We start from the raw sequence: 142,809 nt of genomic DNA on the forward strand, positions 1-142,809 counted from the left end.
TTCTGTGAAATGATGCAAAGTGCAAAGGCTGTAGAGCTGCATAAATGTTCATACACAGACAAGGAAAACCATCTTTGACGAGCAGCTGAGAGATCACAAACTTGGCTGTGAAGCAGTAGTGGCTGTAGGCAATGTTTAGAAGTACACACAGGCAGGATAAACATCAGAGAAGACCCTGCCAGGCAGCCAGTAAAAGCTGTTCGTACTCCTTCATTGAAGGCTAACTGCCCCCCTACCCCACCCCCCCACTACCACCAACACCTAATTATTCCGTCTTCCCTTACACTCTCTTTCACAGAAAATAATTATTTCCTTGACCTGTCTCTGTCTATGTACCTCTCTCTGTGTATTTATGTATAATTTTTTTCATTTTTTTTGCACATTTTTGCTGTTCACACAACACACACATACCAACTGTCCTGCCTCCCACTGTGTGCAGTATGTGTAGCGAAGCCACCCGTGCATCAGGCAGAGAAAGCAACACAAGCAGCCTCCCTACCATCTCACTATCTGCTGATCAAAGAGCCGCTAAACAGCCAGAAACTACAGCGGGTGCAAAAGAGGAGCATGCACAGCAGCACAATTAGCAAGCACTACTTCTTTAGATGCTGAATTTGATCCTGATCCCTGACATTTCTCACACACAAACACAGTCATGCAGATATGTGCATGCAAATGTGTAAACACAAATGTGCATAACTTATATTTGTATTTAAAATTCCAAACATAGAGTCTCCATATTACTCAAAATAAGATGAACTGTGGTGGTATTAGTGAGTGACTGTGCATGATATCATCAATCACTGATCTGTGACTTCATTTAAAGTTAAGTGAGATTTTTTAAGAGTGAAAAGCAGGAAGGAGAAAAGGAAGAAAGATAAAAATCCAAGAGGAAAACAAAAGAGTGAGTGCAATACAGTGAAGAGAAGGGATGTGAGATAGGGAAGAGGTTACAAGGGTAAGACAGTGAAAGACAGATGGAGGGAGAGTTAAATGGTCAGATAATCCAATGATGGAGAAGTCAAAGGAGATTTTTTTTTCACTGCAAAACATGCATGATTAAAAGCAAACAGAGAACATATTATACCAAAGTACAGTATTAAACAACTGATCAGAAGCATCATCTATCCCCTTTGGCTCAGTGAGATCACAGCTGCTGAGTTTTTTGTGAAAGAAGAGGCAGCAATTCTAGATTTTAATAAGTTACAAATACTAGTGGCTCAAAATTACATTTTTCTATTTTTGAGCACAGTATCTGCTGTGCATAGCTGTAGCAATGAGGTGGAAAAACATCATGAAAGCAGAAATAAATGCAATATAGAAGGATTAGAAGTTGTAGAAACACACACAGTAAAATTAAAATTGAATGTAGTAAGAGAACAAAATCAACAAAAAACTCCAAACAGATCTGTAAAGTGGCAATGGAAAAGCTATCAGATGAAGGCATTAATGAGACATTTGTTAGGAAACAGTCATCTGCAACCTAATAATTCAAATGAAGAGCATTTTTTCATAATGTTCTCAACACTAAATGCAATGCCAGGACATTGCTGGGAGCAGAGCCAGGTGGGAGTGAGCCACAAATCTGGGGAATGTGTCTGGAAAAAAGTGATGTGGATCCTCTACTGTAAAAGGATCAGAGTGTACATGAAATGGCTCTGGCTCACTTCAGTGCCACTGCTTATTCAAGTGTGCCCTCCAATGGAGGAAAACAGGTCATGTTGACAAAGCAGACTTCTCTGTTGGATGTTTTAAGTGACTTGGTTCTTTCCCCTCTTGTATTTGGGCTGTACAAAGATTTTCACTGTGGCATTTCTATACAGTCAGTGAGCAGAGAACCTTTTCTAAAGTCACTCTTGAGTTATCACAGGTAAATCCAAACATTCAGGCCAATTCTCTCTTGGTCAGGTCAGTCATGGAAAGGAGATTTTTAATCTAAATGAGGATTTTGCCAGGTTAAGTACAGTGTATAATAAATAAGGGAAATAATAAATGTATTTTAAGTAAAGTTCTGTAAACAGTGGAAACATTCTTCTAAAATTTTTCTGATAAAATCTCTGCCAAATAGGGGCATTTTCCCTCTTTGAAGTTTTAAGCATTATTACTTAACAATCCAAAAACAACTGGACTGAGCACAGACTTCATTTGTGGCATATGTTCATTAGTAACGCATTATAATGCAGTTTTTGGAAAGGTCGCTGAATGATTGCGAGGTTTTAATCCAAATGCTAATTTAGTAACTGATTGGAAAAGCTCAGTAATATGATGATAATGATATGCAGATGAGTTCCCATCAGAGCTGTCTGTCCATTAATGAGATGATATTTGAATGTACTGTACGGGCATGTGTATGCGCGTGTCCATGCAGGCAAGGGTGCAGGCATACGTACGGAATGTGTGCATATATTAGAGTGCACATTAACTTTCATCAGAATATTTAGCATATTAATGTTTAATCAATCTACACTGTGCTAATGCAAAGTTTGATTAAGACATGCCATAGTCAGTAATTAACAGACGGAAGCAACTGCACTTGATTATATTGCAGCCAGTTTACATGACCACTTCGTCTTCTATTAGGGAAAGTTTGAAAATCCAAGACATGCACCCTGAAAAACTGCCCACGGGCAAGTGCAAATGTGTATGTTTGAAAATAAATTGTAGAGTGGGTTTTTAGTGGATGTGTACAGAAATTTCTTGGCTGCATTAATAAATATAAATGCAACTGAGTGGTAGCTCTCAGAGCAATGACTCAGGTCCGTTGCTGGATAGATTTTATTTTACATGGATTAAAGATGTGTTTTGGCAGGTTTTCATTTATAAACCCAAAATGTGTGCCCAAAAGTGGCAGAAGACACATAAAGATATCAGCCTTTGAGCAAATGCAATATGTTGAAAGTATTAAACTGTATTTTAGAGTAACAAAACATTCTGAAATGACGGTGTCAAAGCGATAAAACACCATTGTATGCACATGATCTATTAAGCTATCAGATTTAATATTCATTACATGGCGCTAAACAGTAAACAGCCTCATCTCACCCCCACTCCATCAGCACAAGGAGAAATTACACCAAGTCTCGTTCTCAGGAAGACTCCAAGTCATTCACTAAAATAAACATGTACAGTATCCAACAGAACTAATTTTTCACATGATACAAGAAAGCATCGTGAAGATTTCTGAACATGAATAATTATATTTTACAACCGCAAATAAGACACTGACTCATTAGTTCTATTAAAAAGTCAAACTCTCCTCATACTGAATGCAGAGTTGCCTGCTTTCAGCCCAAGACCCAAATGAAAAATGTTGTTTCTTTCATCCTGGGACACAAGCACATTAAGGAGTGATGAAACAGAATGTAACTACTCATTTCTACTCTGCAAAGTTTCAAAATATAGGAGATGGGGCAGAAAAAGCCCAGGCATTTATGTTATATTACAACAATTTGCACCCAAAAATAAGCTAGAGTTCGAGCTGCCCATTTCCAAATGAGCCCTTTGTTTTTATGCAGATCTTTATTCTGCACACAAGACCTATAGAGAGCTCTGTGGGACAACAGCATTCTTCAACAAACACACACATACATTTAAACAGAGCCAAACATAATAGGCTACACAAATGGCACCCTGCCTCTCTGGACAAGTCTCGCCTAATTTGGCAGAAGTAGTGTCTGTGCAAATGTCCTCTCTCATTCAGCAAAGCCAATGCAGATTCACTGGCATCATGCAAACAAGCACTTTCACACCAAGGAATTTCTCTTGGGGAAATCCAAGTTGTATAGAATGGAGTAACTGTGCCACTAGAGGGCGACAAGAACCTAATGTGCTGCATCAAACTTGTTGTACTCAAACTTTCAAAATGCACATTTGACCAGACACACATTAACTTATGGATTTCATCATCATGCCTTTAGAGCAATATAGAATAAAATTGATTAAAAACACAGTATACATTTAAAACAAAAAGAAAATCTTACAAATGTCTCAGAAAATATGAAAATGACAGAACAGCAACTACATGTGTAAAGAACAGTGTTTTACTGACATCTGGTGGACAACATTTGGAACAGCAGTCCATGATTACTGTCACTGGAAATTATTTCCTGCCCGCTTAGTGCTCAACAAGATTAAAACCTGCAATGATCACTTCATAATACTATGTAGCGTTGTTACAGTATATTACAAAACGAAAGAGAAAATAAAGCTTAATGTGCAAACATCATGTAAGTAATTCTGATTAGTTGTTACACCCTCAGGAGAAATAAAGTAAACATTTCAGCATAAATCTTCTTTACGAACTCTACTGAGCTTTCATGAGCTTCTTTCGTTAATACAAACAAAATGTTTACTTTTTCCCTTTACACAAGGCAAATCCTGTAGCAGCTACAAAGCAAATGATCTTTGGAATGAAACTCTATTGCACATTCATTACATGAAAATGTTTAACATAACTGCGTCAAAAAGAAAAAGACTGTGTGAACATTGTTTGTTATTCACTTTATGAACTCTACGAGTTTTCTGTGCAATGTGTTGTGTAACATTTCCCATAATGTGGGTTACGTAACATTCTATCTCTGATCATACACTGAAAATTAACTATACCATATAATACATTTTAATAAACCAGTAATGTAAAATGGCAAACATGAAGTCAGGTTTCCTTTATGTGAAACTGGTACTCTCATGCACTCTATGAAAAAGTTTCCAGCCATAATTTGCAAACCAACCGACAAGTTTCTGGACAGGGCAAATGAGAAGAAGAAGTTGATGTGACCATCATTCAGTCCCTTTTCATTCAGTTATCTCAGGTGGAACTACTTCCATCAGCAGTTGGAGATGCATGGTGATAGGCCCTGCAGTGGAAAAATCACAGCACTATGAAATTATCTGTTCTGTTTTTACTGTGTACGAGAGTCAATCACATCAGTTACATGAGTTCAAGGAATATTAATAATTCATAAGTAAAATTGTAGTTTTATGCCTTCAATAAAGCAGTCGAGTTCCAATTTTCGTCCATGTCTGTCCAGGTTCATTTAAAAATTTGAAAGAATATAAGTATTTAATGTCGTATTACAACAAAATCAAAGACATGACTATGGACACTGTTGACTTGTAAGATTCCAGTCAATCATTTCTAGTAAGGAAATTACTGATTGGACTTTACCAGTCAGTAAAACCTGTGAGCTTGTGGAGGATCGTCAGAGATAGTCCTGGTTGTAAAATGTAAATTAATAATTAAACCTATATGAAACATTTGGTTATTAATTTCCTGTCATGGTCCTGCAGTGGTTAGCACTATAGCATGTAGCATGTTCTCCCTGTGTCTGCATGGGTTCTCTACAGTTACTCCAGCTCCCTTCCACTGTCCAGTGGTATGCACCTTAATAGGTTTATTGGTGAATCTAATTCTCCATAGGAGTGAATGTGACAGTGAATTGTTGTTCATCCGTATATGCCAGCCCTGCGATGAATTGGCAACACAATCAGGGTGTACCCCACCTTTTCCCCTTTGGTTGCTAGGGCAGACTCCAACCGCCCTGCAACCCTCACAAGGAATAAGCTTTTCAGAAAATGGATGGATTTAGCTTTTATAGTCCACCCTCTTCACCTCTCCTGAATGACAAACAGGCCAGGGAGGCTCCTCTTAATAATCAAATGTTTTATTTTGAATCAATGATTGATTCACAAAAATTAGTTTAGAGCATTTTTTTTGTAATTCAGATTATACTATCTCTTCTTTTATATCTATGATTTCATCCTATTATTTATTTGAGTGAAAACCTGTCCAATTTTGAGTTATTAGTCAAAAGTGTGTGAGGTTTTGGTCTGACAGAAAAGCATTTATCCACGATGGCCACAGACGACTGTACAGACGGGTGTCGGTGGTGTGAAGGAATAAAAATTCCATTAAACCAAAAGATATATTTATTTACATTAAACAACAACATGTCTCAGTTTTATTAACCCATAAAGACCCAGTGCTACTTATGTGGTAGTTCCAAAATATTTTTTTTCTCTATATTTATCTTTTCTTGAGTGATTTTTCACCATTTATTACAATATTATCCTCTATATTTTGTGTTTTTACTGTAAAAATCTGGTATTTTTCTCTATTTAATTCATTGATCATGTAGATGTTCATTAAAGCTCAAATTAAAGTTGAGGGTTATTATTTGAGACACAGAAAAAAATGAAGAAAACGTCTTTTTCAGCAAAATATATCACTAACTTAACATAAACCAAGTGTCTCTATCCACTGTCACTGATCAAACTGCATGGGTTTTACTGGTGAATCAATATTGTAGAAAATGACAGTGCCGTCACGGTAACTACAGAGCCTCTGAATGTCCAAATGGGTCAAATCTGATGACCATGAAAAGATGACAAACTGTATTTTACACCAATTAGTGCTTCAATGGATATTGAACAGTTTAGATCAGTAGACAGCTTTGGTCGTCGGCAGCTGTTTGGGTCTTTATGAGTTAAACCACTAAGCTGGTGCAGATATCACTTCAGTATAAGGATAGCTCAGAATCAACATTTCATACTTGATATGTGTTTGTTGCCACGCAGAACAGAAGTGTTATGAGTAAACTTACTCATGAGACGGCGTCCCCAGGTGACCTTACGGTGAACAAAGGGGTAATAGAAGAAGAGTCCACTGAAGATGAAGATAGAACAGTAGAGATACTCGAGCTGTGGCTTATCAATGATGGGAGCCAGGACCAAGTATAAGGACACCAGGACCATTAGTACTGCTATGACAATCGGCACCTTTGAGTGATCACACAATTACAAAGGAACCATTGTTAGTTTGTGTCATTTAATTCTATTTTGTGATCACAAACACAGCTGTAGGTTCAACCTATAAAAATGACTTAATGTTAATACATCAAATTAATATTATGTTATGTTATGTTATGTTCACTATATTTTCTTCCAACAAAAATTCAGCTTTGAATAAGGATTTAAACAGTTTCTGGAACAGCAAATATATTACAATTTCACTTGTACCGCACAGTGACATAAAAGCAAAATATAATCCTTATAAGAAGAGACAAAAGGGGGAAAAGGTGCAGTGTCCAAATGCATTCAATAACAAGTGGTGCCAGGTACCCCCTCGCACATATTGTAGCTTATTTTGGCATCGATCCAGCTGATGTCATCATGTCTATGTGTGTGCTGATGTCAGCATAGACCTAGACAGCATAGACAAATTTTGGCCATTATAAAAAGTTTTAAATTCACAAAAAATTTGAACTTTGACCTACTTTTCCCAAAATGTAATCACATATAATTTGGGTCACAGGCAATCTATAAACCAAATTTGGTATAAATTCAACCAATAGTTTTGCTACTACAGACATTTGAAATTGTGCCCATTATAAGTAAGTGGGGGTAAAAAGAAATTTTAAAAATTTATTTTAAAAAATTTTGAACTTTGACCTACTGTTCCCAAAAATGTAATCAGATCTATTCTGGGTCACTGGCAATCTATAAACTCAATTTGGTAAGAATTCAACCATTAGTCTTCCTGCTAGAATGTTAATAAATAAACAAACAAACCGAGCCAAAACAATAATTAATAACAATAATTAATTAAACAGAAGACAAACACAAACTACTGAGCTTGTGCTGATACTCTAAAACTAAATGTTGACAAGTCTTACCTTCACTGGTCTGTGGAGTTCCTTCCTCGTGAAGCGTAAAACTATGAGAGACAGGGCTGTCATTCCATAAAACAGCCACTGAGCAAAACTGAAGTAGTTAATGAGGGTATTAATGTCAGCTGGGATGATGTAGATAATGGACAAAATGCCCTAGAACACAAAACAAATAAGACAACAATGACTGATGGGTTACTTTATCTCAACTTGTTGGTATAACATGATTGCACTTAAAAATCACAAATAGAAAGATCTCCTCATACTTATATGGTTAAAATTGCACTTGACACACTGAATGATTGTATATACATTTGGATTTACTAATTCAGATGAAATAATAAGATCCAGTTTTATTAGATGATTCTTTGAATACACAGGACTTACATTAAATAATAGAGCAGGTAATGGCGTGAAGCGTTTCAGACTGATGTAGGATAAGATTTTCACCATGTGGCCTTCTCTTCCCGATACATAGGCCAGTCTAGGAGAAAAGAAAATTAGTTTTTTGGTGGTTTTTATTATTGAACTGTTTTTTGGAAGACTTCCTCTGTCTCTGTAAGACTTTAACCGACCTTAACAGACCTTAACCTTCATATTCTTATTTCCACACACATTGACCCTGTAAAGCCTGATCCATTAAATCGTTGACAAAAAAATTCCAGTTCTTTGAAACTGGAGCCTTTATTGGTCCTTCTGAATAACCCCCATTTTTATTTTTTATTTATTTATTTTTTTTATAATATCAATTTCCATGTATGAGTTCCAACTTTGTGTCATATTTTATATAGCGGGTCTCAGTGCTCAAATATCATTATTTTTGACCAAAAAAAACCCATAATTTAACATAAACATGTCTAACAAATTGTTAATTCCTTTTCAAAATTGGCAAAGTTCTGCCTCCTTCCTCATTAATGACAATCTTGTAGTGTCACTGGAAAGGCTTCTGGTGAATGAATTCCTCCTCCTTGGTGGATTATGTATCTAATTGTATACATCAGATTTGTCAAGAAAAAAAAATCACACTGATCATGTAGAGGGCTTCAAAACTCATGCATTAAATATGATACATCTGGCATTATGGGGTTAAGATAAATATTTGTTCTTATTTATTTATTTATTTATTTAATTTTTATTTATTTATTTATTTATTTATTTATTTATTTATTTATTTATTTATTTATTATTGTACCTTCCGGCAGTAAAACAGCTCCCATTGGCCGACCCAAATGTGGAGAAGACAACAAAGACTGGGACGATCCAAGACAGAGGGTAAAGGACTCTGTCTCCAAAAGTCTATACAGACAGAAATAATGTCAAGGAGCAAATTAATACTGAGCTTTACTTACAATTAATTTGGAGCATCAACCTTTAACACCGTATTGGTTGTTTATTATCAGATAATCTAATAGTTCATGCCATGTCGTTCTACTCCTTACCACAGCAACAGCCGGAGACAACAGCAGTTCAGTAGTGGTCATGACAGTGAAGTACGCCATGTTGACCAGGACGTAACAAACAGATACCAAAGGGATGCCAATGATAATAGCCAGTGGCAGGTTCCTGTGGCAAATTGAGAAGAAAATCTACTTAACCCTGGAAGACCTAGAAATATTTTTGTGATGACTTTCTGATGAATTCCCCCCTTCATTTAACCTTTACAAAACAATTTATTGCCATTTATTATAATATTGTCCTCCATAATTTGCGTTTTTCAGGGAAATTAAGTAGTTTCCTATATTTAACATACTGATCATGTAAACCGGAAAAAAAAAAGACTTTCAGCAAAATATAAACAGAAATGTAATCTACCTGGATGGGTTTTTCAGCTCCTCTGTTATGAAATTCAGCTGATTCCTGACAGGGATAAAAGGTATAATAAGAAATGTGAGTATTGTGTTTATCAGTTACATTGTCTCCTGAAGAGTAAACATAGAAATTCCATGTACTTGCTCAGCAAATTGCATAAATCTAGTTTTGCTAGTTTGTACTACATTGTCTTTGTTAGTGAAATTAGCATGTAATTATGTGGTGCTACAATGCATTAGCAATAAAATAATCCTCACTGGAAAAAATAAAAGTGAGGCCAAATACTGTTGCCCTCCATATTACAGCTTGATTATGTTTGGTTAATGCCATACGTCAGAAGTTAAAAAGAGGTTCAAAAGCAAAAAAAATATGTCGAACTTCACCCCTATTTGTACAAGTATAATTCTAGTCCTGATTCATCATGTCACAGACCCCTATGCTGAAACATTTGGTGGGGCTCTAGCTTTGGTGGTCAGGATCTTTCCTTTCCTCTAATAAAAAAAAAAAAAAAAGACAAATGATGTGGTAAACATAGAAGTTCAGATTCATTATGCGAGCTTTGTAGTTCACTGGCTTCAAATTGACTCTGTACGAAGTGCCAGATGAACAGCTCTTGTCATGATCACACTCACATTTTGGATGTTTTCAAGTCACAAAATACCCGAGTTTTGAATGAAAAAAGCATACAGGCAAAGTAAACAATCTTCCCTGTGGAGGGTGAATAGACAGAATAATCATTTTTCATCTTTTTGGAGATACAGATCTGTAGTTTACTAGCTACCATCTTATTCACATAGATATATTCATTAATATATTTCTAGTTTTTAAATACACTGATCAGCCATAAGATTTTGACCACAGAGATAAGCGGAAATTCTATTGATTATTTTATTTCAGTTGGTACCTTTCACTGGGTTGGATTTATTAGGCAGCATGTGAGCATTTCAATGCTGATTTGCTGGAAACAGCAAAATGAGCAACGTAAGGAACTGGCTTTGACCAAGGATAAATAGTGAACACACCCCTTCATTCCAAATAGTGAGCTAACGATGGGTCAGCGAACGCAGAGGCTTAGCGAATGCAATATCGGTTTCCGGGCTCCTTTCATTCACTAAACCATTGTGAGCTCACTATTTGTAACTATATGTGAGCGAACAAATGCGAACATCTCCGCTCCCAATGTTTCAGTTCATCTGTCAGCATTATGATTAGAATGAGGAATTATTATAGGCTATTTACACGCATACAGTATATGTATGTATGTGTCCGACTGGACGTCTAAGGATGACCTGGGTTTTTCTGCACTGGTGACTTTATTAACAGACCTCTAACTGGTTACGTAACCACGCTGAACAACAGGACAAACAGATTGTGTTCAAAAACTGATCTCTGTTCCGTTCCTTCATCCAGTCACTCACTCATACCTTATTATGCCCACACACACACACACGCTCTTCCCTTATACCACTCTCATTTATCTCTCAAAGCCACATCCACTCTGTCCTCTGCCCCACTATGTCCTGAAGTAATCTATAGCTATGCATAAATTGATGCAGAGAATAAAATTCAGTGAGCTGATCAGTCCTCACACGGTAAATTTGTTTTTGTTGGTGCAAAATGTTAGTGTTGTAGTCAAGACTGGCTTGACCGAGACCATGACACTGTGTTCCTGGTCTGCATTTGTTTGTACCAACCAAAAATGGACTAAGGAAGGACATCCCAATCTCAGGACAATTGAGCATCTGTGGAGATGTTGGACAAATACATCTGATCCATGGAGGTCTACCTCACTACTTCCAAGACATTAGGGATCTGCAGCCAAAGTCTTGGCCCAGATATGACAGCACACCTTCAGAGGTCTGGTGGAGTCTACACCTCTGGTCACATTGGTGGCAATAATGTTCTGTTCCCATAGATGCTTGATTGGTTGAGATCTGGTTGTTGTTCTTTGGACCACTTTTGTTAAATACCAACTACTTTACATTGGGGATGACCAATAAGATCTGGAGAGGTTCCGACCCAGTGATTTGACGGTCACAAAGTTGCTTCCTTTTCTTGTCCATTTTGCTGTTTTGAACATATAAACTTCAACCCACCTAATCCAAATTATTATTGCTTCTCCTTTCAGTGGTCAGAGAGTTATAGCTGATCAGTATATAGAGTAAGCCTAACTGCCACCATTAGAAAGCCTGTTAAAAAGTGAATGTGTGTTTTACCATCCATCATAAGCCCAGAGTCCATTATAAAATGCAAGTCCGATGGCTCCAACAGATACTGATGTGCTCTCAAAGGCATTTGAAAAGTTCTCTGTTTTTCCTGGACACAAACAAGAACACGTATTTGTAAATAATTCTTTGAGATTTGGTGTTTATGAAATGCAACAGTGTCTCTATTGAAACATTAGGACCTACCTTGTGCCAAGAGAACAATGCCAGCCACCACTATAATGATAATGATTAAAAGTTTGGCTGCAGTGAAGATGTTCTGCACATAACTTGCCAGTTTGACACTAAAACAGTTGACAATGACAATGGAAACTGAAATGACAAACACAAAAAAACCTAATCAGTACACACAGACACATTTTAGTTGACTCGTTTAAATTGCTGACACCTCTTGAGATGACATTTATTATCTATAACAATTATATTACTTGCAGGTCGTCCAATAACCGAAAGGTTGGCGGTTCAAATCCTGCTCTGCCCTAGTCATGTGCTGTTGTGTCCTTGGGCAAGACATCTCACCCACCTTGCTTTCAGTGTCACTTAAACTGGTGTATGAATGCATATGAATAATTGGTGATGGTCAGAGGGGTCGTTTGGCACATATTGGCAGTCACACTTCAAATTACTAAATTACATGTGTACCTGTGGGTACACATGTAATTTACCACCACCAGGGTGTAAATGTGAGAGTGGATTAATTATGGATCAATAATGTAAAACGCTTTGGGTGTTGTGAAAAGCACTACAGAAATCTAATCCATTATTATTGAAAATCATATTGGCATGTTGTTTCGTATGCCTATGCATTTGTAGAAGAGACTGAAAACACAAAACAGACTTAATCGACTGAACTGTACAAATATAATACATTTATTTGTTTTAGTTTGATTTGTCACACACTTTTAATGTAATCATGATCCTTTTATTCTCATCTGTTAATCTTTAAACTGTTTATGACTTGAAAGAGGAGGTCTGATGTAATTGATAACTGGCCTTAATAAAGCCTTGTACACAGGTTTATTGTGTTTCTTTACAACACGTAACATTGTCAGTGATCATTATACTTTAAACAATTCAGTAACATGAGGACGTGTGTCTACTCACAACCATTAACCTAAAACATTTAAAATGTAACTTACAAATAGCTGCTGCCGACAGACACTTGGTAACGACAACAGGAGGAGCGCATCCTGGGTAAAAGGGAGTGGAGGCATATTCTGCAAAGCTGAGGGTGATGATGGCAAAAGAGGAGGGCTTCAAAACAATGAGTGTGGTCCAGGAGTACAGGTAAGCTACGACTGAGCCAAAAGCCTCCATTAAGTAAACATACTCTGCTCCAGACTTGGTGATCATGGTGCCAAGTTCAGCATAACACAGCGCGCCTAATAACACACATGCAAAGACAATGGTAGAAAGAAATGAGGAAAGCATCAAGTAGACAAATAGAGACACCTTTTACAATTTGCACTTGTTTCTTGGGCGGAGGGGGTTGGGGGAGGGGGAGGGGGAGGGGGGGGGGGGGGGTCAAAGAAACAAACCCACTGCCAAACACACTTAAAGTCAAAGCCATCAAGTTAGTCTTAAACACATGTTAATGACAAACTAAGATACTGAGTTTGTTTCAATACATGGACAATGGACAGGGTACCCAACATATATTTCTGATAAGCTCTAGCAGCTACTCATGTCACTGTGAACACAATTTCATAGAATTATGGCAGGTTACATGTTTTTATTGTGACCTTGGGACGATTATTAAGTATCCAACCAACTGTCCATCCTTACCAGATGCCAATGAGTTAAGTTTAACAATTACCTAAAGTAAGTTAAATAACAAACTATAACCTTTAGTTATTATTCAAGTCCAAAGTAGTTAATTTGTTGCCCTCCAGTATCCAAGACTCAATGGCAAAACCCAATAATTATGGGCCCCAGTGTGCCCACAGTGTCCTGTACATTTCACAACTTTGACAAAACCTATTGAAGTTTTCACTTGGCCTGAGACGGTATAAGTGGACAGAGGAACTGTGGCATCACATATTGGTTTCTGAAATGCTATTTTGATGCAAGTAATTTTCAATTTTGCCACCACTCACACAATCCAGAAAAAGCACAGAAGGGACTAGCTTGATTACATTTAGATTGATTTAGAAAGGACTTGCCAGAAGTGGCAATATTTGGACAAAAGGGGCTGCAAGTATTATTAGGGGTCAGAGCCACCTGCAAGGGGTCACAGCTGAGCCAATGCTAAACAATAACTTAATGACTCTGTAAAAACCTTAAGCTTCATCAGCCAATGTGTGACAGTAATTTTAAAGTGTTGTTAGTGTAATTTACTGACCACAACAGTCCACACATGTATCTGTACGATGTATGATGTATTGATGACTAATATTTGACATTTTATATGTGACATTTTATGATTACTATTGCAAAAACTTAGCAGGATTATGCAAAACCACTGCTCCAATTTGCACCAAATTTGGTGGATGTGTGTAACATGGCAAGGGGAAGAACAATTATTGTGTTGAGTACAATCTGTCCATGGGTAGTGCTGCATCAGTTTTCACAATAATTGATGGAAAGTGTGGTGTGGAAGACTATCTAAACTTTTGGTCATGATCCAAGGCCAGCCCCCTTAATGCTGATTGGTTCACAGTGTTTGCTCAGACAGCTGCTATTCAAGGAAGCTTGATAACTGGAAACCATAGAGCAGGGGCGTCATACTCATTTTAGTTCAGGGGCCACAATCAACCCAATATGATCTGAAGTGGGCTGAACCAGTGAAATAATAACAATGAAAAAGAACAATTACATTTTGAAAATGTTTATGTCTACAAAGTTTCCTTAAAAATGTGAATAACATGAACAACCTGATGTGTCTTAAGAAAAATAATTGCAATTTTAACAATATTATGCCTCAGTTTATCATTTACACATGTGCATTACAACTTACTGATCAGAGTAGATCTGCAAATACACAAAATATTTAATAACAGGCGGAATGTTGGTCAAATAGTACTTACTTCTTTTAAGACATTTCAGGTTGTTCATATTTGTTCAGGTTATTCACATTCTTGTGAAAGGATAGTTTGTCAATCTAAGCATTTTCATGTAATTTTACTTTTTTGCACTAAAACAAAGTGAAAAGTTTAGAGTTGTCATTATTTATAAGTTATGATAGTATTTTACTGGTCTGAGTCCCTTTAGATCACATTGGTCTGTATGTGAAATGATTTTAAAATCATTGATTGTTAAAATCTTAAGTGTAAATTTAGATATCACAGATTCATCCAACAGGCCGGAACAGACCCTTTGGCTTTGGTTTTGGTCCATGGGCTGTATGTTTGACACCTGTGAATGATGAGGATGAGGATCCAGGTATCAGAGTGACTAGGTTCCATGTGCAGTACCATGCACATCCCCAGGAAGAAGCCATGGTGAACAGAACTAGATTCCAACAAAATGTTTTAGCACAAGTGAGACGAGATCCAACTGTACCACTAAAACAGGTTTGTGCAACATGTGGCAGTCACACACACAGATGTACTTTTCTTTACATTTCTCAGATATATAGGAACATAAAACTGTGAGAACATAGACACCCCATTTAAAGTGAGGACACCAGTTGTTTGTCCTCATTCTAAAGTAAAGATTTTAAACAAACAAAACAAACAAATAAACAAAAACAAAAAAAACAATGTCATTGGTTTCATTTCTGAAGTTTTAATCCCAAAATACTGTATTTACATTTAAAATCTGATTCACATTAAATTCTATTTTAGTTCATTTACATATTTGATAAATGATGAGTAATCAAACAGTGCTGGAATTATTGATCAAAAAGTGTTGGACTAAACTCTTTGTGTGCAACCAATGTACACTTTTGAATTAAGTGAATCCATATTGTTCTTTATTCCCAGAGTTAAAGTATTTATTGCATATTTTGAGGTTTCAAATATTTGTTGACGCAGCAAGATTAAAAATATACACTTCATCCAGAGATGTTTAATTTTTTCTGACAGCTGTTCAGTTCATAAAACCATCATTCCCCCTGCTCGACCAAGTAATGGTGTTTATATCTGTTGTGACTTTGTTTTAGCATTTTGTTAATTTATGTACACTGTTTCAAGACAACATGATATGGCAATTTTGTTTTCAAGGACAGAGAACTTAAAAGTCATGCTGAGTCCATACAGAGATATATGTTTTTGTGATATTTTCATTTCACTGCGTATATGGTATTGGCAACAGCCAGGTTATAATTGTATATAACAGCTAATAAAGCCTTCCAAGGGATAGGTAGTAATGTGTCTTCTTGAGTCAGAATTCAGGAGCAATTATTATAGACACCTTTCAGTTTAAAATATGACATAATCCACCAAGATATCACTACAATCTATGATTATATGACTGCATTTATTCATATATGACTGGATCTTTTGCTATTACAAAATCACATTTATAATTCCATGAACCCCTTTCTATAGAGGGGTAGAATTTAAAGGTGTACAGACTAAGATTTATGGGGTACTAAAGAAGATCTAATTGCACAAATTTAATATAATCTTCATCATTATGTTTTCATTAGTGCATAATCACTTGAAGATTAACATCGCTTTATTTTCATCACCTTAAAATGAGCTGTTTTCTCTACAGACAGAGCAGGTTGTGTGTCCACCAAGTTTCAACAACAGCTCAGAATGCACCTCCTCTTATTTCTGTTACAGTGCAGCGGGTGGCATCCATGCATCACCTTATATGTTACAGTGTGAGCCAGAGTTACTTTCCCCTTAACTAAATGTCCCAGAACAGATAAAATAAACACTGTCTGTAAATAAGGGACCTCCTCACTGTGGGTGAACAAGTGGAGGGATTCAGTTGGTTCCAATATGCAGCTGAACTCATATGCATCGCTGAAAACACTAAAACCTTTAAAACAGAGGCAGACACATTTCTCACCAAGAGTGGATAAGACCCCACAGGCAGCCCACACGAGGAGACAGGGTCCTATAGCTCCAGAATACAGCAGCACAGATTTGGGGGAAATGAAGATGCCTGAGCCGATCATAGTCCCCACAATCAGACAGATGCCACTCACAAGACCAACCTAAGCAAATGCAGAAAAAAGAAAATTTCAATTTTCACAACTTCCTTAAATGTGTTTTTCAATTATTAATCACAAACTGACAAACTTCCTGTAAGATCTTGAATGATTATCCTTGCTTTTTCTTGTGCATGTGTCTTCTGTGGGTAGTTTATCATCCAACTACTGCAACCATGGAATTCATTTTTTTGTCCCACCTGACCACATATCTCATCACAAATACTTAGATAGATAATAGAGTGAGTCAAAAATAGGTATACACTTGTCTATATTAAACACTGTATTAGTAATAATGTCATGGTGCACTCATGCTTTGCCACAGACCCCTCCCTCACACTGATTATATTCACCTGCTAGCATCTGAGGCAGATCTCCATTAGGAGCCTTTGTAAGCGCCTCCCCTGCTCAGGTGCGGTGCTGGATCATTGCTATTGCTTTCACTGCTGCTGCTGTTATTACCTCCATAGGCTCACCAAGACTTTCATCTCACCTCTTTGCCATAACCCGGACTCTCACCATCCTGACTCTGGACTATGTTTCAACATCAGGTTTTGTTTTTCATTCTCCCTTCAGTGCCAGTAAATGGTGAATAGTAAATGGACCGAACTTATGTAGAGCATTTTGTACACTTTCATGATACACCCATTCACACACACTCATACACCAGATGGCGGCTGCCGCCATGCAAGGCACTGCCAGACTGGACTGGGTTCAGTGTCTCACTTCACTTCGACATGTGGACAGTCAGGGCCAGGATTCGACCCTTTGGTCATTGGACGACCCGCTCTACCAACTGAGCCACAATTGCCCTGTATGTGCCTATATGTGTGTGAGTCCATTCATTCACCCACCCACGACACTTAACCTGAAATGCAATAACTAAATAACTTATATTTGTATTTATACTCACCTAAGGTCCAAAATAGCGTTGGGAGTGTAACTCCTTATGACAATGCCATGGAGAGATAACAGAAACCAAGCCTTGTTATGCGGCTGAAGACATAACAATGATCCTCTATATTACATTTTCTTTTTATTTTAAATGATGGTTTTGTTGTGTTTAAAGGAAAATATTTTATAGCAATAGAGAAAATTAAACAGTAACACTAGTCCATGTGACTGGATGGACATCAATTTGCAATAAAAGCTTTTTCATATTTATTTGTCTTGTATTTAGTCAACAGCCATAAGATTATTCATGTTTGCAGCAATAGTAGAAATACAAAGTATCTGTGTAACTAATATGCACACTTTCTACCAGATTATTTTTGTATTTATGCCAAGTCATTGTCTTCCTAATATTAACACATGTTAATGGACAGATTCTCTTGACATGCAGGTTTAACATGAATAGAAACATTGACCAAATCCTTTTTAGGCTCGTTAAATTCACTGCATGGTTTAGGGAGCTTAACTAAAGAGGGCAAGGACTGGTCTACAGATGGGTTAATATGTGGAGACAGTCGTCGTGGAACTGCCTGGTACAATACCCCAGTCCCCATTACTTAAAAAAGGTGGAGATGGTGAGATCCTTATGGTGTGAACACCCAATGAGACTCATTCTCAGGACTGACACACATGAACGGACATGCAAACAGACACACACACACACACACACACACACACAGACTCACATCCTTCTGGAGTGCAATGACTTTCTCAGGCTGCCGGTCTTCAGACTGAGAGTCTACATTGTGACCAGTAGAACCATTCTGGGATTCCTTCCTCCTCCTAACTCTGCCTTCATCCATTTCACACTGCTGGTGCATAAGAAAACACAAATGCATGCACAAATATCATATAAGTTCCTTGACAATTTCATCTCAGAGTGAGTTTGAACTGAAAGTGAACTTAAAATCCACAGAAACTAAATTTATTTACATCTTTAATCCCCTGAGCTAAGAGATTACATATTAAACCTAGTAGTTTGTAACAGTGTAGTAATCAGGCTTATTGAGGGAAATAACTCAAGAAAGGATTGACAAGAGTCAAGAGTCAAAGACAGGTTTAGCATTACACTCTGAGTTATATATTGGTGGTTTAGATTGGATTTTCCCTTTAAGAGGACAATTACATTTTGTAAGACACATTCCTTTTAAAAAACTCATAATCATATAATTGAGCACATTTCAGTAGTTACCTAGTGTTCTCATTTTATCACTATAACACATTTTGTCCACTTAAGTGTCTGAATTATCTGCAACAGGAAGATGTAGACAGACAGGCAAGATCCATTAATTTTACCATAAATATTTGACTTCTGTTTGTTTTGTTACTGCTTTACAAACACAAGAACATTCGGTCTTGCCATAGATAGAAATGCTTTTCATTGCTCTGCTTTATGTTCTCAAATACAATAAGGAGTTCCACATTTGCATACATTGTATTTATATTGTTTGATATATGGTATAGAAAACATAAATTTCAACAAATGTCTCACTTACATATTAGCCCAAATAAAACCACCTCAGTAAAACTCCATGAACCTTCAATGTTACTATTTTCAGATCCAGTTGCAGTGATATGAATCCACAAATGACACTGAAGTGAAGTGAAAGAAAGCAGGAATGCAAATGAAAACCTGGGGCTCCTTCAGTGGGAGGTTCCTGGATCTGATTGGACCTCATGGATAGCCTTGGAACGGGGGAGGTGGGTAAAGAGAGGAAAACAGTGTGCCAGATCCTAGTTACTGAATTAAATCATTGATTAGATCTTTTAGTTTAAATATATTACCTTAGTTAGAAAAAGCAGGTAAATGTGTGTAATATTTGAGTTTCATTATATATATGACTTTAACAAAACATGAAGTATACACAGTTTGCCTGCATAAGTACAATAGTGATTGAACGTATGAGTGGTGGATGTATATGACACACTAGCAGGTGTCCAACCGTTTGCATAAAAAAATAATTAAAGATCTGTCAGGTTGTGTTTTTCCAACCAAGACAGTTCCTATTTTTCAACAGAAAACACTACAACATTTCCTCCTCTCTGAGTTTACTTTGCCCAACTCCCCTCACAATGCCCCTTTGATAGGGATACATGACACCTCTGTGTGTGTGTGTGTGTGTGTGTGTGTGTGTGTGTGTGTGTGTGTGTGTGTGTGTGTGTGTGTGCGTGCATGCACTCCCTCCTTCTCTCTTTTTTAAAAAGTTACCTTTTCCCAGGTAAACTCTCCAGATAATTATTTTATTACTTAATTGTCTCGTCCCTGTTCATAAACTCACATTATATTACCATTATAAACTGAAAGTAGGGAAATTGCCCTGCAACACAACATGAACTCTTGAATAGTCCAGTTTCTGCTTTTTTTAACCCAGGAAAAACCACTTGCTTATGCATGTGAGCTCCAGCTTAAGGTGCAGATTATGCCTTCGAAATGGGGGAGTGGTTGGACTAAATATGAGAAGAATTTACCCTTTATTGAGGAAGAAGATTATAAATTTAAACTACAGAAATACTTACATCCTGCATTTTAGTGTATTGTTTTATTACACTTGTTGTCATCTGTGTCATATCTACAGAGCATCCTGTGTGAGACTGCATCTCTGGCATTAAAAATTACACAGAGTAATTATTTGCTGAATATTGAATTATATGTCAAATTATTGCAATGACTGCTGAAGGATGGGCAACATTTAATGTCAGTAATAATGAAAATATGGCTACAAATTAGAGGTAGGATGGTCAATGCACTGATAAGAAACTGCAATCACAATATGTACTTTCTTAAAAGATGTGACACTGGCTTGTGATCATTAGAGTTGTGTTAGAAGCTTGTTTAATGCAAAAATAGACAAATTATGACTTTGGAACTCTCTGAAATACAAAGAACACGTCTTTGTAAAGCCTGTAGGCTAAAGATTTGAACTGTTGCCTTAGACAGACAGCCTTGCCTGCTCAGAGTAATCTGCTAACACCAAGAATACTTTGGTTTATGAACTCAGTAACCCAGATAACAAGAGTTTATGCTCAATAACGGTGCAAGCCCCCGACACATTCATCTGTGCTTAGGACTGAGTACATGCAGTTACAATAACAAATTCAGTCTTGTTAATCTTTCAGTGCTGAGCATCATCCTGCACATTCTGTTTTATGTTCTGTTAATAGAAGAAATGCCATTGAAAAAGTCTCCCAAGGCTCTTTTTATTGTCAGTCATTCTGTGAATGAACACGAAGGAATAAAATGGGGTTTCCCAGGGCAATAAGGTAAGCAATTAGATAAAAACAGTAAAAATTTAACATACGAGTCAAAAAGACCACAGCAAATGAATCAGTTTTATAAATGAATATTTGAAGTAACAGTAGACAGCTGCATGGTAAAATTTAAAGTGCTATTGTGATGTTTGCTCACAGTAGTATGTAAGATTACTTAAGCGTACACTGCAAGGTAGCATAAAACATAAAACACGTAAAGCATAAAAAGTAAAAGTAAAGCATTTGCTGATTCCAAATATGAAATCAGAATGTCTTCACTGTGTCCAAATTTTGAGTCGTACACAAGTCAGTATAGCCCTTAGCAGCATATCATCACCATTTTAGTTCTATAAATTATAAGTCATCAAACTTCGGAACTTCAATAATGATGGATTAGATTTCTAGAGCGCTTTACACTGTTGATTATTGATACCATTATTAATTTTCTCTCACATTCGCACTCTGGTGGTGGTAACCTGTAGCATGATCAACATATGCACAATTGTAAATCATATAGCTTATTCAATTTGTCTTCATTCTTTGATTTTGCACTTCTTCTGCTCTTGTGTGCTTTTCTTGTGTGCTTTTTGTGCTTCGCTGCCGTAACCTGGAATTTATTCTTGTGGGACAAATAAAGGCATGTCTTATCTTTTCCAAACTACATCTGTAGCCCCAGCTGCCCTGTGGCAGGCTGATGGAAGCATGGCTGACAATTCACACCAAACGGCCCCTCCAACCATCACTAAACATTCATACACCAGTGTGTGTGTGACACCGGAGCAAGGTGGGTGAGGTGCCTTGACCAAGGACACAACATGACCGGGACAGAGGAGGATTCAAATCGCCAACCCTTCGGTTATTGGACAACCTGCTCTACCTCCTGAGCCACGGCCACCCCAGTACTTGGTGCCGTCCAAAGTGATGCAAAGCTGAAAACTTCTTTCATCGGACCCCATATTGGAGATCCTGTATTCCTGTATTCAAACCTCAAAATTAACAGGTTAGATTTAATTCATGCAAATGGTATAAAGTATTCTGGGCAAGCACAGAGCCAAATTATGGTCAGTTTCTTCAGCACATTATAAAAGAGTGAGCAGGTTGAAGAATACTGTCAAATTTATTAACTTCCTCTTACCACCTATATTTTTTTTTCCATAAATGGTGCATATGGTGAGCAATTTCATCAAGTAATTCCTGAAATGGAAGCCAGGTACCAAGAGGCCCAGGTCAGATTGCCCCCAAGAGGTTCATACAGCAGTAAAATGTCAGAATCCACAAACACAAGAACACATTTTGGAACAATTTTAAGAGAAGCTGGTAGCTGGGATAGGCTATTACACCCCCACAACCCTTTCATGGACAAAGTGGTTCTGGAAATGAGTCAGCGAATGAATGAGCCAAGGTGATGGGCTTTGAAACTTGTATTATTCTTCACTAGGGTCATATTCATAATTATAAGTCCTATACATTTGACCAATCTATTCAGTTCAGTTCAATTCAATTTTATCTGTAGAGCCCAATATCACAATAAGGTCACCTAACAGGGCTTTACAGAATTTGTTGAATATAAAAATAAGCACCAGTGAAATACTTAGTCAGGTAAACAGTTGATGAAGCAAATGGATAAATGTATCTTGCATCCCCCGTCTTTAGACCCTCCTTCTCGGCAGTACATGCACTGTTGTCCATAACGTTGGACAAAAATATTTTTACCTTTTCTCAAGTATAACTGGGACTCAGTATGTAGTCTTGTACCTGGTCAAAGATGATTACTGATGTATGTAAATAGGAATAAAAAGAGGAATGTGTCTGAAAACAAAAATATCCCAACTTTATGGGCACAAGTGTATTATCCTCAGATTGCGAATATGTGATAAAAAGCAATGGTGTAAGACTAAAAAATGTGTGGGAGTTTTTATTCATATAATTCCTGACACTGAAAGGACAGAATGACCCACTGGAGTCTCTTTATCTTGCACACACGTTCCACAATTACATAGCACATACATGCATTTCCTCACCCCAAACCCCAAATCACATCTGCTGTCTACCATTGACCTCTCACCCTGTCCCCCAAATTCCTTTCAAATTCATGAAAAAATTCCAGCACATGTCCACGTGTACTGTGTGAAAACTGTATGATGTCTTATATTTGTGCTTTGCATTATCTTGTTCTTCACTGCAATTTTCAAAGAAAAGGGTTCTGTGGTGGCGCACCAGTTAGGAGCAGTGGCCCGATGTCCCCTAATCATCGAACTCAGTTTAGTTTGATGTACTTTGTACTGTCCAATGACAATAAAGGCAATTCTGATTCTGATTCTGATTGTCTCTTCTGACATACTGGAGTTATTCTGATTTCACATTTGGAATCAGTAAGCATAAATGATTTATGTGACAGCAGGGATTTTTCTCCTAGAAATAAAATCATTACTGATTGATTATATTTACACATAGAAACATCATACATGTTTCCTATGCATTGGGGTATTTAGTGGTCTTATTATAATAATATTCTGATTACATTATCCTACATTTTGACTAAAACAACAATAATACACATACAGATAGAGTGGGGTAAAAAAAAAAAAAGCTGCTGGATATCCCATGATGTATTGCATCAAGAATCACTCTCATCCTCCAAACCTACATGTTCCCTTCTGCATGTGCACTGTCCTATCAAAGACACTGGATGTTTCAACAAGATAATGAAACACATCCAAGACATGACATGTTGAAACTATCAAGAATTTAATTGTGTTATTTATCTTGTTAACAATGAACAGAAAATAATTTGCATTTGTTTGTATCTGTCTGGTGCACCGGATGTTTCAAAACACAAAAAAAAATTTTTCCACAAATAAACACTTTTTTTTAATCTGCTCAAAAGAAAGAAAGAAAGAAAGAAAGAAAGAAAGAAAGAAAGAAAGAAAGAAAGAAAGAAAGAAAGAAAGACTTAGACTCTGATGCTAATAGTAGCACATTTGTTGCTTTTTTTTCTCAGCATTCTTTATTCTTTATTTACTCAAGATCAGATTGTTTTCTCCAGATGCAGATGTAAAGTGTAGTTACTGCTGCTGTCCGGTGTGTTACGTGTCTGTTAATCATCCAGCCTCTAGGTGGCGACATAGTCCAGGACCGTCATGATTGAACTGAAAACGTCACTTCCGCCAAAACAATAGTTGAGGTACAGGTAACTCTGGTCCAAGGACTTCAGTAGTAGGGGTAGTAGTAGTAGTAGTAGTAGTAGTAGTAGTGGGTTTCATAAAACATTCTCGGGGTTTTTGAGGATGAATTCCACGCTGAAGCACTGGAAGGAGGCGGCCACTCTGATTTTGGCCGCGGGACACCGGCTCTGCGCGGAGGGTTTGGGGACAAGGACAGCGCCGGTAGCCGCCGGTGCTCCACTCCACTTCGACTACGATGTCCTGCTGCTGAAACGAAGCAGTAAAAGCGGATTCATGCCTAATGCGTACGTGTTTCCCGGCGGTCAGGTAGACTCCTCGGACTTTTCGAGTGAATGGCTGGACATTTTCACATCCTTCAGGAGCTCCCCCACTTTTGGTTTGGGTCGAATCAAACAACCACCAGAGACCAGACCTCCAATGTTCGCCACTGACCGACTGAAACTAGGTTCCCCCATCCCCGGAGAGGTTGCCTTCCGGATCTGTGCCTTAAGGGAAACGTTTGAGGAGTCTGGTGTGCTCTTAGTTGTGCCAAAAACAGACGAGAAGAGTTTATTGAAAAGCATAGAGGACATGAGAGTAAGTAATGACATGCCACTAACACAGTCTGGTATGAGCACACTGTGTACCAGTGAACTGACCAAGTGGAGGGCTTTGGTGAACCAAAACCCATCCAATTTCATCAGGATGTGCAGGGAGCTGGAGGTGTTGCCCAACATCTGGGCTTTACATGAGTGGGGCAACTGGTTGACTCCCAAAGGCAGATATGGAAGTTCGAGGTTTGACACAGCTTTCTTCATCTGCTGCTTAAAGGAGATCCCACACACTCTTCAAGACAAAAAGGAAATCCAGGACTTTCAGGTGATTTTTGCAAAACATTCAGATAGTCACCCCAGAACTTCAACAGTGGGAAAAAAAAGTTTTCAGACATTGTTAAAATTTTACACAATCTCAAATATTATCAGGAAATATATGGCACAAAATCTGTTTGTGTTTCAAAGGGTGCTGCTGCATCAGACAGACACAAACAAATGTAAATGATTTTTTGTTTTGTTTATTGATAATCATAAACAAGTGGTGCCAAGCACAACAAACCCCACCCCTCTCACATAGTTCACCCATTATATGTAAATGAAGATTAAAAAAAAAAAATCTTAAAAATTTGAACTTTGTACTTCTTTTCCATTTTGGGTCACTGGCAGTCTATGAAGTCAAATTGGTATGAATTCAGCCTATGGTTTTATTGCTACAGGTATGTGAAATTTCACCCATTATAAGTATATGAGGGAGAAAAAAGATTCTAAAAAATTAATTTAAAAAAAAAATGTCAACTTTGACCTACTTTTCCCAAAATGTAATGAGATCTTTTCTGGGTCACTGGCAATCTATAAACCAAATTTGGTGTGAATTCAACCACTACTACTAATAATAATAGTTTTGCTGCTAGAGTGTTAAGAAACAAACCGAACCAAAAAAACAATACCCCTTGCCTCCCCTTTAGGGGGCAGGGTAATAAAAAATTAATTCTTGACAGTTTCAACATGTCATGCCCTGGTTGTGTTTCAGTATCTTGGTTAAACATCCAGTTTTGTCCTCAGTGGAACAGTGCACGTGCAGAAAGGAGCATGTGAGTTTGGGTTCAATGTTCAATGACTTAAGAGTGATTCTTAATGTAATATATCATAAATGCATGGAGTGTCCATAAACGTTTTTCCATCACTGTGCATTCAGCATATCAGTGTACACACCCCATCTGTAATTACTCCCCTGGTGTGAACTGGATTAAACCTCTCTAAGTTCCACATTGTTTAATTCAAATGTAAGGTTTTACTCATGGGGCTGGCCAAGCAGTAACAGATGGACAGCCTTAGTACATTTTTGTTTGCCCTCTCACAACTATTTATGATATAACAATGAATGACACCTCATTTTGCCACAAATAATGATTGAAAAAAATGTTTTAACCTTATTTTCTGGCTTAAAAATAGAAAAAAAAAAATGCTCAGTAACGAATGGACAGGAAATTACATCTGTTTTTGATCACTTTATAAAAGCTGCCTTAAAGTGCAGTTCCAATTTTCATAAAACTGTAAAATCTTTACTGTTGGTCCTCTAGGGTGTCTATTTGTAAAAAAAAAAAAAAAAAAAAAGGCTTAAACAGTTTTGTTTTTTTGTTTTTTTTTTCAATATACGTATAAGGGCATAAAATACCAAGAGTTTTGTAAAGTGTAATGGATGGGCACAGCCATTATGGTAATGGATGGACAAGGGAGAAGAATTAGAAGTTTCAATTGTTTATTCAGCATATTTATTTGTATATGCATTGCATATATAATGTCTACAAAGTCAGATACCTTAATAAACTAATTTACTACATTTTAATGTATGTTTTCTCAGTTTATTAGATATTTGTAACCACTGTAAAAAAAAGAGTAGCAAAAGGTTTTTAAATTGACCTTACAACTTATCATAAGTATAATAAAGGTCCAATAGAAGAGGATCAAATTTAGGCTATGCTTTAAATTGTACTGACAGACAGAGAATGCAAACATAAATTTATGCTGAATATAAGGCCATCTAAGTATTTTAAAAACATTTTTCTAAAAAAATACAACTTGTGCTGGACACTAGAAGTAATATACTTTCAAAATATATGTCTTCAAAAGGTATTTTTAAATTCATTTTTTGATTTAGACGTTACCCTTCCCTTCGTCAGCCCCTCATCACCTCCAAGTCTCCTCATGTTCTGACTCTGTCATTTGTCACTGAACTTAAAACTCCTTGTTCTGCCCCAAGACCACTCAGATCAACAAACCAAATGCATTTAGAGGTTCCGGACAGAAATCTGAAGGGGACTGTACTTTTTCTGTTACAGCAGCAACACTGTGGAATAACCTTTTAAAAATACACATAACTATTAATTATTCATTATTTTATGACGTTTCTTTTACTCTGTTTCTTCTTTTTGTTTTAGCATTTCTATTTTAGTGCATTTTGGCTTGTTTCGCTTATGATTTGGCATTTTTATACTGCGTGTGTATTTTGTAAAGCACCTTGTAACTGATTATCATCATTATTATCAATATTTCATGTGTGCCTGGACCGTAGCACCATGACAAGTGGATTCACAGGGTCAACGTATCATTTGACCAGTTCACCTTTTTGTTTCAAGCTTTTTGGGTTGTGTTATTTATTATCTGTGCTTGCTTTTCCATTTTTTTCCAAATATCTTAATAGAAGATGTACTCATGTATATCTGACAGTTAAAGAGTGCATTTGTGTTTGCTTGGTCAGTTACAAACATTTACAGATACAAATAATTAAATGGATTGGTGTATCAAAGTGATAAAGACAAAAATTAAATAGTAATTGTTCACGAGTGAGGGAAGGATGGAGCGTGAGATTGACAGACGGATCGGTGCAGCGTCTGCAGTGATGCAGTCGCTGTACCGGTCGGTTGTGGTAAAGAAGGAGCTGAGCCGAGAGGCGAAGCTCTCAATTTACCGGTCAATCTACGTTCCTACCCTCACCTATGGTCATGAGCTTTGGGTCATGACCGAAAGGACCAGATCCCGGATACAAGCGGTCGAAATGAGTTTCCTCCGTCGGGTGGCTGGGCGCACCCTTAGGGATAGGGTGAGGAGCTCAGTCACCAGGGAGGAGCTCGGAGTAGAGCCGCTGCTCCTCCGCGTCGAGAGGGGCCAGCTGAGGTGGCTCGGGCATCTGTTTCGGATGCCTCCTGGACGCCTCCCTGGGGAGGTGTTCCGGGCATGTCCCACCGGGAGGAGACCTCGGGGAAGACCCAGGACACGTTGGAGAGACTATGTCTCTCGGCTGGCCTGGGAACGCCTCGGGATCCCCCCGGAAGAGCTGGAGGAGGAGTCTGGGGAGAGGGAAGTCTGGGCATCCCTGCTTAGACTGTTACCCCCGCGACCCGGCCCCGGATAAGCGGAAGAGAATGGATGGATGGATCTTAATAGAAATTCCAAAATTATGTTAAAGAATTTAATTTTTTATCAAAAATTTTGCCATTTCCTAACAAGAGTACCCACAAACCCTGTCTTAAAACATATCTTAAATTTTTTTTAATTATTAAAAGCACGTACACCCCCAAAGAACTTTTACCTTCAACTCATGTATATCTGACAGTTAAAGAGTGCATTTGTGTTTGCTTGGTCAGTTACAAACATTTACAGATACAAATAATTAAATGGATTGGTGTATCAAAGTGATAAAGACAAAAATTAAATAGTAAAGTTAGTTTCACAAATGAGGCTCAATACATACTTATATACTCAATTTGGACATCTGCAAATCCTTTTTTTTTTTTTTTTTTTTTTTGTAATTTTATTTTAAGACCAACAATGGATTACATTATTGCAATCTAGATGTTCAGGGCTTAAATAGAAAACAAAATGGATGACTGTCTGGTACAAGTCCTTGCATATTCACTACTAAATTAAAGTGGAATGCTGATTGTTGGAAATACTTCACAGAACATCATTTTCCAATACTCAACTGTATGAGAGTGTTCCTGTCTCTTACTCTGGGTTTCAGTGGTCTACACCCTCAGAGGTTCTACAGCGCTTTGGAGAGCGGGAGTTATGGATCGCCCCTCCACAGTTCTATGAGCTGAGCCGCATGTGCCGCTTTCCTCTGCTCAGTGATCTCCACAAATTTTCCAGCCAGCGTGCCACAGAGGGCTGCGAGCAATGGATGCCTGTTGTTTTATTAAAAGATGACCACTACATATCGCTGCTGCCAGGTACTGGTTTTCACTTCAGTGTGTATGAGGAGAAACCTGAACAATTAACATATTGTTTAGAATTTGACGAATCTATTAAATGCCTATTTAAGATAGGATTGCTAAGTGACTGATAATAATTGCTCAACAATTTTTGCTATCTTTTAGTGGTTTTGTTTTCTCTGTTGTGCATTTGTACCTTTTATTTAATAAGAAACAATATGATATGTGTTATATTTCTGTATTTGCTCTCATTGGATCAATCTCTTCAGGTGATAAACTTTACCCATTGGACAGTTCAGGAGAGTCTGTGGTGGATTCAAGCCAGGATCAAGAGGATTCCCCATTGCACCGTATTGTGGTGATGGATCCATACACTGTAAATCTAAAGATCACCATCACACCCAAGTACAACCACCTGCTGCCAATCCTTAGATCTGCTCAGCCAATGGACTCAAAAGCCCAGCTTTAATTTGGACTACAAGTCTCAAAGGTCCTCTGATCACATACATTGAAGGAAAAAGAATACTGTGAAAACATGCAACAATGTTTCCTTGTTGATGGTTGAAATTTATTTTTCTAAGGAATCATCTATTGGCTGTATTAATTACTGTCTTTATCTTGGACTCTTGTGCAGGTAATAACAAGTCTGCTCATCAACCAGTTTTAACATTATATTTTTAATGTAATAAATTTTGCTGACATACTACTCCTATAATGACCGTCTTGTACAAGTAAAACCTCTAACTAATTTTAGTGGTTTGACTTACATACAAAGGCACTCTGAAAGGTTTATCAAATCTGGGGAGCAGTTTATTTTATTGTAAGCTACAGGGGGAAAGGACTTTGCCTCTGAAGTGAAGCCAGTGCTTAAGTACAGGGGTTGGACAAAATAATGGAAACACCTTCACCTCAAGATGATAATGCCCCAATCCATACAGCTAGAATTGTTAAAGAATGGCATGAGGAACATTCTAATGAAGTTGAGCGTCTCGTATGGCCGGCACAGTCCCCAGACCTCAACATTATTGAGCATTTATGGTCAGTTTTAGAGATTCAAGTAAGACGTCGATTTCCACCGCCATCGTCTCTAAAAGAGTTGGAGGGTATTCTAACTGAAAAATGGCTTAAAATTCCTTTGGAAACAATTCACAAGTTGTATGAATCAATACCTCGAAGAATTGAGGCTGTAATTGCCGCAAAAGGCGGACCTACACCATATTAAATTATATTTTGTTGATTTTTTAAGGTGTTTCCATTATTTTGTCCAACCCCTGTATCTTGAAGTGTAATATCACTGACTGCTGCTGGGGTTGGCTACAAAAAGCACTGAACTTTGCTGTAAGAACACGAATTACCAATACTAATTGTAGTCTCAGTTGTTTTATTTTGCACCTCTAATAAGTGATCTGTTGTTTCATCTTTCAATTCACTGCTGGGCCAGATCAAGCAGTGACATAGGGACACATATCATGTTCAATAAGCTCAGTGTTGAAAACTAAATAACTTATCTTCATGTTTAATACATGCATGAATAGGTCTCAGTAAGTACCTTCACATGGCATGTTACAATTTACAGAAACAAAATTTTGAGGAAAAAATTCTGAAATTACTGCCATGTGACACAGGGACTCAAAATGAACATCTTTTTTTTCACTTTACACAAATGTACAAAACATGCTGTTCTCATTAGAAATTGGTACTAAATGAAACAGGGCTTTAGCTATGATGTTAAACTACAATTGTGATCAATATTGGATAAAAATGTTTAAATAAGTTTTTATGAACACATACGTTGTGACATGTGGACAGTAGTCTGTCACTTTGTTCAGTAGTCATAATAAAAGAATTTGCTGGAACTAAAACACTACAAATATGCTAATAAACTTTAATTTAACAAACCTATTACAACTGAAGTGATTTATACAGCTAATAGCAGAGCATATTTTACAAATAATTTGATTGTACATAACCTTTCTATGTTGCACTGTTGAATAATTAGTTCCTACAGATTTGCAGACTTAAAATATCATTTATACAAGCAAGAAAAAAATATTAAAGTTAACAGTGCATTTATATATTTTAGTCTTTTTTTGTTTCATTTTATATTGATTATATCTTTATATCTTTTTTTCTACAAGTGATACTGAAATTTTGTACACAGTTCTATAAAATAGAGTTCTAAAGATTAAAAAAATGAGCTTGTTTGAAAAATGACAGGTGAAACTTTAATTTTTGACACTGATGTTCACTTTCGCTTGATCTGGTCCTACTGTTGTTTTGATCTCAGGGTGAAAAGAAGGTTAGGTGCTGGTCACGTCAGGTTTTCATTGACAGGTCTGTGTGACAGCTTGTTTGACTTCTGAGTCACACTTTTGGTGTTTCTGTTTATTTAATAAACTGAATTTTCCCTGACGGACAGCTCCACTAGTTGTGGTTCCTCTAACAAAACTGTAAAATGACTGTGTTACTCAATGCTTGGTGACGTTTACAGTTTTACAAGGTAATTAAACTAGCGCTTAGCATTAGCTCACCTCTGACCCCTCACAGATGGTTCTGGCGTGTTACCATAGCTCCGCCCCTTTTGTGCACATATAGCTACCTCTGGGTTCAAAAGCCAACATGGTTCATCCCTCCAGTGAATTTCAAAGATGTAGAGTTAATTTCAAAGGTGCAGTAAAGCTGTTCCTGAGATGCCTAATGTTGATTTGTACTTAAATGTGTCATGTATCTGAACACACAACTTTGATGTCAGTGTTATTATGTCAAAGCGTTTGTCAGAGGATGTAGTGTTTTTTAAAGTTATCAAGCCCTCTAAAGTTAAACATGGAAACATAACTTAAGTTTTGTGTGGCTCTTAACAGCTGTGGCCAGATATTTAAGTTGTACTTTCCCTCCCACTATAAAGAAAATAATTACATAATGTTTTATTTTTACCAAATTTATCATGTAACTATAGAAACAAGCTTCATCTAATATATACCTTGGAAAGCAATCCTGCAATCCACAAACTCAGCAACAAAAATTCTTCACAGTTGTTAAACATAATAGTAGGCGTATTTTTCTACCATGATGCGAGTCTGTGTGTGATACTATGTGAGTGTGAGGATGCTCCTTTATGGTGGGAGTGCAGATGTCAGCAGTCGACACGTTGCAGGGCTTCCACCTTTTCTCTTTGGATGTGTTCCTGGCTCACAGCAGTGTCCTTCATGGCAAATTAATAACTCCTCGGAAATAATCACTGTCAAATGAGTTGTACCCTGTGTCTGGCATTTATGAATGAATTTATTATTTAAAGGTTCAGTTAATTTATTATTAATTTGATCTTTATACTGATACCTCATCAAGCTAAACTGCTTGTTTATTAGAGCTTGAAAGTTCACTATCAGTGAATGAGATGAGTAAAATTAGCAGAGTAATGAGTTTAAAGAAGAATATTTTCCCATTTTGTTTTACAATGTGTGATGTCTTAACAGGCAGATTATGACAGATTTATATATAGATGTAACAGACTGGTTTGACTGCTGAGTATAATATGGAAAAGGGAAATAGAAAGTGTCTGAATCTCTATATTAGAGAAGGTTATAATGGTTCTGTTTCTTTTAGCCAGGAAATCCTAAGTTATCTTGAATGAAACATTTTCTTCTGTGGTGGTGAGTCACTCTTCGGTGTGACTTCATCTGATTTTCATTCAGATGACACATTTTATTTAGCAGAGCAGGGAAAGACGCTGAGAATTTGTCCCCGGTCAGCCTTCCCCTTCCCCTACCCTTGTCCTCACACTGCATCTCCTGTCACAGAGTCCTACGTATAGTGGTGGCAGAATGAGTGAGTTGAAATAACACTGCCAATCCTTCAGTGCTTTTTGCTGTAGAGTCCATTGAGGGTTTCTATGGCAACCCACAGCCTTGAAAACCCACCATCTTTGTCCAGATGAGGTGAGGATGCAGTTGTATATCTGCCAAGTGTGTAGCTTGCCTCTCTGTGAACCAGTCTGCTTAGTTTGTTTCCGAGCGACAGAGTGAAGCAAACAAATAGCTCTGTCATGCATAAGTTAAAATAAAACGCCTCCACACAACTGCAGAGAGTCAGTGTACTCACCTGTGAAAGGCTTAGGATCAATTTTTATATCTAATGAAGCATATATTCTAAAACTGCGGCTATTTTGAGGAACAGCTTACATAACAGAGATTGCAACAAAATCATTCCAGCATGCTTGAAACATTTTCAATGCTTCATTAAAGAGGAATTCAGCATTGATATTTCTCCTCAGTTTGAATAAGGAGACAAAATTTCAGAATACCGTGTTTTAGGAGCCTTTATCTTGTCCACTATTCAAATCCTCTCCCTGTCTTCCTCGTGTTTAATTAATCACTTTTATATTTTTGGATCTCTGAAATCTCCGAATGACAATGTAAGTCCATCATGAATTTCAAGAGGTTCCTGACTCATCCTTAGCTGTGCTTAGTGTTTCTGCAAAATGGCAACGAGGATAAACAAGATGCTAGAAAACCTGGTGCGAGAAAAGCATGACACTGATTTCCTCACATCAAAAGCCCTGTAAATACTGTCAACTATGTGGTGTCTGGACATTTAATAGTCATTTTGTCTTGCATCTTTTTGCAGTGTCTCTTTCAAAGTTCTTTTTTTTTTATTATTATTTTTTTTGACAGACTGGGAAGGGAAGAATGGAATAGGAAATACGAAAGCAGCTGAAAAAGCCATGTGATCTACTGAATAAAATAATGTCTCGGTTGTATGTTTTATGATCACTGTCCTGAGATGCAAGGTTAATTTTTGTTAAAACATGTTGCATGCAATATCCCCACAAGGTGTCAGCCCTCTTCTTAACACATAAGTCTAGGTGTAATTAAATCTCATCTTTTGAAATTATTACATACTGCCTGCTGTTAATGCTGATGATCTTTAAATAGCATAAGTCTGTTTACCTTACACAATGAATAAATCAGATTGTTCTCGGGGGGGCGGGGGGGGGGGGGGGTCTTCAGAGTCACTTCAGAGCTCTTTTGACAAAATATCTGTTGAACTTACTACACTACAATTCACACCAGAAACATAGTTCAATAAATGTGTAAAAGGTTGATGATATTTGGGACTTTCTTGTTATCTTTGTGCAGCTGTGCTGCAGATGATACCAGGCACGGGGTAGAGTGGGGACAGAATCCTCATACCGCAGAGCAACATCTCAGCATCAATATTTCAACAGCTTTCTTTAATATTTGTAGTTACTGACAATTTACTGGCTTGTCTGTGTTGTTCACTTGTCATGCAATATTTCCTGAACAGTCAAAGATGTGCTTGTCCCATATTGGTGTACCACAAACTACTGTCAACTGTATTCAATTAAAAATCAATTATCTCATTTCTAAAAAGTTCTATGTCCGATAGATATATTATTTGCAATAAATATACTGTATATGCAGTTTTTACCATGATATAATAACTCTTACTATGATGTTAAGGACTTGACTCCACAATCCCTCAGTCTGTCTGCATGTGCTATTCCAGGAATATCTTTAAAGACTCTTACAACTAAAACCATTATGGCATCTGCGTTAGTCCGATTTTCATTTTAAACACTCCTTTGAGTCTTGGTCGATCAGTCTTACCATAAGGCAATAATCCTATACCTACAGTACACCACAGCATAGATATGATTCTTTTAACCTAATTTTACCACAATATAATTATGTATTTTAGGTTTGACTTTTGGAATGAGAACACCATATCAGACATGGCCAGTATTTGTGCTTATATTGTCTTGGTTCTATCTGGAAGGATTTTTCTTTTTCACACTACAAACACTGGATGTGTGATTTTAAATTTTATTATAATAAATATACTTACTTGTATGTACATTATCTGACACAGCAGTAGACTGTATGTACAAACCTTCTATTCACATGTTAATACAATACATTCAACACTGTTTGCAAGAAAACCCTGAAAAAGAACATGAACAGGCTTACAGTGATTGGGTGCATTATTAAAAGACTGTGAATGTCTCTTAGGTCCCAAGGCGCTCATGAAGCACATAGTGATTTGTTGTGATGAAGATGCAGGCCTATACAATCTGGCTGTAGATACTTCATGATATATTAAACCTGTGCTAATAGAACAGTGCAGATGATCACATCCAACCTGAGGTTTGATGTGATGTGAAGAGCAATCGCTGACTTTAACTCTACTTTTCTCCAAACAGCATCAGCCTTTTCCCCCTCTGACTAGGTTCCCATGGCCATAGCCTACATGTCTGACTTTTCTGGATTGAATTCATACATTTAAAGCATCAATCAGCAGAACATCAGGGGAATACTTAACAGTAGGCTACATTTACGCTTGAGCTTTTCCACTAATCCACTTGGATTACGTGTTTTTTATATCATCCTGATGGCCAAACGGTGTCACGTCATGTTATGCCTTTTTCCTCTTCCAAAAATACTCGACCCCATGGCCCATCAAAAGCCTTAACCTCAAACTGTAGCTGATCCATTTTTTTTAATGACACTATGTTGTTGTTCTACATTTATCTAGTGCAACTCCTCAACTCCACCGCTTACATTCACAAATCCGAGAAAAATAACTTGGTGAGTCCATAATTTTCCAGCACCTGAACTCCAAATAAAAAAGCTCTTTCTCTGTGTTTTGGAGCAGCTTCCTCTTACACTAACGATGACGTTCCCGTGGGAAGCCTTCGCAGGATGTCCCTCAGGGTGGGCTCACAGCTTCAGGACATATTGATCACCAAATAGCCTAGAACCAAAGCCACTATAACGATGACAAAGAACACAAGCACAGCGCAGATCGACGCGAACCCTGCGTCCCGGTTGCCTCCGCCGTCCTCCTCCTTGGGCTCCTCTTCGCAGATGGAGATGACACCCACTGAGGAATTTCCCACGCTCATGTTGGACTTGAGCTCCGCGCCCGCCTCCTGTTTGGCTTCGACGGCCCACGGCGCCACCTGCACCTTCATCTCCATCTCCTCCATCATGTGGCTCACCTGGGTGATCTCGGACTGCAGATCCCGGAGATCCGCCGTGTCGATGTTGCTGTCCGCCTCGTACTTCATGTTCTGCACGCTCATGGCCCGGGCCGCCACGGTGGTGGTGCTGCCGGTCATCCCGGTTTGGATGAGGTGTCTGGTTGGCACCTTGAGGGGGAAATCCTGCCCGATCTCCAGAGACCGCTTCATGTCCACCTCCAGGAGCTCCATGCTGCTGGAGAACAGAACCCATAGGCGCTCGTACTCGGCCCGATCCTCTTTACTGATGGTCTTGTCTTTGAGCAGGGAAGTCAGTTTAGTCCTGTTGGCCACGGCCAGCTCCTGGGCCTTTTTGCGGGTCCTCTTCAGTTCCTCTCGGAGGTTCTGAGAGTCCGAGGTGCTTCCCAATGCGATGACCAAGTGTCTGTAGCAGGCGGTGACTTTATTCAAAGCGTCCAGCATTGTTTTGCACTCCTCTTTCCCCATGATGAATTTTAAAAAAACCACAAAAAAATGAAATCACAAATAAAAGAAGCCAAATAAGAGAAGTGGTGAGCTCTGGTGACTTCAGGCACTGTCCTTAGTTTAGTTTCCACAGGAGCACATCCCCAGCTCAAATCCCCTCAGCGCACTAGTTAGAGCAAATTCCTTTCTATCCATGCTCCTTCCTGTCTGCAAGCAGCCACAGAGAGCAGCTTAGATATTAATGCGTCCGTAAACGGCTTTAGACGAGCACTGCGCTTCCACAGTCGAGATCAAACCACACGGTTGGAGTCTACCTTCCCAGCAGGATGGATGACAACAAATGAGGAAGAGAAAGCACCTTTCTTTGTTTTACAATGACTACCTTTCGGTCCTGATTCCGCTTCGGCTACAGGTGTTACAACGCACGGCTTCCAATATGTCGTAAATGATGAAAAAGAAAAAAAAAAAATAGAATAATCGACTATTAAGACTGAAGCCTTCAGTTAGTGCCAAAACGAGAAAAAGTCTTTAGCGCGTCCAAAACAAGGAGGAGAGCGAGCCATTGTGTTGTGTTTTTGGTTTGTTTATCTGCGTGGGGAGCTGTCCACTTCAGCACCCAATCGATGATGTTTAAATACCAGTAAGCGCCTTCTGTGGTCACATGTGCCCACAAAACAGAGCCATTCATCTACGGATAGGCTGACAGCAAAACACAGCAGCTTCACTCCTATTGGTTTGCGCTCGTAGCTGTCTAGTTTGACTGCAGGCTGTTATTGGCTTCTCTGTCCCTTCTGTGGGCAGGGCTCTTGAATGGGAACGTCACGTATGTGTATGTGAAGAAAGAAAGAAAGAAAGAAAGAAAGAAAGAAAGAAAGAAAGTAAGAAAGAAAGAAAGAAAGAAAGAAAGAAAGAAAGAAAAGAAAAGAAAAGAAAGAAAAGACTATCTGCCGTTTGGATCAGGACCCTTACATCTGCTTATATTTTCAGCCCCAGGTGAAAACATGACAGATGACTCAGAAGATACCGTTTGACTGATGTGATTAGGGCATTCAGGGGTGTCACAGGGATCAACAGCAGGGTTAAAAGTGGAAAAATAATGACAACAGTAACCTTTATTGTAAGCAAATCATTCAAAAGTTTGATTGAATTTTCTTAGGTCACCGTTTGATTAGAATTCATACTCCCCTACACTGTGAAAAGGAGTGAATTCTGTCATCATCCATCTTTTATTGCAGACTAATTTGCTGTATGTATAAAACTCTGACTAATTTGCACTATAATAATAATTATTTATATATATATATATATATATATATATATATATATATATATATATATATATATATATATATATATATATATATAAATAATAGACCGGATCTCTGTACACATCTACCCAGTTATTCCTATTTATCTTAACTATTCTCAACCCATTGCTCTCCTTGTCTCTAGTTGAATGTTTGTTTACATTAGGTCTATGTTTAACCCTTAAATACCCAAACATCTGCCAGTGATCAAAAAAGTCTAATAATCTAAAATGTGTAATACCTGTCCTATCAATACATGTAAATAATTGGTGTAAAATACAGTTTGTCATCTTTTTATGTTCATCAGATATTTGGATGTTCAGAGGCTCCATAGTGAACGTGGAAACAGCGTCATCTTCCACAACAGTGATTCACCAGTAAAACCCATGGAGTTTGATTAATGACAGTGAATTTAGACCCTTGGTGTATGTTCAACTAATGATATACAGGGTGGGGAAGCAAAATTTACAATATTTTGAGGCAGGGATTGAAAGACAGTGTATGACCAATTAGTTTATTGAAAGTCATGAGAATTTATTTGCCACAAGAAAATTTACATAATAGAAAATGTTTTTATTCTATGTGTCCTCCTTCTTTCTCAATAACTGCCTTCACACGCTTCCTGAAACTTGCGCAAGTGTTCCTCAAATATTCGGGTGACAACTTCTCCCATTATTCTTTAATAGTATCTTCCAGACTTTCTCATAATAGTTTTGCTCATAGTCATTCTCTTCTTTACATTATAAACAGTCTTTATGGACACTCCAACTATGTTTGAAATCTTTGGTGTGACGAGTGCATTCAGCAAATCACACACTCTTTGACGTTTGCTTTCCTGATTACTCATATGGGCAAAAGTTTCTGAAAAGGTATGGATAATAGTGTTAGGTATGATTATGACATCAATATATGTTTGGTTTCAAAACAATTGACGCAGTGCCTGCTGAGAAAAAACAACTACATGTTAATTGTAAATTTTGCTTCCCCACCCTGTATTTGCTGAAAAAGTCACTTTTTCTTCAGTTTTTTCTGTTTCTGATACAATAACCCTCAACTTAAATCAATTTTAAGACCATCTACTTGATCAGTAAATTAGATACAGGAAAATACTTGATTTTCACAAAAAACACACAAAATCCAGAGGATAATATCATAATAAATGGTGATAAATGATTAAAGAAAGGTTCAATAGAGAGAAAAATGCATTTGGTAACTACTATAAATGTAGCACTGGGTCTTTATGGGTTAAGTGTGTTTGGGTTTATGCTGAAATTGTACGTCATGAGCAAAGAAAAACCAAAGCCAAATTATTTGGATGTGTTCACATGCTTGGCCAATAAAGCTGATTCTTATTCTGATTATATTTGACGTTGCACAGATGTCAATAAAACATACGTCAATCTGCACACAAAAAGTAACCCTTCATAAGATGTCAGTCACTGCACACGGTATCAGCTGGATAATATGTGTTTACCTTTTTGGCTCCTGCTGTGTTGAGAGGTGAGAGGCAGATAAGGCTCTTGTGTGTTTGCCTGGTTTGCTCTTTTTGCATTATTGAAGCGGATGAGGCCTAATGATCCGGTGACTGCAGCGTAAACCTAATGGATTGAAGCACTGAAGATGCCTGAGCAACTGAGGGAAAGATAATTGTTTGCTTTGCATGACATCTGCGATTTATGTCTTCTATTGCATATCAAAAATGACTTGTTTTGGCCTCAGGTGCACATATAAAGATGAATTTTCCCCCTGAATTATCATGACCACCGCTCATTCATAGTCAGATCGGTGTCATCCTGTGCCTTATGGGCCTCTCCTTATTTGTGTTGTAAATTCAATAGTTCAGCTGCCACTGATGTCTTACTAATAACAAATGTCTTGGCTGAGTCAGATGTTTTGTTAAGATCTTGGCAAATGGATCTTCTTTCCTTTGAATGTTTCCATGGCAACGTCTCACCTCTTGGCAAGATCTCTTCAGTTATTTTTCACCAGGTATTCAATAACTGATGGTTCTGTAAACTGTCAACAGTCATTATCTACTGTGTTGCATTTGCATTACAGTTCATCTCAAGCCCAAAGCAATTGATGTGAACAGTATTTTGACTTGTTGACAAACGTAAATAGCTAATTGTGGTTTGCAATCCTTTTTAACTTGGATTTTGCTCATTCTCAGCGAATATGAACCAAATGTAAAGAATATAATAGGATATAAGTATATTTGACTGCTTAAAATAACAAACATGCAAAGTCAGGAGAGCAAAACAAAACCATGTTCCATTGTACAGATCTAAATTTAGGAATTAAAATCTGTATTTATTACCTGTAGATAGATCTCCTGGCTGCATTAAGGTGGAATTGCAGGATTACTTGTTAAATTGGCAGTTTTTCCTGTTACTCTGTCTGTCTGTGTTCCTTTAATTAGAACGTAGATAAGCCAATCTGTTAGCTTCAAGGGTTAAGATGAGTCACAAATGTAGTAGTCTGATTGCTCTTTAGGGTGAGCACTTCATGGAAAACCTGATGTGTATTTCTTGTGAAGAAGTGTTGCTATCAAATAGTGTAGCAAAAATAAATAATGTGTTTTAATGAATGAATCACATATATTTTTTGAAATGAATGGTATTTATAAAGCAGATAGCTGCGCTCACTTAATATTTCATACTGCTTTTTCTTTTCAGAGTAGGTCTCTTTTATTAAATGTTAACATTTTGTCAGAGCTTCTCATTTGAATATTGAAGGTTTTATTTTACTTTATGTTTTTTCTGTTTTGCATTGACAAATGCTTTATAATAAACATTTGATTACAATACCAGACTAATCTGTTTTGCTTTAACAATCCAAGAATTGTAGGCCATATATTGTAATCAAACAACAGTGAAAAGTTTCTACTTTACTGTTCCTCATGAACATTGCACTGGTCTTCGATAGAAGTGAGTGAATGTAAGCATGTAATTTAATATGACTGCCTTTTGTTTCTGTCTGCATCTAAGAATAAGCTCACTCAGAGACTTTCAATCATCAGTAAGGACTCAAGACATGTGTAGTAGATCTATGTATGACAAATTAAAGGATGAACCTGAGTAAACAATAGAAGAGATTTTTAATGCATGTGTACTGCATTGTACACTTAAGTATTTAATAACCAGTCATACTCAGTGGCATGGGTGATGATGTTGAGCAGGCCAAGTTGATTCTAAATTTGGATCAAAAATGGCAGGAGGACCTGACTTTAACATCCATGTTGCTCATTGCAGGGGCATGGATGGTAATCTCTGCGCAGGCATGATCTCAGTAAATAGGGTCAGAGGTTATAATAGAGATGCTGTATGTACAATATCATATAAGAAGAAATCGATAGGGTTTGGAAAATACAACTTAAAAATGAAAGCAGTAATATTAAAATTTACTTTGACCTGTATTACACTAGTATGAACAACAGTATGGATGACTATACTCCATTTGTAAATACATCAATTTCTCACATTCAGGCTATAATACTTGGCAAGACAGAAGAAATGTAAATGGGAAAGTGAGTATTATTTTATTTTACATGAATTTTAAATTAATATTTTAATCTAATGAAATGCATTTTCAAACAGATGATGTGAACAAGTAATTGTAATCATGATTTATACAAAAAGTAGAATACAGGATAGGTCTGTTCCTGTATGAGGCAAGAGGGGCCTAAAATCACCAGTTTCTCAGCAACTATGTAAGAAAATTATTGAAATGTTCCTGAAGGATAGATAGGAGGAAATTTTTCTATTCCACCCTCTACTACAGTGCAGAACAGAATTGGAAAAATTCAAAAAATCTGAACACTGTGATCTCCAGTTCCTCAGACAGCACAAGATTATATTCACAATTCAAAAGACAATGATCCCAAGAAATGTTGAAAAAGTGAGATCAGTAGATGAGTCACCTCTCACCATATATGTGACAAGTGCATGTATGGATTGTGCACACAGTATTTGACGTCACTAAAATCACTTATCCTGATGGTGATGGTTCCTTCTAAGATGACAGTGACCTGATCCATAGGACATTAGGACTCACTGAATGGTTGGATGAGTATGAGAATGAAGTGAATTATGTGCCCTTCACAGTCACCAGATCTCAAGTGAACTGAACACTTCAGGGACATTTGTTTTGGACAGAACTCCCCAGCACCATCATTAAAACACTAAATAAAAGAATATCTTTTGATAGACTGTTTTCATCCCTTCAATAGAGTTCACAGATCTACAGAAACCTTTGGACCAACATTTTATCAGGATACATTTCTAGGACACAGTACACAGTATCTTCAACTAATTCCAGCAAGTTAACCTATGAAACTATACATTTGGGATTAATATACGTGTGTTCATTAAAGTTAAGTATTGACTTTTCATGGATCTGAAGGGATGTGTGCTTAGTGACCAGTCCGGTTCATTTTCATGCACAGTCATAGCTCATAGAGGAAAGACGGTCATTAACCAACTGTCAAAATGTAACACAAAAAACAAGAACATGCAAATTATTGTTCCAATAGCAACTGATTGCATTGCTAGAAAGGCTGTAAGAGCATAAGGCCTTCCTGCTTGAATAAAAAAGTGAAGATGAGCAGCAGCCTCAGGCTTAACCGTGAAAAGGAAACCAAAGGAGAGGAAAACAACTTGATATGGGGAGTCAATGATATGCTATAAAATGATTTACACACTCTAATCCAGATTATGATGTTTTAAAGTTCCTGGGATTAGCACTATAATGCCATCTAATGTATCTTTTAATGGCAGCTTCCGTCTTACTGCCATGCATTCTCACTATATGGAATCAATGCTTTAAGTAGGAAATGGAGCTTACAGCAAATCACTACACTTTTTGCGAGATAATGGTCAAAAGGGGACAGACACAAAGATGATTTCTCTTAAAACACAATAATGCTTTGAGAAAACACTTCAGAAAGCACTCAGATAACCTCTGTTATGTCTGTTGATAATCCTAATGCAGAAGCATTCTGCATTGGACCTTCCTTTAACATATGCTGGATGCTTTCTAGATATGTTTTTGCTGATGTATTACAATAATGCATTTCTCTTGCAATATTTAATGTCTGCATAGAATTGTGTAGGTATTGTTATGTAGTGAAAGGCGTGTCAAATATGCTCCTGATTTAAGAGGTCATGGGGGATGGGAGACTGGAGTAAAGGAATGCACTGAATGCACATTATACGAGAACAGTCCTGACATTCGCTGTAATGTTACATTAAGTTACACTCATGATTTAATAAAATGTTAATACCCCATACAAAGGTCATTTATAGTTTTTAGAGTATAAAGCATCCATATGAATGTGAGTAATAAGTAGTTCCAATCAAACAGCTTATGCAAAATGATGCCGAAACAACATTTCCATGCTTGATATTCATGAACTGCAAGAACTCAACCAGATACACTTGTGTCACAACAAATCAATCAGAGAACAGCAGTTTATGTGACTGATCAATATATTGTTTCAGCATCATCATTGCAATGTGAGAATGGGCAATAGTCACATGCTGGTACCATGCATGATGACATTTAAGAAGAGCAAACTGACTAAAATGCAATTTGAAAATGAGTTAGAGAAAAGAGAAAAACACAAGAGGAGGAATATGGTTGCGAGAATAAAAAGGTTTAAAGGAGTGATATTTCGCTTTTTTTTTCTTTTAATGGAATTGTGCATTTTAAAACATTTCCCTGTGGTCTACATAAACTGTAAATGCTATGCTTGGGTCTGAATTCTTCATTAATTAAACTCAACAGGTCCGCCGTCAACCCTATTTCTGAGTAATGACACCAGAAAGGACGTTTTGAGCGCTGGCCCTTTAAATGCAAATGAGCCACTTCACACCCCACCCCCTTCAGGTTGTTGTCTGTGCTGCTCTGTCCCGTTCAATCAATAACCAAACATTTTCTGTAATCAACTCGAAGTTTGGACATATTTTCAGTATGGACTACAACCGCTGTTGCTGACAAACAGTTATGGCGTACTCTGAGAAATGTTCGTCAGAAGTCTTGACCTTATATGTACAAATGTCGTGACATAACTACTTATAGACGAAACAAATTAAGCAGGAATTAAAACGGTTTGTAGAAATCTGATCGATTTTTGCCAAAATGAATATAAAGATAGCGTTGTAGCACCTGGAGGGTTCAAATTCAAATTCCTTTTCGGTTTATGCGCCAAAGCTTTGGAATAGTCTCCTACCTCACATCACATCCTGCCCAACCGTTGCCAGTTTTAGATCTAACTTGAAAACCCATTTTTTACCCTTGCTTTTAGCTCAGTCTGATACAGTCATCATGTTTTTTCTTTTTATTCTGTTTTGTCTGAGTCATATTTGCTGTTTTGAACTCTGTTTATTTACATTTTTCTTATTCTGATCTCTATTTATTTACTTATTGTGACTTATGTGTTTATTCATAATTCCTATCCCTGAGTCATAATTTTCTTTTAATTTGAGCTATATTCTCTGCCTTTCTTAGGCTGTAGCCCATGTTCTACCCTGATTTTTAAATGTTATTACTACCTTCGTCTGTAAAGCACTTTGAGGCAACGTCTGTTATTTTTAAATGTGTTATATAAATAAACCGACTTGACTTGACTTGATTTGACTTGACTTGACTTGACTTGACTTGACTTGAAGCACAGAGTAGAGCAATAGACTAATGGAATATCACCCAGGCCCAGAAATAAAGCTGTCAATTGTAACCTCTGTACTCTATAACATCTACCCTGTAAACAGTCTGTGAACAGTCAAAACAAGATGCAGAAGCTGCATTCCCTCTCAGACAATTTGAATAACCATTAGGCTGAAAAAACACCCTGCTCTGATACTGATATAACAACAGGATAGAACTTTAAAATAGATTTATTACTATGCTTTCATGAACTGACAAAACATGCTGGGGTTGGGAAAAGATACAATGGCTTTATTTAATATAGGAAAGAGTCTGAAAAGACGTGATAAAAAAAATGATTTATACTGTGTTGGTGTATTAGATGGAAGACTGACTGAAAGAATGACAGTCTTTTCATGTGGAGAAAATCTGTGACATCCACAGTAAAACCACACAAAGTCAATAAAAACAAGTAAGTCCTTATACAAAGGCAGGCCCCAGTTAGTTTAGAGTGTTTTGAGTTCAGTGCATTGTTGCTGTGAGGCAAAGGTAATCACCAAACCAGACTCTGACATTAAAAACATCACCCTGATTTTAACACGTTCAAGTTTGACATCTTAGTGTTGCCTTCATACAGTATGAGGTAAATGCCTAGAGCAGGATAAGCAGATTTTAGCCCTAATCCTACATGATCATGAAAAGTAGACTTGATGTCTTGTTACTAATTTAGAAAAAAATCCCTTAAAAGCCAGGCATTACTTGGATTGGCCTCAGATTGTGATTTGGAAGTGTGTTGCAACTTGTTTTAAGTGGTTTGGGATGTGTGGCTGAGCAGAGTGGAGAGCGGCTGAGGGTGCCCAGAGATGGTCTGTTTGTGAAAGTATGAGAAAGATTCAGTCAGTTAGAAACAGAGGCAGAGGGGAAGGAAAGAGATAGAGAGGGGGCGAGTGAGAACCAGAGAACGAGGAAGTCTGTCTTTGTTGAATTATTGATGGACCTCATCCACTATGTGGTCTCGCTGCATGTAGCAGCAGGGAAAACCATGAGTCACGCCTCAACTCTACGAAGGTCCAGACTGAGGATGATCTCCACTCAACCTTGATTTAAATTCACACACAAACCCATCACACACAACAACTACTCTGTCTGCTCCCTATAGGAATGAAAGCTAACCTTACCTTAAAAGCCCCCACATGTGCTTTGTATTGATTGCAGCAGATGTAATACAGCACTCAGGAATGGTGGAATATGTGTGTGGTGTGTGAGCATGGGTGGGGCACGTTGAGCTCAGTAAAAGTAAAAGCCATGTATTTACTATGCAAAGATACAGTTATAAGTTAAATCACTCTGTTTTTTTGTTTGTTTGTTTGTTATTTTTGGGGGGGGGATTTGCATTTAGTGTAAATGTTGGGAAGTGATTGTGAAAATCTGTCTGAGAAGTCAGAAGGAACCTCTGAATCTCTGACCAGAAGTTATAATGAACGGAGATATTCATTAGGTCAAGATTGATTGATTTATTCATATAGCACATTTAAAAACAGACACTACTGTCCCAAAGTGCTGTACATACTCATAAAACAGAATCGAAGTAAAAGGCAATAAATAAAATAAAACAGTATTGACACATGGTTCATGCGTTAAAATATTTTAAAAAATAAACATTAAAAACAATAATTAGTGAAGTTAGTAATTAGTGACTTAGTAAAGTGGAGTAAGTCTTTCCAGTGCACCACATTATGTTTTGTGTCAAACTGGGATAAGACAAATGGATCCACAACATCTGCTCAGCTGAGGCTTAGCTCGACTTCTTTCAAATTAAGGTCAGTTCTGAACAAGGGAAGTTTGGTGAGGGTGAGAAATTATATCTATTTACATGGAATGCTTTGTACTCACCTTTATTTATCCCATAAAGATCCAAACATCCACTGGCGACCAAAACCATCTACTGATGTAACCGTTTAATAACTGTTAATCCGCCAATTCTATCAATACATATAAAAAATTGGCGTAAAATACAGTTTGTCATCCTTTCATGGTCATCAGATATGACCCATTTGAATGTTCAGAGTCTCCATAGTTACCATGGAAACACTGTCATCTTTCACAACATTGATTCACCATTAAAACCCAAGGTGTTGGATCAATGACAGTGGATGGAGACACTGGGTTTATGTTCAGTTAATGATAGATTTCCTGAAAAAGTCACTTTTTCTTCAGTTTTCTCTGTTTTTATATAATAACCCTCAACTTTGATCTGAGCTTTTATGAACATCTACATGATTAGTAAATTAAATGTAGGAAAATACCAGATTTTCACTGAAAAAACACAAGATATAACATAATAGTACAATAAATGGTGATAAATCGCTTAAAGAAGGTTAAATAAGGAGAAAAATTCATTTGGGAACTGCTACAAAAGTAACACTGGGTTCTTACGAGTTAATATCTGTTTTCTGTGTTTCCTGTATCTGCATTTCTTACAGTCAAGTTAAGAGTGAGTTGCTCTTGCCATCTTGGCATCATGGGTTATGTGTAAAAAGGGCAGTCGTTTATCCACTGGCTCCACTCAACAGCCCTAATGTAATCCATTGTACCTGTCTCTTCCTGCTTAAAATAGAACAATGCCGTGAAAGGAAGAGCAAGCCAGTAAAGTAAAAAGATGCCCTTCTTCAGGCTCTCAGCAGACATTCAACTCCACCACAACAAAATACAGCAGAGGCTTTCTCCGCTTAATAAGGGAGATACATTAGTGACCTTCAATAATCTTGAGGTTTTATCTGTCACTTCTTTGTAAGGCTCATTATATTTCAGCCAGGCATTTTCTTAAGTGCACACTGCATTCAAACATGTAAGGAAAGCTGATGTTCTAGAGGGCTAACGGGCCTGATCCTTGTCTGTTTTACTTGCAGTTTTAGAAAAGCCAACAGATTGCCCTTCTCAGAAAATCCCCTCTAAAAGGCTTCTAGGTTGGATTTGTGCAGGCGAGGCGAAGGTGGTTGCGGCAGAGATAAGCCTGTGCAAGGTTAGAGGCCATTCCATCACGGCCCAGGTCTGGGGCATTTTTCATACCACTGCCACGACCCCTGAAGTTCTGATATCTCTGCTCTAATTTTTTTCACTCTGCACTACACTGGTGATGCCTGGGCGTCTTTTATGTTGGTAACTTACGGAATAGATGCTCAGTGTAGCATACTGTGTATAACCACAAACTGTGTCTAATAAACATAACACAATTAGTCAGGGTTGGGTTATGTTTGAACACAATGTCATGAGAATATTGTACTCATCCCGTATCTGTCTAGTTTTTCTATTCATTTACAATAGTATTCATTCATTCATTCATTATCTGAACCCGCTTTGTCCTCGCTAGGGTCACAGGGGGTCGCTGGAGCCTATCCCAGCTATTTATGGGCAAAGGCAGGGTACACTTCACAATAGTAATAATATGAAATTAAATAAATTGATGCCATGCAAAGTTACATGAACACAGGGATATTCTCTTGCTCCAGTCTTTAAGAATTTATCACTTCCTCATTTTAACAAGAAGTTTCCCTTAAGTTTTACGTGTCAGCATGCCTCTGCACTCCAATATCTGTTTGCAGCTGTAGTCTTCTTTACACAGATGCATTTGTGCTTATTTAAAAGAACTATGACCTTGTTTTTATTGCATTCTGTGTCATTTTGTGCTTAGTATATTACACATTTGACCAAATATGATGACATATTACTTCCAAAACATATTTTATTGTCTCATAGTGTTCAGTGTAATGAACTGATTTTATCTGGTTGTGTTTATGTTTATATTATGTTTATGTTTGCCATTTATGTTAAAGGCCACACTTGTCTTAGGCTTTTAATATTTTAGTTTTAATATTTGAGTTGACACTAACACTGTTATTAGTTAACATTTTTTATTACATCCTAGTCTGTTATTTTGGTTTATGTGGGGAGTGTGGCTGTCACTTTCTTCGCAGACCAAACGAACATCTGTCTCTACTGACGGACCGACATATGGCAGTGACAGTGGACAGAGGCTATATCCTGTCCTGAACTCTGACTCCTTTTTCTTGTGTGTGCTTTTCTTGCTCAGTCTCTTTCTCAGATAGCCTCTGATGCAAGCCAAGATCTGCATGTTCCTCTCTGCTTTTAGCCCTGCTCCAGCACACACACTCTGACAAGGGGACCAGCTACAGTCACATCACACACTCAAAACCACTCTGCTCTGCACTCCATTTTGCTACACTTCATTTCACTCCAAAAGCCAGCATGTCAACAAAGGGTGGTGAGTGGGGGCTGCGCCAAAATAATAATGCACAAGGGAACCAAAGGCCCCTGGCGGGAGATTTTATTTGTTACATGAGCACTTAGCATTCATTATTTAATCGGATACAAGACTCCTGATTACATCAAGAGTTATAATCAAATATCCCTGCTTATGTCAGTTAGTTCGTAGTCTATTCTGGTACATCCAAGCAGGTTTTGGGGTTGTGTATCCGAACAAATGGGGGCAGCCTTTGGGAGCATAGCAAGGCAGTCCACATGTAGTTATTGTGGCTGTTCATTTGGCAGTCGGATGCTCATCTCACCATAATGGACAGAGAGAAACAGCTCTGGAAATGGAAAGGGCTTCAGTCCCCTGATTCAGCCTTTAAGCTGCTTTAGAGGATTGCTGGGTATTTTTTCTCTCCCTCTCTCTAAAACAGACAGCTGATATTGGCTCTGAACCAGAACAGGAGAGGGCAGAAGCCCAGGGCTTTCACTGCGCAGCTGCAGACACAGGGCAGGAAAGGGGCAAGCTGCTTTGTCTTGGCTTTATAATCCACTCTTGGGAAACACGTGACAGCAAAGACTGCTGCTATGAAGGTCCTGCTGCTCCCTGCTGGGCATGTGCCAGTACAAGTGGGCTGCAGCTCCCAGGTTACCACAGGACATCCAAGATAAGAAGGAAATATAGTAATATATGTTTTAGCTAAGATTAGCTTTTCTGTGGTCAGTGGCTGTAGCAGGACCAAAACAATAGCACTGTTCAACTGTTGTTTTGATTTTTTTTTTTTTTTTTTTTTTTTGGGGGGGGGGCTTCTTAAGTATAATAAACAGATTTACATTTCAAGGATAAAGTTAATTTTAAAAAAAATATTGTCTGTGTGGAATTTACATGTTCTGTACAGTTGCTTGATAAGGGTGACTGATACTGGGAATTTAGGTATTGATCCAATACCTAGTAAATACAGGGCTAGTATCGCCAATACTGATACTTTTTACTTGAAATGTCATGATCATTAATAATTTTGTGATTTTGCCTTAGTTAGTTGATTATGATTATGGTGAAACACAGGAGGTTTTAGGCAAATAAACATGTTTTTTTAAATTAACTAACAATATAAAACAATTTAGTAGTATAAAAATAATAAAATAATTTACGTCTTACTACACACAATTGTTTAAGAACAAGTCACCAGTGCAAAATAACAAAAAAGCAACAATGTAACAAAAACATAAATATGACAATATCACACAATCAACACAACAACACACAACAAAATATACTTTCCAGTGCTCTGACTGCCGGGGGGGGGGGGGGGGGCTATTTGCACAGACAGACTTGGAGAAAAGCTCCACCCACATGAACTCTGTGGGGAAATTTGACTAATTTGCTGGATGTACAGAAGAGAAACTGCAACAAAAGTATCAATCTCATCCCAACAGTATCTATCCAATACCGATACTCACCTTGGTATCATTGCTATTGATATTTATATCGATACGCCTAGCCCTAAAGCTCAGACTTCCTCCTTGCTATCAGCTCTTTTGTGAGCAGGCAACTTGTCCAGGGTGTACCCCACGTTTGCCAAATGTTGGCTGGGATATTAACTGATAAATACTAACATTGTACCCAGTACTGGTACTTTTTTTGTCTGTATTTAATTTACTATGACTTTTATAATGTGTTTTTATCAGTGGTGTAACAGTATAAATGTATTTTTGTCAGTTTGATCACAGGAAAAGCTGAAGGTATAAGGTTTGAGTACTCCTGCTTGGAATAAAAACAATTCCAGCACAAACCGATACAGAAAAGGACACGTAAATTACACCAGAACGCACAAAGTGAAGTATTTAACCCTTTCATGCATAAATCAAGATTTTTTTTTTGTGAGTGTTTTTATTCCTCTTAAGGCATGAAAAAAACACTGCAGTTGAATTTTTTTATGAACCTATTTTTCATGGAATTGCAAAAATATCCACTCAGCTGGACACCATGTGTTTAAATTTTGAAGCAAATAAACATGTATTTACTGATATACTGTGTGAAAACTACCAATGAAATATTTTAAAATGCTGCTAATCGGATTTTTTTGTCATATTTTAACATACTGTAATATAAGTCATTACTCACTTTATGGAGATAATATGCACAAAAAAACTTTTTGTTTACTTTACTAACTACAAACTTTTGTTTTTGTCTATTCGACGACTGCAAGTGATCCAGAATGCTGCTTCTTGAGTCCTCACTAAGACCAAGAGAGTGGACCACATCAGTCCAGTTCTGAGGTCTCTACACTGGCTCCCTGTTTCTCAGAGAATAGACTTTAAAATTCTCTTACTAGCATACAAAGCACTGAATGGTTCAGGCCCAAAATACATCAGAGACCTTCCAGTCCAGTATGAACCATCCAGACCACTCAGGTCGTCTGGTGCAGGTCTGCTCTGTGTTCCCAAAGTCAGAACTAAACATGGAGAATCAGCGTTCAGTTTTTATGCTCCATATATCTGGAACAAACTACCAGACAATATCAGGTCTGCTGAGAGTCTGAGTTCTTTTAAGTCAAGGTTAAAGACTCACCTGTTCACTGTTGCCTTTGACTAAAAGGCTTTTGTCTTTTTAAACTTTATATTCTCTTTGAAACTCTGCACTGCACCTCTTACTTTAATATGTGTGTTTTTATTTTTATTTTATTCTATTTTTTTTTTTTTTTAATTTTATGTGTTGTTTTATTACTCGCTGTTTTTAATCACCTTTTACATGTTTTTTTTTATAATGTTTTAAATGTGTTTCTTTTTGTTTCTTTTATTTCAATGTCCTGTCTGAAGCACCTTGAATTGCCTTGTTGCTGAAATGTGCTATACAAATAAACTTGCCTTGCCTTTCCTTAAAAAAAACTGTTAATTACAGTCTCATAATAATAACGAGGAATTGATTTACTCTCAAACATGTTAGTGCAGATCAAGTTTATCAAGAACAGCAAAGTTACAGTAATGGTATGAATTACAGTGTATGGGATGATGCATTTAAGCATCCACTGTGTTGGCTGTTATGGAACTAAAACAGCAAAATCCATGAATATACAAGAGAACAGCTGTAGAACAACTGTCCACTGGAGTGACCAGTGGGAATGAAAGGGTTAATGAGAAGGACGAGGACCCCCCACCCCCCCTCAGTGTACAACCAAAACATACGCCCATGCTAAGTATTGTTTTGAACCAATAGCTCCGGCCAGTGGATAAACTGGATAATCGCAGTTTTGTAGTTGCAATATCACTTTAAGACACGCGAGGGCGCTGTTTAATCAAGTATGATTCTCCCGAACACTTCCGAACCGAAACGGAGAAAGTCGAACAAACCCCGGAAGCTTCATCGTTAGTGGCCACTGTCATCCCGTTGTTAGAGCGATGTTATACCTCTGATGTGGGTACGGCTGGGTTTAGCCCATTCAGGACGCAAAAATGCAATAAAAAGGCGTTGCATAAACGACAAATAAGGATTTTTAAGGTATGTAATTGAGCTGCTACTCGTATGGCTCTTCTTTTACGATCGACGCTCGCATAGGTTACTAGCCGTTAGCTTCCGTCAGGCTAGTTAGCAGGCGAGATTTACCAGCCAGTTCGGTAGCATGTGATTTGCAAAGCTAGCAAGATATGCCCGGTGTCTCTGTTGTTAGTTGACAGTTTTAGTCACGACCTTTACAGTTACCATCGAACAACGAGGAAGCTCTAGATCAACGCTTTGGGGTTTTTTATCGATGGATGATAGGACAGATTGGACTGTGATTACTACTGGTAAATGGTAACATGTTCATTTACAGATTCAACGATGTGCGGAGGGACTCAGATCTTAGTCACACAGGTCGCAAAATAGTCTTTTGGAAGCACTTAGGTTTGGATTCAAGAGCGCACAGCCGTCTTAAATCTAGATATGCCGATGTACTAGACTAACATAAGTATTAGCTGCAGACAGTGCTGTGTTTTTGCTTCATAAAGGGAGAAAACTATCAAGGTGGTCGATAGCGTTTGTCTGATTTCCTACATTTGGACAAAACCTCAGCTACATTTAGTTGTTCAAAACACGGAACCGATTTTTCATCAAAGGCTGAGGTCGATAGGGAAATCTGTGCACAGACTATCAGGATAAACTGCTTGCGGTGTCACCACGTTGCTATGAATAGATGTATGATGGGTGTGTTTCCTGGGGGTAAAATAGGAACACTTACAAAAATTGTGGACCCCACACCGACTCATGCAGATGGAGAGGAGACATCATTGTTCAAATTGTGAGAAGACAGGGTAACTTTATACAAACAGCTGTCAGTTTATTCCACACATAATAAACCTGCATTAAATATTATCTTTATGGAATTTGTTATGTGGAGGTTGAAGCTTTTGTGCAGAGATGTTAAGATGAATTTGGCACCTGTAGTTTGTGGTTGTGCAGTTGTATAGAAATGTATTTAGAGAGATTTGTTATCCACATCTAGTGATTTTTTTTCTTTTTTTTTTCCCCACTTGCGCAATAATTGAATCTGCATCATTGTGGAATTATTGCAGGACTGCTTTGAAGTGCTAGCAAAATGTAACTAAATTAATAATTGTTTCTATGTGTATAAGAACTTTTAAAATGTTTGTTTTTGTCTATTTTACAGGTGTCATTACATATGCCACTCTACAACGGTACTTTATCATAAATGCAGGTCCCGGAGGTACACATCACAGTATGTTACTGTAAAGACCAAACAAATTAGGTAGGTTTGCTCTATTTTTATTTTTTTTTTAATTTGCATTTTCCATGCTGTTCAGAGCACTGTGTGCAACAAGGGCAAACAGAGTAAAGCTATTACACTTACATTATCTTTTCATCTTCTGTGCTACAACAGTGAGAGCTGGATTCTTCATGTTGCTTCAAAAGAGAGTGTTTGCTTTTAAAGTCGTTTGGTGCCTGGTTGAGAGAAACAGAGAAACCTGTGGCCAAAGTGAATGGATTATTTCAACAGAAACAGGAATGTAGGATGTGTTAAGCTGTCATCAATCACTGAAAAGACACCCATACACTAGTGAGGTAACTTAAGTGTGGTGAGCATAGAATTTTGTCAATAAATAGTTTCAAAAAAAAAAAAAAAAAAGGTAGCTGTGCCAAACACTTTATCAGACACTCAGCTGTTTAACATAGCTTAGATGATTCAAACTTGTGGTGCATGAGTTTTGGTTTTGGATATCATATACAACTGTAGAACACAATAAAAATAGCATCACATCGATTCCATGATGTTTAGTTGTTGCACTCTTGTGTGAGACATCGCATTCCCTACCATGAGCAGTTTTATTTTTGTTTTTCCTCTGCAGAATTTACATTCGGTACAGTGGGGGGAAATAATTATTTGATCCCCTGCTGATTTTGTAAGTTTATCCCCTCACAAAGAAATGAATGGTCTATCATTTTATGGTAAGATTATTTTAACAGAAAGAGACAGAATATCAACAAGAAATCCAGAGCAATCACATTAGATAAAGGTTATATATTAATCTGCATTTGATCAAGGGAATTAAGTATTTGATCTTCAAGCAAAACATGACTTAGTACTTGGTGGAGAAACCCTTGTTGGCAGTCACAGATGTCAGATGTTTCTTGTTGTTGGTCACCAGGTTTGCACACATCTCGGGGGATTTTGGTCCACTCCTCTTTACAGAGCCTCTCCAAATCGTTAAGGTTCCTAAGCTTTGCCCTTGGCAACTTGAAGGTTCAGATATTAAGGTCCGGAGACTGGCTAGGCCACTCCATGACCTTAACATTCTTCTTCTTTAGCCACTCCTTTGTTTCCTTGACCATATGTTTTGGGTCATTGTCATGCTTGAAGACCCATCCACGACCCATCTTCAGTGTTCTTGCTGAGGGAAGGTGGTTCTCCTGCAAGACTCCACAGAACATGGCCCTGTTCATTGGGTCTTCAATGTGCTGAAGTCTTCTCTCTACCCTTAGCTGAGAAACAGCCCTAAATCATGATGTTACTCCCTCCATGTTTGACAGTGGGGATGGTGTTCTTGGGGTCATAGTCAGCCTTTCTCTGCCTTCAAACATGGCAAGATGAATTGATACCAAAGAGCTCAATTCTGGTCTCATCTGACCTCAGCATATTCTCCCAAGCCTTATCTGACTCCTTCAAGTGTTAATTGGAAAACTTCAGAGGGGCCTGTACATGTGCCCTCTTGAGCAGTGGGACCTTGCATGGGTCCAGGATCTCAATCCATTATAGCAAAACCAGTGGTTTTCTTGGTGACTGTGGTCCCAGCTCCCTTGAGATCTTTTACAAGCTCCTCCCATGTAATTCTGGGCTGATATCTCACCTTTCTCATGATCATCCTTACCCCAAGAGATGAAATCTTGCATGTAGCTCAAGAGCGAGGGTGGTTGATGGTTATTTTGTATTTCGTCCATTTTCTAATAATTGCACCAACAGTGGTCTCTTTCTCTCCAGGCTTCTTGCTGATGGTCTTGTAACCCATTCCAGTCTTGTGCAGGTCTACAGTCTTGCCTCTGATATTCTTTGACAACTCTTTGGTCTTGCCCATGGTGGTAGAGAGGTTTGAATGTAAGAGACTGATTCTCTCACATGTGTCTTTTATACTTACAACGAGTTAAGATTCTGACAATTGTCTTAAAGTTACATCACTAATTTGTGTGCCCCATGGACACTTAACTGGTCTGCGGGGGTCAGAATTGTTGCTGGTTGTTAGGGGATCAAATCATTATTTCCAACAATCAAATGCAAATCAATTTATAATCTTTATATAATGTGTTTTTTCAGGATTTTTTGTTGATATTCTGTCTCACTCTGCTAAAATACACCTATGATAAAAAATTATACATTGTTTATTTCTTTGTAAGGGAGGAAACTTACAAAGTCAGCAGGGGATCAAATAATTATTTCACTCACTGTAGGTAATAAACTTGGAAAAGTGTCAGTGAAAGCTTTTAGTAAATTGAAACTTATTCCCTTCAGTAGTATTTTTGGTTACTGTTTTGCAGTTGAAACAAACCCCTATTATGACTACTTTTGTGATGACTGTGCAACCGACTGACCTGCAAAGTGATCTTAGTAGGATGACACTGAGAGATGGCTGGTCGTGTACGTCAGGGAGCTGAGATGGAGAAGATGGATAAAAGCTGAGGGAGTCTTGTGTTGTGCCCTCTGACTGCGAAGGGCAGACAGCTGGACAAGCAGCTGGTGTGGTTTTAACAGACCTCCCTTTTATTGATCACAGACAAATCAATACATGTTAAACTGACCAAGAGCATTTGCTGCCCTTTAAAGGTCATTTTGTTAAATTTAACTCTGCACTGAAGCTTCTTCATCAGGTGACACAAACATAAATTGACCCTTCTGTAGCAGATAATGAAATAGTACAATATCAATGAACAGTCGGATAGACTAAAAGAGGATTTTTTTTTATCTTCAATTTCCTTATCTCTCCCGGCTGCATGTTTAGAAGTAGTCAGACTCCCGCCTTTAATGACTTGTTGGTGAGTGGTGTAAAAATTTCTTACTCCTAATCTTAAAATCACAGATTTTTCAGAGGTTTCTGGGGGACATTTGACTGTGGTGTGTCATTTATTAAAGGGGTTGACGGGTCCTCCCACCAATAAGATGTATTATTATTTGGCTCTGATATCTTTATACCTTATCAGTTTTGTTTTGCTAATAAACAAATAAGCTCACTGATGAAATCGACACTATTTTTATGTTTGGAAGTAATCTTTGATATTATCTTAACTGCACAAAACTGCATTTTCCACATTGTCTTTCTATTATGTGTGATAGCTGTATTTCTTGACTGACAATTTTTTATTCATTCTAGTCCATTTCTGTCCTAAAGATATCTGTAGACACTCTGAACTCAGATTCAGATATCCAGATTATTTTCCTGAGCTGCCGAAAACACAAGCTACACAAACTATGACAGGTTAAACTGGACTGACTATCCACTTTTAGTGCTTAGTGTGACTCTAAACATACCTTAAACACTTTCTATTCTAATGATACATCAACCTGTAATACACTGCTATAGTTGCACTGTATTCCCTCTTTCAAAACAAATGTGATATTCTTAACACAGAATAACAAAGAACATGACATTTTCCCTAAATCTTAATGTCTGGGTCAGATATTGGGATAGTGAGTGGATATTGTCATGCTGCCTGGGCATCTTTGTTACATGTGTATCCATCTTCCAACTGTTTCCTGCCTGGCTCATCAGTCGCTCCATTGTTTGGGGGTTTTAGCCTATGAGAATGAAGTTATTTCAGCAAACAGACCAACACGGTCGGTTTACCTTTAACATTAGCCCAGTAGTAACTGCATGCAATTTTGGCAATAAAAAATGTATTACTGATAAACGCTCAAACACATAAAAGCAAACTTTACTTTTATTCCACTTCAGTTGCTTTTAATCCTTGTTTTTCATCACATTTATTTAATTCATTTTGCAAATTCACTTTTTTATGCAAAGCCAATGATCCTCCTCTTTATAATAGTGTTTGTGCAGTTTAGGCTCCAGGAAGTCATCTGGATTTAAGTGCTGCTCAACCAGATTAAATATACTGCATAACCAGCCTCTTACTTGCTTGTCTGTCAGAGTATATAAGGAATGTCATAGCTGAATTCCTGTGTGTGCAGCAGGAGCTATGTATCTCTATTTTTTTAAGTCTCCAAGGCCTGAACTGGCAGCTTGGTTTTACTGGCTGTCAGGATGATGTCTTCATCAGCTGGAGGGTTCGACTCAACAGTAGGCATTTCAGCTTTGTAAGCAGTTTTAGTGACACCCACCTATTCAGATGTTTCATTTAGAAGTGGAAACAAACAGAGGTGTGGTGTTTGAGAGGATGCCTGGTTGGCTCATCAGCTGAGGACTGACTGCTTCCACCGCCCTCCTCAGTGGAAATGTGTAATATGATTTAAACGCCCTGCAAAAGGAAGTAATCATTGGCTTGAGGCGTTACACAAGAGTCTATCAAATCACTTAATATCAACATAAGTTTCTGTTCCTAATACCTTCCATCAAGTTTGAGTCTCAGTAGGGATTCAGCAGTGAGAATAGAGGTTTATTCAGCAGGATTCTTGAACAAGGGCTAGTTGTTTTGGTTCTGTACCTGAATTTGGTTTCACAAATGTGGAGCTTTGATGAATGAAGAAGATGGGTGTCACAACGCTCAATAATAATCCAGATGTTGACCAACATTTTTAAAGACTGTCCTGTATAAATGTTGTAAGTCAGACAGGAATCTCGCATCACAATTTTTGATTTGGCACTGATTTGTTTTTGTAGGTTTACTTTGTCTCAGTGAGTCACAGTAAAGTCTGCTGTCAGGAGGTAACTGGGTCTACAGATTATTAATAGCCTTTTCCTCATGCACATTTACCTCAGATCAGGATCACTTTCCTAAATGGACCAAAGCAGCCATTGATTTACCTTGAAGCTGAGGACTTACTCGCTCAGATCGGTCCTGTTTTTTCTTGTGACCTTGACATGAATACAAAGAAAGAAATCTCCAGTGACTCATGTCTCCTGTAATAACAGCCTCGTGGTTCAAAGGGCACTAGAACTACATGTGTTTCATTACACCACTAGTGGCAGTAGGTGAGAATGGGGACTGTTAAGTCTGTCCAACACGTGAGCTAAAGTTACTGGACAGATTATTATGGTTCTATGCAGAAAAAAATCATAATTTTATTTCCAATAATTGGATCCAAAAATCACATCTGTAGAAGGAGAATACTGCAGACTGCTGCTAGCTCATAGTCATGTTGAGCAGATGTGCCTTCAGCCATGAGTAAGGCCTTAGAAATTTCCTACTAGTTTGCTTTGTATGTCAGATGTTTGCAACACTGATATCATCCTGAGCAATACTGCTATCTCTTATGTCTTGTATAATAATTAGTGCTGACCAATAAATGCTTTTTTTTATAGTTGATACAAACCATAGACGATGTAAATATGAAACTGTGTGGTAAATACCTCACAGATTTGTTTATTGTAAGTCATATCATTACATTATGCTGATCATATCATACAGGGCCATTGTAATACTCATACTGTATGTGCTGATGTGGGCAGGAGTGATTTTTCATAAATTTGAACTCTTTTCAGTATGCCAAATCCACTTTAAATCATGGATAATTCATTTTCTTCTCCTAATATGTATTTCTTATCTCTTTCTACTATTCTCTCTCTACCTTGTATGAATCTGACCTTTCTGTCCACTCAGCCTGTTAAGGATGCTTTCACACCTACACAGTTTGGTCTCGTCTTTTCAGATAAATCCAAACCAAAATTGCAGGTGTGATTACATAAGGCTATCACTGAAAATAAACAAAAGTAGAAGACAAAAGCAGTTAAAATAGGCTGAATTAACAACATGCTGATTTGACATACACCCCCTTCAGTAAAACAATCAGTTATCAAGCACAGGGAGACAACACACAGAGATGATAACAACAGGATGTAGGTTTAACATGAAAATCAAACCTAACAGGATCCAATGTTTATAACGTAACCAAGAACCTTAGATTGGGCCTTCAGGTATGACATCTTTATGAATGAATGGATGTTTTATTTTGGACATATTAAAACACACAATACAAGCACTAACAAAGCAAACTCTCAAAGCAAAGGATTACATAAGACAATGAAAAGAAAATTATACTATTATTCAGAAATCGTTAATACAATTTTAGTGTTATTTATTTCACATCTGAAAAGGAGTGGGAAGAAGTAAACACTTATTTAATCCCTAAACCATGTATAATAATACTCTAATGTGCAAGTACATATCATAGCCTCACCAAAACAATGATCACCCCCCCGTAGAAAAAGAAAGAAAATAAGCAATAATAATTAAATGAATTAATGTATGTTCAACTCGTCTTTCTCCTCTCCTCAGGGCAGGATGCAGTCTTCAAATCACCGACTGCGAGATATGGAGCAGCACCACCCGCTGCTGTCAGCCAGTGGAGATGTTGAGACGGGGAGTCTGGGAGCCGGAGTGATGGTTGGTGGCCCCCACAGTGGACACACAGTGGGGAACCGTACACTGTGGTTCATCCAGGACAGCTGTGGAATGGTGTGCGCAACTATGACCTGGTTCCTGGTCCTGTACGCTGAATTTGTGGTGAATTTTGTCATGCTGCTGCCTGCCAAAAACTTCTGGTACTCACTTCTGAATGGGGCCACCTTCAACTCCCTGGCTGTGCTTGCATTGGCCTCACATATGCGCACCATGTTGACTGACCCGGTAAGGATTCAAGAGCAGTTTATGTGATGAAGGTGATGATGGTGGAGAGGATGGAGGAAATCAGTGAGGGACGAACAGGGAATCAAAACAAAATGAGACAATCTGTCTGTAAATGGTAGACAGAGCAGCCTCCTGTACTGTTGAGGAGTTACTGTCTTCTCTTTAAGAGTCATACTTGTAATTTACAGACAGTATTAGAGATTTAGTTTTCAACAATAATTTACCAGTAAGAGCCAGAGAACGTATGGTATGTCTGTCTGTTTACATTTCTCTTAAATTCTAACCATTATTTTGGCTTCTACACATATTTTTTCATATATTTTCATTTCAAGTATTTCATTCTCCTTACTTTTTCTCCTCAATATTGAATTAATTTATGCAGTTTCTTCTGTTGTTGGAAGCCTTTTAATCCTCATTACAAACTGTATTTGAAACAGAGATCTGCCAGAAGCTGAAATTTTGGTTTGCCTTCTCCTGCTGAGTGTTCAAAAGTTAGTGCCACAGGGATTATTGTGCAGTTTGTTCCTGATCTTTTGTGACTATTGGTTGTTCAATTTAGCCAATTCATGCAGCAAGGGGTTGTAGGTCAAATACTGTTAGTGCTGCTGCTGCAATGTTGTCTCATGCTTACTCAGAGGGCCTAGATGTCTGATGACAGATCTGCTGGTGCTAGAGTCTAGCCTCAACAATTGCTCCACTTAAAAGCCCAAAATAGTACACTGAAGTTTGTTCAGTAGTGTGTCAAACTGGGATTTCTTCAGCTTCACACTCCTTAAGTGTCACCATTTGACTTTCAGTAGTAGTTACAGCTGATTTTGAGTCATTCAGTTATGTTGTAGGTTGCCAAGCTAGGGAATTGTTTGTGTTAAAATGTGCGATATGACACATTGCATGACACATTTAGTCATTTCTGTTTGCTCCTATCAACAGGGTGCAGTCCCAAAGGGCAATGCGACTAAAGAGTACATGGAGAGCTTGCAGCTGAAGCCCGGTGAAGTCATCTACAAGTGTCCAAAGTGCTGCAGCATCAAGCCTGAGAGAGCACATCACTGCAGGTCAGTCAAGGAACATTAAATTCTCTGTTAATTTGGCCTTTTTTGGGCAATTTATTTAATATTCCTGTAGTTCTACATTGTACTTCATACACATATACATTTGCAGAGTAAAAACATAAAGCATTAACATGTCCTATGTTCTGTTTACAGTATTTGTAAAAGATGCATCCGAAAGATGGATCATCACTGTCCCTGGGTCAATAACTGTGTGGGAGAAAAGAATCAGAGATTCTTTGTACTTTTCACTGTAAGTGGGCATAAATTACCTGTCACTACTGGAAAATGTGTAGAGTTGTATGTGGGTGTGTGATAGATAGCATCATAGTTCACCTATCACACCCCTGCCAACATACATATACTACGCACAAATGTTACTATTAAACCACAGTGTGAAATCAACATCTATTTTTGTTTGTGGGCGGCAGTCTTGTGTTAACTGTGTCATAACACTTTGAGGATAACTGAAGTATTATGGGTTTGTGTGAGCCTAAAATTATTGTCAAGATTCCTGTACTTTGTTCAAAAACCTTCTGTTCATTGGTATTTTATGCAAGAGTGACACATGCTTACATAAAGTGTAGTCTCATTACCATCTGTGACTGTGCTGACATGATCAGCACTTTTTTATGACTTCTTAACCCTGATGGGGGCATTTTAGGAGATAGAAACATAAAGCTGTCATATATATTTGAGCTTTACAAGGTCAGCTGCGTTGAAAGACTGTGCTCTTTGATTTACATAGAGAAGTTGAGAATATTTCAACATAGCTGCAGTTTGTTTTTTTAGGATAGTATGTGCTAATCAAACTGATGAAAGCAGGATGCCCATTCTATCTCCATTACTTCTGATGTATCTTCCTCTTTTTCTGTTCTCACTGCAGATGTACATAGCACTGATTTCTGCACACGCCCTGGCTCTTAGTGGGATACACTTCTTCACCTGTATTAAAGTTCAGTGGAATGGTACAACACCTCATTTTCATATTTTCGTCCATTGTTCGCCTATGGAGCTGTTCCTAAGAGAGAGAGAATATGCTCAGAGAGATGAGGAGAGATAGAGCGAGGGGCAAAATCATATTTATTCTGTTAGCTGCTGTGCACAGGTCATAGGAGCTGAGCAGCAAATACCCCATTGATCTTTTTTTACTCCCTTGTGGTCCTCTCGAAAAGGAATGAACCAGGAAATGAAGATAATATTTCATTCTTTGAAGTGTAACTTATGTTGCCCTCTATAGGATGCTTCTGACTTTCTAAGGAAATTTTTCCAACCTGTTTATTTATTTGTAAATCAGTATCCAAGATTACTGTGTCAAGCAATAAATGGCAGTTTTAACTCAGTGCTCATGTCTGTTTGATAACAAGTGTAAGGTGAATTGTGTTTTGGAGTTGCTGTGCACACAACTAGCCCCATGTGTAAATCCAGTGAAAGACTATGACATGTAAAGTCATTATAATGAGGTTATCCAGCTTATTCATGGAAGTACAGCTTTATCTGTAAGACCTTTTTTAAAGTTTTGTTTTTCATTTGGCATTGTGCTAAAATAAATTTCTAAAGTGAAAAATAAAATAAACTTTCTTTCTGCCTACATCCAGAGTGCAGTGAATTCTCTCCAGGGGTGTCTGTGCTGCTTCTCATCTTTCTTTGTCTTGAAGCCGTCCTCTTCCTCACCTTTACAGCTGTAATGTTTGGTACACAGATACACTCCATCTGCAATGACGAGACGGTCAGTACACATTCAGCAAGCTTTGTTTATGTCCATGTGACAGTCATTAGGGTGTGGGACAAGAGAAAGCACTGACTTTGTGCCTTTTGGCTTTTCACATCCATACAGAATGTTGTATTTAATATTACTTTGAAGAGAAATCAGTAATAATCTGTTTTTGTTTGAATACCTTGCAGGAGATTGAGCGTCTTAAAAATGAAAAGCCCACTTGGGAGCGTCGCGTGAGATGGGATGGAATGAAAGCTGTGTTTGGTGGTCCACCATCTCTCCTGTGGTGTAACCCATTCACAGGTCTGCGCCTGCGACGCCTGTTGCTGTTGACCCATGGCCGCCGTGGTGGATCGGAGTTTTCTGTCTGAGGGGAGCACAGACTGACGCAGTGAACCAGCACATGGTCATCTCTAAGACAAGATCTCTTGTACACCCTCCTTGGCTGAGGCTAAACTGGACCTCTGCTCCTAGAGGTTGTCCTTCATGTGTGGATAACAGGGAGACATGCTACTCCAGCAGGACCCCAGTGCATCACACCCACCACTGAAAGTTTGAATTCTAACTCTCACATGCAGATGTAGACCCAAGGACCTATGGTGAACAACTGGAGTAGTGTTTTTATCATGAGCAGCTTTTTGGTTTGTTGGTGTATTTTTTTAGATAAAGCATGCAGTATGCAACTCAAGTGAGTCTTTTAATCCTTGTGAGACCGTCCAAGGTGCGGTATTACCTTTACTCATGCGCCTTCAAATACACAACTTCTTCAGCAGTTTTTCTTTGCTGCACACATGATTTTTTTTCTTGTTGGGAGTGGACAAACAGTATATCATTTCATCAATGATGGATCTAAATGGGGAAAAGCTTAAAATTGTTCTGTTGGACCCAGACAAGGGAATCGCAGTCAAGGACATGCACTACTTACAGTTTAAGGCACTTGAGAAAGCCTATATCGGGAGAGCAATGGAACTGTGCCACCTTGAATTGCATGTATAACAACTCAGTCAGTATCTCATCTCAGCCTGAGATAACAAACACGTTACTGTGAACACAGGCCTCATTCTTGTTCTAGAGAACTGGGTGGTTTTTCCTGTCTGTTCATCTTTTTTGCCCTGTATTTTCTCCCTTCAGGTAGAATGTTTGATTGTTTGGGGTACATGTGCCAGTAGAAATTAAGTTTTCTTTTGTGTTTTGTTTCTTTAAATAACTGCTGAAGCTTCACTGACTTTGCTTACAGTGACCACTCCTCAACCGTTGACCATGCGACTCACTGGAGATTACTACTGTTAAGATTGATATTAATTTGGACAATGAAACCATGTTTTGTATCAGTCAGACTTACCTGTTCATCATTGTTGCCATTCCACCACTTCCCACAGGCTGCTCCATATGTCATTCTCCACAAACATTCAGTGACCCACATACCACCGATATGCCTCCCTGTGTTTCCATTACAAAGTGATTCATGTTGCTGCTGAAAAGACTGAATGTTATTGAGACAGACTTGTTATATCGACGCAACAGTTTATGTGAAAAACTGGAGGCTACTACTGTGTTTAGGTTAAAATCCATGTGTTTTGATTAGACTTGATAGCATTTAAGCCCTAAAAACACAACATAACAAACTCAGTTTGTTAGCTGATTTTTAGACGCGAAGGCTTTGCATGCTCCTTGACCATCATGTAAAAATACAACTTCAAACACTATTGAAATGTCCTTTGGCAAGATCTGAATTCATTGTGCTCAACAGAGCTCTGCTCAGAATCACTCAAATAAAAAGAGGCTGCTTTGCTAAAGGAGATAAGGCACCAGGCTCAACTTACAAGATTTAATACAGAACAAACTCTGTGTTAAAGAGGCCTTTTTCTGCTTCACTTTGGAAAAAGTCACACCTGTAACATTGAGTAGTGTGGCAGTGTCCATGCCTTTAAAATGATTCAGTCTAGTGAAGGTATCAGCTTGACAGATGTTACTATTATTGCCATATTTATGTAAAGTATTTTCTCATCTTGTCTCCTTTTTTCTACTCAGCCAAATTCATGGACCTGTTTGCACTGGATGAATGTGGATTTTTTTGTTAAAACTAGAGTTCAGGATTTCTCCCCAAGTCCTGAATGAAAGGCTGGTATCTCTAAGTTCATCATGTTTGACAATATCCTGCTGGTCGTTCTTACCTGTGGTTGTCGAGGGAAAGAACTCTTTTTCCTATGTTTACACTAAATGACACCTGATGCCCAATGTTTGAAATAACATGTTGTCGTTAGAATGTAAAACACGTCGATTTTGAGACTGAGGGACACAGTGCTGAAAGCTAACTGATATCAGGGGATTTATCAATATATATTATTGGCCACTCATTTCTTAGTTTAGAATGCTGGACTCTGTATTTAGCATGATTATTTTGGAAAAAGCTATTATTCTTACATGCTAAATGTGCTTTTTGGTTTCAGCAGGGCAAAATGAACAGGAGTGAAATTCGGCCCTACCCATGGCATGCCCATAAATGCCATGTGTGTATTTATAAGATGATAGACAGTTTATTTATTAGTTCTAAAAATATATCAGGAAAAATCAGTGTTTTATAGATGCACAAATGCCTCGCTAATCAAGCAACAACTGTGTTAAAACATTTTAGAAATGCAACATACAATTAAAATACGGGGCCTAGAGAACATAGGTGCTAAATATCTTTAAAATAGAAGTTCATATCTGAAGCAGGACTTGATATACAGGGGCATGCAGGGGATTAATGCACTGCTAAACTTTATCTATAGAGAGTGGCAGAGCTTTTTGTTAATAGAAAAACAGTACAATGACAGCCCGGGTATAAATATTTGGTTTGGTAAGTTTGGTTGATTTGTCTCAGTTTCCATGATCAAAATCAGATGCTCTGTTCAGAATGTCTTAAAAGTTGCATTCTGTTTCAGACTATGTAGTCTGATATCCATGCTTACTAATAGAGTCGGTTATTAATGACTTTAAAGAGTGATACAGGAAATGGTATTTTGAGCCTTTTTAAAACTTCTGCTGTATGACGTAGAAATGGCAATCATCACAGGGAGTAGTATTACATGACAATGCCCAATTGTATAAATAATATAACACTATTCTATCAGAGGTTCATCAGGGGGATTTGTGCTGATAATTTAGGAAGCATATTGTGGTGTATAGTAACAGTTCCTATCAGAATGGTTCTTTAATCGCAGACTTCTCATCATAGTCATGAACAGTAGAGAAATGCTTTGTCTCCAACTCTCATAAGAAAATGTTCCCTCAAGAACAAAAGCCCTTCAGCTTTATAAACAAATTATAAAAGTTACTATTAACAATAGACAGTAAATGGAATGTTTTATTCAATTTTTTATTAATGTGTCATAATCTTATAATGTCATATCTTTAATGTCATTTTACATAATAAACTTGATTAAATCAAACACATTCTGATTCTCTATCCATCCATCGTTTTTCATATAATCTGTGCTTTGTTTGTGGATAGAGTGAGTTTCAAACTTCAGTAACATGATGCAGATCTAGAAGAAAAAAGAAGTCCTTCAGAGACAGATGCCAATTTATGCAAGTAAGCCAGATGTTTAATTTTTCATCTATTTTTCATCTGTGGCATAGTTGTTAGAGATTACTGATCTGATCTCTGCCAAAAAAAATCTTGAAATTGAGCAGGATGTAGCTGAGATGGAGGGCAAACTTTATCGAGAACTGCAGACCTGGGACATGAAAAAACTAAAAGAAAAACAAATTTTGTGATGCCAGTATTTCTACATGTATGCATGCATACTGTATGTGCATTGCAATGTTAAATATTAGCCCAGTGGTTTGAATCATCTATCCTAATCTCACAATTAAACATCATTAAGTGGTGGATGAAGTATTCAGATCCTGTGTATTACTAAAGACACTAATATCACATTGTGGAAAAAACCTACGACAAACCCATTAATCTTTCATTAGCATAATGCAGTTTTACTTCAAATTGGAGCTGTCATTGTTTCTAGATTTTTATTCTATTATTTTACTGGTCCAACAGCCTGAGATCAAATTGTGCTGTATGAGGCCCCTGAACAAAAGTGAGATTGAAACCCTTGACTGTTAATGTCTGTAGAGTAAATTTGCACTATGTGTATTCATCCCACAGGGTGGATTGGATCCTTTGGTGGGCCAGTTTTGGTCTGTGGGCCATATGTTTGACACCAATGATTTAGATTTTATGTATTGCTTTTCCATTGACAGGAATTATAGCAAAATGTAATTATTCATATAAAGGAAAATATCAGGCGATTTTTCCGTAGATGAGTTGCTTTAGCTTAGCAACAAACTATCATGTTTCTGTATGAAGATACACAATATGTGCTCTATCGGCACAAAAGTATTGGGACTGAATTCATGTGAATCACCACTAACAGGAGGATTGGCTATAGAATAACAATGACAAATGTCATATCTTAATTTTATACTGTGAAGTACAAATATTTTCACTCTGTCTAAAGCACGGGTGTCAAACTCATTTTAGTTCAGGGGCCACATACAGCAACAATAAAATATACATACCTAATAATCCAAAAAATTTCACTTTGTTTTAGTGTGAAAAAAGGGAGATTGCATTATGAAAATATGAATAACCTCGACAGCCATGTAAACCTGACATTTGTTAAGAAAAATAAGTGCAATTTCAAGAATATTATGTCTCAGGTTATTATTAACCCAACTTACAAATCCCAGTGAAATCTATTTATCTATCTATTTTGTTAGAATTAAACTTTTTTCTTAAAACATTTCAGGTTATTCATATTTCTTCAGGTTAGTCACATTTTATCTAGATAATAATCTGTAATTAGATAGATAGATAGATAGATAGATAGATAGATAGATAGATAGATAGATAGATAGATAGATAGATAGATAGATAGATAGATAGATAGATAGATAGATAGATAGATAGATAGATAGATAGATAGATAGATAGATAGATAGATTTTTTTTTCATAATGTAATTTGACACCGTTGGCTTTTCATATTTTCAGTGTAATTTTTCCATTTTGTAAATTCATGCTGCGGGCCGTATGTTTGACATCCCTGGTCAAAATGGTTAATTTTGGTTTACAGTGTGTAAAATGTAGTGTAAAATGTTTGCCTAATTAAATGAACATTAATATGCCTCCACACCGATAGGGGGCAGAAGACTTAGCAGACTTGTGCTGCCAAATCTTACCAACGGAGAAGACTCAGAGGCGCTTTAGTTTTATTGACTGTGAGGAGTAACTTTTACACATAACAAAGTGTTGGGTATGTGATATTAACGAAAACCTATGAATATTTAACTGGGCCTGTTTTCGCTCATAATTGAAGGAAAGAGTCGAGACACAAATACGTGTTCCTGCTTCTCCGTCTTCAGGTCCAACTCTGTTTCCGCTGTTATGGTGTCAACATGGCGTCTAAGGAAACTATCAACAACCCGCGAACTCACGTCGAGTCTGTTGTCAACCGCTGGCTGGTGGATTACTATCTGTCTCTGGCAATAGAGTTCTTTAAAAATGAGCAATACTCGGACTTTTGTGCCGTCAGAGATGTGCTTCAACGTAAGTACCGGACCCCTTCACAGTCCCCCTTTTGCCGCCAAGCTGCAGGTACATTTGCTTAAGGTAACTTAGCGTCGTCGAATTAGCTTTAAATATCCATCAGAACTGTTGGGATTTTACTGGTATCTGATGTAAAATAGTTGTAATTAGAGGGAAAGCTGTGTTTAAGTGCAGATACACTAGGATGTATGATTTAGATCAACACGTTAGTATATACATTCACTCTGCTTATCTTGTTCGTATGCTGTTACTTTGCAAATTCCAACCAAGTATAGAGAACCCTGATGCATTATAAATGTGTTAACCTCTCTGATGTTTTTTCGTGCTTACAGATGTCTTGGTCCGTCCGGTGGAGCACTCTGATACTATGCAAACAAAGATTGTAGTATTACATTTTCTCTCCATGATAAATCAAGGGGACAGACTTGGTGAGCATGTGTACAATACTGCTTTTACTGTTTCTCTTTATGTCTTCAAATGAGTAGAATAACATCAAGAAAGTTAGTGTTTCATGGAACAAATGTGAATTGTAAGTCAATACAGACTTGTCAACGAAGAGTTTAGTACAAATATGAAGAGGGAATGTTTATTTAATAGACAGTAAACTGTCCACTTGTGAAGTCACATAGCTGTTTTCATATGTGTATCCATTACAATTTAACCCTATGTTGAATCCTTGCCTGTAGATCTGTCATTTGAGGCTGAGCGGAAACTTACTCCACTGGAATCTGCATTATTATTGCTCCAGAGTTTGAACCTGGAAGGTACAATGGCACAATCAGATTTTGAGAATGTGTGCACATTACTGAAAGAAACGGTAACTGTATTTTTATTTCTTTTATGTTTTATTGCACTACACTGTTCCTGCTTTGTAAAAGCTACCAACTTTCACTCACGCTGTGGTGTTCTTCTGACTGTAGATCGTTGGGCTTTTGATTAAGAATGGCGAGTTTGACAAAGCAGAAGAGGTGCTGAACAAACACTTTCCCAAATCCATGGTCGGGAAGGTGAGGCCAGCTGCCAAAACAGCAGTTCACACAAAAAAAAACTTCAAACATTCTAAATTACCCAAACATTCACACTGAATATGAAGATTTCCTGAAGGAGTAGCTTTACTTCTAAATATTACACATATTCCTGAAAAGAAAATGTAAAGTTTATACTGACATACAGTATATTGTTCCAAATACCCTTAACTTTTGTATTATTCATCATTATACTCAGATGTTTTTGTTTCTTTTGTCTTTGTAGAAAGCAATATTCATTGCTCTCATCAGTACAAAGTGTAAAACCCATGATATTATAGAGCAAATTGATTTTCATCAGTTCAGGATGGAGATGTTGAGCTTCTGCCAGAGACTCTGCCCTATCGCCGTTCCATTTCTTCACAAGGTAGAAATGGGAATGAACAGTCTGACAGTTTGGAAATGTGTTGTCTTATAGTTAAATAAATTTACTTTTACTTATGTCTGTACAGTAAAGTGAAACGAAACGTAATTGAGGCTCAGAAAACTGGATTTTATTGCACTCAGTTAATTTTTGACTGTTTTAAGTTGGCAATTTTTTATAGAGATTCCTAGAAAGCTTCCATTTATATGTCTTATTTTGTTCAACTAATGAACACATTTTTTTTTGTATACATGTATTCAGGCTGCATCGCAACTTATTGAAAAAAGACTTGCAGAGCCAGATGATGGTGCAGAACCTGAAAAGCAAAGTGAAGCTGAACCTAAACCTGTAACTGACCCATCCTCCTGCAAACAAGTCACCCCTGTCTTGCCAGTGACGTGGTAGGTCCTCTCCCTTCTTAGTTCAACTGATAAACCAGCATGAAAGGGATACTTTACAGCTAATTACACCATCACTAATTAGATTGAAGTCTTAGAATCATGAAGACATGTTTCTTCATTTGCAACACTATTCAAAAATGCATATCATTACTTAGTTACAGTTTGTTAATAGGGCTTAAGGGCAGGTATTTGTATTGTGTAAGTTTTCATTCCAGTTGATTCCTTTCCTTGTTGACTAAATCTCATATTTTCTTACCTCTAACCTTTAGTAAACACATGATTATCCAGCGGACCAGGCTAGAGGCGGCACACAAAGCTTTGGCTGCAGGGTCAAATGAGAGGACATTTACTGAGTTGGATAATGAAGTGAGAGCAGATGTCACCCCGTGCCTCTTACCTTCTGAAAAACTTGCCAACCAGGAATCAGGGCAGGAGGGGCCATTTCAGAGAGACTCCCAAAGCCCTCTAGAGGCTTCGCCAGCAGATGAACCTCCACAAACCAATGCTGTTCCTCCAACACAAGCAGAAACCCTCACAAACACAAATTTAGTACCGAGCAGCAGACTTTACACAGTGGCCCAACTGGTTGTTGAGCCAGACAGTCATGGGAGCTCACAGTGTACAACAGCCTCCCGGGAACTGGACACTGACCTTACAGAAGAAGAGCCAGCACAGTCACCTCCAGTGGCCCAGAAAAGTGTCCCATCAAGCCCACTGACCCAGAGTGAGGTCAGCAAACCTACACGGAAACGCCCGAGACGAGCCTCTAAAACTGGCAGCAGGTAAAGAAAAGCAGTGGTTTGAGAAAGCTCTGATTAGGTTGGACTTGAAAAGGAAAAATGCCACAGAATAAATGGAATAAAGTTTTGTCAAATTGCTGATAATAGATTGTAATACTTTTTTCTAGCAGTGAAATGGTTCAAAGGTAAAGTAAGCCATTTTAATCCGGCACACTTTCTTTAGCTAAATCAAACATAAACTAAGTGTCTTGGACTGATAGATGCAACAAGGATTATTTGATTTTTGGGGGATGGAGCTGAAGGTGGAGTGAAGGTAGAGATGCATTTTGACTGTTCAGGTCAAAGTCTTTCTCAGTAATGTCTTACTCCACCGTTAAACGTAACATAAAAGTAATGTATTGTACTGTACGGAATTTTTTGTTTGTTTTTTGACACGCAGAACCTCAACAAGTTTCACAGAGTCGTCACAAGAGGATGAAGTCCCTCGTTCTTCAGCTGACAGCGAAGTTTATGTACAAAACACCAAAAGCTCAGTCTACAGGTATGTCTGAACGTGCAGTATCATCTCACATAAAGCTGCCATGTATAGTTTATTAGTTTATCATGTTAAGATAGAGTTGGCACCATGAGACTTACCCTTTTCTTGATGCAGAAAGTCCATCAGGTCAAGTGAGTCATCATCAGTCAGTGAAGAAGAACCCATGGAGTCTTCCTCCCATAAAATACGGGCCAGGGATCGTCCGAGCAAGCAAGTCCAACACCTGATTCACTTGATCCCAATATGCTTGTAAGAATTTAAGACATGTGACAAACCTGTATGTGCTTACACAGGGATCTCGGTGGCCTAATCGACATCTGCGACTCCGATTCGTCCAATCTGTCACCACTGAAGTCTGTCCCCAGAAACAGCTCCACTCCTCACAAAGTGACCGGTGAAGGCTCCGGTCCATCCTTTTCCAAATGGTTAGTAAAGACTAGACTAGCAACTGAGAATACTTTGATTTATCTGGTATATTTTCAATGAATTATTTCACTTTATATCTGACTGTGGTGAGAATTCAAAGGGTTTATTTTGTCATAACAAATTCTGAGACAAAAGGAGAGTAAATTTACAGTTGTTTGACTAAAAAAAGGCAAATCCTATTTTTGAGAGGGTGAAACCAAGGAATGTTTCTAACATTTCAAGCTGTAGTTCTGTTAGAATATAAATGATTTTTCTCAGAAGTTTTTTTTTTTTTTTTTTTTTTACAGGAAAGTGCTGATGAATACTGCAAGGGAAACTAAGGAAACATGGAGTGATGAAGAGTCACTTTGTGGTGTCAAGAGGAGCAATGGTAATACTTAATCATCTTTCTAACAGCCTGGTTCAGTCAATTTTTTTTTTTGTTTGACCTTGTGTTGTTACATGTCTTTATCACTCCCGAAGGGTCACACGATGAGAGCACCAATTCACATTCAGGCAGCAGGAAAAAGGTAACATACGCAATTAAACACTCAAGCGTATTTATCACCATGCAGTTGCATGGCCTCTGAAAAACGCTTTTTAATATGTGAACTGTAAGTGCAGTAAAATACTCATTAATGTGTTGCTATTGTTACAGATGTGGACTGAGACTGAGACACAGAAACTGAAAGAAGGGGTCAAAAAATTTGGAGAGGGCAACTGGAATAAGATTAAGTCATACTACAGTTTCAAAGACCGAACAAATGTCAATCTTAAGGACAGATGGAGAACTATGAAGAAGCTGAAAATGGTCTGAGTGTCCCGAGTTCCCAGAGGTCTAATGTCACAAGACTGGAACACTACTTTTTTTAACCTTCAGATTAGTCTTTGATCCTTTTTAATGATATGGTATTAAGAGTATGTATTGATTTTACAGGACAAATCCTTTTGGTCAGTACATTTCTTTGCCTCTTTTCCCATTTGGTTCATCATGTTTCATGTTTTAAGACATTGTGTAGTTAAGTTCATAATCTGCTCTTGTTCAATAAATTTTCCTGGGTCAGTTTGTACAAGAGTCGTCTCTGGGTGGTTATGGAAAAAAATGTCTAAGAATTTCACTACAGTTAAAAATAAGATATACAAAGAAAGCAAGGGTTTATTTGAAAAATCACAGGACATGTACAACAAAGAAGTCCTCTTCATTATGCAAAATTTAAAAGAAGGCCAGAGCATAGATATGTTGATGGTGGCTGCTGCATCAGGATGTGGATTGCTGTTAAGGGTTTCTGGTCTGTGCAGATCCATTTTTGCCAGTTAAATGTACGAGCACTGTACCCTTCGGCCAACTACTTAACAGGATCACAATCCGCTGTATGTGATTTTACAAGTGAACAGACTGTTCTAAATGACTATGCATTCAGACAATCTCAGTGTCCTTTGGGGCACAGACACTGCTTCACAAGGGAAAAAAACAGTCCAGTTTTTGATGCTTCTTTATGTCAGTGTATCCTCACTCCTAATAAACTCTCCCACATCTGCTTGGTGGAACACAACGATAGCCATAGGGTCCACTCGCCGACACTCCTGGGTTGACTTTGCTGCTACTCCAAATCCCTAAGAAATAAAACAATATGGTCAAAACCTCCCACAGAAGAAAAATAAAATTGATTTGTATCATCTGTGATAAACTGGTGTAGCAGTATTAAGAGTAAGGTCTTTACTTTCACACCTCATACAGTGTTGCAGTTCAAATAAATATACAACAGGAGGGTAAAAACTAAATGTAGAAACACTTGTATACAACTGGCTACTTTCTGGGTTGTCTTTACTACATTAGCTGAGAACAACAAAGCTGTTAAAAACAGTTTAATCCACACAGCATCATGACAGTAAGACTTACAAGGGGAACATCAGCCATGGAGTAGACCACAACACCCTGGTACTGGTTGGTGTTCTCTGTGATTCTCCCAAGTCCAGATTTAAGCACATGGTTTCCGTAGAGGAAAGACTGCTCTGCTCCAGGTTTCACCCACACTTTAAACTGATAGAACAAGAGATTTCTAAGTTATTCATTCATGCATAGGGGTATATTTTGTACGATATCAAAATTGTGCGGCCCAGTACATCACTGGTTTCATTTTCCTTATTACACAAATTGCTCATGCACTGCCACATCATCGCATAGCTAAAACCGTTTTTTTTTTGTTGTTGTTTTTTTAACTCCAATAGGTAGCAAATTAAAATATTGTACACTGCTAGAAAATATATATTGTATCATATAGAGACAACATCTTTTGGTTCTGCATACCCTACGTAATAACAGAACTTTATGACACAAAAATGACATCCACAATGACTCTTCTGAGACACTGAACATAGTAACAATCACCATGAACCAGGACTCGCCCGAGTCAAGATTTTGGTTTTGGAGCAGAACCAATGTATAGGTTTCATATGTAAAGTATCTATCCTGGTCAGCCCAATTGAAATATTTTAACAAATAATGTAAACAGGAAATCAAGTATTGAGTATCCAAAGCCTGACACACTTGACAGCACCTGACTCCAATAATGCAGATTCTAGTATGTAAACTGATAGAAATAACTGAATCATAAGAGTGTTACAGTATTAGCCTCATACAGCAGGGTTTGGAGCCTTTACAGACTTGGTGTTAGTTCATCCAAGGATGGGATGAACTATGGAATGGAACACGAAAACACAATTAAGATGCAGTCACCTTTGCATAGGGTGCCAGGAAATCTAGAGCTGTAATGTGAAGGCGAAACTTCTGGGTCTTTGTGAACTTTCCAAAACAGGTTCCCACCGACACAAGCTTGTCCCGAGAAATATTTGTGGCCAACTTCAGAATTTTTTCACTGGGGATAAAATATGACAGTCAGTTATTAATTGTGTTTAAAAGAAAGAATAATATAACAAATTTCATTGAATTACATTACAATTATTAAAACACTAAAGGGGTAAATGTTCCAATGAAGCTTTCTATTTTGCTGATATCAATTCATTAAAAGATGGGGAAACATTTGTCATTTTATGTAACTTCAGAAGTAAATTTAAAAAAAGACCTAATTCAGGCTCTGGTGACAAAATTGTGGACAACCCAGACCCATTTATATTCCTATCAGTGCATAGGGTGGACCAACTGCAGTTTGTAACTTGTGGTCTACATTGCATATTAGTGATTTTTGGTGCTTTTGCTATAAAATCAAACTTCCAATCCTGATTTTCAATGAGGAACTTCCATGAAACACTGACAATAATGAATGATGACTACTGTTAATGTTTACACTACCTGGGTTAAACAGATATTTTAAGTCTTTTCAGTCCTATTACATAGAAAACACTGCTTTGAAATGTAATAGGACAAGTGATTAACAATACATTTCTTAGAGTTTTACAGAGTCAGGGCTAATGACCATACTGACACGAACATAATGTTGTGGATAATTCAATTACTGTATTATTGATTGTTGTGGTACAATGCTAAAATTAGGGCAATAGTATAAGTTAATTGCTGTACAAAGTTAATAAAAAAAGGTGTAAAAGGACTGAGGGGTAGGATTAAATAAGTTTATACTTCTTCCTACTCCTTTTCGACCATGCAAAATTCAGACTTGTATGTGCTTGAAGATAGATTCTGTCCATTTAAATGTTATTTGTTTATGTCTTCATTTGCTTTGTTTTGTTTTATTTTCTTTGCATGTTCGAAATAAAAAAATAAAATAAATAATCTACCTGTTTTCAGAAGTATCATTACTAACACTGTTAAGAAGAAAGTTGTCCAGGTTTACCTCATGTAGTACACACGGTCATTATGGAGCCTGAAACAGTAAGTACCATCAGGTCGATCCACTAAAAGTTTGATGTTTTCACCAATGCTGGAAGGGAAAGAAGACATGATGGAACCCATACCGCATTAAACCATCGAGCATGTTTATCCTTTCAGTGTCATTTATACGTATTCGTGTTAGCTACCGTTCTATCCAGTCCACTTACTATTTAGACAGCTTCTCAAACATCGTTTTCGTCTCCTCGTCTGTCAGCGGGCGCATCTTGAATATTTAGAAAAATATTGTAAATCTAACCACAATGTTCAATCCCTCATGAAAATCCTGAAAACGTGGGTCAACACGGAAGCGGTCACAAATGGGACCGGAAGTTGAGTGACGTATTCATGGAGCGCAGTTCCTGGTTTTTGCATTCTTTAGCTTTCTGTCGAACGTACGTTTTCTCCCCGACAAACCGGACGACATCAGGTAAGCTATTTCTCCTCAATTTTGAATTATGATCGGAAACACACTAATCACATAGTATGCAAACCGCTATGTAAACATGATTTTGCTTAACATTTCATTTTTGTTGAGCGGTGAAGTCCCACTTTCGAAAACGGTGTAAGTTAGCCCGGTTAGCTAGCTGTCAGTGAAAAAAACACCGAGCTGCCGCTATTGGCATGCTAGTTTATGTCAGCTAGAGAGCTAAGCTAAATGTGTTAGCATCTAAAAATGCTAATCCTGGTTTGCTGCAGGCAGTGACCTGACTCTGCTCAGTCAATGCATTTCATTAATTAACAGTTGAAACACTGACATCCGAACATTAATCGAAATGAATCGCACGCATTTCTGACTTGATTTCGGACTGTGCGTGTGAAGAGACGATTTTTGCCGCAGCGGTGCGAAGTTACATAACGTCCATTTGTTTGTAAATACTGATTACCTCCGTGTAATCCGAGATCAGAGGTAGAGTATCCAATCCTGTAAAGATTTCAGTAGTCATTAAGGTCAACATTAAACAACGTCTAATTTTTGGCACCTAATTTTAGATTCACCTGTGTTGAGTTCACAGTTCAATGTCATCTGCAGGAAATGTATCATGTCAGCGCTGTTTGCAGTTGGCCCAAGATGTAGACCTTCTGTCCCTTCCTGCCTTTCAGCAATAATGACCGAAAATAGCTTGATCAGTTTTTATTAACCTTCTATTCACATACCACAGCAAAGCCCATGCAACGGGTTGATATTTTTTTCCTTTTTAATGTCAGCCTGCTCTTTGCATTTCCCTGCTACTGTTGAGCACTCCCTTCATCCCTAACAATTTATGTAGCACTGTTCTTACAAACACGACCCAAGGTCCTTAACATAACAAAACGAGAACAATAGATAGATTGACAATAAATACAGAAATGGACAATAATTATTACAATTTTGTTAAAACAATGCAGTGTTGAAAGTAGATGAAATACAGATGTTTGTGAAGGACATAACAATGATCAGTATTCAAGTACAAGATTGTGGTCTGCAATATTGCCCTGAAGAAAAAGCATGATTTAAAGATATTTAACTTCTCTTTTAAAGCAAATATGGGTATGTTATCAAACTCTTCTGTCATCTTGTGTTCCCTTTTTGTTGACCTTATGTCACTAATGTCAAAAAGTCTTTCCAATGAAGTAAGATCAGTGCTCTTAATCTAACACTGACGTTCACTACCAGAGATTCCCCATAAATGACAAACAAATGACCATAATGACGTGGATGACTAATGTTTTTTTTTAAAAAGTGAGTGCTCAGGAACTAAGCGACATGTATACAGACGCTGACGCATGTTTGTTTGTTTTTTTTTTTTTAATTTTCTTTGAACCGTATGGATTATACACAAGTTCTGTAAACTGAAATGTTGACATGTGAATTTAGAAATACGTGTATTAAATTACAGTGATCCTCATTAGAGATGTAACTATACCTGGTTAGGTGTGACTCACAGATGCTGTAACTGAAGGTTCAGGCATGCTAAACAAAGTCTGCTTAAGCCAACCAGCATCAACCACAGATCTTATAGAAAAACAAAGTGTCGACATAATGGCTGATTATGATGTAACTGCTATTTTCAAATGTCTACATGAGATTAAGAATTTTTTTGCATGCAACTTTCCAGTGTCCACAGGTGTGAGCGGCTCTGTGTTGGAAGAGCACTGTTTGTGCCCACAGCATACCCCCCCAAAAAAACAGTAGTGGGTGTTTGCCATCAGCTTCCGGTGTGTGTTTGCAGCTCTGGTAACAGTGAACAGGAAGACAGACAGAGAGACGTCTAAGTTGAGAGAGGAAACTGCTGTGGCTTCGTCTGCCTCAGAATGACTGAGTTCTGGGTTTGTTTCAGCTGCTGCATTGCAGAGCAGCCACAGCCTGTGAGTATGAAGTGAACCTGGAAGACGCAATATTTTGTTTGGTTTATATTCTAGAGGTCTTGTTTCAAAAGGGTGTGTAAAAGGGTGTGGAAGACAAATAGTATCAACGTAATGTGGTTTATGTCGTCACCTAACCAAAATATCTTTCATTTTGGATTTGTTAAACCTGATGACAATAAATATATTCTGTTTGCCATTGATTATTGAAGCAGTCCTCAGTTAACCTGATTTCTAATACTGCACTTATTTTTATTCATTGTGGAGGACACTGAACAAGGCACTGTTGTGCCTCTTTTTAGTTACCCAGTCTGTATCCTCACAGATAAGATAAAGTAGACTTCTCACTTTCAGCTTCACAGCACATAGTTATTATATAAATGAAGTTTCAGAAAAAACAAACTTGTGAAACGTCTTGAATCTTGATGTACTTTTTAACTGATATATATTCTTAATTTTCAGAAACGGCGGCGACGAATCGACCGCTCAATGATTGGGGAGCCAACAAACTTTGTTCACACCACACATGTAGGCTCAGGTGACATGGGCCTAGCATCAGTAAGTTTTTGTTTTCTCTGCAGAATGTGTAACCACCAAAAATATATGGTTTTAAGTCATTAACCAAATAAACTCCTGTGCTTGTAGGTGGACCTTGTTCAAGCCCAAATGAAATCGAAAGGGGGCTACGCACACGGAGGGTCTGAAGGTTCGCAGTTGTAACGAGGTAACACATTTTCATCCTTTTGTGGAAATGACTGATATTCAAGTACAGGCATTTCAGTTTCTCGCAGCTGCACAAGCTAAGCTTAGACCTGTTATACACCAAAGCCAAAGGCCGTGGTATTAAGACAAAGCAGAACACAAATGTATTCAGTACTAAAACTGCAGTGTAATATTCAAGGATTCAATGGTACACAAAATCCACAGTTTGGTATTTTACTTTGGAGTCAATCTGTCCTGACCTGTTTTCTCTCAAGTATAAAACAAAACAGCAATGAACGATAAAGAAATGCAAGATATTCATAATTTACTTAAATTAACTAATAGGCGGTGTGCATTTCAGCTTTGTAGGTGGCAAAGATCACTCTCTTTTCCATGAGGACGTTATCACTATATTTCACTATTTTCATTGTCTGATCTAGAGCAGATGTGAGAGTCATGGATATGACAAACAATCTCGTGTCCCTTTTCTTTTTCACTCTTTTAGGGTACATAAGAAGCATGGGATACCTTGAACTTGTCACTTTTCTTAGAAATTAAATTTATGATGAAATATTGATGGCCGTTAGTTAAACCAAGCAAACAACAACATAGGAATGCAGCGAAGTAGCTGCCACACAGGTGAGATGAGATAAGTGTGTTCAGGTGTCATTGGATTAAACTGGGCCCTTAGTGCTTATTGATTTTGTCCACCATAAACACAGAAGTCACAGAATCAGGCTGCAAGAAAGTTCTTTAAAACATGAAAATTGAATGAATACTTTATATGTTTAATCTTATTAGTGCGACAACTGCATGAATTTAAAGGCTAATACTCAATGTTCCTAGTGGGTTCAAGCTTTATAATTTTTGATCTAGGAATGCCAGTATGTGGACATAAATAGACCTCGGAGAGTGAATTTTTAGCTCATGCAGCGTACTGAAATGAAATTACACACCAAACCAATAGTCTCATACTGAAACACTTCACTGTTAAGATATTTACTTACCCTTACCCTAGAAATATTACAAAGATATTTCCAAAGAAATGGAGGTTCCTCTGTCTTCTTTTTTGTCACACATTGCATAAATGACTGGTTCTAATTAATATCATCAGAACTCATAGTCATGATCATATATATTACAAAAAGGTTTTAATTAGGCTTATGAGAACTCATAGTTATTCATGAGGGGAAAAAAGCAGCATAGAAAAAGGAAGACTCTCCAGCTGACACGTCCAACTTCCTGACTTCAGCCCACACATACCATGTCATAACAGATGGCAGCAAATTAAACAACGCTGCTGCAGAATCAGTCAGTGTCTGAAAGATCTGGTGAAATGTCCACATCTTTGTACAGGGGAATTCAGTCAATTGCATTTAAATGTGGTCTTTAATTTGATTAGCTTTGTTATTTTGAAAACCCACTTAGTATTCCTTGTGACAATAACTGAGCTGTCAGTAAGATGATTGTTTCCTGTTCTTTTTTTAACATTTGCCTGTCAAGGACAGTGTGTCCTCCCTAATTTGGCTTTCCACTGGCCTCAGGCCTGTGGTTAAATGTTAATGTTGCTCTGCCTTGTTTGTAAGCCCTCATTGGATGTTGCTATGGTCATTTGCATGTGTTGTTTTTTTGGGTTTTATTGTGTTTAGCCTTTAAATAGCAGACATATTTGAGAAGTCATTAAAGGATCAGACTCAGCAGCTTGGATCCCACAGTCAGAAAAAAATATTTCAATGATGTCTTAACTGATGAACTCACTGACCTCTGACCTCAGGTCTGAAAAGCAACTGCATGTGCCACTGCAGATCCTAACATGTTCCACTTCTTTTCTCCACAGCCCTTCACAGTCTTGTGGATACTACTGTTGTTGTTAAGAGGAAACATTTTCAAAAAGCAGTTCTGTCTGTAATGGACACAGGACCAAAAGATGAAACTACTGCTTTTCCATAATGTTGTATATATTTTTATTTTCCATTCTTTTTTTTTTTTTTTTTTTTAATGAAAGCACTGCTGTCCATTTGCTGCCATACTGTTGCACTGTAAAGAGTAACTGTTAAAAGTAGATAAGAGGGTTTAGAAAGCTCATAATCTCAGTCAGATGTATGCTTGTGTGTATGCATGAGGAAAATGTTTTCAAAATTATTTGCTGTTGTAGCCCATTTGGATGCCTGTATTTATTATCTGATACCATAAACGGACCTCATGGTGGCTGGGCCACGCTGGAGATTTGGAACATTCTGTTTCCTTCTTTATTCTCAGAGGTTTATCAAAGAACAGGTAGAGGTAGCAAGGCAAAAAAACAGTATGTTCATTGTTTTATTCTGAGAAATAGTCATGATTCTCTGAGTTGCTTTCAGGGTTGAAGATTGCTGTTTTGTAATAAACTTGAAATGAGTAGAGTACACTGGACCATACATTGTACACTCACACTTGCTTAGAATTTTCGCATTGATTTCAACATTTTTTTATACTCATTTAGATGAACCATATAGAATTTTAATAAACTATGAACTTCCTAATCTGCCTTCTGAAGTTATGTTCATTATTTTCTTTTCACAAATATTAAGCCAAGAGGTTACACAAAGATTAGTATTTTTTTTTATACTTTTTATTCCTTTCCACACCTGTTTTCCACTGTAGAGCATCAAATAATGTTACCTCTTACTGTTTTAGCTGAAACGGATTAAGATGAAGAGACAATTTAGTTCCTCTGGAGTTTTTGTAGTTTTATGGTCTTTTAAAAAGTGAAATAATGAGCTGCCTGCCAGGCCTCATAAAGCTGACAAATGTTAGGAAATTACAACATGATTCAACATAATCTGACCCGCCTCTGTTGCAATGTTTGTGATAAAGTTGCTTCGGTGTTTAAGGATGTTTCATGTGGATTCATTTTCTTGTGTTTATCATCACAAAAGATTAGCTTCTTCCCATTGTGAATATTAAACCTGGTTGTCTTCAATTTACTTGTTTTTCTGTTTGTGCCAAAGTAAACCTCAGATATGTTCAAGCAGCTACAATGTTTTCAGTAATTTAACAAAACTGTTTCCCCCTGGGAGCGAAGATTGAACAGTTGACAGCCATTACTAATTTCTTAGGAGGCCACAATTAAGTTTGTGATCTCTGTTTTTATCCACTTCAAGACTGCAGAAACTTGGCTGGCTGGGACATTTTTATTCCGTGTTTTCTTTGGGTATTTGACTTACAGATGTGTAATTTATATCTTAACCAAACCAGGTTCCATTAAAAAGGCCTTAATCAGCTCTTTGCATTTGTTGGCACAGTAGCTGAGCAGTATTAATGTTTAATACTTGGCCTCTCCTGCTTTGTGCTGATCACAAAGCAGGACAAAGCTGATCATTATTACATACCGTGATCTCTAATAGAGCTTAAATGTATTCCGCAGACCAGCAGGCCTTGGTCTCATAATGTTTCCTCTATGTATTGTACATCCTACTTCTGAATGTGTCTTTAACAACGTGTTTGTACTGTAAAGTAATGCAAAAGTCCATGTGTAGTTTGATGTCACATGATTTAAACTGTCAGTAGTTAGAATAAAATCTTTGGTGCTAGTATTAGTCCGCACAGTAGATTACACTTAGAGCAGCTAGATGAATATTCATTTTCCAAAATCAGACTTTTTTTTTTTTGTGATAAGAGGCTTTGTGCCAAGTTAGGATTATTAAAAATTATCTTTTGTAGAGTTACCAGCAGTAACTGAGCTGTGTCATTTGTCAGGAATGAAGACACACAAACCATTTGATCATGTTATTGAATCACGCATCCTGGAAACTCCTGGAAACTGTTCACAGATGAGTTTAATCAAGTCATTCATCAGACTTCACATTTGTGTAAACTGGATTTTTGCAACATGTTGTAATGTTTGAAGACCTACTGCAATCGCATGTGTAACCAGCAGGCTGTGCAAGTGGACCACTTGAATGTGATTAGAAGTTGTTTCCTTTGTTTGGCTAAAAATCTGTCTGCAATTTTCCAAATAAACACTGACGACTCAGTCATTTGTGCAGATGTTCATCCAACTGTATCATCTTTTAACCTCAAACCAAAAGTTCTGTTGTGTGTGTTTGAACTTTTTCTGAAATCCTGTAACTACCTGTATCAACCTCTCTTTGATAACAATGAATCAAATCTATATATATTACATAACTGACACATGAGTACAAAACTCCCAGGTAAATAAACACTGCTGTACCTTCAGGTGTGCCAGTCTTAGGGCTTCTGTCCCACTGGATTGCCATTTGGTACTTAACAGGAATAAAGCTGTTATTACTGTTATGATTTCCACCAATGTTTCTTCTGTTGTGACAAATCCAAATAGCTGTCATACAAATACGTTTGTTATATCTGAGAGCCCTGAGGTGTTTATAGACTTAATAAAGTTGACATATCTTTAAATAATTGTACTGTTAAGCAAGCAAGCAAAGTTTATTTATATAGCACCTTTCACAGACAAGAGAAGTCACAAAGTGCTTCACAAAAGAACAATAAAATACAAATGGAGAACAGGTACAGTTACAATCACAAAAAGGTATAAATTAAAATAAACACGATGGTCATAGAACAACCCTTAATCTACTGTAGTTAGAATGGCTGGAGAAACAAGTGGGGAGCCTAACAGAGGAGGGTGTAAGTCATTAAAGTTAAGGATGAAACCTGATAATATTTAAGACAGAAGTAAAGGTAGAGATATGAGAAGTCATAAAAAGTTAAGATGAAATTAAACAACTACTAAGAATATTTAAGATACATATTAAAGAACTTAAAAATAATAACACAAGGAAAAAAAGGTGTCACATATCCTTTGGAAATGCAATACAAAATAAATGCCCAGTATGTTCCAATTTTGATGACGTGTATCTTTTTATTTCTATTATTTGAAAAAGCATCCTCTAAGTGAACATCACATTCACAGCAGTACAGTCCAGAGCAACATTTGTACACAGCTGACCCTGCTCTTGGTTATAGAGTGATACAATCAAGTCAACTCACAATACTTGAAAAATGGAATTATAACCACTTGCTGTAATAACCCTTATGCAAAATGGATTAAATAAATTGAAAAGCGAATACATATAACGTATGCTGATATCTTTTAAACACAGCTGAGCTTAGGGTTCTATTTTTTTTTTTTTTTTTTCTTTTTGCAAAATCAACATTACAACAAACACAACACACAAATGAAGCTAAATAGGTTACATATACATCAGATGCATATACAGACAGTTTTACATTTCAGAAATGCAGGGAAATGAGAAATTGACACATATCTGTTGCCCCAGAAAAGCATAACACATTTGTCGTGGGTAACTTTAAAATCTAGAGAAATAAAAAACATAAAATAGAAAGTACATATATACAGACAGGACGTAGAATGTAGTCCAGGTGTGTCTGTTTTAACATGTCTGTGTACTGCTCTTTATTTACTTCAGAAATAGGTGACCTTGCTCTGAAACGAAATGGGATCTGTAGCTCGGTGAGTACTTTGTACTTGGTGTGAGCTTGGTTTGATTTCAGTGGAAGGCAGTGAACCGAAGTGATGATGACAAAGGCTTGGCTTGGAACAGGATCTTCATCACGGTATCAGCAGAAGCAGATGACTGACGGAGACTGACAGAGCAGTATTCCCCGTCTCTTATTTCCCCTTTCTGTGCTCAGCTCAGCAGATGATCAGACGCAGGAAACCATGAGTAACAACAGTTTGTTGCTCTTTGGTGTTCAGCTGTGGTGTTATTGTTGCAGATGCATGGACCAGTCAGAGAGTTCCTTGATGTGGTGTGGAAATAGATCATTAAAGTTTTCTGTGTGCAGGGAGTAAGGGTTTTCTTCACCTGTACCTGAGGAACACAAGCAACACACATGGAAACAAACCAATCAGAACTTTCAGAGTTTGACATAATTTCATGAACTTTTAACCCGTAAAGACCCAAACAGCCACTAGCAACCAAAACCATCTACTGATCTAAAATGTTTATTAATTTCTGAACCACTAAACTTATTAATACGTTAAAATAATTGGTGTAAAATACAGTTATTCATCTTTTCACGATCATCAGATATGACCCATTTGGACGTTCAGAGACCCCATAGTTACCATGGCAACACCGTCATCTTCTATAACATTGATTCACCTGTAAAACCCATGGAGTTGCATCAATGACAGTGGATGTAGATGCTTGTTTTTAGATTGTTATTGATATCTTTGTAAAAAGGTCACTTTTTCCTCAGCTCTCTCTGTTTTTGATATAATAACTCTCAAATGAGCTTTTATGAACATCTACATGATCAGTGAATTACATATAGGAAAATACATGATTAACATTAACACATGAAAAACACAAAATACAGAGGATAAAATTATATATATATAAATGGTGATAAATCACTTGAAAAAAGTTAAAATAAAGAAAAATGAATTTAGAAAGTGCAACAAAAGTAGTTGTGGGTCTTTATGGGTTAAAACAAGTCCTTCAGCTATTTTTATTCGATATGTTATTAGGATCTTGGTCAGTTACAAGCTATTTTCTCGATTGCATTTTCTCCATAAATTATGAAAATGAAAATTTATCGTCAAATTTTAACTCTTGGAATAAAAAGGGTAACAGCTCAATGACACACACATACATGAAAATAACAAAATAATGTTGTAGCCTACAGTGCCAGTGGTCCCAGAATGTGTGCATCCTCCATCCTCTCTGCTCGTCTGTCTGGTTCCAGTGTTCAGCGTTGCTCAAGTGGTCCATTAACTATAAAAGACAAAAAAAACCTCCATCTACCAGTGATCTGAGAACCAAAATTCATTCACAAGATGAATGCAGCAACATTAACTGAATTTGTTTAAAAAGTCGTTCAAAAAGCTGCAAATGATGTCGTAGGATGCATTTTGTTTAGAAGACCATTCCATTTCCTTTGTTCCTCTCATTTGTGGACATTGTGTCTTTCTGTTGCTTTTGTCTTTCTGTTGCTTTTAAACTCTTATTTATGAAAGAATGTGCAAAATGAATCAACCCAGAAAAAAGAAAAGTACTTGATTGTGGCCTTAGGTCAATTATTAAACAAACAGCCCTAAAAACCAGTGGGTCTTTTTTGTCTGATACCTTAAAGACAGCCTCGTTCTGCTCCTGTTCCTCAGGTTTGGCCTCCCACATCCCTGCAGATGAAGACAATAGTGTGTTACATCCTTGAGTGTTGCAGGGACACATCTACAAAGCCAACCAATAATCCTCTTACCATGATTATGAGTGCTACTAAATGCATCTTCTGCAGGGGTTTCCACCTTGTGTGATGTGTCTAAAGTGGGCCGTGTTGTTGTGGGTTGCCATGTGTGTGTAGTGTATGCATCATCGTGTGTACGTGCTGTTAAACTGCTCTGTCTTTCCTGGGGTCTGCTCAACAGCCTCAGCCCTGCGAGAAGAGAGTCACAGGAAATGAGGTTTGTCTGAGATCATAAATATGTTTGCTTTCAGATTATTCTATTTTTCATGTCTTACCTCTCCTGCGTCTCTGTGTTTGTGTGCTGGGCATCATCCTGTACACCCTGTATGCATTGCTGCCTCTTTTTCTGCTGTGCTCCCGTAGTTCACACACATCAGGCAAAGAATTCAAGGCACAGCGGAAGTTTGCCTTCCATGTCTTGGGGTCTGGCTTGTCCTTGCCTGGTTGATACCGCCCTGAAATATATGTACATGAATACGGATCAACAGTGGTGGAGTGTAACAAAGTAAAAGTACTTTGTTACTGTACTTCAGTACATTTTTTATGTATCTGTTCTTTACATAAGTAAATTTCTGGAGGGGTATTTTTTACTTTTACTTCACAACATTTTAGAACAGGTATCTGTAATTTTTACTCCACTACTTTTTGAACTGTGTTTGCATTACACACTACTTTTGTTTTCTTCTTCTTTTGTAAATTGATTGTTTTACCATATGAAGAAAGCACTGTGCAATTGTACACATCACCGTAATCAAGCTGTAGAGGTACAGCTGGACTGATCTTCTCTCCCAAAAGGGTGCGATTCAATTAAAAAAAAAAAAAATCAACTCCTTTTGAAGTTGAATCACAAATACTGGTAATATTCAGACTTAGAAATGTCTGGCCTTCACCCTTGATGAGTTTACACTATGGGTTTTTGTCTGTAATGAAATTCACAAAACAAAAGAGTTAACTTATTAGATTTAGACAAACACACTGAGGATAAAAATTACAAATGGAGTAGATCTTTTAGTTATTATTTGACTAAAATCAAAGCATTTTTACCTCGTTTTAAGTCTACAGGGTGGGGAAGCAAAATTTACAATATTTTGAGGCAGGGATTGAAAGACAGTGTATGACTAATTAGTTTATTGAAAGTCATGAGAATTTATTTGCCACAAGAAAATTTACATAATAGAAAATGTTTTTATTCTATGTGTCCTCCTTCTTTCTCAATAACTGCCTTCACACGCTTCCTGAAACTTGCGCAAGTGTTCCTCAGATATTCGGGTGACAGCTTCTCCCATTCTTCTTTAATAGTATCTTCCAGACTTTCTCGTAATAGTTTTGCTCATAGTCATTCTCTTCTTTCCATTATAAACAGTCTTTATGGACACTCCAACTATTTTTGAAATCTCCTTTGGTGTGACGAGTGCATTCAGCAAATCACACACTCTTTGATGTTTGCTTTCCTGATTACTCATATGGGCAAAAGTTTCTGAAAAGGTATGGATAATAGTGTTAGGTATGATTATGACATCAATATATGTTTGGTTTCAAAATAATTGACGTAGTGCCTGCTGAGAAAAAACAACTAAATGTTCATTGTAAATTTTGCTTCCCCACCCTGTACATTATTACAATGCTTAGGAAAAAATTGCTCATTAACTTAATAGCTTTTCTAATTATTTGAAAGTGAATGTGAAAAAAAGTGTAAAAGGTTCATACTGAATTTTCATCAAACAATGAACCCGTCTGCTTCTGCTCATGTACATACAGGCTGTGAATTGTCAGGTAAATTATATCAGCCCATGTCTGTGTGGACCACACTTCAACAATTCAATCAAATGTAAGCAGTAGAGATGTGGATTTAAAAACACTGTAAATTCTTTGAGTGATTATGTCAAGAGTCAGAATCTAAAATACATCCTGGGTATGACGTCTCAAATGTCTTTTCAACCCATAAAGACCTGATGCTACTTTTGTGCCAATTCCCAAATGAATTTTCCCCTTTATTTAACCTTTCTAATGTGATTTATCACCATTAATTGTAATATTATCCTCTTTATTTTGTCTTTTTCCAGTAAAAATCAAGTATTTTCCAATATTTAATTCACTGATCAGGTAGATGTCCCAAAGGTTAGCTTAAAGTTGAGGGTTATTGTATCAAAAACAAAGAAAACTGAAGAAAAAGTGACTTTTTCAGCAAAGATATCAATAACTGAATATAAAAACAAGCATCTACAACCACTGTCATTGATCCAACTCCACGGCTTTTACTGATGAATCAATGTAGAAGATGACAGTGTTTCCATGGTAACTACAGAGCCTCTGAATGTCCAAATGGGTCATATCTGAAGAGCATCAAAAGATGACAAACTGCATTTTACACCAATATTGTACATGCATTGATAGGATTAATGGTTCAGAAGTTGTTAAATATTTCAGATCAGTAGATGCTTTTGGTCACCAGTGGATATTTGGGTCTTTATGGGTTAAGCAAGAATACATGAAGTTATTGTTCACTACTGATCACAACTCTATTAACTCTTTATTTAGCTTACCAGTAAACCTTAGTATTAGTTATTTTAGAATCATAATAATGATGTATAGTCAAAACAATGAAATAGAGAAATCCTCAAGCTGCTTCTAGTTTTTCTGTTCTCCACAGGACATCTAAAAAACTGACAAGATAGATTTTAGTCACAACAGTGACTGGAGTCATTGTGATTTGATCTTCTGACCTGATTGCCAACAGCTAAATGAACAAGTGGAGTGGAAGGAACATTGACCCAGTTCTTAATACAACGAACAAATTTTACCCTCTACCACACACTTGTATTTCATTTTCATTTGATGTTCTTTAGCTTTTATTATAGCATGGATTTACCATGGACATGTATCATAGCTGAACCCAGACCTGACCAACTGATGCAACCCCAGATAATAACACTGGCTAACACTGCATAATACAGGCTTGAACTACAGGCCCTAGGCATGATGGGTATTCACTTCATCCATCTCTTGTCACCCTGGTGTGTCCATCACTCTGGAACAGGATCAATCTGGACTCATCAGACCATATGACCTTTTTCCACTGAAATACAAGACAACTATAATCTCTCTACCAAACTGATGGTTCTTTAAGAAATGAGAAACTACTCACTACATCAATGTAATAACCTAATAATGTCAACTCTAAAATTTTTCTATGTTTTAAGGTGATAAAGTCAAATTTTATTATGAAAATGTTTACATTTACAAACAATCCTTTCACAAAAAATGCAAATAATCTGAATAACAACAAAAAATTTCTTAAGAAAATATGTGCAATTTTAACAATATGACGTCTCAGCTTATCATCGACACATGCATTACAATTTACAGATCAAAGTGGATCTGCAAATACCAAAAACATTTAATAACAGGCATCATATTGTTAAAATTGCACTTATATCTCTTAAGCCAATACATATTTGTTCCAGTAATTCATATTTTTTGTTGAAGAATAGTTTGTAAATGTAAACATTTTCATATAATTTTACTTTGTTACACTAAAACAAAGAGAAGAATTTGGTTTTACTGGCCTGATTCACTTGAGATACAAATGAACTATATGTGGCCCCTGAACTAAAAGGAGTTTGATACCTTTGGCTCTCAATATCTTTACTATAATTTTTGCATTTCACAAATTCCTCCACAATGGGCTGGATTGGACCGTTTATGGGCTGTATGTTTGACACCCCTGGGTTGGGTGTTAAGAACGTGTTGCAGCTGAAACAAATTAATCACTGCAGAAATTATCCAATGAAAGGAACAACTGAGCTATTTGCTCAGTTAAATCTAGATGGCGCCTTTTCCAATGTTTCAACCAGCTGATAGAGCATCCGTGTACTTATGACTTCAACCAGTCCTGTCCTTCCTCTGAATATTTACTCACTTCAATACTAAAATCAGTGATGCTTAAAAAGGCTCTATGGATCACTGATAGTAGATATGACATGATATTAACAAAAGGACGATGGACTCTGATATCAGCAGTTACTGTATATATCACACATCCCAGTCTCCCACGGTCTAATCAGTTACAGCTGATTAATGAAGCTTTGTGTGCTGTGTGGTTTTACACCTGAATGATTCAGCTGAGTTTGTTACAGTATATATTCTTCTTACAGTCAATATTTTTTCCTGTTACTTGTAAAATATCATAAATATGGGGTTGAATTTTGCAATGTATAGATTCTACACAATCTACTTTTACATGTTCACAGTTTTTTGTCCTTTGACCGAAATATGATATATCATCCAAAGCAACTGAACTGTACTTTTCCCATGATGTTAAACAGATAAAGTCACAAAGCATGACTTTCCCAACACTGGGAGCTTGGGTTAGGTTTCACTTTTGGACATGTGTCTTTGTAAGGATTAGAGTTTTAGACCATGGGACAGAACACATTTTGTCCAGTTCTTGCTTTAGGCAAGATATTTCAAGAAAGTTACTTCTAAATTATAATGTCTAAGGCACAAAATTACACTTTTATCCTCATGATTCTGGCAACACAAATGTGTGTTTGTGCAAATAATATTTATGTTTTAAAAGCATACTGTTCATGTGTTTGCATTCTCATATCAGGTGAACATCATCCTCCTGGGAAAATTTGCAGGTCCATATAACATAAATCTTAACAGTGGAGTATATTTCTGAAACTTAAAAGGATTTCGGGTTTTATCAAGTCTTTACAGATAGAACATAATTAAATTTCTATGCTGGTTGTTTGAGCTTGCAGTGCACTTTCCTGTACTGAGCTACAATGGCAGGAATGTGGTTGTTCGAGAAAGACTTTAACAGTGAAACGAAGACTGCCTTTCACTGGAATCACTTATCACAGAAAATGGATCTGCAGTGAATGATCACTCTGTTGGTGTGATTTGTAGAATGTGAATCCCAGCTTCCACCATGTACACACAGACTGAGGTGTGACAGCAGAAAAGAATCATTTGCAGCACTGAGGTCTATTCTTTGGAATTAGGATTGCGCATTTCTTTTTTCATTAACCATACAATCTAGGAAATGTAATACTATTAATTACTTTTTAAAAGGTGTTTAGATTTGCAATTTTAATTCTTAGAAGAATTGAGCCAAAGATGCCACAGTTATCAGGCAATTTGAATTAAAAAAAACAAACAAAATAACTTTTTAAAACAAAATGTCCTTTTCTGAAATATCTCAATAGATAAAAACACAGTAGGGGTTGGCAATTTTTTACTATTATTGTTGATCAGCTGTGGAAAAGAAATGTGATTTAGTGACCATATTTTTAAAATTAGCTTTCCTGCAAATTGTCATTTTATCCTAAAATCCAAGTATGTCTAGTGAAAACAATACATCAAATATTCAATGAAGTGAAAAATGAATGCTGTATAGATGTTATATTCTGTATATGTATTTGTCAAATCAAACTGAATATACTTTATTGCACCCAAGGGGAAATTTGTCTTGGGCATTGTGTTTAACATCTGCACAACAACGTGTGTAATATGTGCAGACAACACTTATTACACATAGACATAAAAACAGACACTGAACCACGTTAGAGGAACAAATGCAACATATTATACACTGGATTGTTGCACCTGTCCCAACAATGTAAAAAAATATGATAGACTGAAAACAACTGTCATTATTTGATGCTATAAAATATTAACATTAAGTAGTAATATTGATTTCAAAATATTGCCTGGCCAGTTCTGATGTGCATTCTGGATTTTGTATGAATCATCACTCATGAGTTGCTCTGTTTACCAGTGATAATGAGTTATAGTAACACATGGTTGCAGTCAAAAGGCCTTTAGATTCATTATCATTAATAATAGATGAAAAGTAGTGCATATGTGATTTTGTGTATTTGTATAGCGCTCTTACCAGTATGCATGGCCCAACTTCTGAAGAGGGTAGCATCCCGGTCAATACTCCAGCCATGACGGGCAGCATGTTTCCATGGGATTTGAAAGATTTGTGCTGACTATGAACAAAATCACAACATAATACAGATGGAAAGTTCATATTTTGTCGAGATTGTCCTCATTCTTGATACAGTGATTTAATCCCCAGTAATATTTTTTACACTAGTGTGTGTGTATGTGTGCTTGTCTACCTGGTCCAGCCAGCTGACTCCTGGATACTTTCCTGAGTGAATCTGCTCCTCCAGCCATGGCCTCAGCCTCAGCCGGCCTTGTTGCTGCTGCATGTTGTGGTCCAAACCTCAGGTGTGTAGAAATGGGAAGAGTGTGTGGATGAGTCACAGGTAGCCTTAACAGTAACAGAAGATTTGTAAGGAGCTCAGGTTAAGTCATGGGTTATTCTGGGACACGCTTCCTCCCCCACTTCATTCTTCCAATCAATAACATTACACTTATGACCATCCACTCTTCCTCCAATAACATTTCTCACTGCTTAAGTGGCTTCTCGAATTACAGGAAATGCTGTATAAACTGAATGTTGTTTCCTTCATGAGTGAGACTGGGGAAACTGAAGGAACTTTTAATGTTCTTCCTGTACTTCCACTTACTCCGCACATTGCTGTGAATTTCACCACTTTTCTTCAAATTCATTTGAATTAAAAATGTAAAGCATATTCAGTACTTCATAGTGTTTTTGGCATTCTAACATGGGCAACCTGTTGATTTAAGGTCTGGATTAAAATAGGTCACAGACAAATGTCAAATGTTTAATACATCACATTATTTACTAATAAAACTCAAAACTCACTCAGAGTGTGTATTTTTCACCCAATGTTACTATTATTGTGATAGTGTATGTACTTGTTTAAGACCACCAGGTGGAAACAGAGATCCTTTATGGGAGGAGTTAAAAAAAAAAAAAAAAGATACCCAAATTTGGTTTGCTTAACTGTGTGAACATGGAAATGTACAACATGTTTTGGGTTTTTTTTGGTCCTGTGAATGTACAAGCTTGGCAGTGACAATATATGCAAACAAACGAACCACATGTAAGTCACAATAAGCTTTGTGGGATAGGTACAACATCCATTTAAATCTCAAGTTAAAAAAAAAAAAAAAAAAAAAAAGAGAGAGAATAGAGGAAATCACCCTCAAATAAAGTCTAGTCAGGCAGATAGTCTTGTGATACCTTATACATAAGTAAAATTAACATAAACATATTTTAAGGCCTTTAAAGTAAAACAGACTGACATACTCAAGAGTCAAGATCGTATCTTTTATTGGAACATGTTTCAAATTTACATATTTCATTCCTTTTTGTTGATTTGTTTATACACTAGATGACATCTGCTTCTGTGGAAGTAGTTCAGCAGTTCCAGAGAAAGGCAATGAGGAAGTAATTTCATAACGCTCAGTAGCACCACCTCTGCATTAGTCACAATACAAATTGCATGACTCTTGTATCTCACTGCAGTATTCAGTCCATTATACTGCAGTTTTCTTTGGAACTCTCAATACTTGCTTGTCAGGATTTGATCATCAAAAGTGTCCACATTTTTTTGTGACCAAAAACGGCTCTAAAGTGAATTAGGGATCATTAACATTTTGCTAGCTGTGGACATAATGGTTGACTTCACATGGCGTGGTTTTCATTTCATATAACATTCAGAGACTGGTTTTAATTTGAAAAAGAAATCATGTTACGTACGTATCACATGTGATACTGATGCACTACATAAACTGACAACAGCAGCCATAAGAAAACAGAGAATTTATTGGGTTCAAAACAGTTGCATTTAGTATTAAAGTATAATATTTTCATGACTTATTTATGCACACACTTAAGGTTTAAAACGATAATACAAAAGGTTTTCAAGTAACATAAAAACACCTGTACAGAATCCACTGAGCACAATTACCTCAAAATAAACCTGTTTCACATCAAAGTAATGAAGAGAATATATCCATGCTAACCTTTAATACATTCAGGTATTAAAGGCTCGTATCACAACGTCACGTCAACATCTATTTGTTCTCTTTCTGGAGTGTTTGGCCATATATTCACACATATTTTCTACATATTTGGCCATCAGCAGCAGCAGTGATTGGAGTTGTCATGGAAATGTGTTGAAACATATTCAAGTAATCCACACAGTAAATTTTGGTAAGAAATGTGGGGTTATGTATGATATTACATTATGCTTTTTTTTCTTCTTTTTTTTTTAACCAGGAACAGGAGCATTATGGCCAAGATAAGCTGCAGCGCAATTAACCATCTTAAAGAAAGGATAGCACATGATATCACATGAAAATAGAAGGCAAGTATAAAATGATAAATGCAAACACATAATTTAAAAACCATTCTGCATTTAAAATCCCTCAATGAATTTTCTATAGACCATTATAGGACTTTGTTTTGTTGTGGTTTCAGTTCAGTAACATCATTAAAACACATTCAGGATCATATGAGTCACAGCAGTCTGTCTGTCTCTTCCCCATTTCTCACTGATGCACAAAATTTCACAATAAATCCTCACTCTGCACTAGACACTTTGATAACCACTGTCTACAAACAAAGACGTAGACTGGTCAGCAGAAATAAAAGGCAAAATAGGTCTTTGACACACAGGCAGACCCACAGTACTCTGGGTGTTAGTCATTATTTCTGGCAGTATTGGTTTTGACTCATCTGGAGCATTTTCACTGTATCTGCTCTCTGGAATCACAATATCAGGTTGTTTGACAACACTTTGAAATGCCTGATACTCATAATCCACTAGAGGAGAGCTGTGTAAGTCCTGAGGAACACCACCATAGCATGGGTTTTCATCACACCTAGTGACCTCTTCACCAGGCATGTTTTCCTTCATACAATCACTCATCATTTCATTAAAGTCGTCACACTGGGACTCAGATCCACTTGAGAGGGACGACTGACTGGAATCTTCTGCATATGAAAATCCCCCAGAATCTGCATTGTTGCACTGCTGATATGACATGTCTGTTGTCATGGCAGGTGAAACTACTGGTGATATGTTAATAAGTGGCTGAGCCTGGCAGGTCGACATGTCAGTCTCACTAGGATGGTACGCAGACTCACAAGGCATTTCAGCCTGTGTCTGAATCTCTGAGACGCCGGTCAAGATCTGCTGTGGAGAGCTGGGTATGACAATAGAGTAGGTCTTATTGTAAAAGCAGGATGAACCTGAACTGGAAGCCTCAGCTCTGACATCAAAGGGATTGTACGTGGAGGACAGTAAACCGCTGTCTTTGTCGGATTCTTCGAGCAAATTTGTGGCCCCTGGTGACACTGGGCCAAAACTGGGGAAGGTTTTCATGAGGGCTGCTTTAACACTGTTAATAACATCAACAGGTTCGGTGTTAGCATAGCTGGAAGAAGAGGATCCCATGCTGATTCCACTGCTTTTAGGACTCCCACTGCTGCTGTACGCCAGCGACTCCTTTGACCTGATGACAGACAAATAAGTGCCTTGAGATAATTATGTATTATGGTTGGCGCTGTTTAACCCATAAAGACCCAAACATCCATCATCGGCCAAAATCATCTACTGATCTAAACTGTTTAATACCTGTTGATTCACTAATCCTATCAATACATGTCAATAACTGGTGTAAAATACAGTTTGTCATCTTTTCATGGTCATCAGATATGACCTATTTGGATGTTCAGAGGCTCCATAGTGAATGTGGAAACACTGTCGTCTTCTACAACATTGATTCACCAGTAAAACCCATGGAGTCGGCTCAATGACAGTGGATGGAAACACTGGGTTTATGTTCAGTTAATGACAGATGTTGCTGAAAAAGTCATGTTTTCTTCAGCTTTCTCCAATTTTTGATATGATAACTCTCAACTTTACTCTGAGTTTTTATGAACATCTACATGACTAGAAAATTAAATATAAGAAAATACATGATTTACACACAAAAACCCCACAAAATACAGAAGATAGTATTAAAATAAACGGGCAAGAAATGGTAAATATAAAGAAAAATTAATTTGGGAACTGAGACAAATGTCACACTGGGTCCTTATAGGTTAAAATATAAGAGAAGAAAGTGCTGCAATTTACAGACAACAACAGCTTCAAGAGGAAATATGATGCATTTTGAATATACTCTTGCATTACTAACCCTGTTTTGCCTGCGTCTGGAGTAGTGGGCTCAACACTGACAGGGTAGATGATGGGCAACACAGGCGTCAATATCTGCAATTACGATAATAAAAAAGCAAAAAAAAATTCCAATTTGAAACATTTGAGTTTAAGATGTCATGTAACAAATGTATTTTCCCAAAATATCCTGTATGAAACACTTGCAGTGCTTAAGAAGCTATGAGAAGCCATAAGTTTACAAAACCAGATAACTAACCTTCGGTGTCTTTGGTTGTATATCTAGAATTGTTGGTTTTTCACATTTGACAGGTCTGTCCCACCAATTTGTTTTCAACCTATAAAACAATGAACAAAGTGAATACATGAAGTGATGCTGTACCAAGTCACTACACTCAAGACCTGAGAAAAAGACTTTCTTATAGTTCAGAAAGACAAGACTTACTTTACGTAACTGCCAAATATTGCACAGCTGACGATGATTGCAGCAATACTGAGGATGAAGATAATAACCATCTGCAGACTGAAGGGTGACACAGCTGTGGAGATAAAACCATAAGATCAAATTAGTATAAACTGAAAAATTCTAAGGTAGAACATACCTGGTAGTACAGTACCTAATAAAAGTATTCAATCCTGTTGGTTGTTTTTCTTTTTTATTGCTTCAAAAATGGAATAGTTGTAAATTTATGACAAGAACTTCCCAAAAATAAATTACTACAAACTAATGTCAATTAATTGAACTGATTAAAAAGCAAATATTCACCCAATCTGACTCAATTTAACTGAAGGTCCAGCTGACTTGGTGCTAGTAGTCTCACAGACGGTGAAATGGAGATTCCCTGAGTCCACTGAATGTGTCTAAAATGACTGTAGTACAAAGTGATTCACCAGTAAAACCCATTGTGTTTGATCAATGACAGTAGATGGAGATGCTTGTTTTTAGATTCTATTATTGATACCTTTCCTGAAAAAGTTACTTTTTCTTCAGTTTTCTCTGTTGTTGATATAATAACCCTCAACTATAAACTGAGCTTTTATGAACATCTACATGACCTGTAAATTAAATATAGGAAAATACCTGATTTTCGCAGAAAAAAAATACAAAATACAGATGATAATATTATAATAAATGGTGATAAATCACTTAAAAAAGGATAAATATAGGATTAAATTAATTTGGAAAGTCCCACAAAGTAGGTCTGGGTCTTTTTGGGTTAATAAATCTGCCTTCAAAAACTGAGTGACAGTGCTAGAAGTAGACTAGTGAAGGGGGGCAACCAAGACACCAACAGTATGATGACTCTGAAAGGGTTAAAAGCAGCTGAGATGGAGAGACTGTACAGACAACTATCGCCTGGGTTCTTCACTGGTCAAAACATCATGGCAGACTAGCAAAGAGGAAAACCACTTTTGAAAACATCTCCACTCAAAGGCATGTAGGAGACTTCAAGGTCAACTGGACGGAGGTGTTTTAGTCTACCGATATCAAAATGGAGCTTTTTGAACATTAGACTAACGCTTGAAGGACACCAAACACTGATGATGCTGTGACGATGCATCTCAACAAAAGGTCCCGGAAGGCTTGTAGAGGTAGAGGGTGAAATGAATGCAGCAAAATATAGGAAATCCTAGAGAACAACCTGATTCAGTCTGCAAGAGGACTACAACTTGGGAGAACATTTATTTTCCAGGAAGACAATCACTCAGCAAAATCCACACAGTAATGGTTAAAAAAACAGCAAAGTCAATGATCTGAAGTGGCCGAGCCAAAGCACAGATCTCAATCCTCAATCCAAAAGAGAATTTGTGGCTGGACTTGAAAAAGGGCTGTTCAGGCTTGATCTCTGTAGAACCTGACAGAGCTTGAGCAGTTCTGCCAAAAAGAACAGAGTAAAGTTGCAGTGTCCAGAGCCTGACTGACACTGATCCAGACTGTCAGTATTATGACTGAGGCCAAAGGTCCATCTACTGAATTCTGACATGAAGGGGGTGAATATTCATAGAGTTGCTTATTTTACATTATATATTATTAATCAACTGACATTACTTTATAAAGAAATGTTGTCTTTTGACATAAAAAAAAAAAAATGTATGTTCTCAGTAAATTCTTGTCAAAGAAGTCTAATTATATAAATCATGATTCCAGTTTTGAAAGCAATAAAAGCTAAAACATCCAAGGTGGTGAATATTTTTTATAGACACTGTAGTTTGTTGGCTTGATTCTGATACATCAATCAGATCACCGACAGTGTTTTATCCAAACCTAGACTTCTGATGCTTCCTCTTCCTTTGTTCAGAAAACTAAAACAATGCTGGTCACAGCATTAGGCAGAGCAATAACTATATGAAATACCTCTTAAAAACATGCTTTTGTAAGGTCTACAGCTAGATCAGACAAGCACTTACTGTGTAAGTGAAGAATCAAAAATTGCATTTACATTATTTTCTGTCTGCAGAACTGTTTTATATGTTTTAATGCATTTCATTGTCTTGCTGCTAACTGTTTGTAGCTGATAACTAAACATAGGTTTTTGATATTGAGATGTATTTTACAAATGAAGAACATCACTGTTTGCAATAAATGTAGTAAAGTAATATCTAATTTTGTGTGACTGAATCTCACGTTGTACATATTACATGTCACCAAAATGAAAACAGCTGTTATCTTGGCATGTATCTCCTCACTTTTGGAGAGAGATGTGAAAAAGTATTAATAGAAGTGAATATTACACGTCTGGTCATGTTTAAGCTGCAGAGACATTTTCAGCAGCTCTGAACAGACTGTGAAGAGAGGCGGTTACAATGACATCACTTCCTCACCTTTCGGGTGTGTAATTTTTCTATTCACACATTCACATCAGTTTTACAACAAACTGCAACTTTCAACACTTGGAGATTTTTTTTAAATCATACAAATGTACAAATTATGATATAATTCAAACAGGATAAAAATGACTTGTCTCTCATAACGGATTGCTATACTGTACTATACTTCATTTTTCCAAAATGAGGTCCTATTAGACTCGAATCGTGTTAACCAAAGACCCAGTGCAGCTTTTGTGGCAGTTCTCAAATGATTTTTTTCTCCATTTTAAACCTTTCTTAAGTGATTTATCTCCACTTACTCTAACATTATGCTCTGTATTTTGCATTTTTACGTGAAAATCACATATGTTCCTATACTTAATCTACTGATTATGTAAATGTCCATTAAAGCTCAGATTAAAGTTGATGGTTATTATATCCTAAAAAGAGGAAACTAAAAAAGAATATTGTTTCCAGCAAAATACATCATTAACCAAACATAAAACAAGTGTTTCCATCCACTCTCATTTATTAAACTCCATGGGTTTTATTGGTGAATCAATATTATAGCAGATGACAGTGTTTCCACATTCACTACGTAGACTCTGAATGGCCAAATGGGTCATATCTGATGACCATGAAAAGACGACAAACTGCACTTTACATCAATTATTTACATGTATTGATAGGATTAGTGGATCAACAGGTATTTAACATTTTATGTCAGTGAATGATTTTGAATGTTTGGATCTTTATGGGTTAAACTGGGATAGTGAAACATGTAGAATATTCAAGATTATTTCAGTTTAGAAAACATGCTGTATATACCAGAGGGCTTCAAAAAGTTTATGGAAAAAGAACATGACCCTCGGTTTTACAGAGATAGACTTAAAGGCTGGTATCGATGCTTGTGGAGGTGTATTTACCTAGATAGAGCATATGTTGGAAAATAAACAACTTAAACCGTTTTTACCAACTGTCCAACTTTTTCCACTAATTTTTTGAATCCCCCTCATACTGCTTCACAAATGAAACAAAAAGAATGAAGATGATACTCACCAGTTGTAAATTCCTTCTCATTGCTGCTGTCACTAAATCTGCCACTCAGAGGTGTGTAGGTCTTCAGACTGACCACATACGTTGTACTTGGCTCCAAGTCTCGACCACTGATTTCATGGAAGCTCAGCTTATTTATGTTTGCCGTTAAATTTTCAGTTTTCTGCTTTGGAGAAAACAACTTATTAATGAAGAGTTCTAGAAATAAAAAGGTCAATAAAAATCACTGTGTGACATGAAGACACAGATCGTTCTTTTCCATCTGGATAAATCTGGTTAGATGTGTAACTGCTATATCATAATACAAATAATAATAAACACAGATGGCCTTTTTTGGAGCATATTTACCGACTTTTATAATTTCCTATGGAAATGCAACAGTTGTCAGTCACTTAATTTATATCTAACTTCCAGTACTTCCATGGAAAACGATCTACTTTTTATGATATTGGTCTTACCGTTTCATTTGTTCCTTTTTTCCAATAAGTCACCACAGCCTTCAGATCATCAAGGATGGATTTTTTAACCACATTTGTCATCCACTGAATCTCAAAATTACCTCTGAATTCTTCCACTGAGACGATTGATGGAGTTTTAGGTTTTACTGCAGAAAATGAAAGAAAACAAAAGTGAGGTGAAATGTTCCTTTGCCTTAACTTTAATTCATATATATCCATTGCTACTCAAGGTGGATATACAGTATGATGGTCTATTTTAGGGTTAACTCATGAACACAGTCACAAGCAATTTGCAGTGAACACATTACACAACCTATGAACTCTGTGAGGAAGTGGCAGGATAGTTTTTATTATTGTGTTACAATACAGTGTAGCATATGTCAAATAGATGCACTGTTAATTACAAAAAGTAGAAGTCTAATGATTAATAATGAACAATAACTTCATGCATAAATATTCTTTGAATATTCCTCTCTGAAGTTGGTAACTCACTGCTGTCTCGGATACTGATCTGTTTAGACTCCACACTCTGGTTTCCTTTCAGAACAGTGGCTATAAAAACCTCCCCATCAACCAGGACCATATTGATGGAGCAACAACATCCTCTGTCACATGGACTGAAGCTGCACTTCTCCTCCCTGTGGCAAATTCAACAATAACATGCTTTACCATACCATACCATACCATACCATACCATACCATACCACTTTTATTTGTATAGCAAATTTTACCAACACAAAGTCTCCAAAGTGCTGCACAGAGCACAAACTAGCATAAATTAAAAAAAATAAATAAAAGAAAAATAAACTTTAATAAAAACATGTTCATTAACCCTTTCATGCATAATAGTCACTACAGTGGACAGCTATTTTATAGCTGTCCTTTTGTATATCTTGGATTTTATTGTTTTACTTGTATATCAGCCAACACAATGGACACTTATTGGTCAAAATACAGTAATGTCCCGTCAGATAGCGAACTTTAATTGATTGTCATTCCAACATTTATTTCAATATAAAGTAGCTCCTTGTTTTGGATAATCCCTTATGGTCCAACTAAAGCAAAAATGAATTTAAAAGTAAAACTGTGGGTTATTTAGCAACACTAATTGTTAAATTGTCTCTAAAATGTCCCATCAGAGAGATTTCAAATACTGTGCGTTGACCCTTATGCATCATCTCATACACTGTAATTCATACCATTACTGTAACTTTCCTGTTCTTGCCAACCCGATCTGCAGTAAAATATCTGAGTGTAAATGAACAGCTAATTGTTATTAGACTGTAATTAACATGTTTTTTGTTGTGTTGTTTTTTGTTTTGTTTTTTAAACAAAAAGTTGTTTTTTTGGTTATTACTTGAGTGAGTAATAACTAGTATGATAGTATGTTAAAAAATGTGAGGAAACATCACATTAGCAGCATTAAAAATGTATTTCGTAGTTTCAGTCAGTAAATGCATGTTTCTTTGCTTCAAAAACATGGTGTCCAGCTGAGTGGATATTTTTTTTTAACTCCGTGAAAAATAGGTTCATAAAAAATGTTCAATCACATTGTTTTTTTAATGCCTAAAGAGAAATAAAAACACAGGAAAAAAACCTTGAATAAGGTTTTCATAATTCATCCATGAAAGGGTTAACATACAATCAATAATATAATAAACATATAGAATAAAAGACAGTCGGAACCACACAATTCTCATACTTTGAATATGGAAAATACTGTGACAGCCTGGAAATAGTTTTAGTAGGATATATCCTTCATAATCTTACAATTATAACTAGCTAAACTCTATGAAAAAAGAAAAAAAGATAACTCACGCTTCCTCATTTTTAAGAGTCATTCTGTAGTCGGAACAGTTCTGTGCGTAAAAGTTACAGGACATGGATTCTTCATAGTCGTTGGTGCAGAGCAGATTAAGTCCTGTATCAGCCCCTGAAACAAACAAACAAACACATTTACAATACACTGTCTCATAAACAAGTCTTTTCCATACTAACATTACCTACCACTGATAGTGAGTGCAGTCCAAATCCTTCCCAAAATAAGCAGGATCATGTACATCCTGTGGCCAACGCGTCTGACACCAACAACAGCAGACATGTTCTTTTTAAAGCTATGAAACTGGAGGAGCTCTGAACCAACAAATAAGGACAAGAATCAAAATAACCTCTGCATGTCCCCTCTGAAGCCTTTTACTCCATAACTGAGCGTCAGGAACAACAATCCGACTCTTTCTCGTTGGAAGCTGCTGCGCCTTGACAGTTCAATGCCAGACTTCCTGAAATGAAAAGCGTTTATGGGAAATGTTGCGCCACAGATTCAGTGGAGGTACGTCCCACTGTTTGCGCAGTTAGTACCCACCAAGTCTGCCAGCACTGTGGGAAAGCACGCACAACTTTAAAGGAGAGTCTAGCGTCAGCCTGGAAAAATGTGGATGAAAATATACAGGAACTAAAGGTTTATCTGCTTTGACTGTTAAATATAATGTCAATATAATGTCAGCTCTGAAAACAGACACCAGTCATGTGACGTATTACACATAAACCAGCAAAAAAAAAAAAAATACTAATAACCTCCTGAGACCATTTAATACTGATTGAACTCTGTTGCATTTATTTATTTATATTTGTCAAATTTATTTATTTATTTATTTACTATTATTTGTATATTATGCTTTGTATTTTTAAATCTATGCATTATTTTCTTAAACTTATATGTTCAAATGCTGTTTCCCTTTTGACATCTTGTTATTTGTTTAAATTTTTGTACTATATACTCAAATGTTGTTAATAAAGTTGAAAGAAAAAAAAAAACAAACTCCTGAGACCAGGAAAGTGAAAATCTTTAGCTTTTTTTCATTAAACAATTGTCTTAATTGGAAACTGCATAATGCAGCAGTTTTTCAGATACATTTCTGAAATTATTCTTATTTATTTATTTATTTATTTATTGAATGTCCTTTGCAATGGACAGCATTTTTTAAGTAAAACTGTCAAACTTTTGTCCTGGTCTTACACTGGACAAAAATGCATTGCTGGGTCTCAGGAGGATAAATAAGAAAAAGCTTACGAAACCCAACCCTGTGGTCTTTAAATCTTACTTAAATTCCTACCTAGACACTTTTAAATTTTGCACGAACTCTAAAGCTGTGAAAATTAAAGCCTTTTGTAATGAATTTAAGCTATAATTTATTTAAACTTAGTTTACCTGTTCTTTTCTTTTTGTTCTTTAACTTATTTTATTTACTTAATTTACTTATTTATGTATTTATATTATTTATTTTCTTCCGGCCTTGCCCCGAATATTATGCATTACTTGTTATTGTTTATTAGTGTTATTGATTGCTGTTGATCTGTTTTGTATACTGCATTTTATAAATAAAGTTGAGAGAAAAAAAAAAAAAAAAGCTTACACATATGTATAAAGCTAAAATGTCCAAATCGTCCCCATCGTTTCAATTGTTTAAGTAAACTGAAAATGTATTTTGAATCTCTAAAACGTATCGAATTTAATTAAAAAAAAAAAAAAAGTTTATTTGTTCATCAGTTTTACTATAATTAATAAATTTGTCACTTCACATTGTTATATTTTTCTTTTCTAACTGTATTTTTTACTTATTGTTAAATCTTCATCTTTATTCTCTTTAATTAATTAATTTATTTATATTAATATATAATTATATATGATTGTATTACATTATTTTATTGTTTAATTTATTTATTCTTGTACTTTCTATGTCTTCTTATTATTAGTTTAAGATTATTGTGTCTTGGAATGTCTGATGTTCTGTATGTTCTTGTTATATTCATATTTTTTGTATGTTCTATTGTTGAATAATAAACACATTCTTCTTCTTCAAAAAAAAAAGCTAAATTAATAAATTAAATAAATAAATAAATAAATAAATAGATAAATAAATAAATAAATAAATAAATGAATGAATAGTGAAGCACTTTACTACAAAAACTAAACAGGTGCATACTACACGTTTTAAAAATGCAATTATAATCTCATAAAAGTTACAAAAGAAATACAGAATCCAAAAGTAATAATATATGTATTAAAGCAGCGGATAAGCAATTTATAGATATTATGATAATTATTAGAAATAAAAGCTCTGATATCAATTTGACCCATAAAGACCCAAACATCCACTGACAACCAAAAGCATCTACTTATGTAAAATGTTTAATAGGCTACCCATTGATCCACTAATCCTATCAATACATGTGAATAATTGGTGTGAAATGCAGTTTGTCATCTTTTCATGGTCATCAGATGTGACCCATTTGGACATTCAGAGGCTCTGTAGTGAACGTGGAAACACTGTCATCTTCTACAACATTGATTCACCAATGAAACCCATGGAGTTTGACAAATGACAGCGGATGGAGACACTTATTTTCATGTTCAGTTATTGATAGATTTGCGGTAAAAGTCACTTTTTCTTCAGTTTTTTCTGTTTTTGATATAATAACCCTGAAATCTAATGTGGGCTTTTTTTTATGAAAATCTACTTGATCACTAATCCAATATGGGAAAATATATGATTTTCACTGAAAAAACACAAAACACCGAGGATAACATTATAATAAATGATGATAAATCACTTAAGAAAAGTTAAATAGAGAGAAAAATTCATTTGGGAACTGCTATCATAGTAGCACCGGGTCTTTATGGGTTAATATGTAGCCTGCTAGTAATTACAATGAAAACAAAATGATGTTCCTGTAAGATAAATATTAAATTGTAGGTTTGACACTTGTTTAAAGGATTAGAGTGAGTCTCCAGAGAGGTGGAGATGTGGTATACTGGATATAAGCAGGAAGAGCATGTAAATACAGTTTAATAAAATAATCATCATATTCAGATGGGTTCTGTGAGGTTATCACTGTCTGAAATAACTGGCAACACTTGTACATTTGTCTTGTTGTGTGTCAGTGGGTGTCACAGTGGATAACTTGGGTCTTATTTTGACTGTGTTTCAGGAAAGACAACAGCGATGCAGATCTTCTGTGAAGGAGGAGGCCTGTCTGATGGAACCATTCATCCATTGGTTGTTGTTTTCCGTCAGATCCAGTAGATCCTGTGGTAGGTATAAATCCACTTCCTGTCTCTTCAGGACCCACATTTACAAAAACACACGATGGTCATTCTGATGTAGAATTCTTCACAAATTTAGCAGTCCAGTCTGTAAACAACAAGAGTTGTTTTACAGGTGATGAAAGGTTTTATGGCAGGGATTTTTAAAGTGTAGGACAGTGAGCCTCCTCGATGAGAACTCAAAAGCAGCCGCATGTTTTCTCCTGTGTGTCCAGATAATCTGCACTACTGCACCTCACTAACAAGAGCTGCTTGCAACCAGGTAAATTGTTCATGTTCATATTCATCATCACTGGAATGAAGTATTCTCTGTTTTGCGCCGCATGACCACCTGGTTATGCGGAGGTGTTTTTCTAATACTTAAAGGTTAACTGTGTATACTGTGTGTGTGTAAACTAATGCTATGTAATGTGTGAGTGTAGCCTTAATTTTTTAAATGTTTCTAATTTTATGATTGCTGGTATTTTACATCTTATCCAGGGACAACAGTTGAAAATAGCTTTTTTGCTAATACTGGCACTTTTACAGAAATGTTCATTAATGTGTACTGTCCCTGCTAAACAAACAAATAAATAAATAAAATAAACAAATAATTGTATGTTCTTAAACATACTTTTTAAACATTTTAAACATCTATATCTGTGTATGTGCATAAATATCTTTTTTGACATCTTTGTGTGTTTTTACCATCTTTTTTTAAACAAATTTTAACATCTGTGTATGTATTTACCAATTTTTTTTGCTCATTTCAACATCTTTGTGTTTTGTTTTGTTTTGTTTTTAAATTTTTACACATTTTAACATCTTAGTGTGTTTTTAACATATTTATTTGCATATTTTTGCATCTTTGTGTGTTTTTAACATCTTTTAAAATACATTATTACATCGGTTTATGTTTTTAAAATCTTTTTTTTCCACATTTTAACATGTTAGTGTGTTTTAAAACATCTTTAGAACACATTTAAACATCTTTTTTAAAAAAAAACATAAAAAAAGCCAAAAAAAAAAAAAAAAAAACCTCTTCAATTTTAAAGACAACGCAATTTAACTTTGCAACAGATTTTTTTAAAAATATGTTCACTCATCTGACGTTATTCCACATCAACACTTGTGGGTTACACTTAAAATGATCTCCCCATTCCAGTAACTAAATTGAAAGCAGTTAGCAATAGCCCTAACCTCAATTCACCAAAATCATACATTTTGAGGTCTATTTGTGCAATTTCTCAAATTACATAATGAATAATAATGAATAGATCAACATCAGTCAGACATTTTATCATCACTCCACACCACACCGCTGCTTTTCATAATACTGTCTCAATATCATGCTTAAATCCTTTCCATAACAGCAATAAACTGATAGCCTATGTTGCCACATTGGTGCTTAGTTTCAATATGACACTGGAGTTTATATGGTCGCATACTTTTGTTAGTTAGCACCTCTTTACAAATAACACACTGTAACAGCAGAGCATCATCAGGACCAATACATGAAAAGCCAAACTTAAAATAATCAAGGTCGCACTCCCTCCATTTTCTGCTCGGCCCAGACTTTGTGTCCTCTCTCACTTCCACTTGAGGTACTAAAAATCAATGCATTTTGTCCCTTGCATGTACTGTAGTTAGCTAACCACTTTACACTTTTTTTCTTTTTTATTCAGGTTTATTTTTTCTCATGCCATGCCTCCCCTGAAGTCCTCTGGGAAGAATCATAATCCAGAGCTGTGTAAGTTCTGAGGAACACCACCATGGCAGGGATTTTCATTACATCCAGTGACCTCTTCATATGTGGTATTTTTGCTTCATAGAATCACAGTTCATTACAGTTGTCGCACTGGGACACGGTTGCATCAGTTTCACTTGAGAGACACGACTATGGGGTCTTCTGCATACGAAGAGCCCCCACAATCTGCACTGTTGCACTGCTGATATGATATGTCTGTGGTGATTCCACTAGTATTAGGACTCCCACAGCTGCTGTACATCAGTGACTCCTGTGACCTGATAACAGAGACAATTTAATAGTATTTACATAGATAATACAACCCCTCCCACAGTGAATGTGATGTATTTTGAATATAGTCTTGCATTACAAACCCTGTTTTGTCTGCGTCTGGAACATCATGTTCAACACAAAAAAAGTTGAAAGGCAACCCAGATGAGATTATCTACATTTAGGAGCAACAAACATTTTCAAAAATTTTTCCCCAAAATATATTGCATGAAAAAATTATTGTTCCCAAAAATGTTTTATACAAATATAACAGCAATGACTTTTTAAAACTCACCTCTGCTGTCTTTGCTTGTATATGAATTATTTTTGTTTTTTGGCATTTGGCAGCTCTTTCCTCCCAAATTGTTTTCAGCCTAAAATTCAATGAAAATACAGTGTACATCAACAAGTGATGCTGAACCAAGTCACAGCACTTAAGAGCTCAGAGAAAGGCTTTTCACATTGTTCAGAAAGACATACAAAAAATCTGCACGACTTACTTCACATAACAGCCAAATATTGCACAACTGATGATGACTGCAGCAATACTGAGGCCAGAAATAATAACCATTTTCAGACTGAAAGGAGACATAGCTGTGGAGGTAAAAACATGAATTAAAATGTTATTAAAATGTATGGAACTATGGTGGAATAAAAACCCTATATCTCACAGTCACATCATCTTATGAATTATGGGGATTCTGGGATAAAATCGAAAGAAAAAAAGAAGTTTTACCTAGAATGGCCATGAGGTCATTTTGACCTCCATTACTCCCAATGCAAAAATGTTAAATATACTGCAGTTATATGGCCGTCTACATTATATAGCCAGTCCAACACAAAGCTCAAAATACTTTACAATAATGCCTCACATTCCCCCGTTCTAACACACGCACACTTTCCAAAAAATAGCAGTGGGTATACTAGAATTAGACTGTTCTCCAAATTAGCCAAGAGGAAGTATGATTGCCACAGGTCTGTTCACTTGGTCAGGTATTGAGTCAGTCAGTCAGTTGGTTAGTTATAAGAAAATGAGATTGGAAGAAACAGTCCATGCCTGTCCACCAGGTTCTGGCAATGCTGCAGGACATAGATGGTGGAGAGTCTAACAAAACAAACTGTGCATCAAGTGCCTTTGACCTGTGTGTGGTCAGTGTACTGTCAAGGTCTTTAGTGTCTGTGCTGGTGGTGAGTCGGCCTGTCCTCCCCAAACATTTTCGACTGAGGCTCTGTTTCTTTGTAAATATTTCTGAATTCATGGTCATTTCTCATGAGAGTAAGGGACTGTTACTACTGTGATGTTCAAAGGTTATGGATGATTTAAATTTTTGTCTGTTTGACAGCTTTCTCATGTATTTTTCTATTGATAGTTTCGCTGAAGTTAATTTGTTTTGTTGTATTGAACAATGGCGGATTTACCTACCGCCGCACTCGGTACCCCCTGTTTGAGCACATAAAATGTTGAAAATAACTCGACCGGTCTTGCTAGGATCTGAACCCACTCTTCTGCACTGTAAACTCTGTAGACACTGTAGTCTCTTGTAATGCGGGGGGGGGGGGGGGGGGGGGGGGTCTATCAAGAAGAGACAACTGTCTATTCAAGCAGCATTTTGGTCTGCATGCCAGAAAAACAAACAGGCAGCTACAGAAGGTATGTAATGTATTATTATACAGTGGGAACTATATAACTGCATGGACTCAATATTAAATATCTGTAAGTTGCCGTGGAACACAGCCAACGATTGATTGAATCACAAAAAGTTATCAAACATAGGCCTATACCTCTAGTGTAGCCTGTTGTTTGTCATTTTAAGTTATTTGGAATGCAATAAAATTCAATGCCAACTGAGGCCAACCTTATTAAAGCCAACTCTTTGCTTTGGTTCCAAAAGTGGTCGCATTAGTGAGGTTAAACTGTATTGTTAATTTTACTTCACTTTGCCCTCTTGAACCCCCACTGGGGCTCCGAACCTGGACCATACCATTCACCTGCCTCCCTGCCTTCATTTTTTCTGGATCCACCACTGTATTGCTAAAACAAACAAAATCCTAATGTGGCAAAATTCACACAATTCTGATGTTATGTTATGTTATGTTATCATTTTTTACATGCTATTTTGAAAAAAGAAAATTATAAAATATTCCAGGAGCAGACTTCCAAAAAGCCACCTGACAAAATCAATAAAGATATACCTGGCTTCTAAACAGTTAATTCTGATACTACTACTACTACAGTTAGAGCCTAAAGTTTAAAAATACGAAAAGAATAGCTAATAGACTATATACAGAGTTAAACTATAATAGTAGTTATGTATGTGCAATGTTTATAATTATTACACTTAATAAATGAAATAAAAATCATGTGAAGATGATACTCACTAGTTGTAAATTCCATCTCATTGCTGCTGTCACTAAATCTGCCACTCAGAGGTGTGTAGGTCTTCAGACTGACCACATACGTTGTACTTGGCTCCAAGTCTCGACCACTGATTTCATGGAAGCTCAGCTTATTTATGTTTGCCGTTAAATTTTCAGTTTTCTGCTTTGGAGAAAACAACACTTATTAATGAAGAGTTCTGTAAATAAAAAGGTCCTTGGATTTGTATGATAATAATCACTGTGTGACATGAAGACACAGATAGTTCTTTTCCATCTGAATTAATCTGGTTAAACATGTAACTGGTATATCGTAATACAAGCAATAATAAATAAAAACAGATAACTAATGACAGAGGGTCTTTTATCAGGCATATTTTACCTCTTTTTAATGAGATGTCAATCAGTTAATGTCAAACTAACTTCCAGTACCTCCAGGGTAAATGATAAATGATCTATGATATTGGTCTTACCGTTTCATTTGTTCCTTTTTTCCAATAAGTCACCACAGCCTTCAGATCATCCAGGATGGATCTTCTAACTACATTTGTCTTCCAATGAATCTCAAAATTACCTTTGAATTCTTCCACTGAGACGATTGATGGAGTTTTAGGTTTTACTGCAGAAAATGATAGAAAACAAAAGTGAGGTGAAATGTTCCAAAGCCTTAACTTTAGTTCATATATGTCCATTGCTACTCAAGGTGGATATATGATGATCTCATTTACAGCTAACTCATGAACAGTCACAAGCAATTTGCAGTGAACACATTACACAACCTGTGAACTCTGTGAGGATATAGCAGGATAGTTTTTATTATTGTGTTACAATACAGTGTAGCATATGTCAAATAGATGCACTGTCAGTTACAAAAAGTAGAGGTCTAATGATTAATAATGAACAATAACTTCATGCATAAATATTCTTTGAATATTCCTCTCTGAAGTTGGTAACTCACTGCTGTCTTGGATGCTGATCTGTTTAGACTCCACACTCTGGTTTCCTTTCAGAACAGTGGCTCTAAAAACCTCCCCAAGAACCAGGACCATATTGATGGAGCAACAACATCCTCTGTCACATGGACTGAAGCTGCACTTCTGCGTCCTGTGGAAAATTCAACAATAACATGCTTTGAATATGGAAAATACTGTGACTGATTTCTGGTTGGTAATGGTCAACTTCATACAGTGTATAATCTGCTTAATCAAAATAGTTTTGATATGAAATCCCCTTAAAGAATCAGTTGAAATTAGTAACTTTTTAAACTCTGTATTAACACACAAATGAAAAAAATGAGGACTCACACTTCATCGTTGACAAGAGTCATCCTGTATTCAGAACAATTCTGTGCGTAAAAGTTACAGGACATTAATTCTTCATAGTTGTTGGTACAGAGCAGGTTAAGGCTTGTATCAGCCCCTGAAACAAACACACAAAAAACATACACATTTACAACAGATTGCCACACAGACAGAATTTTTCAAGTTCACATACCATCATTACGCACCATTGACAGTGACTGTGGTCAGAAAATTCCCAAAAATAAACAGAATCAAGTACATCCTGTTGCCAAATTTTCTGAAACCAAACAGAACAGCAGGCACTTTCCTTTTAAAGCTGTGAATTGTAATTAGTCTTGAAACCAGAGCTAAGTTTATAAATACGCATCACTCCTTGTTAGGTCCATCCTGAAACAACTCACTCTGTTAATGCTAGTAATCTTAAGAAGCACCAGTACTTTTCTTTGGAACATACTCTTCCTGAAATGCAAAGCACTTAATTGGAAATGTTGTGTCAGACATTCAGTGTAAGAACTTCCTACTCTTTGTGTGTGTGTGTGTGTGTGTGTGTGTGTGTGTGTGTGTGTGTGTGTGTGTGTGTGTGCGTGTGCGTGCGTGCGTGCGTGCATGCGTGTGTGTGATGAATAGTGGAAAGGGGAAGCATCTTAAACGTCAGGAACAATTGTTTAGCATCCGTCCTTTATTGTACTGAATGCAGTATGGGTGCAGAGGAGCTGAGGATGCCTTTTTTTTTATTTTTAGAGTAATTTATCTGTCACTAGTTCTCTATCTTACGTTCACTGTCAAAATTGTTGAAAAGTGTTGAAAATACCTCTTTCTCTATGCTGAATTCCTTCTTGTACCTTTGTTCCTGAACACTTTCTTGCTCATCGAAATCCCACTTTTGTTACCCTGCCCCCCAAAGGGGAGGCAAGGGGTATTGTTTTTGTTTCTTTGTTTCTTTGTTTGTTTGTTTGTTAACACTTTAGCAGCAAAACTATTGGTTCATTCATACCAAATTGGGTTTATAGATTGCCAGTGACCCAGAATAGATGTCATTACATTTTAGGAAAGGTAGGTCAAAGTTCAGATTTTTTAGGAATTTTTAAAAGCTTTTTTTTCACCATTTACGAAATTTCACGTCTGGAAAAACATCAATTTTGTTACAATTTACCTCAAACTTGGCACATATATAGAGGCAATTAATATGCTGACATCAGCTGGATCGATACCAAAATAAGCTACAATACATACGAGGTGTGGGGTTTGTTGTGCCTGGCACCACTTGTTACAATAATGTTTGCAAGGTCACTTATGGTGTAAGATGTAAGTTCCCTTAACATAAAAATAGAAAACAAAATTTTAGAGTTAAGAGTTATGTTGAGGTGAGATATATGGTCAGGGTAAGTGTACAAGAAATGATTGTAAACCTTGCAATGTAGAGATGCATGTGTCCCAAGTATTTATTACGTTGTATGGATGTAAATATGCCTCCACAGTTTGTTGTGGACACTTAGTTTCCTTATGTGAGCAAAATACAGGTCCCTACAATGTATAATTTGAGGTTTAAGACTTACTGTGTTTTAAGGTAAAAGTTTGTTTAGGTTTTAGGGTACAGCTTAGATATTCAGATATTCAAGGTCAGGGTAAGCATTTTGTTATTTACATAAGACAAGGACAGTGTTCTGTGTGGTTTTTAAAACGGCTTACTTTCTTGCCCAGGCTATGTTTCAGCAGGAGTACACGTATTGTCAGTGTACTTCAGTGTAGCTTCAGGTTTTAAATTGTACCGAAAGGGAAAATATTGAAAATGATACTTGGCAAACAATACAGGTTATAAAGGATCTATTGTGTTGTATTGTATTGTTTGTTTATCTATTTATGATTATTTACATTGTTAATGTTAATGTCATTCATTCATTCATTCATTCATTCATTCATTCATGTTGTATTTGATGGGTTACTAATTTACAGAAGGGTTTTATATTGTATTGTTTGTTTATCTATTTATGATTATTTACATTGTTAATGTCATTCATTCATTCATGTTGTATTTGATGGGTTACTTATTTACAGAAGAGTTTTATATTGTATTGTATTGCTTGTTTATCTATTTATGATTATTTACATTGTTAATGTCATTCATTCATGTTGTATTTGATGGGTTACTAATTTACAGAAGGGTTTTATATTGTATTGTATTGCTTGTTTATGTATCTATTTTTTAATTATTTACATTATGTTATATTAATGGTAATGTAAAGTCAATTAAATTATTGAAGTTATTATCTTAACTTATTTTGTCGTATTTAATGGCTTACTCATTTACAGAAGCACCATTTGGACAATCACAGCAGGAAGTTAGATGTGTGTATGTTCACCCGTGTCCATGCGGTCATTTGGGCTTTTATTGTGAAAGTCCCGGACAGGATGTGTCATGTTCCAGGTGTCAGTCCGTGGTCCGGTCTGTCTGTCTGTCCGCTTCTGCTTTGTGCCATTAAATAAAATGTCTAACGTCGGTTTTGACAAATCACCGCGTCCGACAAAGGCCTGGATTGCGCTGAAACGACTTGACAAAAACGGTTCGTAAGTTTTTCCACTTGTGGATGAACGACAGACGGTTTTTAGCCACTGCTTGACACTTAGCGTCCGTATCCATGGCAACGAGGATTTTTAACGCACTGATTGCAAATACTGTTGTTAATCCATTAAAGCAACGTGTTTATGTTTACAAGAACAAGCTATAGCCTACTTATTTCCTTTTAGCCTTTGTGCAGTGTAGATGTAGAGCTGATAGAAGGGACACAACAGCTGTGTGTGACTGCTGAGTGCTGAGCTGGACTCCTCCTGCAGATTTTGGGAATATTGTTCTACACAAACAGTGATTCCTTGTCACTTTATTGGTTGTTGTGTGATTGCAACTTTATGATTCAGAATACCAAGACTGCAATAATATAATGATTAATAGGGTAGTCCAAAAAAATTTTTTTAAGATTCTCTGGATTAGAACCCTGCATTTGGTTCCATATCTGGCCAAATTATTTCAGTCCAAATTTTATGCAAATTAATAAATATTTAGAGGTTGCACAAGACACGTGAAGATTGCTCTATATACTATAATAACTAGCCAAACGAATAAGGCATATTAGAATAATTTGTAATTTTACTCTCAAAATCAAACTGCAACTCATAAAAATGTTACTTAGAAAGTCCAGCAACCACTGTTGCTTTATTGAAATTACAAAAAATGTTCCTGTGTTCTTTGACAACTTGGAGCAAGTACTGTTTCTGATCTTCATTTTTTGTTTGGCACCAGTTGAAGTCTTGAATAAGCTTCAACCCTCTTTCAGCAACATCACTGACAACTTTTCTGGAATGCACAATTTTATCAGCCTTCTGAAAGTCTTCATCATCAGCCCAGTCTTCTGGAGGAATTCTGAAGAATGTTTGTGGCAGATTCAAAGTTTCAAAGAAACGCATCGTGCTGGTGGTGACAAAATCACTGATCTGCTCCCTTTCATAATCTGCTTGATTAAGGGCATCCCAACACTTTAGTGGAACCTCTGAACCTTCATTTTCCATCATGTTATGAACCATCAGCTGCTTCTGCTCTTGTATCACACTGGAATCAAAGAATGCCAGCCTGTGCAACCTCTAAAACATCTCCTTTTATTTCCAAATTTTTTCCTAAATCATCTTTTGAATGCCAAAACCTAATGCAGGGTTCTAATTGAGGTTACTGAAACTTTATTTTTTACCATGGTTGTTGGACCACCCTAATGACTAAGGATGATGATGATGATGGTGTATACAGGTTATAATATGGGGTTTTTAATAACAAATGATCAATTAGCCTATTTAAGCAACTATTTTAGTTTGTGACCACCTCAGTTCATTATTTCAAGTCTTCATAAAGCTGATCAAATTAGTAGGCTATAGGTGCATAATTTTTTTAAGTCAAAAGTTTTAAAGGGGTCATATTTTGCTAAACCCACTTTTATTAGTCTTTGGTACATTTATTTGTGTATTTGTGGACACTAATAGTTCAAAAAGTTTGAATGCGAACCCTCCAGGTGCTGGAAAACTATCTTTATATTCATTTCGGCAAAAATCGAGTGGATTTCTGCAACCTGTTTTAATCCCTTCTGAATTTGTTACATCTACAACTAGTTACGTCATGACATTTGCACATGTACGGTCAAGACCTCTGACAAACATTTCTCAGAGTATAACATAACTGTTTGTCCACAGCAGTGGTTGTAGTCCATACTGAAAATATGAAAAATTTCCTCAAATGTTCAGTTGTTGGTTGTAATAATGAGCTAAGTGGCTGAATGGGACTGAGCAGCACAGTCAACAACCTGGAGGGGGTGGGGCATGAAGTGGCTCATTTGCATTTAAAGGGCCAGCGCTCAAAACGACCTTTCTGGTGTCATTACTCAGAAATAAGGTTGAAGATGGACCTGTGGAGTTGAATTAATGAAGAATTCAGACCCAAGCGTAGCATTTACAGTGTATGTAGACGACAGGGAAATGTTTTAAAATGCATAATTCCTTTTAAAAATGCAAAATATCACTCCTTTAAATGCTCAGATGAAGTTCTAATTGGAGGAGCCTTAATGCCAGGCTCAGCCCAAATGTTGTTTGCAGGTTATGGCTAATAAATAGATCTTCAGGAAGGATTGAAGTTGTCATAAATAAAGCAGGTAGTGTCTCGTTGACTCTGTTGCAGATGACAGAGTGGTGGCTCTTCGAGAAGTGTTTGTTCCTCCAGCGGCCGAGGTCACCACAGTCATGCAGGTATCACAGCTCTGCTTTTAATATTGAGTAAATACAACAGTCATCTAGAGCTTACGACCACACTGACTCAACTGAGGGTAAATTATAGGATTAAACTTCAGTCACATAAATAAACTCTCAGTAGCACCAAAATAAGAATGATCTGATGCTCATATACAGCAGATATGAAAAAAAGATAATTAAACACTGTGCAGACCATTTATAAAACACTTTTTTTGGGTTTATTTTGCTTTCTGGGAATTACAACATACACATTATATATAAGTGCAGAAGTTCTGTTTCCTTATGTCCTATTGAAAACATGAAAATAAAAAAACATAAGTATTTCCTCTCTTTTTATACTCTGTTCTTTTATTTTGGTTGTTATATGCTTTTCAGATAATCTCTACCACCTTTAGACTGAATTCCCCCAATCTCATATTGAAGGTATTTTCATTCATTTGCTCCTATGATGCAGGTGCATTTAATAAAAACAAACCTGAAAATGGAATCAGTATATGCAAAGGTATTAGATTGTCTGTGTATATTGTTTGTTTCCAGATCAGGAATCACCGTGGCTTTCTGATCCCGTTAAATGGTTCCATTCCTGCTAACAGTAAACACATGTAAGTTACATCTAAGTCAATTTTATTTATTTACATTTGTGCTGAAGTCATTTAATGAGCACAGATTCATTTCCATCACAGGCCTTATGTCCTTGAGGTGGCCAAGATGTTCCAACATGGTAAGTGTATGATCAGCGTCTGTCCTCGCTGTCTTTTGTAACGTTATAAGAGGCTTAGATCTGGGGACACAGTGTTTGTATATCTTTATGTTAGAGTTGCAAAGGTAATAGTCTGTAACATTTATTTCATTCTGCCGTATATGTGTGCTTTTACTGTCTGTAATGTAGTGATATTTTGATTCCCAGTGCACCCTAAGCCTAGGACCATCCCCATGACTGTGATCAACAAGAGCATGAAGACCAGGCTGCAGACTATTGACAGGAGGGTATGGCACAGGATATGGATAATACAATAACAATCAGTGAATCAATGCAGTGTCATTAAAAAAAACCTTAACATTAACTTACATAAGTGCTAGGTCACTATTTATCATTTTTAAAGAACCAAAACATACTGTCTGGGTCAAATGTAACACATTTTGACATTTGACAGGACTAATTAACCCTTAAATACATTTTATGACCTAAATATATATAAATATATTCATTATATTCAATCATAAATGAGTAAAATTTTAGGTTAATTGCAAGTATTATCCAAGTCATTAAAAATGGCAATATGATATATTTTAATCAGTATTAGTAGGAATTATTGGAAAATAGCTAAAAGTGATGGGATGGCCCTCCAGATGTACTTTTAACAATTTCAGTAGTGTAGTGGTTATCATGTTTGCCCTAACACACAGGTCTCTGGTTTGAGATCAGGCGGAAACAGTCTCTTTCATGCATCAATATTGAATATAGGTTTAAATCCAGGATTATTTCTGGTCCTGCTGCAGTGGTCCTGCCTCTTCCCTGCCCTCATCATCACCACTCACTTATCCTCAACTGCCTCCATGTGTCTCCCCCTACTCCCCCCTTCTCCCCCAGTCTCTATCACTCTCTCTTTTTCTCTTTCTTTACCCTCACTCTTTAACCCCAACTGGTCAAGGCAGACAGCCATCCTCCAGGAGTCTGGGTCTGCTCGAGGTTTCTGCCTGTCAAAGGGAAGATTTTCCTCGCCACTGTCACCAGTCACAAGTGTTTGCTCCTGAAGGATTCTGTTGGGTTTCTGTAAATTGGCTTAGAGTCTGGTTTTGACCAACTCTACATATATAGTGTCGTAAGATAACTTTTTTTGTGATCTGGCATTATATGAATAAAATTTGATTGATTGAGTGATTTAATTGGTTTTCCCCTGTGAGTCGCTTTGGAAAAAAGCGTCTGCCAAATGCATGAACATAAATCAATGAATGACACAACTTCACTAGAGCACTTTCTTATGTTCAGTAAATGCTACAGTTTTAAGGTGTTTGTGCTGAATTGACAAAATATGTCAAAACATTTTCAGGTGCATAAAAGAAATGCCATTGAAAATAAGTAGAGGAAAAAAATTTTTTTGAGCATTTTAATGAGTGTCATGTACATCTTACACGTTACGGTTGTGTCTGCACTGAGACAGTACAAGTGGAATGAAATTAACATTGCAACCCCTTTGTGTGAGTAATGCAAAGGAGGTCATCTAGTGGGCAAACTGCAAAACGACAGTAGCATGAAGACCAGTTGACCGCAGGGTATGACGCAGAATATAGTATAAACATAATGCAATAACAATCAGTGGCTTGAAATGGTGTCATTAAAGAAACACCACATTAACTAGTACAAGTGCTAGATCACTACCAACATACTGTTTGGGGGACATTTTACACATATTGACATTTGGCAGGACTAATAAAACCCTAAAGGCATTTTATGACTTTTGCTCATGACCCAGAATTATGCACAAAAAAAAAAGACCTTTGAACTTTTGAAAGAATGACTTTTGCACATATTTTCCCCTGTATATACTATTGCCCAGGTTATTCAAATGTTGCTCTCATTGTTTTGGTCTCCAAATTATCTGCTTTCAGTTTGAAAATGCTTTCTGGTTGAAGTCTGTATTTATTTCTGTGTGTTTATTTCTCAGTGTGTCTGGAACTTGTGTATCTTATTTCGAAGTTTTTAATCTTTTACTGCAGATTCAGAGACTGGAAGACCTTCTGCCACAGATCAAACTCAGGCACAATGAAAAGCTTAGTCAGGTATTTTAACTTTAAGTGTTTGCAAACACAAGACAGCCATGGCAATTATGCACAGGCCTTTCTTGAAGCAAATGTTGATTTATGCTGATCTTATATTCAGAATCTTTAATGTGATGTACTAGTATAAATGGTATATTAACCTATTACAGTGTGCATCCTTGGATCCTTCAAACCATGTTGTCTTGGTCTTGTTTTAGGAGATTGAATGTCTCAACCAAAAGTTGAAGTTTCTTCATAAGCGAATGCAGGTCAGACATTTTATCCAGACATAACAAATTACAAAGCTTCTGCTTACATACACGTATCTAAGGATCTGTCTATATGTAATATATGCTATTCCCTGGTTTTGTGAATTTTAGTTCAGCGTTGAATCTATAGTGTTCTCCTCTGTTTCAGGTGGCAGATTCACACAGCTGGAAGGGTGTGTTGACTAGAGCCCCTCTGTGGTAAAACTGGTACTCACCAAGTACTCACATGTGCCTGTAAACAGATTATCTATATTTATCGAAGATGTTCTTTTTCTGCTTTGAAGTGTTTTGATATTTTTGTTTCTTTAGTTCGTATAGGATTTCTATCATGTCAATCACACCAGGTGTTTTCTCTTCGGTAGACATCCTATTATTTAGACTATCTGCTGATGATGAGATGTACAGATGATGCTGTAATATGTAATGTAACCTTTTAGAGTGTGCCATGAAATAATGTCATTCAAAATAATCAATAAATTCTGTCTTTTCAGACATTTCTTTACTATGTAGCAGCAGTGAAAGGGCACTACACAGATGTGATATTCTAATATAATGTCCACTCATGCTGCACTGTTTCTCCTAAAGTTGGAATAATTTGGTTCCTTTTTATGCCTATTTATACACATCAGTAATCAACTTTGACTAGGTGCGATGATTACATACTGAGTCCCAGTTATACTTTATCTATGGGAAATCACACTGTCACAATCATTGCATGAGAAGAGGAAAAATGTGGTATTAGTAGTGTGGAATTAAAGCAAAATAGTTACACACAGTTAGCCAGTAAAAAGAGCAAGAACAACCATGTTATCACTGTACACATATACTCTCAGGACGGAATGACCCATTGTACGTTTTGCATGAGTTTCCACAGTGCAGTGGCCAACTGCGTATCCCTATAGAACTGTGACTAGCCAATCAGAAGAGAAAGAAAAATGACACGTTCCTACAGGTTTATTAATGGCATTCTCTGCTGAAACATCAGTTGGAATCCCAGTTGAGGTAAAAATGTAAATGTTATTCTTACTTACCTTTATATTGGAAGAACTATTATTAAATAAGAAAAACTTTCATTTTCTAAAATGAAACATTTTTTCTAATGTATACTTATGCAACGTGTTATAGGTTATGTTGGAATTAGGTTATAGGCTGTGCTTTTGAAAAAATAACGGTATGGGCTTTTCAGGTTTTCAGCAAAATCAACTTTTAATGAATACAATCATTCACAAACAAAAAATAAACAAGTAAAACAAAATATATACACAATACAAAGTGTATATATAAATATAAATATATATATATATATATATATATATATATATATATATATATATATATATATATATATATATATATATATATATAGTTTCTGACAAAACCAAAATATCAGTATCTGTTTGAGTCCAGATTTTGATTAGGTCTAACTCAGGTGATAAGATGCAAACATTGATATGAATGATGCCAAGACCTGACCTGGAATGGAGTGGGCAACAAAAAACTATGTTTGCATAGAGCCTGACACTTCACCAGTGGCAGCACATTACCAGCCCAATACAACCATATAGTCACATCAATACTTACAGGTTATTACAGCTGCAACCCCTGCTCTGATTGGCTTGCAAAAACAAAGGTTTCTAGGTTAATGGGCTGTATATTTGACATTTGTGATTTAAACCCTTTTTTCAAGTTAGTAATAGAAGAAATAATGTTTCCGCCCGGTTTCAAACCGGGGACCTTTCTTGTAAAAGAGATCTTGATCTAACTGGAACATTATCTGATTAAATAAAAGTTTAATTAAAGTTATTTATTAAGTAAATAAATACAAAAACAAACAGTATATTGGACGTCACGGATCGATTGGCCTGTGTAGATGTCTCCAGCGATTTTTGTAGTGCAATGATTATGACGTATGCCTAATTCGCGAAAGAATCTCGGCTCCAAACTGAGTGGAACTACATTATTACTCAAAATACTTTTAAGTATGGGTGTAAAATAATTGAAAAACGCAGATCTGTGTGTTAGATCAAATTTTCTGCCTTTTCGATCTTTAATTTTCTATAATGAACGAATAAAAAATGTAAAGTGGCACAGGCTACCGAAATACCCCTAAAGTATCTGAAATAAACATTCAGTTCAGTTATGCAGAATACATTATAATTGCTGTACATTTTTCTAGTTTTATCACTGACAAATACATGTATGGGAATCTTAATGCTGTAGGTCACCATTGTGGAGCTAATACAGGCTGGTAGTGCATAGTAGCTGTACATTTGCACTGTCTATTTTTGAACATTTTTTATTCATCTGTACTTGTTTTTATATATTACGCATCCTGTGGACAGCAAAGCAGGAGTTTCATCGTACGGGGAACATGTTTCTTCACTGTGCATATGATAATAAATGAGTAAAGCACATAAAGACTAAAATTGACCTTTATTTTGTTTATGGTCCTTTTTTTCTTTTTTTGTGCTATTGGTACATATTTAATCAGTAAAATTTTTTGCTTTTTTATTCCAAGCAATTTCGGTGCAATTTTCTTTGAAGAAAATGTTCTGCTGAACATTTATGAAGAACATCAGAAACACCGTTAACTGCGGTTATTGGTGCTGACCACTAGGGGGAGATAATGTTTGTACAAGCCGCTCTGCAAACTCCACCGAATCAAAACAAGCAGAAGAAGACAGCTTCCGTTAGCGACATTGGTTTGACTTGGAAATGTTTTAGTTTTTACGTCTTAAATGTAGTTAACAGCAGTATTTATCTATAAAATCTAGAGCTATTGTTAGTTGGAATGATGCTCTTATAGTTATCGCTCCAACCCGATAAAACACAGGCTTTTCTCCGTATTTTCAGTTAGTTTAAACTTAGCCTGCTAGCTTAGCTCCAACCAAAACTGATCGAAGTCCATGATCTGCAGTCAGTCTAAATGCCTGTGAAAAGGGCTCTGGTGGACTGTGCTGTGCTGTCGCTACAGGATGCCTGTGTGTTTTATCCGTACTGTAAAGGCTGCCTCTCCAAGATAGACCCCGAACCACTGGACCCGACTAGGTAAAGAAAGAATATCTGAAATGGGAGTATTCGTAATGTAAAACAGCAAAGAAAAGAGGTAAATAGTTCGGAGTTAAGCCTTACATGTTGTTAGTTGTCTCAGCTTTGAGTTTCATTAAATTTCTTTCGGGAGTTCCCATCGAGACACAAGATCCCATCTTACTTTCCTGGTCGAAATCAGAATCAGATATTCAGAGTCAGATATTTTAATGATACCTGGGGGAAATTGAGGTTCTTACACTTGCTCCAGACAAGATCAGAAATATAAAATATCAGCATGCCAAGACTTACAATAAAGTAGAATAAAGGTTTAAAATATGACTTAGAAAAGAATATGAAAACACAGATAAAATAAAGCCAAAACAGAGGTAAACAGACCATACCACAGACTCCATCTAGAGATTATGTAAAGCAGTAAGATACTTGTCTTTTTGCAGTTTGTAAAATACATTCAGAGTTAATTAAAGTATGAGTCCAGTATTTGAAGGTAAGGATGAAGTTGTGTGCATGTAAATTACATTGGAGTGATCTGCTAAAGGTACGGATACATTTTTCACTATGCAAGGTCTTTTTTTTTTTTAGTTTTTATTTTATACCATTTGTTTGGAGAAGAACATCTACCATCACACATTATCAGGTCCCATTTTACTTTAGATATAGAAATATAAAATAAAAACCATGAGGATTTTCATTACTACTGAAAATTACATCAACACTCTGAAACTGTAGGATCTGTGCTCAACTTGACACTGTTTTAGCTACATATAAAGCATATGAGAAATATGAACATTTCACACATTTGTTTTGGTTGTTGGATTTAGGGTGTTTTTTTTTAACTGCTGTTGAGTGTAGAAGGGGGTCAGTTACACTGTAAGTCAATAAGTGATACGTTTAAAATAATATCCGTATCTTATTGGATCTAGTTTTCCATTCCATGCTTTAGATTACTTTAAATGTTAAGTCCTTCTCCAATTGGCTTCTTGATCTCTGTTTATGACAGATTGAGCTGTTTTAAGTGTGGATACAGCTGTCTCAGGGAGCAGGTGGATTACAGATACCGTCTCTCAGTGAAGGTGGCCCGGAATACATGCATATTTGGAATAACAGTGTTCGGGACCTGCTTGAACCCATTCTTTGGCACCCATGCAAGTGGCTTACAGAGGTGAGTACTGTTTTATGGTTGTTAAGTTGATGAACCAGGCTGTGCTTTTTCTATTTATGTTGTTAAAATGAAAGTGTTAACATCATTCTTCTTCTGTAACAAATAGGCTACATTAAATTCAGGTATTGTTTGCAGTCTAACACTGAATGTAGTCCTTGAATTCTCATCGAAACAAGAAACCTGATGGTATATGTGCCGGGACTATTGATTTTGAATTAAAAAGGTTACATGTATCTACTTACTTTGTTAAAATGTAATAAGTAATCTAACTATTGTAATTAATTCATTGCATTTTTACTAGTTTGATTACTTTTCTTATAAATGTTTTAATATGGGCAACATGAGAAAATTCTAAAAAGTATCTTAAACCAACACTGAACTGCAAATTTATAGCTCTTTTCTGACTTCAGAAGGAAAATATCGTTGATTTTTCCAGCACTGAATGGCATTGCTGTTCCAGTTACGAGACCAGCTGGGTTGGCATAGTTATCTCTTTTACCCAAAACAAGATAAAGTGGATATAACCCATTTGTAATCACCAACAATGTTATTAGTAACCTAGCTCTAACATAATTACATATTTTGTTTCTCATTTCTGTGGGTACATTTGTTATTTGATTATGTAACTAGTTAAGTTATAATGCTAGAGTTAATGGTGATCTGCAGTTCCTTTTAAAAACATGGAGACTCTGGAAATAGTAGCTCAGGTGTGACTAGTTGTGTTCCCATAAAATATTTTTATAGATGGATAGTCACATCACGTCAGTTTAAACAAAAACAAAAATTGGAATCATGTAGCCTACATAAACCGATTTGAAACATACATTTAGTCTACATTGTGTTATCAGCAGGTGGCACTAAAGGCTACATAGAATAAGGTTCTAATAAACAGTAGAAGTAGAAGCTGAGGGTTGTGTTGATGTTTTTCATCTAAAATGGCTGTGGCGACATTTTTCATGGATGAGACAATGGAATAATTTAGTCACCACATCAGTCCACAGAACCTGTTGTACTAAACATATCTGCACATGGTCAGTATATCAGGGGAGACACAGCGAATAGATAATCAGTCAGCTGATGAATCATGTGAGTTAAGTGTACATGTCAGAATTTATTTGAAAACGGAGTTTCCATTTCCTCTATGGGCATTTATGCTTTTGTGAAAAACTGCAAAAACCATCTCAGGAGAGCAGAAAAATAACCTTTATTTGGAAAATGTATTTGATATTTTTTTCAGTTTCCATAAAAAAATTTCTAGTGCCAAAATTCCAAATACATGTTAAACATTTTTTGTGGAAATGCACTTACATACTATAAAACCTCTAAGAGGTAATACATTGTATTGTTCTCTTTTTCATCATTGTAAATATGGCCCATTTAAATGGTCCAGTTTGTATTTATATTTGTTGTAATTTTATAGGTTGGTGGAGGACTTGAGTGGACCAGTAGAAGTATCAACAAGATCCACATTGTTGCTGAAGGCTGTCCAAGACTGCTTTATTGGCAGACATTTCATCTTTGGTATAAAGGTGCATTTGCAATTGTTTATGAAATGTCTGTTACATAGTTTGTGCTGGGCACCTAAAAATTCTGATACTGATTTTTAAGAGCCACTTAAATATAGCTAAGACTGAAAATGTTTTTGTATTTCAGAGGGATTTAGAATTTTTATGTGTTTTTAGACAGTTTTAGTCTCTCAGCAAATGGAAGGTGACATTTTGATCAAATCTGAAATGTGTCTGTCATAATTACATAAATAGCTTGAGGTTAAAATTGCTACTGTATATGGTTACATCTTAAAGAAAATGTCAGCTTAAGTAGTTCATAATATGTCATTTATGGTATTTAATTTATATGCTGCTTAATTTCAGCCTGTGTGGATTTGGTTGTTTTATAGGTAACTGAAACAGAAAATGTTCCTTGGTTGGAGGGAACTAAAGTCTCCAGCAGTAACAACACCGTCCAGTTTATAGCCAGTCAGATGATTCTTCCTAAAGCCAGATGTCTGGAGGGCTGCACAGTGGTCAGTTATTATCAGACTCTTGTTCAGAAAGCAGCAGAATATGAGTTAGAATCAAGAGATCCATGCAAAACCCCCAGGCCCCCAGCAACACCCCTGATGCTGGTTCCATGTCATTCATCAAACAGTAGCTTGTGTAATGCAACACTGTGTGCCTCTGGATATCTTTCTCAATCACTGCAAAGGTATGAAAATTATTAATATGTCTAAAGTTTCCTAATGAAATAGTGAAAAGTAGTGAAGAGTCAGGTTGCTGGATAAATTATTGAAACTAACATGCAGTTTTTTTTTTCTGCTCAGATCACAGCAGCAAGACTCTGTGCTCAGTCCCACCCCACCTTGGCAACAGTCAATGGGACTAGTTACTTCATCAGCAGAGCAGCAGGAAAACTGTGGTACCCAGGACAACGACAATGAGTACAGCAGAATCATCACTGACATAAAAACACCACATCGTACTCAGAGTTTCAGTGCAAAAAATGGAACAGCAGAGAGAAGGCTGTCCTGCTTATTTTCTTTGCAGAGCCGTTTTTCTGCTCAATACCAGTTTTCATGTTTGGAAAATGCTGCTGGAAACACTCCTGTGCTCCCTCGTTTGAGTTCCTCCCCGTCTGGCCACACAATGGCTTTACAACTAAGCTCCAAGGCAAAGGGGTCTTCTGCAGAAGAACTCACCCAGAACATTCTGACAGACTCCTTAGCTTTGGAAGATTTGCCTTTCTCTGAGAGTCTGACAGAATTTTTGTGTGAGGACGACAAAGTTTCTGAAAAATCAGAAAAAAATCACAAAGAATCAAGAAGGTTTTTGGATATCACTAATAGAGCAGCAGTGAATAATGGTGGTGAGAGGCATGAGTTATCTGAGGTGGCCTGTTATGACACTTATGAATGTGTCAACACGAGCCAAACCGGTGATGTCCATCTTCATCAATGTGATCAACAGGATGTGAAGGCTGATTCTGAAAATGATGAAGAAGGTAGTGTCTACAATTGTTCAGCTGACCTATTCAGTTGCTCATCAGACATGGATAGGAGCACAAAGATGCACCACAGCATGGCTCTAGAGACTTTGAAGATCACACCTAGTGTGATCAGAAATACAGAAACACTGCATACATATTCATCAGCTGAAGTTCGCTCACTGCACTGTAAATCAGACAAAGAATACCCAAAGAATGGAACGGCTCATGTCACACCTTCAACACCAGACAAACAGAATCTGAAAAGGAGTAAATCCAATACAAGAGACAGTTTGGGCACTCAAGATTATTTGCAGACTCTTGAGTTCATCCCTCCGTCTCAGTCTACACCTGTTGTAAAAGTATCTCTGGTTTCTGGATCACGTGAAAAACCACAAAAAATCTCCTCTCCCATTTGCAGAGTAAACTGTGTCAGTTCAAACTCCCTGGAATTTTTGAAAGAGGATGTTGTGTGTAGTACGACATACTGTAGACACAGCAACAAATTTACCCCAAAAAGGAGTTTCTGGAAATCGGACAAGCATAAACTCCACTTTCAGGCTCAGCAGCAGGTCAGGTTCCGGAGAGGGGCTCTAAACACGGGGTCAAGGAGAAGAACAAACCAGAAATATGAATCAGATGTTTCTGTTTGTGACTATGAAGACAAAGAAGTGATTGTCCCTCCTACACCTGCTGCTAAAACACATCTGAACACAAAGATCCAAAGAAGCAAGCACGCTAATACGAGTAGTTTTACTTGGGGAGGGCAATGGGTGGAAGGGGAAAAAAACTGCTGTAAAAGAAAACTCTTAGAGCAAACTGTCAGAACAGAGAGCGATCCCATAGAAAGAGAAAGTAATGTCTGTTGTCGGCCATGTAATGGTGAGATATCAGAATGTGATTTCATATCAGCTGACAAGGAAGTCTTGGAAGGATGCAACACTGACCTCTTAGGTGATGAAAACGAGGAATGTAATTGGTCTAGAGATTTATTCTCTGATTAAGTCTGAGAACTTTACAGATTGTGCCAAGTGTAAATTGTTTTCAGTGCATCTTAAGGTAAGAATCTTGTGATGCTGTAGGACCTAAAAGAAGTGTACATTCAGTAACGCTGCTGCCAGAAAAGAGGCTGTTAAAATATACTACACGAAGGATTGTAATGTGTCTCGACTGCGCATGTTATCCACTTAATTATTTTAAGCTTTTATGAAACAGAATGTTAATCATTTTTTATTTATGTACATCTGCTCTTCCATATTTACCATGTCCACATACCTTGCTGTCATATCTGGAATCATTTATAATCCTGTGTTTGACATTGGCTTTGCAAGCTCTTGAATTCTGTTTGAAGTGCAGTTGATAAAGTCAAGGAAAACTACAACTGAAGCATGCAGTGAAAAAGATTGTTTGGAAACAGTTTGGAAAACACAAAAGCTTTGTACAATGAAAAATGCATCATTATGTAAAACCAAACCACAGAGTTACAGGTGAAATCTGCACTGTTGTGGTTCTTGGTGTTACAGAATGAAATGGCTTTGCACGATATGGGGCACTTTAATAAACAATGATTTGTTTAGTACTTGTCTTGTCACACATTCTTAACCTTTTTTAACTGTTACAAATGAAGGCTTTTGTTATAAGACACGAAAAACTCAATTGGAATGTTGTAATTTCTCAAAAAACATATAGGTGGGTAGAAAATACAAAAATAAAGAGAGGTGCATACTTGGAGCAAGTGTCTTCAGATGGAGTTGAGCCAATAGTATTGTACTTTTATGGCATGCATTGTAACTCAGGCCACAATAATGTTTAATTTTCACTTCAGTGACAACAGAATCTTTAGGTAACTCACGACTGCTGCAAGTTCATTGACTTTTTGTACAGTGTTACTTTAAAGAGTTTAAAATAACTGCTTCTAAATATGATGTCTTGTGGAGATAAAATGGATATAAATGGCATCGTGATGTGTATAGATCTGTAACTTGATAAAAGAGAACTCAGGCTTTGTACTGTATGTGTTGGAGAAGCATAAGTGGCAGGTCAGAGTGTGATGTCTTTTGAGGACACATTTCTCTGTGTACCGTTCTGATTATAATCATCCTCTGATTACTCTTAATATTTGAGGAAAAATTATTAATAATGATTGCTGCAAAGGATCAAAAGGTGCACAAAGTAATGTTAGAGGCATGTAGAAAAATCTTGTGCTGATCAAAGATGGGGCTGGATCACATGGAAGTGAAAAAAGGCTGAAAGACCAGTCCAAATGAATAACAGGAATTTGAAAATACACAGTGAAGAAAATGGCAGTCAGAAAAAAACTCAAGAGGCATCATCAGTGCTCTGTTGCACACTGGTGTATCCATGAGGTGATGAATTATCATTATCATCATTTTTCATAATCAGTGTCTGGGCTTTTCTGACTCCCACTCTATGTTGTACATTTTTGGCTACCTGCATTTAGTATTGTGGACAGTCTTTTCAGCCTTTTTTTTAAAATTCCATGTTCTTATTAGTTGCTGTAATTATATCAAAATTGTCAGTATGGTGATGCAGAAAATTGCTTTTCTTGCAGTGGAAATAGTTAAGTTCAATCTAAAGGGGATGAATTACAATGAAAAAAGAAAGGCCTAAAGGAAAAGAGCGGCAACTGGACATGTTCCATTTCTTTGTACCCACATCAGTTACCAGACAGAGGGTCAGTTCATTTGTTATGTAAAAGGAAAGACCTTGTACCCACAGCTCAGGTTCTGTACAGTAGTGCCAAACGTGAGCTACGTGCATACTGGACCGGTGGCTCTTTTAGTATCACACCAGCATGCACCTGACTAGTCCAAGACATGTGGTACATTATGTGTACCAAATTATTTTGACCCCACTTGATATGAATAAATATAACCTCATGTCTATTTTGTAATTCAATCCCTGTCCACTTTTAGATCCACTGTGTACAACTTCCATGGGTGTAAGGTTTGGGAAAATATTATGAAGGAGACACAATATAGGAGACTAGGGTCTTCCCCAGGATATTTTCAACATCAGACACATTGCCTGCATTCTGGTCAATGTTTATGCAACAGTATTTGCACAAATTTGGGCACCAATCTCAAAGATTCTTAACAGGATTCAGGTCTGGGTTTTTGCAGTGAAAATGATATCTCAGGGACCCACTCTCTGATCCTGATGAGTCCTGGTATTGTCATCTTAGAATATGTCTGTGTCAACACCGAAAATCATCTCCACAGTGGTTCAACCGTGGTCATTTATTCAGGTAATCAGTTGAGTCATTCTGTCAATGTACAGGGTGTCCCATAAGTCTCCATACATAGGAAAAATAAACGTTTCTTGACATAAACCATTTTTATTTGTATAATATGCTCTATATGACTGCCATTTTGTCGGGAACACATTTCAATGCATGTCCTCCACTGCTGAAGAACTATAAAGAAGAAATATAAAGAAATACATGTTAGAGCCATATATGTATGGAATGTATTATGTCTCCTATGTATGGAGACTTATGGGACACCCTGTAGTTGAACCTAGACCTCACCAACTGAAGCAACGCCAGATCATAAAACTGCCCCCCAGGCTTGTACTGTATGTACTAAGCATGTTGGCTAATCACTTCATCAGCCTCACTTCTCACCCTGATGTGCCCATCACTCTGGAACAGAGTCAATCTGGACCAAGGTTATAATAGTTTTGCATTTTTAATTATAGTTTAGTTTTAATTAGTTTTGACTTTTTTTTTTCTCTAATTCAGTTAGTTTTAATTAGTTTTTAGAGCAGGTTTGCTAGTTTTTAGTGTCGTTTTTTTCTGAATGCTTAGTTTTAGTATTAGTTTTAGTTATTTCATATATTTTATCTTCCTCACCATCCTATTCAAAGAAATTAGTGAGGTGCGAATCAGTGGGTTACCCTGGACACTTTATTTGGGGGTCGGGTTAGGGCGGCTCATTGACTGAGCAGAGACACAAGCGCATGTACAGTACAATGTATAAATTCCCTATAGCAGGTTGGGGAGGGTGTGATCCATACACAACGTCACTTACGTGAAAACAGTGCAAAGATGTGCAAAGCGTGAGAGGAGATGCACAAAGCAGCCAGCAGTAAACCAGATAGAAACATATATAAACCAGCTAACCAGCAGTTAAACCAGATAGAAACATATATAAACCAGCTAACCAGCAGTTAAACCAGATAGAAACATATATAAACCAGCTAACCAGCAGTTAAACCAGATAGAAACATATATAAACCAGCTAACCAGCAGTTAAAGCAGATAGAAACATATATAAACCAGCTAACCAGCAGTTAAAGCAGATAGAAACATACATAAACCAGCTAACCAGCAGTAAACCACACAGAAACATATATAAACCACATAGAAACATATATAAACCACTTATAAACATATATAACCCAGTTCATCAGCAGTAAACCACACCTTAGCAGATATCTCATCTCTTAATCATCTCCACTTCCATTATTAGCCAACTTTGCTTCATTTCAGTTCAGCTAGCTGTTGCTAGTAACATCAAACGTTTTTAACATTCTAACAGGTTCCATACCTCTGTAATTGGATTAGTTTTCATCCTCTTCTTTTCTCCTCTTCTAAACTGTGCAGTTCAGGGCTTGGAAGGCCTTTTCATGGTGATAAACTCTCCAGTTTTTACCTGGATGCTGGCTCAACACTGACTCTGCCACTTAGCTCTGCTCTGTCTCTGTCACTCACACACACACAGGGTGCGCAAAAAAAAACAAAAAAAAATGACCCATTCATCACTACAGTAAATCCCAGACAGGACTGTGCTGCTTTGTCCCAGCTTTAGTCTGTATGTTCCAGGTAGAGTGGGGACCAGAAGACGACTGGAAACCACAGTGAGCAGACATGACAGACTGAAGTGTCCTATGGTGCTGCTAGCTAAAACTGCTGGAGCGAAATAAATCAATTTGATCAATCCGACATTGACAAAGACGGAAACAAAGGGAATTTTATCCATAATTTTTATACGTTTTAGTTAGTTTTATAAGCTCACAATACAGTTTCAGTTAGTTATCGTTTTTTTCTTTTAATTAGAGTTTTTATTTATTTCAGTTAACGTAAATGTTTTTTCAGTTTTAGTTTTCGTCATTTCGTTCGTTTTCGTTAACAATAATAACCTTGATCTGGACTCAACAGACCTCATGACATTTTTCCACGACATTTTTCCACTGAAACACAGCCCAACCTTGCACTGTTCACACTACAGATAAAGTGGCCCAAATCTGACTTTTGTCCATATGGGACCCATATCTGACCCATATTTGATTTTTTTGACTGAACAGCACAAATCAGATTTTTTCCCATATGTGGTCCTAAATCAGATACATACCTGGTGTTTTTTTTGATGTTAGGATTTCATTCTGAACAATCATCATTTGTTTTTCATCATTGAAATACCACAGAATTCACACTTCTGTGCTGGAGGAGGTGGGATGTGACAAGAGCCACATTTACTTCTGTAAATACAGTGGTGTGTGTGTGTGTGTGTGTGTGTGTGTGTGTGCGTGTGTGTGATGTCACATCTTCTGTGCATGTGGATCACTACAGGACCGGAGACTGTTTACACATGAGTCTGATGGTATCACATTTAGTGTATTATGTGAAAAAACATGCAAAAAAATATTAAATAATAATAATAATAATAATAATTTATTTGTAAAGCGCTTTCAATCAAAGTGCTGGAGAGATATAAAATCAATCCCAATAAAACATAAAAAACTAAAAACATTAACAGTAAAAGCACATCAAGACATATAACACAGAGTAAACAAGTGGGTCTTGAGCTTTGCTTTAAAAACATCCACAGAGCATGCCTGCCTTATGTCCAGAGGAAGACTAGATTGAACATTAAGACCAGCAGTGTGAATGTAGCATTTTTGGTCATCAAGCAAATCCCAGCCTTTTTTGATTAGCTTCACTGATTGGTTTTCTTTAGCCTACAAAGCTGTTTAGTCTCCCTTGAGTTCTCGTCACATAGTGCATGTAGGCAGGCTCTTATTTTCACTGAAATGAGAAGCTACTCACTGCATCTGTTAGAGTTAACATGACCAAGCACAATGCTAAGTGTTGGACGGAGTTATGTAAAATATGCTGACACTGGAGTAGTGCAGACGTGCTCTGACAAATGACAAATCATGCTTCTGTATCTGACGTCTGATGAATGAGTCTATTTGGTGATTGTCAGGAGAATGTTGTCTACCTGAAGTGGAAGCAGGAAGATAATGCTCTGGGGTTGGCCTTGGGTCCTTAGTTTCAGTGACGAGAGATTTTAATATTTGAGTTTCCCAAAACATTCAGGACAATTCCATGCTCCCAACTCTGTGAGGACAGTTTGGGGAAGAACATTTATGTTATGTAGTAATGTGGCAGTGACCGAATGCAGACAATATTTGAACAATACTTCTATTCATAATGTGGTTTTGTTTAGTTAAACCCAGGAAGTAACTTTTTCCCCTATTATAATCTCTAAACTAAAAACATGATATCAGATTTCTATTTGTTGATCCAGATGAAGGTTTTATTATTATTATTATTATTATTATTATTATTATTATTATTATTATTATTATTATTATTATTATTATTATAACCTTTATTTAACCAAGAAAAAAAGCTCATTAAGATTAAAGAGTGTCCTGGCCAAGACAGCAGCAGCAGCAGCAGAAGTTACACAAAATGGAAATCCCAGCCATACATTCACACTAATACACATAAACACAATGAGAGTCTGTACTAAAAACCTAAAAGAGATAAGAATATACAAATAAAATGTCACCATTATTTAAAAGGTACTAAAAGTATAACAACAATGTTCCTTAAAAGCATCTCAAACATTCAAACAATTGGAAAACACATCTACACCTACATTAGTTCTTTTCCCATTCATTTAAAATGACTTTGAATGTATTAAAAGGGACCAATTCCTTCAGTTTAATGTCCTTCTGTAGGCTGTTCCAGACAGTGGGAACAGAATATTTAAAAGCTTTCTTTCCTAGTTCTGTTATGACTTTTGGAACCCGTAAAGATAACAGATCCTGGGTTTGGCAGTGCTGATCACTTGTTTCTCCTTTTGTGGCTAATGAACCCTGTAAATCCTTTTTTTTTTTTTTTATCTCAATTTGGTTTATTTGTAATCATATTTCTGGCTACACACATTGTGTTTATTATTAACTCTTAATTTATTATATTTGGCATTCTGAAGCCCGCTATATATATGTATTATTGATGTGTTGCAGTCCCAGAATGTGATATGCTGCCAGTGTTTGTAGTTGTGTGCCAAGGGAGATCCTGTCTTTCCCACACGTATTTAGTACAACATGTGAACAATGTCACAAACCAGCCTGTGAACACTGACAGCCACTCAATGTCAAGCATACTGTACAAGTTTATATTTGTAATTACTGAACAGTATGTATTACAAATAGAATTGTTGTTCCTGTTTTATAAAATAATGTACTTACATGGTGAGGGAGAGGGAAATTTAAAGTCATGTGATTTGTTGTCATGTTGAATATTCATTTTCATCATTTCTCGATTACACACGTACATACCATGCACTCTTTTTTAAGCAGGTTACTTATTCGATAGTGTGTGCCAGTTAGTATTTCCATTGCATCTCTGCCAAGGAAAATTTTCTACTACCCTATGGCAAGAAAGAGGTGTGTCTGTAACATTAGGCCGCTGCAGAGATCAGGAAGTGTGACATGCACATGGTGTTGAAGGGTGGAGAAATGACTTGGTATGGCGTTGTCAACAAAACGTCAGCTGAGGGGCAGGCGCTAGTCACACAACTCGAGAAGCTGCCCTTTGTAGACTTAAAGCAGATAGATATGTTTACACACAGTACATACAGGTTTTTAGAGTTTATGTGTATGAATGTATGCGTATGTCATTGCATTGCAGCAGAGTCTGACTGGGCATGCAAACAGGATGTGTAATCTCAATTAATACTTAGATATCAGACGTGATTTGACACATTTACTGCCATAATGGCATAGTGAGGACGAATGTGAAGTCCAGATGTATTTATGGAATGGACTTGAGGATGAATTTAAGCTGTTCACTTCTCTGATAAAGTTTAAAAAATGCCTTAAGTATAAGATCATTCAGGAAAATTAAGTGGAGATGGTCGATGTGTTTTTGTTGTTGTTGATTCTTTTGTTATTATGAGAATGCTCAATGATGTACACGTTTAATTTAATTTAGGCGGTGTTTCAGGTGAGAAGGATAGGCAAAAAGTAAGCTTCTGCTTCTGGCCTATTCCTTTTTTTGGTTTTTGTGCTTATTGTGGTTGTTGTACTGTGTGTGGTGATTACTGTACAAACCAAAAATAAACCATTCATTCATTCATTTATTCATTCATAATGTATGTGCTGAAGTCCATCCTCAAATTACAGTTAGAGTAAATAAATGTAAATATTGAAGAGTCCTTCAACACTAAAGGACTTTTCTGCAGTATTATTTCACAGCTTATTCTGGTTTCCATCATCCTACAGGAAAACAGATCAAACTTCTATAAAGATTATTTTGATGACAATGATGATTATTATTATCATTATTATACAGGATACATTACTTCATAAATACATCTTGGCATGTGTAACTTCCCTACAATCATCTTTCTTCAGAGTGAGTAAGAACTCTGGTTCTAGTGAGTACAGGTCTATGGTCTTCTGTTGGGACTCCGTAAGCTTGACTCCGTCCCACTCCATAATAGGCAATGGAGATTCTGACGTAAGACCCTAGTGCCGTCCTATGAGCACCTGTCTCTCCACGTCACACTGTGCTCCCAATATGAAAAGCGTGTGATAGTTTTCCAAGTGAGACAGTGTGCGTACATAGTAGTCTGAGTCTATATAGTCTACATGGGACTTCTTTCCTCCATTCAGCTGCAAGCAGGACTCACAGGTCTTGGACATAAGAACATTTCAGTATAGCATGGAGGTAAGAAACTACCCCTCTCTACTAAATAATAGAACAGCTTATACTTGGCTGTGTATCTTTTATTAACCCATAAAGACCCAGTGCTACTTTTGTGGCAATTCCAAAACAGTTTTTTCTTTATATTTAACTTTTCTTATGTGATATATTACCTTTTTACTCAAATATTATACTCTGTGTTTTGCATTTTTAACTGAAAATCTGGTATTTTCACATATTTACTTTAGTGATCATGAAATTAAAGTTGGGGGTTATTATATCAAAAACACAGAAAACTGAAGAAAATGTGACTTTTTCAGTAAAATATATCATTAACTGAATATAAACCAAGTGTGTCCATCCACCGTCACTGATCAAACTCCATGGGTTTTACTGGTGAATCAGTGTTTTAGAAGATGGTGGTGTTTCCATGGTGACTATATCATGGGTCATATCTGACGACCGTGAAAAGATGACAAACTGTATTTTACACCAATTATTTACATGTATTGATAGGATTAGTGGATCAGAAGTTATCAAACATTTTAGATCAGTCGATGCTGTTGGTTGCCAGTGGATGTTTGGGTCTTTATGGGTTAAGTAGACAAACAAATTCATGTCATGCATTTATTCTTTTATTCTCATTCTGTAGTTTGGCATGTTAAAGAGTCCCTCATACTAACATATTCTATAATAATATTTGCTCTTGTAAATCAGTTTGTCTACATATTTAAGAAGCACAGTAGAGGATACTTTTTCCTCTACACTCCAAGACGTAGATGAATGAAGTTGTAGGCAAAGCTACAAGGAACTAAACAAGATTCATTGTCTAAAACCTGTTTACACTCAGTGTGAGCGGTGATAACTGAATTCAGCTCAGCTTTGTCAGCATCTTTCATTGTCACTGATCTCTACAGCTGGAACCTCATATTAATGCCCATGCTGCCTCGATGTTGGCGGGTCTGAACCTCCAAAGAGGACAAGTTAAGTTCTGTGACTGTTTGATCAGACAGAGACAAAGCCCAAGTCAATTCTACCCTGTACACAGGTCAGCAACATAAACTACTTATTACTTGGCACATACTACAGATATATTGGGAGTGTGATTTCACTAAGGTAAAGCCATGATTTGAGGGTTTAAAGTTGACTCGAAAATATTGCTTATTTTTGTGGGTTCGATGTGTTTTATACAGTGATAATGATTTTATGTATCATCACATATGTAATTCATCTTTGCTCTCCTAGGTGTGTCCTTGCAGCATCGAGTCCCGTGTTGGCTTCAATCTTATCCTCTAATGGTACCCTGGTGGAACTGCAGGACCCATGCCTATCTGACTCTGTACTGGCACATCTTTTTGACTACATTTACACAGGGACTTTGCCAAATATACATAGCCAGCAACAGTATTACAGCCTAATCACTGCTGCTCAGTATCTCCAGATGGATGAACTACAGGAGGCTCTAAGGGCTTGGCAACAGACTAAGGCAAATGATGGAGATAATACAAAAAACCCTTTTACTGGACCTGAAACTCTGCAATATAAAGATTTTGCCAATCTCGCCTCTGGAAAGTTTACTCAATTATTACCCAGTATGAATGTCTATGGACAACCAGTGGAAAGTTCACTTCATGGGGTGAGCTCTTTGGAGATGGAAGATGATCATTTCGCAGAGAGTGTAGAAATGAATGAAGATGCTCAAACACTCTCAGTAAAAACACGTTCCTGTACTAAAGATGGAGAGAAAAGTACCAGAAGCAGCAGTATAAATGATGACACCACTTGTAGTAGCAAAGATGTAAGCACTCTAGGCGATGTAAATGCCATTTGTAGTATATCTGAAAGTACTCCAAATAATCATTGCTTACAAGTAGCTGATCTAATGTCTCAGAATTTGATGGAAAATATCTCAAGCACTGCTGAGGGCCAAGGCATGCCCAGAGTGGGCAAACATGGGAAAAATGATCTGTTTCATTCCATGGGTATAGTAAAACTACACACTTGGCAGAGGAGCAAAGAAGAGGAGCTATTTAGGACAGTGAAGGATGGAAGGAGATCAGATTCATCGTGCAGTGTTGCTGTGCAGGAGAAGGAGAACAGCATAGTTGAGAAGACACAGCACCCGAATTTAACACTAAAAGTTGAAGCAGAGGACAAGCAAGTTAATGCAGAAGTCAAGAAACTTCAGTCTCCTCTTCCTCCTCTTTTTTCATCCCCAGTTTCTCTCTATACATCCTGTAACAATGATTCTCCCACTCCGTCCACCATCTCATCCTGCTCTACACCACTCCCTCCACGCTTTGGGACAGTGCCTGTTATCTGCCATAGCAGCAGAGCAGCAGTGATACAGGTGACAGAGGCGTCTACAAGGGCTCCTGACCATCCAGTATCACAGGCCTCGATCTGCTCAAACAGGACCCCTGTTTTACAGTCTACGTCCACAGACAACAGCATTGTTAAAGGTATTGTCCCTCTACACAGAACTTGGAACGAGGAACAAAATCAGGATTATGGGGGCAACAGAGACCACTTTTGCAAAAGAAATTTGAAAGACAAAGACAGCTTAGGCCAGTGTGTGCTACAGGACTTATGTTACAAATCCAATACAGATCAATCTGACACCCTTAAACAGGATTACAACGGCAGCATAACAGATCACTGTATCATACATAATGATAAGCAGACAAGCAGTGCCTTGCCCCACATTACATGGGGGACCATAGGTGAAAACTGTGGCCGGAGTGTGAATAGGACAAAATATGTAAGGGATGAGTCCCTGCTACCGAGTAATGAGCGATTACAGTCCGAAACTGGTCATCCCAGCCCATCCCATTTCCCAGACAAGCCTCAGAGACTAAAATATAATGAATGTAAAGACATTTCATCGGCGACTGCTTCAAGGGAGTCCATTCATTCACAAGTTAAGAGTCCTGTAGCTCCAGTTACTGCACAAGAATCTTACAAAGGACAAGAATTTAACTGTGAAATTATGTGTCTGAAGAATGAAGTGAAAGAGGAACACAGCTACTCATGCCAGAAAGAACACAGCCAGTGTGTTTATGGGTCAAAAGCTGATTTGTTCCAAAAGAATAGTGTATATCTGCCTGTTTCCACCACACAAAACTGGTTGGATAATGTCAGCAATGGTTTCTGTGCCTTTGAGCAATGCACCTCTCTGAAACCTAAAAACATGTCAACCAGTGAGACTTTAGAGCCACACACAAGTTTTTCAATTCCTGCAGAGAGCACCATGTCATACCCTGTGTTTGATTTTGTGGGGCAGTCATATCAAGGACAGCTTCGTTATCACTGTCTCGGCCAGGAGGACACACACATACCACTGCGACAGTCTGATCCTGACCACCCTGATCATACAGACCAATCCAGTGATGAGAAAGAGGCTAGTCCATATGCCAGTCCTCTGAGGCAACACTCTACCACAACGAATGAAGACGTTGTGCTGCTGGATATTAGCACCAAACCTACTGAGTTGTTTGTATCGTACAAACCCAAGTCCAGGGAAGGAGATAAAGTTGTTGCATTTGGTAAAACAGACACATTTGAGGCTATGATTTGGAATAATCATGGAGATGTGCAGGATACAACTTATGCAGCAAATAACAATACAAACATTACAGCTAGGGCTGATTTTGAGTCTGGTAGTTTTGTTAAGGATGAGAGTCAAGCCTGGATTCAGGAAACAAGTGCTGAACACAGAAAACCTGTTGGAACATCCCAACATAGGTCAGGAGGGGAGATTATTCACAAAGCTGAGTCTTGGGTTGTGAAAGAGGCATCCAGAGAGAGTGGGAAACACACTAATACGATGACATGCTGCACATCTGCTAGTGTTCCAGGCTCTGTGCAAACCACTATGTCATCTACCTTGTCTGTTTACATACCACCTACCTTTTCAACGACCATGCCAACAAATATATCAGCCCATCTGTCAACTCCTGAACACCACCTTTTCCAGTGCTCTCTGTGTGACCGCTGCTTCAGTCAGCGGGGCTCTCTGAATAGACATGTGCGCAGCCATCTTGGTGTACGACCTTTCCCCTGCCCCCAGTGCCCTATGACCTTTTCACGTCAGTACCGTGTCACAGAACACATGCGTGTTCATCAGCGTTGTGCCATTGGCAGTCACTTTCAAAAGCCCACTGTGTAAGATCAAAAGGAGGGGCTTTAGGTCACTTTTTGACATGTCACTGAAGATTGATGATATAATATTTCCAACAGCTTTGTATTTTCCAGCTTGTAACTAATAGCTGTTATCGGTTCAGACTCCAGTGAGATCACCACTGCCAAGCTGCAAGGCAAGAAGGAAAAAAGCAGAAAAATGTAAAGATATAAGTGATGCATCCTACAGAAGAAGATTAGGACCACTGGAAAAAAAAAAAAAAGGTCCAATATATTTTATTTATTATTATTCTGGGGGGAAAAGGTCAGAATTCTGAGATTGAAGTTAGAATTCTGACTTTTTTCTGAGAATTCTGATTTTCTTTTTCTGACATTTGGGGGGTGTCACTTTTGCTTTATGGCATAAAAGAGTACAGCACGCTGTCATAATGATGGATTTAGGTGACTTTTTACGCATCTGAGGGGTTCTGGAGGAAGCCATTTCACTATAAGAAAGGAAAAGGATAGGGAAACAGACATCATTGGCTTTTCCGTCAAATTTTCGCACACAAGTTTCAAAATATAACATTCACTCACCTTTTGCTCATTTGAGAAAAAAGTAAAAATTCTGACTTTTTTCTCAGAATTATAATTAATTAATTAATAAAACAGTACTGCTGAATTTGGGTTTTTCGGTTGTTTCTGAGTCATAAATGTTTACATAAATGCTGTTAATACATCTGATAGAGCACGTCTCTCCTTCAAAATAAGATTGTATTTTGTAACTGTGGGATAAAATGCAGTTAAGCTGCATATACCTCAGTTTGACACGATCATTATAATGGTTTGGTATGTTACAATGCCTTTGTTTTGACCAACACCAACCATTAATGTTCCAAAACATATTTTAAATAAATAAATATATGTTCCTTAACCCATGGAGACCCAAACATACATGGTGATACAAACCATCTACAGATGTAAACTGTTTAATACCTGATGATCCACTAATTCTATCTATATATGTAAATATTTGCTGTAAAATGCTGTTTATCATCTTTTCATGGTCATCAGATATGACCTGTTTGGATGTTCAGGGGCTCTGTAATGAATGTGGAAACACCGTCATCTTCTACATTGATTCATCAGTAAAAGCCTTGGAGTTTAATAAATGACAGTGGATGGACACACTTGTTTTTATATTCAGTTAGCAATATCTTTCCTGAAAAAGTAACTTTTTCTTCATTTTTCTCTGTTTTGATATAATTAGCTTTGAATTTACTCTTGAGTTTTTATGAACATCTACATGGTCTGTGAATTAAATATAGGAAAATACATGATTTACACCAAGAAACGCAAAATACAGAGGATAATATTATTATATTTAAGAAAGGTAGAAATAGAGAAAAAATTATTTGGGAACTGCCACAAAAGTAGGATTAATAGTGTTCCCTGCAGTAGACTAATGCTTAAGTATGTGTTTTTCCCCATCATACATTTCATTCAAAGTTTACAAATTTGGTTAAATTATCAGAGTAAATTTCTCCAGCTTTTTGTGCTCTTTCTTAAATCATAACAGCTTATTGTCCATAGGTTTGAGGTATAGTATTACAAAAGAAAAGGGAATGATAAATGAGGTCTAATCATTCTTAAATAAAGATGTGATAAGTCAGACGTAGGTAATGTTTTAAACATTAATAACTATGCAGACAGTCTAAAACAGACCAGAACCCAATTATTGTTTAAAGTAATCTGCTATGTTTATTGTCAGGAAAGCAAGTTCAACAAATTAGGCATATTCAAATAAAATATGTCAGAGACACAAAATTTAGACTTTCACAGCAAGATTCTTCCCCAAGGCCAAAGAGCGAGAAGACTTCATGGTCACTGGCAAAGATAGAAATAATGTCTTTGCTTTACTTTCTTTATGCACAAAAGTCTTTGTTTAGATGACACCCAAATAACTGATTAGTTGCAATAATAAGCAATAATAATGATTCCTAAAGGACTCCATATAGAAATGTTGGCGATATATTGTGTTTACACTGTGTTTAAATAAGGACTTTGTTTCATCTTACTGACATAAAATGTTTTATTTTTAACATGACTGTTTTTTATATTTGCTATTAATACAGCTCTAAATGTACATAAAAAATTAATAAATATTCACTCTGTAATAAATCATTATGTCTTACAAATGTTAGTACAGATTAATAAAGCACCATAAAGTTCATGGCTGAAGAAGTGCTGATAACAATACATAGAAACTATAATTATATCATACACAATGTATATGAGAGGTGGTAAAAATGTGGAATCATATATCTTGTGCAGAGTGAAAGCCTCATGTTCTCTTTTTAATGGCTCCAAAAAACATCCTGTTGTTCACATTATTCAGCTGGTGTTTCATTTGGAGCAGCAGTCATAATTACAATGGCCTGTAGAGATAAGAAAGAGAAGAATTTGAAAAGATGACTACGTCAAAGAATAAGTCAAACTGCACCTTTTATTTGATAAAGTTTGCAAAACAAACCTGTCAATTGCATTTTTTTAATAAACAACTCAAACAAGGCCTGAGCTGTGTATGTCTGTGTGGATCAGAGGTGGCAAAAGTAAACACACTCTTTACTCTTTACTCTTTTACCTCCGCCAAGGAATGCCGGAGGTTATGTTTTCATTAGGGTTTGTGTGTTTGTTTGTCTGTTAGCAAGATAACTCAAAAAGTTATGGACGGATTTTGATGAAAATTTGAGGAAATGTTGATACTGGCACAAGGAACAAATGATGATTAAATTTTGGTGGTGATCAGGCGGTGTAGGGGGGTGGGATGATCTGCCTTGGCAGAGGTCTGAGTGCTTTTCTAGTTTAAACAGTGAAGTACAGTTACTTGTGTAAAACAAAGCAGACATTTGAAGGACATAGCTATTGGATGTTTCTGTGCAAAGTTACCTGAACCTCATCTCAATATAATGTGAAGACTATTAAACCCTTTTATCTTCAAATATAATGTCAGGAACTGAACTCATAATATTACAAAGTCTCTTCTGTACACTCCAGTCTGCCTTTTTTGTATGTTTTGTCTTGCTGCCTTGTTTACATTGTTTTCTTATTGAGTTTGTTGTATGTGATTTGCATTCAGGAGGGAGGGGGGGGTTATCTGCTTGAATATGGTCTTGATGTTGAAAAGGCACACAATCAAAAATATAAAATAAAGACCTTTGATAGGCTAATTCCCCTAAAATCATAAAAGCTAAAGAAATTCAACATCATGCAAGATGGTAATAGTACAGAAAATACAACTAAGACAAGGCAGAAAAAAACAGATACAGCACGATGAAAATTCTACGTAAGCGCAGTAACACTAATGCAGTATTTGTACTTCCCACCCCTGGTACTGTATGTAATACAAAAGAATGACATTTTTCGTCTTCTTACCTGGCTGTTTGAGGAACGCAGGGCAGCACCAGCCAACACTGACATTACAATGAAAATTATCCCTCCAATAATACATTGGGCTACAAAGATCCCTTCCAAACAGAATCCCATTTGCTGAAAAAACACAAAATAAACAGAGAATTTTACAACATTTTTGTCCACAAACTGTGAGGCATGTATTTGCAATGCCTTTTTTAAATTTTGTATAAATTTATAATTTTACTAAGAATAAAAACCCACAGAGAAATTAAGAAAAACCTTA

General features: G+C 36.9%; 12 protein-coding genes across 17 annotated transcripts in view; 5 read left to right on the top strand and 7 right to left on the bottom strand.

Annotated features, from left to right (window-relative positions):
- Positions 1–3,971: 3,971 nt before the first annotated feature.
- On the bottom strand, positions 3,972–19,364 carry slc7a9 (solute carrier family 7 member 9). 2 transcript variants are annotated; one of them, XM_030127428.1, is made up of 13 exons: positions 19,253–19,364; positions 18,443–18,568; positions 16,664–16,811; positions 12,841–13,083; positions 11,888–12,013; positions 11,693–11,792; positions 9,480–9,524; positions 9,107–9,230; positions 8,860–8,963; positions 8,055–8,151; positions 7,674–7,823; positions 6,603–6,777; positions 3,972–4,856 (listed from the first exon to the last, which is right to left on the bottom strand). In XM_030127428.1, exons 2-13 carry the CDS (start codon positions 18,557–18,559, stop codon positions 4,795–4,797), a joined length of 1,491 nt encoding a protein of 496 aa, XP_029983288.1. In that variant the 5' UTR covers positions 18,560–18,568; positions 19,253–19,364; the 3' UTR covers positions 3,972–4,794. The 2 variants fall into 2 exon arrangements, with proteins under 2 accessions (XP_029983288.1, XP_029983280.1); XM_030127420.1 differs by lacking the exon at positions 19,253–19,364 and having other exon boundaries at positions 18,443–18,577.
- A 4,819-nt stretch (positions 19,365–24,183) lies between these two features.
- On the top strand, positions 24,184–29,920 carry nudt19 (nudix (nucleoside diphosphate linked moiety X)-type motif 19). Its single transcript, XM_030131082.1, has 3 exons — positions 24,184–25,048; positions 28,745–28,952; positions 29,204–29,920. Exons 1-3 carry the CDS (start codon positions 24,293–24,295, stop codon positions 29,401–29,403), a joined length of 1,164 nt encoding a protein of 387 aa, XP_029986942.1. The 5' UTR covers positions 24,184–24,292; the 3' UTR covers positions 29,404–29,920.
- Positions 29,921–32,340: 2,420 nt separating this feature from the next.
- On the bottom strand, positions 32,341–37,064 carry LOC115411989 (regulator of G-protein signaling 9-binding protein). Its single transcript, XM_030124295.1, has one exon. It carries the CDS (start codon positions 36,418–36,420, stop codon positions 35,680–35,682), a length of 741 nt encoding a protein of 246 aa, XP_029980155.1. The 5' UTR covers positions 36,421–37,064; the 3' UTR covers positions 32,341–35,679.
- A 14,884-nt stretch (positions 37,065–51,948) lies between these two features.
- Positions 51,949–66,104, top strand: zdhhc7 (zDHHC palmitoyltransferase 7). 2 transcript variants are annotated; one of them, XM_030124278.1, is made up of 8 exons: positions 51,949–52,116; positions 53,264–53,362; positions 59,554–59,904; positions 60,835–60,959; positions 61,110–61,206; positions 61,840–61,921; positions 62,552–62,682; positions 62,859–66,104. In XM_030124278.1, the coding sequence occupies exons 3-8, from the start codon at positions 59,560–59,562 to the stop codon at positions 63,039–63,041; spliced, it is 963 nt and encodes a 320-aa protein (XP_029980138.1). In that variant the 5' UTR covers positions 51,949–52,116; positions 53,264–53,362; positions 59,554–59,559; the 3' UTR covers positions 63,042–66,104. The 2 variants fall into 2 exon arrangements, with proteins under 2 accessions (XP_029980138.1, XP_029980130.1); XM_030124270.1 differs by lacking the exons at positions 51,949–52,116; positions 53,264–53,362 and having other exon boundaries at positions 59,536–59,904.
- A 1,775-nt stretch (positions 66,105–67,879) lies between these two features.
- On the top strand, positions 67,880–72,804 carry terfa (telomeric repeat binding factor a). Of its 2 annotated transcripts, XM_030124221.1 has the most exons (14): positions 67,883–67,968; positions 68,078–68,261; positions 68,594–68,689; positions 68,948–69,078; positions 69,182–69,268; positions 69,513–69,653; positions 69,912–70,051; positions 70,321–70,833; positions 71,231–71,332; positions 71,444–71,539; positions 71,623–71,754; positions 72,043–72,125; positions 72,218–72,264; positions 72,393–72,804. In XM_030124221.1, the coding sequence occupies exons 2-14, from the start codon at positions 68,111–68,113 to the stop codon at positions 72,549–72,551; spliced, it is 1,878 nt and encodes a 625-aa protein (XP_029980081.1). In that variant the 5' UTR covers positions 67,883–67,968; positions 68,078–68,110; the 3' UTR covers positions 72,552–72,804. The 2 variants fall into 2 exon arrangements, with proteins under 2 accessions (XP_029980071.1, XP_029980081.1); XM_030124211.1 differs by having other exon boundaries at positions 67,880–68,261.
- A 68-nt stretch (positions 72,805–72,872) lies between these two features.
- nip7 (NIP7 nucleolar pre-rRNA processing protein) lies at positions 72,873–75,924 on the bottom strand. Its single transcript, XM_030124304.1, has 5 exons — positions 75,749–75,924; positions 75,544–75,630; positions 74,472–74,610; positions 73,635–73,775; positions 72,873–73,348 (listed from the first exon to the last, which is right to left on the bottom strand). Exons 1-5 carry the CDS (start codon positions 75,802–75,804, stop codon positions 73,229–73,231), a joined length of 543 nt encoding a protein of 180 aa, XP_029980164.1. The 5' UTR covers positions 75,805–75,924; the 3' UTR covers positions 72,873–73,228.
- Positions 75,918–82,650, top strand: cdc42se2 (CDC42 small effector 2). Its single transcript, XM_030124323.1, has 5 exons — positions 75,918–76,008; positions 77,678–77,927; positions 78,387–78,482; positions 78,570–78,648; positions 80,464–82,650. Exons 2-4 carry the CDS (start codon positions 77,874–77,876, stop codon positions 78,642–78,644), a joined length of 225 nt encoding a protein of 74 aa, XP_029980183.1. The 5' UTR covers positions 75,918–76,008; positions 77,678–77,873; the 3' UTR covers positions 78,645–78,648; positions 80,464–82,650.
- Positions 82,651–83,061: 411 nt separating this feature from the next.
- Positions 83,062–92,117, bottom strand: LOC115411979 (interferon regulatory factor 2-like). The gene is made up of 7 exons (XM_030124288.1): positions 91,991–92,117; positions 91,759–91,858; positions 86,132–86,311; positions 85,872–86,045; positions 85,739–85,791; positions 85,297–85,387; positions 83,062–84,478 (listed from the first exon to the last, which is right to left on the bottom strand). Exons 1-7 carry the CDS (start codon positions 92,081–92,083, stop codon positions 84,372–84,374), a joined length of 798 nt encoding a protein of 265 aa, XP_029980148.1. The 5' UTR covers positions 92,084–92,117; the 3' UTR covers positions 83,062–84,371.
- A 941-nt stretch (positions 92,118–93,058) lies between these two features.
- Positions 93,059–102,610, bottom strand: LOC115411933 (uncharacterized). 3 transcript variants are annotated; one of them, XM_030124249.1, is made up of 10 exons: positions 102,420–102,610; positions 102,259–102,329; positions 102,070–102,184; positions 100,744–100,889; positions 100,252–100,397; positions 99,797–99,959; positions 96,375–96,468; positions 96,189–96,267; positions 95,952–96,025; positions 93,059–95,264 (listed from the first exon to the last, which is right to left on the bottom strand). In XM_030124249.1, the coding sequence occupies exons 1-10, from the start codon at positions 102,425–102,427 to the stop codon at positions 94,340–94,342; spliced, it is 1,821 nt and encodes a 606-aa protein (XP_029980109.1). In that variant the 5' UTR covers positions 102,428–102,610; the 3' UTR covers positions 93,059–94,339. The 3 variants fall into 3 exon arrangements, with proteins under 3 accessions (XP_029980109.1, XP_029980094.1, XP_029980101.1); XM_030124234.1 differs by having other exon boundaries at positions 102,259–102,609; XM_030124241.1 differs by having other exon boundaries at positions 99,797–99,956; positions 102,259–102,605.
- Positions 102,611–106,503: 3,893 nt separating this feature from the next.
- On the bottom strand, positions 106,504–111,348 carry LOC115411951 (uncharacterized). The gene is made up of 9 exons (XM_030124261.1): positions 111,235–111,348; positions 111,032–111,146; positions 110,686–110,831; positions 110,201–110,346; positions 109,731–109,893; positions 107,852–107,945; positions 107,647–107,725; positions 107,456–107,526; positions 106,504–107,359 (listed from the first exon to the last, which is right to left on the bottom strand). The coding sequence occupies exons 1-9, from the start codon at positions 111,287–111,289 to the stop codon at positions 107,215–107,217; spliced, it is 1,014 nt and encodes a 337-aa protein (XP_029980121.1). The 5' UTR covers positions 111,290–111,348; the 3' UTR covers positions 106,504–107,214.
- Positions 111,349–121,518: 10,170 nt separating this feature from the next.
- ddias (DNA damage-induced apoptosis suppressor) lies at positions 121,519–127,610 on the top strand. Its single transcript, XM_030124198.1, has 5 exons — positions 121,519–121,887; positions 122,888–123,049; positions 124,470–124,578; positions 124,947–125,254; positions 125,370–127,610. Exons 1-5 carry the CDS (start codon positions 121,766–121,768, stop codon positions 127,030–127,032), a joined length of 2,364 nt encoding a protein of 787 aa, XP_029980058.1. The 5' UTR covers positions 121,519–121,765; the 3' UTR covers positions 127,033–127,610.
- Positions 127,611–141,187: 13,577 nt separating this feature from the next.
- Positions 141,188–142,809, bottom strand: part of LOC115414109 (uncharacterized) — a 4,963-nt gene continuing 3,341 nt past the window's right edge. Inside the window, exons 7-8 of the mRNA XM_030127319.1 lie at positions 142,548–142,661; positions 141,188–141,550 (exon numbers count right to left, since the gene is read on the bottom strand). Of these exons, the coding sequence (XP_029983179.1) occupies positions 141,503–141,550; positions 142,548–142,661 (162 nt within the window). The 3' untranslated portion in view covers positions 141,188–141,502. The remainder of the gene's footprint in view (positions 141,551–142,547; positions 142,662–142,809) is intronic.

The sequence above is a fragment of the Sphaeramia orbicularis genome, chromosome 3, assembly GCF_902148855.1.
Source record: "Sphaeramia orbicularis chromosome 3, fSphaOr1.1, whole genome shotgun sequence".
Taxonomy (NCBI): domain Eukaryota; kingdom Metazoa; phylum Chordata; class Actinopteri; order Kurtiformes; family Apogonidae; genus Sphaeramia; species Sphaeramia orbicularis.

Coding starts and splice junctions, on each gene's coding strand:
- LOC115411989 (XM_030124295.1), bottom strand. CDS start 36,420: ATGGGGAAAGAGGAGTGCAAAACAATGCTGGACGCTTTGAATAAAGTC.
- nudt19 (XM_030131082.1), top strand. CDS start 24,293: ATGAATTCCACGCTGAAGCACTGGAAGGAGGCGGCCACTCTGATTTTG. Junction 25,049..28,744: donor AGGAAATCCAGGACTTTCAG/GTGATTTTTGCA, acceptor TCTGGGTTTCAG/TGGTCTACACCCTCAGAGGT. Junction 28,953..29,203: donor CTACATATCGCTGCTGCCAG/GTACTGGTTTTC, acceptor CAATCTCTTCAG/GTGATAAACTTTACCCATTG.
- LOC115411979 (XM_030124288.1), bottom strand. CDS start 92,083: ATGCAGCAGCAACAAGGCCGGCTGAGGCTGAGGCCATGGCTGGAGGAG. Junction 91,859..91,990: donor GAGTCAGCTGGCTGGACCAG/GTAGACAAGCAC, acceptor TTTTGTTCATAG/TCAGCACAAATCTTTCAAAT. Junction 85,792..85,871: donor TAGTAGCACTCATAATCATG/GTAAGAGGATTA, acceptor CTTCATCTGCAG/GGATGTGGGAGGCCAAACCT.
- cdc42se2 (XM_030124323.1), top strand. CDS start 77,874: ATGACTGAGTTCTGGGTTTGTTTCAGCTGCTGCATTGCAGAGCAGCCA. Junction 77,928..78,386: donor TTGCAGAGCAGCCACAGCCT/GTGAGTATGAAG, acceptor CTTAATTTTCAG/AAACGGCGGCGACGAATCGA. Junction 78,483..78,569: donor GTGACATGGGCCTAGCATCA/GTAAGTTTTTGT, acceptor CTGTGCTTGTAG/GTGGACCTTGTTCAAGCCCA.
- slc7a9 (XM_030127420.1), bottom strand. CDS start 18,577: ATGCACCAGCAGTGTGAAATGGATGAAGGCAGAGTTAGGAGGAGGAAG. Junction 12,014..12,840: donor TCTGTCGGCAGCAGCTATTT/GTAAGTTACATT, acceptor TTGTCATTTCAG/TTTCCATTGTCATTGTCAAC. Junction 7,824..8,054: donor TACCTGCTCTATTATTTAAT/GTAAGTCCTGTG, acceptor TTTGTGTTCTAG/GGCATTTTGTCCATTATCTA.
- ddias (XM_030124198.1), top strand. CDS start 121,766: ATGCCTGTGAAAAGGGCTCTGGTGGACTGTGCTGTGCTGTCGCTACAG. Junction 121,888..122,887: donor GAACCACTGGACCCGACTAG/GTAAAGAAAGAA, acceptor TGTTTATGACAG/ATTGAGCTGTTTTAAGTGTG. Junction 125,255..125,369: donor CTTTCTCAATCACTGCAAAG/GTATGAAAATTA, acceptor TTTTCTGCTCAG/ATCACAGCAGCAAGACTCTG.
- LOC115411951 (XM_030124261.1), bottom strand. CDS start 111,289: ATGTACTTGATTCTGTTTATTTTTGGGAATTTTCTGACCACAGTCACT. Junction 110,347..110,685: donor GATCAGCATCCAAGACAGCA/GTGAGTTACCAA, acceptor CATTTTCTGCAG/TAAAACCTAAAACTCCATCA. Junction 107,527..107,646: donor TACAAGCAAAGACAGCAGAG/GTGAGTTTTAAA, acceptor TCCTAAATGTAG/ATAATCTCATCTGGGTTGCC.
- nip7 (XM_030124304.1), bottom strand. CDS start 75,804: ATGCGCCCGCTGACAGACGAGGAGACGAAAACGATGTTTGAGAAGCTG. Junction 74,611..75,543: donor GACCGTGTGTACTACATGAG/GTAAACCTGGAC, acceptor TTTTATCCCCAG/TGAAAAAATTCTGAAGTTGG. Junction 73,776..74,471: donor TCCTGGCACCCTATGCAAAG/GTGACTGCATCT, acceptor TTGTTCTATCAG/TTTAAAGTGTGGGTGAAACC.
- zdhhc7 (XM_030124278.1), top strand. CDS start 59,560: ATGCAGTCTTCAAATCACCGACTGCGAGATATGGAGCAGCACCACCCG. Junction 59,905..60,834: donor GCACCATGTTGACTGACCCG/GTAAGGATTCAA, acceptor TCCTATCAACAG/GGTGCAGTCCCAAAGGGCAA. Junction 62,683..62,858: donor CCATCTGCAATGACGAGACG/GTCAGTACACAT, acceptor AATACCTTGCAG/GAGATTGAGCGTCTTAAAAA.
- LOC115411933 (XM_030124234.1), bottom strand. CDS start 102,352: ATGTCTGCTGTTGTTGGTGTCAGACGCGTTGGCCACAGGATGTACATG. Junction 96,469..99,796: donor TGAGAAGGAATTTACAACTG/GTGAGTATCATC, acceptor TTATCTCCACAG/CTGTGTCACCCTTCAGTCTG. Junction 95,265..95,951: donor CCAGACGCAGGCAAAACAGG/GTTAGTAATGCA, acceptor GTCTGTCATCAG/GTCAAAGGAGTCGCTGGCGT.
- terfa (XM_030124211.1), top strand. CDS start 68,111: ATGGCGTCTAAGGAAACTATCAACAACCCGCGAACTCACGTCGAGTCT. Junction 69,269..69,512: donor CCAAATCCATGGTCGGGAAG/GTGAGGCCAGCT, acceptor TTGTCTTTGTAG/AAAGCAATATTCATTGCTCT. Junction 72,126..72,217: donor TGGTGTCAAGAGGAGCAATG/GTAATACTTAAT, acceptor TCACTCCCGAAG/GGTCACACGATGAGAGCACC.